This window comes from Microtus oregoni, unplaced genomic scaffold (assembly GCF_018167655.1).
Source record: "Microtus oregoni isolate MIOR12 unplaced genomic scaffold, Mior012 000012F_ref0000307, whole genome shotgun sequence".
Classification (NCBI taxonomy): Eukaryota; Metazoa; Chordata; class Mammalia; order Rodentia; family Cricetidae; genus Microtus; species Microtus oregoni.
This window is the reverse complement of record NW_024543071.1, coordinates 17,430,174-17,574,352: the sequence shown is the minus strand read 5'-3', so window position 1 is coordinate 17,574,352 and position 144,179 is coordinate 17,430,174. Positions and strand designations below refer to the sequence as shown.

General features: G+C 44.9%; 2 protein-coding genes and 1 long non-coding RNA gene across 5 annotated transcripts; 2 read left to right on the top strand and 1 right to left on the bottom strand.

Annotated features, from left to right (window-relative positions):
• Positions 1 to 23,691: 23,691 nt before the first annotated feature.
• Cnnm1 (cyclin and CBS domain divalent metal cation transport mediator 1) lies at positions 23,692 to 83,127 on the top strand. 2 transcript variants are annotated; one of them, XM_041661444.1, is made up of 12 exons: positions 23,692 to 25,280; positions 48,878 to 49,021; positions 51,741 to 51,881; positions 53,151 to 53,320; positions 55,011 to 55,110; positions 55,576 to 55,623; positions 59,613 to 59,675; positions 67,836 to 67,999; positions 77,122 to 77,305; positions 77,456 to 77,605; positions 79,673 to 79,768; positions 80,848 to 83,127. In XM_041661444.1, the coding sequence occupies exons 1-12, from the start codon at positions 23,708 to 23,710 to the stop codon at positions 80,925 to 80,927; spliced, it is 2,913 nt and encodes a 970-aa protein (XP_041517378.1). In that variant the 5' UTR covers positions 23,692 to 23,707; the 3' UTR covers positions 80,928 to 83,127. The 2 variants fall into 2 exon arrangements, with proteins under 2 accessions (XP_041517378.1, XP_041517379.1); XM_041661445.1 differs by lacking the exon at positions 59,613 to 59,675.
• A 2,625-nt stretch (positions 83,128 to 85,752) lies between these two features.
• Got1 (glutamic-oxaloacetic transaminase 1) lies at positions 85,753 to 107,808 on the bottom strand. Its single transcript, XM_041661582.1, has 9 exons — positions 107,591 to 107,808; positions 99,433 to 99,614; positions 92,990 to 93,113; positions 92,450 to 92,562; positions 92,057 to 92,161; positions 90,323 to 90,473; positions 90,069 to 90,234; positions 88,837 to 88,979; positions 85,753 to 86,557 (listed from the first exon to the last, which is right to left on the bottom strand). Exons 1-9 carry the CDS (start codon positions 107,706 to 107,708, stop codon positions 86,418 to 86,420), a joined length of 1,242 nt encoding a protein of 413 aa, XP_041517516.1. The 5' UTR covers positions 107,709 to 107,808; the 3' UTR covers positions 85,753 to 86,417.
• Positions 107,809 to 108,053: 245 nt separating this feature from the next.
• Positions 108,054 to 114,229, top strand: LOC121454545. Of its 2 annotated transcripts, none has more exons than XR_005975266.1 (3): positions 108,054 to 108,181; positions 112,334 to 112,402; positions 113,182 to 114,229. It is a non-coding gene; the product is annotated as an uncharacterized LOC121454545 (long non-coding RNA). The 2 variants fall into 2 exon arrangements; XR_005975265.1 differs by having other exon boundaries at positions 108,054 to 108,403.
• The last annotated feature ends 29,950 nt before the right edge of the window (positions 114,230 to 144,179 follow it).

Below are 144,179 nucleotides of genomic sequence, written 5' to 3'. Positions count from 1 at the left end.
GGACTCTAGACTGACAGCTGGGGAGCCTGCAAGAGACCGACCTAGGCCCTCTGCATGTGTGTAACTTGGTCTGTGGGACTCCTAGCAGGGATCAGGACCTGTCCCTGGCACTTGAACTGGCTTTTAGAAACCTATTCCCCATGACGGATTGCCTCAAACAGCCTTGATGCTTGGGAAGGAGCTTGGCCCTGCTTCAAATTGATGTGCCATGCTTTGTTGATGCTTAAGGGAGGCCTGCCCCTTTCTGAACAGAGATGGAGGAGGAGTGGATGGGAAGCAGGGTAAATGGAAGGTCAGGAATGAAATGGGAAGAGAAGAGGGAAGGGGAAACTATGGTCAATGTTTAAAATAAACAAGAAACATTAATTAATAAAAAAAAATTTAAAACTGTGAGCATGAAAAAATGAAGTTAATATGCAAAATAAAGCTCAGTAGCTCAAGTTTTCAAATATACATTAGGTCCTAAACCCAGCCCAGCACCATCAAACTTTACCTTATACCACAGATTTTTTTTCATATTTTTTTTAAAATAGTTAAAACTCATCAAAAAGTTAAGTGTAGGAGTTCATATGTTCCAGGACAGGCACCAAAAACTACAGAGAAACCCTGTCTCGAAAATCCAAAAAAAAAAAAAAAAAAAAAGTGTAGGAGTTCAAAGAAGAAACCTCTTAGAAAAAATAATGGAGAATTCTTAGAATCTTAGACTTGGCAATACTCTCTTAATTATGATCCTAAATACGCAAGCAAAAGAAAAATAAGTAAAATGCATTTATTTAAAATTAAAATATATGCATGCTATCAAGAAAGTGAAAAGACACCCTAAAGAGTGTTAGAACTTCTTTGAAAATCACATATAAGCGTTCACTCTTTGGGATAGCCAAGGAACTCTTACAACTCTACGCAATGATTAAATGGATGATAGCCTATTGGTTATTTTTATATACTTTTTACTCTTTGGCTCCTTGGGGGCCTGCCACCCAGCTCCCAAATAAATACACACTGAGACTTATTATTACTTATGAATGCCTATCCTTAGCTTGGCTTATTTCTAGCTTTTCTTAACATAAATTATCCCATCTACCTTTTGCCTTTGAGCTTTTGTCTTTATCCTATATATCTTTCCTTACTTCTTACTTTGTGGCTTGCTATATGGGAGGCTGGTCCCTGGAGCTCTCCTTTCTTCTAGATTTTCCTAGATTTTCCTCCTCCCAGATTTCTCCTATTTATTATCTCTGCCTGCCAGTCTAACTATCCTTCTTCCTGACTTACTATTGGCCATTCAGTTCTTTATTAGACCAATCATGTGTTTTAAACAGGCAAAGTAACGCAGTTCCACAGAGCTAAACAAACTCAACAGAAAGAAATGTAACACATCTTTGTATGGTAAACACATTTTCACAGCACAAATAAATGTAACACATCTTAAAATAACATTCTATGATAATAGACTGTCGAAATTTCTCCAAAATAAACATATAAAAGCCAAACAAGCATGTAAAAAGATGCTCAAACTACTAATTAGAAAATACAAAGATCAAGGCTACAGTGAGACACCACTTCACACCCATTAGTGTGTATGTAACAGCAACAATTGAACAAAAATCAAATTCTGGCAGGACTAGAGAGAAGTTATAAACTTCATACATTGTTGATGGAAATGAAAATGCTGTTATGAAAAACAGTTTGTAAGTTCCTCAAAAATTTAAACATAGAACATATGATCAACAGTTCCACTTTTTTATACTCAAAATAACTGAAAACAGAGCCTCAAACAAACAGCTCCATAAATGTTCGTAATAGCCAAAAGGTGAAAACAGTTGTGAGAAGTGGATAGATAAATACATTCAATAGAATATTCTCAGCCATAATAAACAAGTCCTGACACTAGAAAGATAGCTAGTGCTAGAGCAGGTAGTCAACATGCATAAAGCTCCAGCAAACTAGCTATGTGAAGAGAAATCATTAATTCCTCCAAGTTCTGGTGAACTTTATGGTTAATCATTATCAACTTGATGGCATTTAGAATTGCCATGTAAACATGCTTTGGAATATATAGCTGTGAAAGAATTTCTAGATTAAGTAAATTGTGGTGGGAAGACCCACTCTAAATGTGGGCAGCACCACTCCAAGGGCATGGCCCCGGATGCATGAGAAAGAGAAATTCTGCTGGGTATTCATTCACTGCTTTCTACATCCTACTGCATATGCAGTATATGAAAAGATGCAATGGAACAAACTGCCTCAAGCCCCCCACCATAATGGACCATACTCTCTATGTGCAAGCCAAAAGTAACCCTTCTTTCCTTCCTTAAACTGAATTTTTCAAGTACTTTGTCACAACAATAAGACAAATAATACATTAGTGTTAAATATTAACGAAAAAGGAGCTTATCCCAAACAATGTCAAAGGTCTCATCTAACCCAAACATTCTCTAGCCCTGGGCAATAGAGTTAAATTTGAAATATCAGACATATGACCTGATGTCCTAAAGTTTTCTTTAGCTCCTAGCTCAACAGACCTGAAGATTTCTAATGCCTAATAAGGAAAACTGAGACCTCGGGGTGCTGTACAAATGGTCCAACAGTTATGAGCACATACTGCTCTTGCAGAGGAACCAAGTTTGGTTCCCAGTGCTCACATCAGACAGCTTACAACTGCTTGTAACTCCAGATCAGGTGACATGATGCCCCTTTCTGTCTTCCAATGGCACCAGCAATCAAGTGCACATACCTCAATATAGACATAAACAAGCATAAATAATTTAAAAATAAAACAAGACTAGGTGTGTTGGTGCACTTTTAATCCCAGCAGAAGTCGATGTATCTCTCTCAATATGAGGCCAGTCTGGTCTAAATAGCAACTTCCAGGACAGCCAATACTGCCTAATAGAGAGACCCTATCCCAAAACCCAAAGTAAAATAAAATCAAACAAATCATTTTAAAAAGGAAATTGATCCTGAGAACACTTACTTTTAGCAATCATTCAAAGTGAAGTTTCGGTCTGATTTAAGTAGAAAAGGCTAAAAGTAATTATTAAAAGAGAACAAAAGTAACTAGAGCTAGGTGAACCCTGAGTAAGCCCCCTTTCTTGAGTACTCTGTTCCCAGAAAGAATACTGTGAAGGAAATAATATTAGATAGGAGTAAAGAGTAAGAAAGTTCACAAGGTCAGTGTTAGAATAGAATAATATGAATGTGGGGTCACAGAGGATGACTCAAAACCCATAAATTTCCCAACCTGATTCACAGCAACCTAATACCCATTTCTTCCTTCTCTCACTAATGGTTGGAGAAGCACTGGATGTTGTTGCCAGGAAGAGCCACAGAGATCATCTGGGGTTCTGTTCCCTTGTTTCCTTCAAGACCTCGAGATATTTTCCAAAAAAAGTCACATTCTTAAGGCTGATTTTCAAACTGTCTGTGAGTCTGTAGCCTTTACTAGCATGGCTTGCATCCTTACTCTTGTTCTCAGTATGTAATATTTAGTCATAAAAGATAATAGCCTGTAGGGGGTTCCAATCTGTCAAGTATATCATATACTATAGTAAGGCCCAATGAAAAAGACCTACACAGGTGTCTGAGCAGAGAAAGAAAACCTAGATTTTTCCACTCAGCCATTGGCAAATTCCATTCTTCTTCAGTGGATTTAGTTGAAATTATAAGGAATAACAAAAACCTAGAAGTCAAAAATGCTTTTGAAAAAGTAAAAGGTTTCCAGAGTATATATACCATTGTCGATTTGAAGAAGTCTAAGAAACAAAAGAGTTTAGCAGGAAAGGGAGTAAAAAGGAGAAAGGGAAAAGAAGAGAGAAAGAAAGGAAAGAAGCAAATAGCCAGCCATATCACATTGGAAATACCTGAAAGTCAGCCGGGAACTGGCTAAGCACAGAGGAAGTAGATAGTTTGGAAGTTGGTTGAAAATTTCCATGAGAAGGCATTTTTATTTTATTCATTCATCTAATAAATATGGTCCTTTGTTTTGTTTTTTAAATTAACTTGTTTTTTTTAAAAAAAAAAACTATCTTTTCTCATTTTACATACCAATCCTAGTTCCCACCCCCTCCCTTCCTCCCGCTCCCTCCAGCTTCCTTCCCCCTCCCCATCCACTCCTCAGAGAGGGTAAGGCTTCCCATGGGGAGTCAACAAAGTCTAGCACACTGCTTTGAGACAGGACCAAGGCCCTCCCCACTATATCTAGGCTGCGCAAGGTATAGCTCCAAAGAAAATGAGTTCCAAAAAACCAGTACAAGTAGTAGAGATAAATCCTCGTCTCACTACCAGTGGCCCCACAGTCTGCAAAGCCACACAACTGTCACCCACATTCAGAGGGCCTAGTTTGGATCTATGGTGGTTCCCTTTGGTTTGAGTTTTTGGTTTTTTGAAACAGGGTTTCTCTGTATAACAGCTCTAACTGTCCTGGAACTTGCTTTGTATACTAGTTGGTCTTGAATTCACAAAGATCTGCCTGCCTCTGTGTCCCGAGTGCTGGAACTAAAAAGACTTGCACCATGCCTGGCTGCGCAATATATATGTTTTAACTGCCTACTGTGTGTGTTTGTCACTCTACTAAACCTATAACAAAATACTCAAAACACTAAAATTCAGTCCCAAGACATTAAAAACTTATAATCTAGTTGGAGGGGTAAACACATGATTAAACAAGCATTCAGGGAATGCTTACTACATGCTTGACATGTGCATATTCAGAAACAAATGAGATAGTTCCTGCTTTCATGAAATAAAAATTTTAGACCAAAGTTAACAAAAATAAACATGAGTGCCACAAATAAAAAGTCACATAGTAATTCTAAATTCTCTACTAGCCATTCTTCGCAGCTTGTCATTCAATAGAGTTTGGTCATATTTCCTCTCCTCCAAGTACTCCCAGATCCTCCCCACATCCTAAATCTTCACGTTCTCTACCTATCTATAGAATGATAGATAGATAGATAGATAGATAGATAATGATTGATAGATAAACAGGTAGATAGATAAGACAAATAATAGATATTAAAAAGAAAGACAAAAAGACCAAAAACGTCAAACCATAACCAAAAAAAAAAGAAAGAAAGAAAGAGTTCATTTTGTGTTGATCAATTACTCCTAAGCATGAGGTCTGCCCTGGAGTTTCATTGATATACCCAGAAAACTGATTGTCCCTCTACCAGCAGATATTGATTACAAATAGCATCTTAGTTAGGGGTGAAACTTTGTTCCCATTCCCCTTCTCCATAGCAGCCATGTTAAAAATAATAATTTTAGTAATATGTTTTATTGTACATAATATGGCCAAAGTATTATTTCAACATGTAATTAATCCAAACATAAAACTAATTTATGTTTCTTTTTTTTTTCTATTTTTTAAACCTAGTAGTTACCCTGACTGCCCTGAAGCTCACTCTGTAGACCAGGCTAGACTTGAACTCATAGCAATCTGCATGCCTCTGCCTCCCAAGTGTTAGGATTAAAGGCGTGCATCACCACAGCTTGGCCCATTCTTTTTTCTTGTAAATCCGAAATCCAATGTAGTTGCACATCCCAATTCACTCAAGACACATTTTAATTGTTCAAAATTAACTATATTGTTGGAAAGAACAAATTTGAACCCATACCTTTTAAACTTCTATTTTGGGTTTGTTTGTTCTTTAGACAGGGTCTTATAGTAACACAGGCTAACCCAGAACTCACTCTGTAACCCAGGCTAGCCTCCCACTCAAGGTGATTCTCCTATATCAGTCTCCCAAATGTTTCGATTACGGGTGTGAGCCACCACACTCAGTTCAAACTTCTTTGATAAGACTAAATGTTGTTGCACATTTCTAAGGTTTCTGATGTATATTTCTTCTGCCCCTGAAAGCCTTTAAACTTTGTTCAAGAAGAAATTCCTCTCTATTGTCACTTATCCCTTCTATGACCCAACCCAAATCTGTAATTTACTGATGAGATAGTCTATGCTTTTCCAAGATGCATGTGACCTTCCTCTCCTATGATATCTGATAGGCGGCCACCTACTCTCCATCACCATTATTTACATACTCGATATGTATTTACGAATTGTCATTAAATATAAAGGTGAATCAAATAAAGAAACAAAATAGTAATATATGAAGGGAGTAGTTAAAAGAAGAGGTTACCTCTGTGGACAGTCATGATCATATACCAAATGCTCAAAGTTAGAACTTAAAAACACTGTGTAAGTCAGAACTATACAGGGAATCGGGGGAGCCTTTATCAAGACAGTGAGACTTCAACTACAGCTTGAAAGATGAGGATGAACAGTGAAATAAATTTTAAAATGTTTTGTGTTTGTCCTAAAAGATCTGGATAAACCATGGTTTAAATTACATTTTAAACAATTTTCTGAAATTGAAGCTGGGAACATGGCTCAGGGAACTTAATACCCAGTACCACCCAAAACTATTGAGGTTGTGTACCCACTCCTAAAATAAATCTCAGAGAAAGAAATTAAAGGATTTGAACTTTTTATAAAAAGTGACGACTGAGGCCAATTAAAAGTTATGTTCACATGAAAACAACTTTTTACAGCATCAATTTTAAAATAAAATATAGACAATGAAAAGTGTGACTTTTTAAATATTAAAACAACTTTTAACAGTATATAGCCACAGAAAAATTACTAAAAATCACAAAAACAGAACATTACATTTTAATCGGTAAATAATCCCATATTATAACCAACTAGGAGCAAAGAGAAGAAAATATGTACAAGGTAGGACCAACAGATGAAGGCATAAATGACATTGGGTCCACCAGCCAAAATGTTTTATAAATTTGTAGGAAAATGCTTGTACTGGTTTGACACTAATTTGTACATAAATACAAAGCAGGGTCAGGTTTGCTCCTCATCTCCACATCCTGGCAAACTACTTAGGACAAAAATATTCCTTCCTTTGGAACAGTTATCTCATGGAAATACAACAATATTATCTGAGAAGAGAACTACGTTCTAAAAATCATATTAAATACAACTTCACATTAAGCCAGGAATCAAGCTGTGTGCCTATAATACCAGCACTTGGGAAGTGTAGGCTGGAAAAATCATTCTCAGGTATATGAAGTCATTGTGAACTATATGCAGCCATCTAGAGCTACAACAGACCAGCCTAAGCTACAGGAGAACTTGTTTTAGCCTGCTCCCCCTACAAAACAAAACAAACAAGAAAACAAGACTATACATATATACATTAACTAACAATTTTCAAGACTTTCAATGGGGTAGTAATGAAGTTAGCAGATTTCAGCATTAGATTGCCCTAGCTGACTCTTAATTTGATGAAGAAAAATTATGTGTGCTATATTAAGCCAAGACCTTCAAGTATGTTAAGTACATGCTTTGTCATGATATACCCCTAATCCAAAAGTTTTTATTTTTAAATATATATATCACATATATCATCGATATTATTATACCTCACCAACAACACACACAAAAGGAGCATAACTACTCTAACACACTGTAACTAGGAAAGTAAATTGTAAATCAGCCACATTTAAAAAACAGAGAGGTGCTTTAAACTCTTGTTTAAAACAAGTAATTCTATTCCTAGAAGTCTAATTAGGTAATATGTTAGTTTATTTTCCTGTTGCTTATGATAAAATACCGCAACAAAAGAAGCTTAAGGAGGTTCATAGAACATTGGGAAACAGGAAGCCAAAAAGTTTTAAGAGCCAAAGGACCAGGAAATCTGCTGTGAGGTTATATTTCCTAGAAATGACAAGGAAGCTAACCCCACACGCAACATCACAATATGGTTGCCTAAACAAGACCAAACAGTGACAGCCCTGACAGACATGCTAAAGTGAAAGGAAGAGACACCAAGGGGCGCATACTTAGACAAAGAACAGCAACTAATGACTGCTGAGACAAGAGTTAGTATTTCCCAGGATGAGACCCCTAATTGTTTATATACTATCAGTGGCCAGTCCTGAAAACACTGACTGGAGTCAGCATGTTGTATTTATATATTTAAGTGTGTGTATGTGTGCATGCATGTATAACAATAATAAAGAAAAAGTTCCAGCTCAGGGACCTCTGAAGTACACAGTGTCTTTAGCAATAGGGATTTAGCATCCACCTCTGAAGATAAACCAAAGGCAATAGCAATACCTTGTAACAGGAGTTTTGATTGAACAACCCTGACCAACAACTCGAAAGAGGGCTTCTCAAGCTCGATGTTAGGCTTTGTTGAATGATCTTTGTCTCTTGGAAGGAGCCCAGACAGAAAATTTTCATTTAAACTATAAATTTAAACACCAACTTACATGTATTGTTGGGATGTTTAGGCAGATACTTAAGACTATGATTCCTTAGGACTTTTCCAGACATTCTTACTGCTATTCTACCCTTCCTCTTCCCTAATTAGAGCTCCCACCCCTATTTGCCCTTCTCTATCAGATTGCTTAAACACAGATGTTTCCCTTTCTATTACTCATGTATCCTCAACCCTGGCAATAGTCCCTTTTTGCTTTTCTAGTTTTTGCATTTACTCCAGGATATAAGCTCACATCTGAAGATTTGGAGCTAGGAGCCTTAGAAGAGAGAGAAGAACGTTTGTCTTTCTGAGTCTGGTTACCTCCTTCACTGTGATCTTTTCTAGTTCCATTCACTTACTGTAAATTTCATCATTTCACTTTCTTTACAGCTGAATAGTATTCCATAGTGCACATGTACCACATTTTCATTATTTAGTCATTGTTTGAAGAACATTGAGGCTACTTTGACTTTGTAGCTATTGTGAATAGTGTAGATGGTACCAGAAGGTGTCATGCAAGCTTACAACAGTCCTACCCAGTATGACATCTATGAACTACAGTGATAACCAGAATGGCACTGTAACCCTGATGGTACAGTACTGGCACACACACCTTGGTGATAATCAACAACTTTCTAATTGGACTAGCAATAAGAGTGAAGTCATTTCTGGTATTAGAAACCTAATCAGCTACCCATAACTAAAGAAACCATGAATCTTGGAGGAGAGCCTAAAACCACTACTTTACTAAACGAGCATAATCCCTAACTGCATTCTATATATTTACCCTTATACCCACAGATGAGTAAGTGTAATCCTCGCCCCCATCAAGGAAACTTTTTTTTTTGCAACAGAAAGAGACCATTAGATAAAAGCACAACCAATCAAAATGGAGAGTTGTAGAGCTCAGTCCCAACGGATACATCTACAATACAACCTCCCACACCTAAGGCTCAGGGATCATTAGTGGAAAGAGGGTTAAGATTCAGAGGATCCGGAAGTTTGCTGTGAGATTATGTCTCCTATCAATGTCAGAAACTATACCAATAAAGTCTGTCTCACCAACATGACTGCCTAAACATGAGCTGAACAAGGACAACAGACATGATAACATGGAAAGCCCAGGAGCCCTCAATCCTATACAAATAATCACAACAACTAAGGAATGCTAAGCATTGGAGCTAGAGAGATAGCTCAGTGGTTGAGAGCACTAGCTGCTCTTCCAAAGGACCCTCATGGCAGCTCACAACTGTCTGTGACTCCAGTCCCAAGGGATCTGACACTTTCACACAGACATACCTGCAGGTAAAACATCAATGCATATAACATTAAAATAATAATTAAATTATTATTTATATAAAATACATAATATAAATATAAAATAATAATTTAATTTTAACATTAAAATAACTTTTATTTAAAAAAAAAGAAATGCTAAGAGCAGAAAAAATAGTATTCCTTAGAGAAGAGCACACTATTTGGTTACCCAATGCCAAATGGTCTTCTCTGAAAACATAAATAGAAGTAAGATTATACAGACTGAACAGGTTGTATTTATGTATTTAGGAATATACATATATCTAGCTATATATGTAACAACAATTAATGAAAAAAGAGGCCACAAACAAGGAGGGGTATATGGGAAGGTTTTGACAGAGGAAAGGGACAATGATGTAATTATAATTTCAAAAAAGAAAAAAATTAAAGAACGGAAAAGAAACCAAGAATTTGAAAAGCAGTAAGGGAGAGAACATGGGAGAGGTTAGAGGGAAGAAAGAAAATGGGGAAATTAAGTAATTATATTTTAGTTAAAATTTTTAAATTATTAAGAAAAAAACAACTTAAGAAAGAAAGAGTTTATTATTTGGGCTCACAGTCCAAGGGTATCTTGGGAAATCACTACACTATAGTGGGAAATGCTTTTACTCAAATAGCAGCTATTTTCTATTAAGCAATATTCCTTTGTCAACCCTTTCAATCCTCTCATCACACAAGAACTGTCCTCTACATTTAAAAATGGAGACATTGGAGCTAAGGAGATCCCTCAATTTGCAAACTACTTGCTACTCAAGTTTCCCAGGACAAACGTAAAAAGTCCTGGCACTGCAGCATGTATCTGTAACCCATACAGGCTGAAGAGGGATTAGAGCTAGGCAGCTCCTTAGAGCTCATTGATCAGCTGTAACTCTTGTACCAGGGGATCCGACTGCCCTCTTCTGGACTTTGTGGGTGCTGCATGAACATGGAGCATTTACATACAGTCAAAACACTCACATAGATAGATGATGATGGATGATGATGATGAAGATAGATAGATAGATAGATAGATAGACAGATAGATTGATTTTAAAATATATTCCTTTTTTTAAGAAATAAGGGGATGTTAGAGGGGCTGGAGAGATGCTCAACTGGCTCAAAGTTCAGAGTTCAGTTCCCAGCAACCATGTCAGGGCACTCATAGTCACTCATAACTCCAGCTTCAGGAGATCTGGCTTCATCTTCTGGTATCAGAAGATCAGAATAATGGCACAATTTATCTATACAATAAATTATTGATATATTAAATTATGTTTATGGATACTACACTAAAACTGAAAATATGTCTTATAAAAACCTGAACAAAACTTCGTCACCTCACGGAAGATCTGTTCTCATCTATAAATGGGGTTATAGATTAATCCTATAATTAATGTGAATATAAATAAGACGGTTGAAGTAAAAAATAATTTGGAAAGCAATTTGATACAATTTCCATTGGTAAAAATAGCATTTATGTTATCATCTTAAAAAACACTGCCTCCAAAAAGAGCCCCCCAACTCTCCAAATCTAGCTTCTTTAACCTTGGCTTGGTCTTTGTAGCCCCTAAACACGACACACTCCTCCTACTGGAGTAGCCCCTAAACACGACACACTCCTCCTACTGCAGTGGTCTATTTAATTACTTTCTGTTGGAAGAAGAGCTTCAAAATTTCCCTTCAGTGTCTTCCAAAAGACTTTTTCTAAAAGCATAAACCTAAAAACACTTGCCTTCCCGTGCAGAATTAAATAATCTGAAGTAGACAAGCATCACTTCCAACTAAAGCTAGATAGATGCCTCACAATATTTAAAGCCACCAGAAAACTGCAAACACAATAAGGAATGTAAAGCAAAAAATCCAGAGAGCAGAGGTGTTTTTAAGAGCACTCGCCAGTTCTGAACACAAGCCAGTTGGTGAGACCTGTAATTGGAATTAAAGAAACAAACAGAACTTTTTAGAGTTACTTGGCAGGAATGACAGAATGGAGATATGGCAAACCTCAAATAGAAATTTTCCCCATGAAGTATTTTCTGAAATCTGAAATAAAAACTTTATTTAGAAAAAGTAGAAGTTTTTAGAACCTATTGATACTTGGTATACAAGCTCTTGGCGGGATCAAGAACCTTGAGTAAGATAAGCGAGATGACACTAACATCTACTACGTTCTACTTCATCGCATTTGCCACCACGGGCACCTGAAACTAAGAATCCAGACTTAACAGGAGGAAAATAAAGAAACCAGTAGAGTTGTGCCAGCTCAACCCACAGCCATTTCCTCTTCAAGACATCTGTGGAAAGATGAGCACAGCGCCAGGAGTTCCACACACTCTTGGGTTTTAAGCTGGAGAATCTTTTGATCTTAGAAATTCAAAGACATCCAGCACTTGGGAGGCAGAGGCAGGCGGATCTTTGTGAGTTCGAGGCCAGCCTGGTTACAAGAGCTAGTTCCAGGACAGGCTCCAAAGCTACAGAGAAACCCTGTCTCAAAAAGCAAAAAACAAAAAAAGAAATTCAAAGACACACAACAAGACTCCATCTCAATATATCCTTAATTAGCAATATAGCATTAAATATGTTATTTATGCCCAACCTAGCTCACAGACCACCGCAATTCTAATGTTAAGAATTCCTGGTTTAGGACCAGCAAGATGGTAAAGGCATCCTGCCAACAAACTCTGGTGACCCGAGTTACACACACACACACACACACAGACACACACACACACACACACACACACACGACCCACATGGTGGAAGGAAAACTGGAGCCTTCAAGCTGTTCTCTAATCTCCAGACCACAGTGAGAAACCAAGCACCCACAAGTACATAAAATAAAAAAGAAAAGGAGAATTCCCGGAGTGAGAGAGGAGAAGCAGCTGGAGGAAGGCGATTTTGAGGAGACAGAAAGGAGAAGGAACAGAATGGGGAAGGTGAGCAAACACGGAACTAACCTGTCTGGTCTCTGGCACAGGAAAAGGATAATGCTGTGGTGACTGTAGCGAACCAGGTTGTGACCAGGTTGTTGTGTGGGGTCCTGCTCCTTCATCTACCCTCAGTTCCTCAAGTCGCCTGGCTGGAGCTACTGAGGGGCGACGAGGAGGGTAGGGCTCACCTACCCGCTGGGACCTGCTGCTGTCTGTCCGTGACCCCGCGGGGGAGAACGACACCACCACACCACCGTCGGTGCCCTGTGCCCGAGGGCGCTCCTCGCTTGGAGATGCAGTTTTCTCCCTCTGGGTGCTGGGCCTGGGTGTCCTCCTCAGAGGCCCCAGCATGGCACAGACGGAGCCGGCACGTGGCAGGGCCTCTCTCCTCAGGGCCTTCGGTCAGGTGACCCCAGTCCTGCTCCAGCTTTGTCAGCTGGCAAGGCCGCCAGCTCCGGTCCTGGAAAGTCAGGGCGAAGGCCGGGACGCGTGCTGCGCAGCTGGCAGCGGACGACGACCTGTGAGGAAACTCCCGGCGTGCCTTGCGGCTCCGGAAGTCGAACGTGGGGGCGGGCGGGGGGGGCGCTGTGGGAAGATTCCCCCAAGTGCTGGTTGAGCCAGTGCTGCCTTCTCCACGATGGTGTCTCTACCCTCTGACCTCACTGTCGGCACCACAGCCAAAATACTGGCCGGCCAGCCAAAGGCCACAGAGGACAAGGCTAGGAGCCAAGCAGCCCCAGATTCGACCTGGCTCGAGTCCCTGCCTTCTTCTCATTAGGATAAAGTCTGATGGGAAACCGGGGCTTTGCATGGCCTCCACAGAGTCAAAGAGGAAGAGACAAGATTCCCCCCCCTCCCCAATTTAGTTCCTGAAGACTCCCTGGAGTAGCAGAGCCAGTCAGAAGTTTTAAGTCTCTTTGTTCATGCAACACTCATATGCTTGTTGCCTGGCTCTGCAGATATGATGGTGGGACCCCGAAGGGGCAGAATTTAAAGCCTCGTCAGGAAAGTGGAAAAATAAACTGATATTTATAATTCAGAGCTGCCCCAATGACAATGAGGTTATATCTGTGTTAACCCATGTAAATTAAAAATTCTGTACACTGACATATATGCCACAGATTATCAGTTTAGCAACATAGTCCAGCTATGGTGGAGAGTCATGCGTTCACCACTAGAAAGAAATACAACTCAGTAACCCCTGAGATCCATCTTGCCTGGTAAACCTCAGAGCCTTTGGTGGCCTCGATATCCTCCACGGAAAAGAGTTTCAGGAGGGTCAGGATGTGATTTCAATGAGACGTCCCTGACGGTCTCAGGCATTTGAATACTTGGTTCCCAGTTAGTGGCACTTTTGGGGTAGGGTTGAGAGGCGTGACCTTACTAATGAAGTGTGTCACTAGAGGAAGGCTTTGAGGTTTCAAAGCTATGCTCCATTCCTAGCGTCCTCTCTTTGATTTATGCTTGCTGTTCAAATGCAAACCTTCAGCTTCCTGGCCCTCCTCACATGCCTTTACCCCATAATTATGGACTCTAAGCCTCTGAAACCATTAAATCATTCTCTATAAGTTGCCTTGGAAATGGTGTTTTATCAAACAATAGAAAAGTAGCCAATGCACAAAGTGAGACAATGAGTTTACTGGTGAAGGAGAAATAAACGCGGCAGTTGAAAAGAGTCAAGCTGAAGTAGGCGGTGGGAGAGAAAAGCACAGAAAGGCCTCCGCTGTAGCTAGATATGTGAATCAGGGGCTTTGACGCTACCTAACCTGCCACTAATTTTAGATATTATAAAGTATGTGTTGTTAGATTCTTTTTTCATATCAACAAAATTCAGTTCTTGATGAAGAAACACTTAAGTTCATTGTGCAGGCTGACAGAGGCAGACAGGAGCGCCAGGAGAGACAAAGCTGCTCGGAGAGATGCTTACGAGCACATAGACTATGAAGAGGTTTATAACATAGTTCATATGGACTTAAGACATAGTTCGTTATCCATTTTCAGTCTTGTTTATGTTTCTCAGAAAAGGAAGTGCTGTAATTTTGCAGGTGGTCTGCTTAGTTATGTTAAAATTTCTGTGTGTCTGCCAACCAATAAATAAATAAATAAATGAGAATCAGAACCTTTCTACATCCCCTAGCCAATTGTAACCCAGAAGAACACAAATAAAATAAGCTATAAAACAACCAGAGATAAATGTGCAATCTTTTGGCATATTTTTTAAAAATTACTACATACATAAATAAGATAAACACATGTACTTGAGCTCCCTACATTTTTTATATTTTCTAGTCATTTACAAAATTCAACTCTGCTTCTGCTGCTTAACATATCAAGATCTTTTCCTCTGATGTAACAGAAAATTCTTCCAAAATTAATAATATTTCTCTTATAACCCCCTGCCCCGTTCTCAAGTACCCCACCAATGCTTCAGGCATACAATGGGTGAGTTTTCTACCCAGCCACATCTTAGCCCCTTGTAAAAGTAAGTTTATAATGAGAATAAAGGGGGGAGGGGGAGGGGATAAGAATCCTCATGTTCTCAGTTGCACCAGATCTATAAACAAGTTTAGAAAATCAATTAGTTTTCTGAGCCCAGTGCCTCATCTGTGAAATGAGTCTTCAGATTTCCATCCCTTCATGAGTCAGAGTGTGAGGGCTAATGAGCCCCAGGTGAAGATAATCTAGAGAGACTGAGTACTTTTCCTTTTGCTGAACACAAGGTCCTGGAAAAGTACTGGGTTTCCAGAGCTCTGTTGTAACTACAAGGATTCCTAGGGACAGGTTCAGCTAGTGTGATTGTCCAAAGGAAGAACTGGCAGAAATAGCTTCCAGAAACCAAACGTTCACTCTCTTCCTAGTTTAGAAGGTAACAGTCCCCCACTTCGAGAAAGGAAGGAAATCACATTAACTTCCAAAGCCATAAAAGTTCTGTTTCAGAATACTCTTACCAGAATGCTTTGTTTTATGCCTTTACTTGTTCATCTAGGCGAAAATGTGTTAATTGGCAAAGCGACAGATTCTGGGCTCGATGTTAACACATCCTTGCTACACTGGAGCTTAGATTCGACTAGGAAGATGGGCACGAATGGAAACTGATTACTCACTGAATTAAGGAGCCCTTAAAGTACATGAGGCTGTGTTATTTCCAACCCTTTTAGAGAAAAGCGACTGGAAAATGATGTCTCAAAATGAGATGCAGAGAAAATAGGAGTTTATACATTTCATTTTTTATAGCCACAAATAGCATAAAATATCTTGGGGTAACTCTGACCAAGGAAGTGAAAGATCTATTTGACAAGAACTTTAAGTCTTTGAAGAAAGAAATTGAAGAGGACACCAGAAAATGGAAGGATCTCCTTTGCTCTTGGATTGGGAGGATCAACATACTAAAAATGGCAATTCTACCAAAAGCAATCTATAGATTCAATGCAATCCCCATAAAAATCCCATCAAAATTCTTCACAGATCTGGAGAAGACAATAATCAACTTTATATGGAAAAACAAAAAACCCAGGATAGCCAAAACAATCTTATACAATAAAGGATCGTCTGGAGGCATTACCATCCCTGACTTCAAACTCTATTACAGAGCTACAGTATTGAAAACAGCTTGGTATTGGCATAAAAACAGAGAAGTCAACCAATGGAATCGAATAGAAGACCCGGACTTTAACTCACAAACCTATGAACACCTGATTTTCGATAAAGGAGCTAAAAGTATACAATGGAAAAAAGAGAGCATCTTCAACAAATTGTGCTGGCAAAACTGGATGTCAATCTGTAGAAGAATGAAAATAGATCCATATCTATCACCATGCACAAAACTCAAGTCCAAATGGACTAAAGTCCTCAATATCAGTCCGAACACACTGAACCTGACAGAAGAGAAAGTGGGAAGTACTCTACGACACATGGGCACAGGAGAACACTTCCTACGTATAACCCCAGCAGCACAGACATTAAGGGCCTCATTGAATAAATGGGACCTCCTGAGACTGAGAAGCTTCTGTAAAGCAAAGGACACTGTCACTAAGACAAAAAGGCAACCCACTGACTGGGAGCAGATCTTCACCAACCCCGCAACTGACAAAGGTCTGATCTCCAAAATATATAAAGAACTCAAGAAACTAGACCGTAAAAGGCTAGTCAACCCAATTATAAAATGGGGCACGGAGCTGAACAGAAAATTCTCAACAGAAGAAGTTCAAATAGCCAAAAGAAACTTAAGGTCATGCTCAACTTCCTTAGCGATCAGGGAAATGCAAATCAAGACAACTTTAAGATACCATCTTACACCTGTCAGAGTGGCTAAAATAAAAAACACCAATGATAGCCTTTGCTGGAGAGGTTGTGGAGGAAGGGGTACACTCATCCATTGCTGGTGGGAATGCAAACTTGTGCAACCACTTTGGAAAGTAGTGTGGAGGTTTCTCAGGAAATTCGGGATCAACCTACCCCTGGACCCAGCAATACCACTCTTGGGAATATACCCAAGAGATGCCCTATCATACAAAAAAAGTATATGCTCAACTATGTTCATAGCAGCATTGTTTGTAATAGCCAGAACCCGGAAACAACCTAGATGCCCTTTAATGGAAGAATGGATGAAGAAAGTATGGAATATATACATATTAGAGTACTACTCAGCAGTAAAAAAACAAGGACTTCTTGAATTTTGCATGCAAATGGATAGAAATAGAAAACACTATCCTGAGTGAGGTAAGCCAGACCCAAAAAGAGGAACATGGGATGTACTCACTCATATTTGGTTTCTAGCCATAAATAAAGGACATTGAGCCTATAATTCGTGATCCTAGAGAAGCTAAATAAGAAGGAGAACCCAAGGAAAAACGTATAGGCATCCTCCTGAATATTAACCTTCATCAGGCGATGAAAGGAGACAAAGACAGAGACCCACATTGGAGCACCAGACTGAAATCTCAAGGTCCAAATCAGGAGCAGAAGGAGAGAGAACACGAGCAAGGAACTCGGGACCACGAGGGGTGCACCCACACACTGAGACAATGGGGATGTTCTATCGGGAACTCACCAAGGCCAGCTGGCCTGGGTCTGAAAAAGCCTGGGATAAAACCGGACTCGCTAACATAGCGGACAATGAGGACTCCTGAGATCACAAGAACAATGGCAATGGGTTTTTGATCCTACTGCACGTACTGGCTTTGTGGGAGCCTAGGCAGTTTGGATGCTCACCTTACTAGACCTGGATGGAGGTGGGTGGTCTTTGGACTTCCCACAGGGCAGGGAACCCTGATTGCTCTTTGGGCTGACGAGGGAGGGGGACTTGACTGGGGGAGGGAAATGGGAGGCGGTGGCGGGGAAGAGACAGAAATCTTTAATAAATAAATAATAAAAAAACAAAACAAACAAAAAGAAATCAAAAGACTACGAAAAAAAAAGAAAAAGAAAATGATTCTCCAGTTGATTTATTTCAAACAGTCCCATGATTAAGGGGTAGCAGAGCCCAATTAAAAGAGGGAAGTGAGGAGCTGGAGAGGTGGCTCGGCAGTTAAGAGCACTCATTACTCTTGCAGAGGACCAGAGTGCAGCTCCCAGCACCCACAAGGAGCAGCTCACGACTGTCTGTAACACCAGCTCCAGAACATCTGACACTCTCGTCTGGCCTCCAACTACCCCACGTGCATATACACAGACAAATACACAAATAGGGTCCTACAGAATCTAAAAGCACACATGTCATCTAAAGAAAAGGTCAGTAGCTACTGAAGAGGCTGGCCTAGAAAGGAAGACACTGTTCAGTGGTTACAAAGCGACAGCTAGATGGGAGGAGCTAGCCTGGTGACCCGCTGTCCAGCTAGCTCGTTACAGTTAACATTCTGACCACCTCAAAATCACTAAGAGGAGGTTCTAAATATTTTCATTTCTACTAAGATATTGGAGGTGGCAGATGTCAGGGACCTTAATGGAATCATTCCACATCCATACCTGTGCCAAGTATACCCTCTAAATAACTATGATTTGTCAACTGGAAATAAAACCAGAGCTGTAGCAGACTGGCTGTTTGGCACTCAAGAGCCCCTGAGATTAATCCTCGGCATCAAAACAAAAAACATAAAACTGAAACCTTAAAAATGTAACTTCAGGAGGTGGAAAGATAATTCTGTTAGAAAGTTACTTGGCACACAACATGAGGGATTGAATAAAATCTCCAGAACACAGATTAAAAAAAAAAAAAAAAAAAAAACAAAGCCTGGTGATGGAGGAAGGTCATTGGCTAATAAAGGAACTGCCTTGGCCCATTTTATTGGTTGGAAGATAGGTGGGAGGAGCAGGCAGAACAGGACGCTGGGAGGAAGAGGAAGTGAGCTCAGTCTCGACATCTCTCCTTTCGGGAGCAGTCGCCTCAGAGAGAGACGCCATGCCCCACTCCTGGGATGAAGCTCCGACCCAGGATGGACTAGGCTAGAATCTCCCCGGTAAGCGCACCTTGCGGTGCTACACACAGATGATTAGAAATGGGCTAAATTAATATGTGAGAATTAGCCTAGAAGAGAATGGGCCAAGCAGTGATTAAAAGAATACAGTTTGTGTGTTGTTATTTCGGGCATAAGCTAGCCGGGCAGGCGGCCGGGGGTGCTGAGAACACAGCCCCGCCGCCCTAATTACTACATATGGCGCCCACGTGGACAACTGCTTCCACATAAAGCCTGAGACAGCTTGGGAAGTAATTCTAGAACAAAATGAAAGCATTGTGCCTGGTTTCTTGGTAGCAGCAATTTCTCGGGTCTACTCTGCTTGCTAGAGGCAAGCAAGCGCCTCATCTAAGAGAGGCTTCCTGACTCAGCTTTAGCTGCAAAACCCTGCAGCTCATTAAGAGGTCCTGCCACGAAACACTTAAATGGTGTTGACGAAAAGCTGAACGCATGCTTTTCGGTTTTCAGCCGTAGCAGGAAAAAAGCTGCGCTGTTTAAAAATGCCGGCTTTCTGGGCTGTCCTGCCAGGACAAACTCTGACTCTTTTACGCAGGCGGTTTGTGCGGTTTGCAAGCACAGGCTGCTGAAGCTCACTTGCTGGCTACAGCCAGTACCTCAGCCATGAGGCTGGAGAGCTAAGGAATGGACTGGATCTAGCTGGCAAAGCCACGCCTTTAATCCTACTGATATTGCTTGGTAAATTAAAGACTCGTGTGGTCAGAAAAAGAGAGATATACAGTAAAGAGAGATTCAAAGACAAAGAAAATTTCTAAATGGTTTGAAGTGTGTTAAAAATATATGCAGACTAAAATTTAAAGTTCTTAAAGTAACAAAAAAAAAGGAAGAGAATTGTTGTGTGTGGTAGCACATGCCTTTAATCCCAGTGCCTAGAAGGCAGAGACAAACAGATCTCTGTGAGTTCAAGGTGTAGTAGTGTACACCTTTAATCCCAATGCCTGGGAGGCAGAGACAGGCAGATCTCTGAGAGTTCAAGGACAGCCTGGTCTACAGAGTTACTTCAGGTCAAAGATACAGAGAACCTATCTCAAAAAGCAAAAAGTTAAAAGTAAAAATAAACAAAATAGAGGTTAAAATAAAACGAACAAAGATGGAAAATGCACAGAGAATCTTGATGCTGTATGCTATTATGCTCTCTTTGAATTGTTTGAATGCTGAGGAAGGAGCAACAGATGCTAAAAGATATTTATTTATAAATGCTGCTGAACTAATCCAACATAGATATTTTGAATTTGGATCTAAGGATATGATACTTTGGAAAGGAGTTTCTTATTTTGTTTTCACAGAGGATGAGACGCTGTTCATTTCTTCTATTCCGATTTGGTATGATGGACCACGCCCTCCTGAAGGGTTGGTGTGAACGCCTTCAAAAAATTGCTTCGCTCAACTGCCAACTGAGATGAAACTAGCACACAGGTTATACCATGAAAGACCTAATTAACAACGCCCCCATTCAGCAGGAAGCAGTTTGGAGAGAAATAACTGCGCCCATATTCCCAAAAAATGTTTATAAATGTTATTTTACATTTAAAGGGGGATATGATATAGATATGAATAATTTGCATTCGTATAGATTTTGCTTTATTGATAGAGATTTAAGGTCAATTTTGTTATATGTATAAGTGTTTCTGATTTTGATTAAGGTATTGTGATTGTGTAGTTCATTTAAATATGTACTGTATAATTAGGAAATATAGGTTGTTAATGGATAATCATTGATAATAGTAAAGCTTGTAGTCATGTTAATTAGATTTTCTAGATATATAGAGATATATTTTAGATAGACATTCTTCATGTCTTTCAAAGATTACAGAATAGGACATTTAATGTTTTAATAACTGAGGACTTTTCATGACAATGAGACACTCTGCTCCTGGCAGCACCAATGTACTTCAAGAGGAAGATGGGCATCAAAGAGGCTCGTTATTGAGTTTGGTAGCCATTTGGGCAAGAAACTGCTCTTGCCTGGACTATTGCATAAACTGGACACAGAGAACCCGCAGAATGAGGACTACTAAACTTGCCTAAGGTGAGATGATCTTTCGGGGTTCCTGATTCATGAAAGAGTCTGCGAGACATTCTGCAGGACACAACAGATAGTGACTGAATTGACTTTGAATTTTCCTGCTTTATGGAAATGTCTGCTGGATACCATGGGTCTGAAGGCTGAAGATGGATGCCCCAACAGTACAGAGGAACTTTGGGTGACTGTCCAGGCAGCAAGATGTCTCTGTCATTTCTAGAGTTTTAAAAGTTGCTTTTTTCTTGTTTGCTTAGGTAGTATTGTATCTTTCTGGAGTCTTTGATGGAGTTAAGAATAGTTAGTTATAGTTATAGTTTTCCTTAGTTATGATAAAGATTATTGTAACTTTTACTTGATAACTGTTTTGTTATATGTAATTTTGCTATGTTAAAGTTAAAGCCTTTTTTTTGTTTAAACAGAAAAAGGGGAAATGATGGAGGAAGGTCATTGGCTAATAAAGGAACTGCCTTGGCCCATTTTATTGGTTGGAAGATAGGTGGGAGGAGTAGGCAGAACACGACGCTGGGAGGAAGAGGAAGTGAGCTCAGTCTCGACATCTCTCCTTTCGGGAGCAGACGCCTCAGAGAGAGACGCCATGCCCCGCTCCTGGGATGAAGCTCCGACCCAGGATAGACTAGGCTAGAATCTCCCCGGTAAGCGCACCTTGCGGTGCTACACACAGATGATTAGAAATGGGCTAAATTAATATGTGAGAATTAGCCTAGAAGAGAATGGGCCAAGCAGTGATTAAATGAATACAGTTTGTGTGTTGTTATTTCGGGCATAAGCTAGCCGGGCAGGCGGCCGGGGGTGCTGAGAACGCAGCCCCGCCGCCCTAATTACTACAGCCTGGTGATATTTGCTTGGTATCCCAGTGCTGGGGAAGTGGAGACATGCTGGAACCCGGCCTCAAAAACAAACCAAAAGCCAAAACAAGATGAATAGTTTATGTAAACCCATTCATGTACATGTGTACACATAAAATGTGACTCCAGAAGACATGATTATTTGATTAAATGTTGCACAGACCTATGGTATAGTCACTTAAGGAATGAAAAATGCTAACAAATGCCTACGGCTCTTTATTGGAATTGCCAAAAAAAGATCAAGTGTTCTTTAACCAGACAGACAAACTGTGACTTACCCACATAATGGATTCTACTCATCTACAGGTGGATGGGCTATTGATACGTGAAACTTGGATGGAATTTAAGTATGCAGCATACGCAGTGGCTGCTCCCAAACAGTGCATACTTGTTATTCATATGGCATTCTGGAAAAGGAAGCTACAGAGGAAAAGTAAGACGGTGGAACCACCCACTCCCAGTGCAGGTGGAGGTGGGGCCCAGGGTCTACAACTTACTAGGCAAGCTGGCTACATCGCCAGTTCAAAGGTGGAACTAATGTTTACAGTGATTGGCACATAAATATGCATCCATCGGAGCATATATACAGCAATGCATGGTGTAGCGGTGCACATGTATAATCCTGGAATCCAGAGTTCAAGTTTATTTCGGCAGTTCAATGTGTTCGGTCTGTGCTACATGAGACCCAGTCTCAAAATGCAATGAAACTTACATAGCAATATAACAAGAAAGTGGATTTTGATGCATACATTTAAGAAGTGAGGCATAAAAATAAAGCAATACTAGCAGATGGTGGATACAAATACCATGAGTGATTCAGTGGAAAAATCTCCCAGATCTTGTTGGGGAAAGAGGAAGATGTATGTCTTTACTACGGTGGTGGTGGTGGTGGTTACATAAATTTAGATACAACAAAATGATAGGAGTTTAACACCAATGTCAGCTTCCTGCTTTTCATGTAAACAGTGGAAGGAACTGAGAGAAAAGTAGAGATACTTCTGTGTATTATTTTTTGTAACTTCTTGTTAACCTATTCATTAAGAAACTAATCCTGTTATTACATTTCTTGGGCATCATTCCCCGTTGAAACCTGATACTGGCATACACGAACATGTACATAAAATTTATTCATGAATATCTTTTTAACAAAAGACTGGTATATTACATCCTTGTTCTGAACCTTACATATACATTGGATCCTGCACAACCTTTTCCTGGATGTATAGTACTCTGTTTCATAATCATACCATAATGTTTTTCAATTCACTGATGAACATTGGTATCTTAACAAGGAGTTGAATTTAAATTTAATTTGGAAATTTTTACAATATGAAAGACCAAAATTTTTCACAGATTCAGGACCAGAATATCTTTTAATTAGAAGGAAGAAGACAAGTGGCAGAGGAGAAACTCTGGGAAATTTCCTGGGTTGAATGGACAGCAGAAGGCCTGTCGTTCAGATTTGCTGCCGGGTAGAAGTTCGCATAAGGGCAGTGAGCAGAACGCAGGGAGGTTGAAGGGGAGGAACTACTGAAATAGGAGGCCTTGCTCCAAACCAGCCTTCCCAGGGCTACAGCACAGATACACTCAAGTGTGTCCAGGCTAGGCACTGTGTCAGTGCGTGCCCATCTCCAGCCTCCCGCAGGGGACCCCTCCCAGGCGGATTCCGATCACCCCCTTCTCTCCCCCCCCCCCAAACGCACACTCCCCACCCCCGCCTCCAGCCCACGCGCTCAAGGGGAGCACACGTGGTGACCTGCCTGGGGCCGGATTCCCGGCTCCAGCTCCTCCTCCTCCCTCCAGCTCGCACTCGGCTTGCTGCAGTATCACGTGCAATCGCGCCGGGTGCAGGATGGCGGCGGCGGCCGCGGCGGCAGCAGCGCTGGGTGTCAGGCTCCGGGACTGCTGCAGCCGGGGCGCCGTACTCCTGCTCTTCTTCTCCCTGTCACCTCGGCCCCCGACCGCTGCTGCCTGGCTGCTGGGTCTGCGGCCCGAAGACACAGCTGGAGGCCGTGTATCCCTGGAGGGGGGCACCCTGCGCGCGGCCGAAGGCACCAGCTTCCTCCTGCGGGTCTACTTCCAGCCTGGGCCGGCGGTCCCCTCCGCGCCTGTGCCTGCACCCTCCCTGGCCCCGGGAGAGAACGGCACAGGCGATTGGGCCCCGCGGCTCGTGTTCATCGAGGAACCCCCCGGTGCGAGCGGCGTGGCGCCCAGCGCGGTCCCCACGCGTCCCCCGGGACCGCAGCGCTGCCGCGAGCAGAGCGACTGGGCGTCGGATGTGGAGGTCCTGGGGCCATTGCGCCCCGGGGGCGTGGCGGGCTCGGCCCTGGTCCAGGTGCGGGTGCGGGAGCTGCGTAAGGGCGAGGCGGAGCGCGGTGGCGCGGGCGGCGGCGGGAAGCTCTTTTCGCTGTGCGCCTGGGACGGGCGCTCTTGGCACCACCACGGCGCCGCCGGCGGCTTCCTGCTGCGCGTCCGCCCGCGGCTCTACGGCCCGGGTGGGGACCTGCTGCCGCCCGCGTGGCTGCGAGCGCTCGGGGCGCTCCTGCTGCTGGCCCTGTCCGCCCTGTTCAGCGGCCTGCGCCTGAGCCTGCTCTCGCTGGACCCGGTGGAGTTACGGGTGCTGCGGAACAGTGGCTCGGCCGCCGAGCAGGAGCAGGCGCGCCGCGTGCAGGCCGTGCGCGGCAGGGGGACCCATCTGCTCTGCACCCTGCTCCTGGGCCAAGCCGGTGCTAATGCCGCGCTGGCCGGTTGGCTGTATGCCTCGCTGCCGCCGGGCGTCGGGGGCACCGGGGAGGACTATGGCGAGGCGGGGGTTCACTTCCCGTGGCTGCCAGCGCTCGTGTGCACCGGCGCGGTGTTCCTGGGAGCCGAGATCTGTCCCTACTCGGTGTGTTCACGGCACGGGTTGGCCATCGCCTCGCACAGTGTGTGCCTGACCCGGCTCCTCATGGCTGCTGCCTTTCCGGTGTGCTACCCGCTGGGCCGCCTCCTGGACTGGGCGCTACGCCAGGAGATCAGCACCTTCTACACGAGGGAGAAACTGCTGGAGACTCTGCGGGCTGCGGACCCTTACAGCGACCTGGTGAAGGAAGAGCTCAACATTATCCAGGGCGCCCTGGAGCTGCGCACTAAGGTGGTAGAGGAGGTGCTGACCCCCCTTGGGGACTGCTTCATGCTGCGCTCCGACGCTGTGCTTGACTTCGCCACAGTATCCGAGATCCTCCGCAGTGGCTACACTCGCATCCCTGTGTATGAGGGCGACCAGAGGCACAATATTGTGGACATTCTGTTCGTAAAAGACTTGGCCTTTGTGGACCCGGACGACTGTACCCCGCTGCTCACAGTCACCCGTTTCTACAACCGGCCCCTGCACTGCGTCTTCAATGATACCCGGCTGGACACGGTGCTGGAGGAGTTTAAGAAGGGTGAGCAGTGGTCTTTATCCTTCCCTGGCTCCTATCCCCCTTCAAAGATACTGCCTTTCATAACCATGAGAGGCTTCAGGTACCCAAAGCAAAGCCTCTGATCTATGGAGCCAGAAACTCCAGCAAGGTCTGCTATTGGCTCCCTAGATATCACATGCTTCTCGACCTTCCTTGCAGCTGGCTGAGCCCCAGGCCTCTTCCACTCTCCTTGGCTCACCAGCTAAACCATATTCCTCATCCATTGTCTCCCAACTATAATTCTTTCTGCGGTCTGCTAAGCACCAGGTACTGTGAGGTTGAGCCCAGGTGAGCCGTGGGAGTTTATTGCAACCTCCCCACCCACTACAGGGCTCCCTCTATAGAATCCCACAGCCTTTGCCTCAGACTCCTAAAACTGAAAGTTCCCAGTTTCCAAAGAGAATGAACTCCATTGCTGGACAGCTCCAGCTCTGACAGTGTCTGCCATACCAGGAGCAGAAGAGCTGGTCTCTTTCGAGAGCCTCCCAGTTCTGCCCTTTGAGTGAAGAAGAAGAAACACCAGGCTCCTTAGACGTTCTTCTCCCTCTTTAACTCACTTGCAGCCTGACACACAGAATGACCAGGTTAGGGACTGAGAGTTAGTTGGGTCTTGGCACTTCCAGGAGCTCTACCTCTTCATAGTAGCGGGGTAGGTAGGGACTTAAGGAAGTATTTATTCGGAGGGAAGACCCGAGAAAATTTTCACCCAAATTAATGGGTTTCTTTCAACACCATCAGTATCTTCCCCATACCTCCTAACCTCAAACTGTGGTGCTATAGCAAGCTATATCCCCTTGACTGCATGTGTGGGTTTGTCTTTGGAGATTGCCTTCTGGGCCTGAGTACAAATTCACTCAAGAAAAATCAACCTGGATACTTTAGAGTTAGCTCTCTTGGCCTTGTGTTTGCCCTGCCCCTTATTTACCAGATCTGGCCCAGAGCTACCCCTAGTTTTTGTTTTTAATCAAGTCTACTTTGAGGGGTCACCATTGAAAATATTCAAAACACAGTCTCATGTTTCCCTGTCTCCCTCACCATTGGCTGAGCCCCAGGCCTCTTCCACTCCGCTCAGCTCACTGGTTGCCATATTCTGATTCATTGTCTCCCACTTGTGGTTTTTCCCTGAGGCTTACCAAGGCTTAAGTTTCTGCTGGGAGCAACTCCAGTTTGTTTGAGAAAGTGTGTCATTATCATGTAGTGCCAGAAGTATTTTTATTATTTTTTCTGATTATTTTATATAATGCATTATGATCATATTCACCATCATTCTTCCTCGTGACTCCCTCTGGATCCACCCCACCTACCCACTCTCTCAGCATCTTGTTCTCTTTTTCCCCATATCCACAAGAGTGTGGTCAACCTACCAGGGGCTACACCCTGAAAGAACACTGCTACTTCCTGCCCCCCAAGGCATCAACTGCCTATAGCTCCTCAGGTAAAGGTGGGGACTTTTATGAGCCCCTCCCCATCTAAGCTTAAGTGTTGACTGGCTTGATCTTATGCAGATCTTACGCAGGCAACCACAGCTGCTGGGAGCTCATGAGTGCAAAGGCCCTGTCATGTCCAGAAGACAGTTTTGCTCTGGTCCTCCCCAACTCCTAGGTTTTACAGTGTGTCTGTCCCCTCTTCTGTGATGGTCCTTGCACTTTAGGGCAGGTGATACAGATGTACCATTTATGACTGAGCACTCCACTAATACTTACTCTCTGTGCTTTGACCAGTTGTAAGTTTCTGTATTAACCACCATCTATAGTACAAAGAGACTTCTCTGATAAGGTCTGAGAACTACGCTAATCTATGAGTAGAGATACAAATTTAGAGGGCAGTTTGATACTAAGTCTATTTAGCAAAAGAATTGAATTCATGGTAGGTCTTCTCTCCTCCACCGGGGCCTGCAAGCTCTCCAACCATGTGTTCTTGAACAGATTTATAGTACCAGGCATGTTTCCTCCTGTGAAACAGGCCTTAAATCCAATCATAAAGCAATGTATTACCCCCATAACATCCATGCCACTATTGCATCCATGGGTCTATCTTGACACAATGAGTCATTATTTTGGTTCACGGGGCTCATAGCTGGGTAAGACTGTTGATGACTTTCCCCGCAGCGATCTGCATAGCACCTTCCAATACTCTGAAAAAAAAAACATGCAGAGAAGCCTCCTAGTCAGTACCCACTTGATTCCTCTGTAACTTGTGAGCAAAGTCTATGGTGTTTTCAACAATAGGGTCATACCATCAAATTCTAATACACTGCAATAGCCTGTAGTGTTTGGGGAGGGGGTCTCCAGGACAGCTCTAAATGAAGTTTCAAGGGGTGGTGTCCCACTGGATGTACAGAAATTTTTAGTTCAAAAAACATTTTTACTGAGACTGTGATTTCTTTCATCCACTCAGTATGTATTGATACATAGTTTTGGGTAACAGTGGAGGCAAGACTACCTTCAGGAAGCTAACAGTCAATGAAGTATCTAAGGTTAATAACAGCTGTCTTTTAGGAGCAAACTTTGTGTTCTAGGAAGAGTTGTTCAGAACAGCTGATATTGATTTAGAATGAGTCCATGTGCAGAATTTCCAAGTCCAGTCTGAAACAAGCTTGCTCATATTCTATTAAGCAGTCTATTATTAGACAGATCGTTAAAGAGAAGTAGGCCATAACAGCAAGCACTAGGCCAACAAAGGCATTTCTCTATCTTCTCAGAGCCCTGCTACTTCCGTGGAATGCCATCCTTGAACCCAAAGCATGGGGCTCACATGGGAACCTATTGGCAATGCAGAATTTCATGCCCTACTATAAATTTCCTGGATGAAAATCTGCATTTTTAATAAGTCCTTGTGTGACTTGAGTTTACATTAAAGTTGGAAAGGAATTAAACATCCTCAGAGAACCCTTAGTAACAGCTTGATAGACCTGCTTTGGGTAGGAGACGAGGAATCGTTAACAAGGAAGTTATATCAGGCTCTAAGCCACAGAACAGTGGCCAACTTATGACTTACGCTTGCACCACATGTTAGGAGAAGCAAGCCAAGTTAAACTGCTTTTCTTTAACATTTAAAAAATAACTTTTTTTAAGCTAGTCTTTAATAGCTCTTCCATTTCCCTCACTTCCTCGAATCTCAAGTAACTTAACCATCTAAACAAATCCCTTAGGAGGTGAAAGAGGAAAATGATTATATTAATAAAAGCAACAGTTGCCATTAATTGAGTGACAATTCTGCCAGGCACCACGCCAAGCCCTCTTTATATTCAGAACAGCCCTCCTGGGTGGGTCTTTAACTCCATTTTGTAGATGAAACAACTAAAGCTAAAATCGATAGCGTGACTTACTCAACTGCCCGTAGGCGATCACTGAACTGTGATTGAACTAGGGCTGTAGATGCCCAACACCTGTTTGTCTGCCACCCTGACTCTGGCTACTCTAATCCTGTCCCCGGGAAACCTGGAATTTCTGCTGTCAAGCATGGTGGTGAAACTGGCCTTTTTTCCTGACTTGCTACCCGTAGCTTTAGTCTCTTTGGGTTGAGAATGTAGCTTTAATAATTGTAATAACTACCACCATGAATATTCCACTTTAGGGTTCTGTCTACCTTATCTGATTCTACAGTTACAAAGACTGACCCTAAGACCCAGATAGTTATTCTTAGATTACCACTGAGCCTATGTAACCCAAATTCAAATACGGATCATATGACCCAAAGCTCTTGGTCTATGTAGGACGCTACCCCTGTACTTACCAGTTGTAAATCTTTAGGGGTGAAGAAAGGGAAAATGGTCTTTCCAGTGGGCATGCCTGCTTCACAAAAAGGAAATGGTATTTCTTCCCACATGACTGAGTTCCTTGATAGCAGAGAATGAATCTTATCCCTTGTCTCAGAACAAGCACAGGGACTATCGTGTAATCATAAGTAAACATTGACTGAGTAAGTAGTCATAGGCAAATTTCGTATTCCTGTGTTTGAGTGAAGGTGAATGAATACAAAATAATTGGGGCTGTCTACTGACCACTGCAAATGTCTCTTCCTTTTCCTCCAGTACAGACTGCACGGTCCCTCCAGTGTGCTAATTTAGAAATCACTCATATAACCCATCCTTGTCATATTAAACTTCATCTTGGTATGTTCCTTGGGAGCTGCCATACCCAAATACTGCAGCCTGGAGTGATCTCAGCAACAGAAATCCCTCTTCCCACTCTACTAGATGGTACAAGTCCCAGTTCAAGGTTCTGGCTAGCACAGTTCCTGACACATACTCTCTTCCTGGCTTGCATCTGTCTGCCTCTTTCTGTGTCTCCACACGGTCTGTCCTTAGTGGATTTGAAGAGAGAGCAAAAGAACTCTGGTCTCTCCTTAGGAAAACACTGATTATTAGTATTACATCCAGACTCTTGGACCTACATAATTTATCCCACTATTTCTTTGTGTAGATTAGTCATTGATTTTATTCAACAAGTAATTACTTTGTGCCGAGGGTATAGACATGGTAAAGAACACTGCCAATGTGACTGCTTGTCTGCATGAGGCTTCAACTCTACTGGAAGAAGAGATAGACATTAAATAAGTAAGGCTGAGACTCCTAGCGGAAGTGTGGTGCTGGTCCTGGCTTGGTCCTATTAAGACCATTGCATTGTGATGCTTATTCGGCATCTATCACAAATGATGTGTTAGCTGTGGTTAGCTATTACTCCGTTGTGAAAATGTCTCCTAAAAGGTTACACTTCTTCAACTCATTGTTTCCTTACAGCCTGTCCTCTCTAGTGTCACTAAAATCCTCTCTAGGTTTTCATCCTCTGTTTCAAGTCCTTCAGCAGCTTCCATCATCCAGAGGATAAAGTCTAAGCAGAGATGGAGCTGTCGGTACCCTGGTGACCTGCTGTCTGACCACCTTTACGGTCCCAGCACTCCCCCACTCTCTGCCACAGCTTTAGGTGCCCATGGCCTCGAATTCCATAACATTTGTGTCTTATCTGTTCCTTTCTCATACTGCATATGTCCTCAGGTTAGGAGCCGCCCTTTCTGGAGCATCTCTTATAAACCTCAGTTGTATCCAATTTTGTTGTTCTATATGCCTGTATAAGTGCATGGGTGTATGTTGTGTGCAAGAGAATAAATCAGGGTATCATTCCTTAAGAACACTGTCTACCTTATTTTGAGGACAGTATCTCTCATTTGCCTGGAGCTTGCCCGTTAAAGTAGGCTAGCTAACTCCTGAGCCCTGGGGATTCCTCTGCCTCTGCCTCTGCCTCTGCCTCTGCCTCTGCCTCTGCCTCTGCCTCCACTTCAGCCTCCCAGCACTGAGATTACAGTGTGGGTCACCATACCTAGTTGTCTTATATGGGTCTAGCTATTTAAGTAGGTCCTTGGGGTAACTGAGGTTATCATGTTTACAAGGCAAGCATTTTACCAATTGAGCTACCTCCCCAACTCACTCTATGTCTTGTTAAAGGAGCCATATGGATTCAGAGTCTTCCTGTGTCAGCCTTCTGCATGCTGGGATTACAAGCATTTACCACCACGTCTGGCTTAGTACATTATAAAGGATTTTTGAAAGGCCGACTAGATGACTGAGGAGCTAAGCTATAATATATAATGTAATAGATGAGTTCTGCAGAGCTCTAGTAAATGAATCTTTAATTGTCTTTAACCTAATAGCTTTGGCCTATAGAGCAGGACATATTAAACTTTAAATAGTAAAGGAAAAATACAGCCTATATTGTTTTTCTGTCTCTTTAGAAACAACTGTTACAATTCTTTTTAGTATTCAGTGTATTCTTAGACAAGACACAGTGATGTACATCTGTATTCACTCAGAAGAAGAGGCAGAAGGATCTCAAGTTCTAGGCCACTCTAGACTACATAGACCAAAATCTACAAAATCTACACCCGGAAGCCTAATGCCAAGAATAATATTCCATTCTCTTTGCAAGCTTAGCAGACTAACTCATCTTTCACCATGACTTTCCATGACATTCCAAGCCGTGAGTCATAGCTCAATATATAAATATATGTGTAAGACAAACCTATATGAAAACCATGAAGATAAAATACTATAACAGACATGTAAAGATGCAATTGGAACATGGAAGACAGAGCAATTGATTAAATAGCATATTTTGCTTTCATAAAAATTATACTGAAGTTTATAGACTTCTACACTTTATATAGGAAAAAAAATTAGACATAAAAAATAGAAGTGTTAAAACATGTAAAAATAATCCCATTATCAGGAGATAACTTTTTAAAGTTTTACTTTTATTTTCTGCATGTCTGTGTGTTTCCCTGCTTGTCTGTGTGTGCACCATGTGAGTGCACATGAGGTCAAAGGGGGCATCAGATACCCTGGAACTGGAAATACAGGCAGTTGTTAACAACCTAATATGGGTGCTGGGAGTGGAACCCAGGTCCTCCACAAGAGCACATGCCCTTAAATGCTGAACAATTTCTTTAGCTTTGCATGAAATAATTCTTACTATTATATTAAATATATACTGCACATAATCACTTCAATTTTTTTAAAAAAAATAAACAGAAAAAGCAGGAGCCTACTCTGATCTAACGTTCCAGTATAATTCCTAGAGTCATTCATTGGCTTATATATCATTTTTGCTACAGTTTTCTCAAGATTGAGGACTATAATTTGGGAAGCCTGGTTTATAATATGGACACTTTGAGGTTTATTATATTTAACATAAAGTTTACTCTATAGTAGACTAGTTTAAGTGAAAACTAACCCTGTGTAGACACAGAAAAGTAATGAAACTGAATTCTGAATTCCAAGTCCGTGGGCTTTATAGTGTTGATGGTTAACTCTGTTATATGATATATGGTCAAATAATAGCACGCTCTTTGCCACTCAACCCACCCATGCTGGTTCCTCTGCCTGAAGACTAGCATGGCTATAAAATGACCTATTGCTATCTTATGCACAGTCTTTGCTCGTCCATTGATTCATTCAAAGTTTTTCAAACTCTGAAGACAGGCACTTTATTATGTTCTGGGAATACGGTGATGACAGTCCTCGATTCCTGGCTCTTCTTTCAGAGGATCTTTCCCCAAAGTGTTTCCAACCACCAAGGAAATGTCCCTGCCCCGCTTGCAGATTCTAATTTTTTCACTGATGAATAATTGAAAAGTCAGTATTTTACCTCATACCCCAAATTCTGATGGAGTATGTCAGCAGGAAGAATTATCATTCCATTGGTTAATTCCATAGAAGTCTGTCAAAAACATTAATGCTTCAATTAGTATCATTGAGTTACAATATTGAAGTGCACTGGTAAAATTAAATGTAGGATGTTATTAAATATGTTAGCATTGCTAAATAATTAGTGGGATGTAGAATGAGCTGTGACCCACCAGAACAAACTGTAGACAAAGTAGAGTCTGTCGTGCACAGGGAGAAAGTAAAGGGAACCAAGAAAAATGAAAATAACTATGTAAGATGACAAAATTGTAGGTTTACTTTTCTATCTTAATATTTTCCAGTGTGGCAACATAACGGTTTCCTGCAATATTCTCCCTGCCCATGCCATCCCCCAAACCAGTCTGGCAAAAAAAAAAATAGATAACAACATAATCAGAGCCCAAAGAAACATTAAAGAACCTGAGTGGAATTCTAATTCCCAGTCTTTCTTTTTTTAGAGTTCGCCTTCCTTTCCCGGCCATGCCAGCTTTTGTTGTCAGGCTGCCTTTTTATCTAATCTAAATCCCACAGGCTGCAGCTAAATTCAATTTCTTCTTTTTATCATCTCTCCTGGGTTCTCTCTTATTCGAAAGATACTGTGTATTATTGTAGCTCAGCTCAGTTCCATGTTTAACCCCCCACAAGATGTATGTGGCCATGCTTCTAACTTCTTTCCAACCTCCGGGTTTCTTAGAAGAGGGTCTGCGTGTTCTCTTGGTTTCTCCCAAACTGATCTGCCTCTAGGCATCCCCTTAGACACTAGGAATCTTCAGTCCTCTCATTTTCTGCTTCAAGTTCCTTATCAGACTGAGATTCCTTCCCATTCTTTCCTGCCTACCTTCTGTGTATTGGTGGAACTTTGTTCTGTATGGGGATATAGTAACCAGGTAAGCATCATTGTGGGCTCTTGGGGCTTGCAGTTAAACAGAGAGAAGAACGCTAGCTGACAAATTATTACAAAATGGGTTGTAATTGGGACAAAAAGTATGTGGCAGGCAACCTCAGCTGGTTACTCCCCAAATATCTGACCTGAACCCTAGAGGATGGGAAGTAGTTTCTCCAAGCAAGAGGTCCCCAGAAGATGGAAGCAAATGTGCAAGGCTCTGAAGGAAGAAGGGAGTAGCAGCATCCAAGGTTCCCTCTGGGTTGTGCCCCACTTCAGGAAACCAGCCTTCCCTATGCCTGCCTGTGGCTGTCGACACCAGGCAACCCAGTTCAGTACTGTTCCCGACAGCACTGGGGCAATGGCAGACAGACGCAGATGTAAATATGGGAACACAAAGGAAGAAAGGGTCTTGGTACAAGGGGTCTTGGTTAAGAGGTAGCCTGGGGTACAGACAAGGGTATCTGAGAAGAGAAAGGAGCAATGAGTCCTTGGGTGATCTGAGAAAATTTCTCAGAAGGAAGTACAATTTTAACTTGGCCTTGAAAGAACTGTGATCAGCGATTGTGAAAGAAAAAGGCATTCCAGCTGAGGCAGGAATCTGAGCTAGGAAAAGACAGGCAGAACAGAGCCGACAATACATCTTAATGCTGCTAAAGCAATTCTCACAAGCCTGAATCTCTACCAAAATTGAAAACTAGGAAGAATGAAGCCTTTGCCACGAATAGTTTTTATTCCTCACGAATGCTAAAACAGCATGTTTCTTCCTTTCGACTGTGGTGGTTCCAAAATCACTTGTACCCATTCTTGCCTTAACTAAGGATCCTAAATATAACTCCATCTTTTTCTTGATGACGCAGGGCCATGAGAATACAGTTATTTAATGCTGCGTTATAACCAGCTCTCTGTCTACTCCTTATAGTTTTCTCTGTCCTCTGTGGTCAGCTGTTCGTTCTCCTTGAGTCCGTCTCAGGCAAATCCTGCCTCACCAAGCTCCTGCCAGGACCACTCTTGTTCTGTCCATCATCAACCCACAGTTTTCCTGTTCAGCTGAAAACCCAACTAAACATGTGGGTTATCAAACCATCTGCCTCAGATGCAAGCATTTTGATGAATGCTGGTTAAACAAGTGATATGTTAGACTTGGGCTGTGCACCTCAGATGCAGATTGATGCAGAGACCTGGGACACTTCCTTCTGGAGCCAGATTCCAAGCTGTGCAGCATCAGACCTCCGGATAATGAGCCCTTACTCTGCTATTTTTGTAGTGTTGCTTAGCAAGCCAAATTGCCAACTGGCTTTGATTCTAGTGACTAACAACTGTTTTTTCATGCCCTAGTGATGTTGGTTACCATGGTACTCTGGATGACAGAGTTGGCTTTTTCATAATTGCCTTTTAGTAGCTCAAGAGGTTTGTGTATGTGTGCGTGATAAAGGTGTTGATTATTCTTATTTCTCTAGAACAAAACGGTGACTTCAAAATGTGACTGCAATTCCTTGTTATTTTTAACCAGAAAAAAAAAAGAGTTTTATTTCTTTTATTTCTTTAAGTCAGTGTGACTGGTGTAGGATTAGTGGGGAAATTTTTTTGTCTTCTCTTTGAGATTTGTTAGAAGATGAATGACTGTATAGAAATGATAAGAACCACGGAGCCTGTGGCCTAGTAGCTCTTCCTTATCCCATTCCTGTGGGGTGCTCCAACATTAAGATAAAAACATTAGGGGTTCAGAGCTCTTAGTTAACACAGAGGCTGTAATTGTTGGCACAAATTAAATTTCTGGGGTCAGTAAGATGTCTCAGCATGTAAAAGTGCTTGTCTCCAGACCTAATGACCTGAGCTCCATCCCAAGGATCCACATGATGGAGGCTGAAGCCAACTCCTGCAAGTTGTCCTTTGACTTCTGCACCATGGTACCTGCACGTTCATGTCCCTCCCTTCCCCGGTCAATCCATAAAACATTCGTAAATATGTTCTCATCAAACAGAGGCACCCTGTAAACGTCAAACTGTTCTTGTAGCCTGAGATTATTTAGACTTAGTATAAAATTTTAGAAAAGACTTTGGTCCCAACTTTTAATTTTTACACTTTATTTATTTATTTATTTATTTATTTATTTTGAGACTGGGTTGACCTTGAATTCCAAATCTTCCTGCCTCAGCCTCCTAAGTGCTAGATTTACAGGCATTCACCACCTTGATTTTAAGAAAGCAAAAACTGAAGCCTTGAAAGAAAACTAATAAAAAGAGCAGTGATAATCCCTCATGGTTACAGAGCTTTTACATTTGTAAAAATCCTTTCAAAACAGAAACTCAGTTTTATGCACTATGACCATGATGTCAGCATTTGTTTTAAATCTCCATTGTGTGGAAAAGGCATACAGTCCGTGGCAATCTAGTGTCTAGGGTTAGGATTAGGCCTAGGTTTAGTTTGGGCCAGTTTTTCTCATACATAGTTGTGTGTAAGAACCACTTGGGATCTCAGCGAAATGCAGAGTCTACCTCTGAGGACTAGGGTGGGGCCTGAGCTTCTGGAGCTAGAAACAAGTCTCCAGGTGCTGTCGGCCTTCTGAGCCAAGGACTGCATTTTGACTAGCAAGTGTCAAGAACAGTGGTCCTCGAGGTTCCGAGTGTGTAAGAATCTTCTTCAGAGTTCGTTCTTTTAGATTGTCTGTACCCTCACCTCACCCTGCAATCCTGATCCTGAGCCTCAGAAGTGGGGGTCCTGGAACAAGTACCCGGGCAGTGGTCACGTGGTTGCTAAGGAGTCAACGAGTGCTGCCTGGCAAACGCTATGGGGATGCCATAAAGAGCTTAACGGAAGCCTCCGCGTTTTACAAGGTGAAGGCCATGAGAGCCGCAGAAACCATAAAATTACTTCTGCTTCCCTATTCATGCTCTCTGTTACCAAGCAATATGTCCTCCTCCCAGCTTCTATTTTCACCTTACCAAAGTGCTGTGGCTATTTTTGAAACAATGAGGAATCAGATCAATTATTGGCTGTTTTCTCCTGGCACAGGAAGTATGCTAACAGGGTCCAGGAAAGTTCTCTGAGGGCCAAGCCTAAAGCACCTTTAGCAGAACAGATAACCCTACCCCGCAAATCAGGGGCTCTATCTCAGAACCCGGATTAGGCATAAACCCCACCCAAACATCTGTTTTCTCTTGAGAGTTCCTTTATTAAGCAGGGAAGAAAAGTTAAAGTGGCAGCTTTCTGACTCGGGCAGCAAAACAATAGCCAATGACCTTGCAGGTGTCCTTTTGAAGAGAAAAGGGGGAGGTCTGTGTTAGAATGGGATAGGATGTGGTGCTATATTTTGATTCAAAGCATATTAATTAGGTGAACCAAAGGGGGCTTTTACCTTGATAGCAGGATCTTGGTAGTCAGCCTGGGGAGTCAGTCAGGAGGAGGAAGTGACCAAATAAGGGGAAAGACCTTGGTGGCTCACCACAGGAAGGTAGCCTAACAGTTTTTAGCAAGACCAAGGGAACTGGGAGCAGGGCAAGGCCTGCCAGAGCCACCTGCTCCAGTGGGCTAGTGTTTTTTCAGTTCAAGTCCTTGAAGACTAGGGCTCTTTGTTTGTGCTTTTTCCAGTACAAACATGTAATGTAAAATTTCTTTACCCAACAATAGGTGTCTGTAAACCAAGCCTTCCAGCCTCAGCAGTGTTGAATTCTGGGCAGGATAAGGCTTTGTTGGCCTTGAGGAAGCTATCTTGTGCATAATAGGATACTTAGCCTCTTCCTTGGTTTCTACTCACTCAATTATAACCTCAGGTTGTAACAGACAACTTGTCTCTAGGCATTGCCAAATGCTGTCTGGGGAGTAGGGTATTGGGGAGTAGGGTGTGAGCAAAATTGCCCCCAGTTGATAACCAGTCTGTAAATATACTGTCTGAATATGTAGTTGACTGTCAACGGGATCTGCCTTGTACTTTGGATGTTGATGCCAGGTGATTGTAGAAACTTATACAAAGAATTACCAATACCCAGTATTAGGAGCACAACTGGGGTTTCTGGAGGGGAAAAAAAAAAACCTAGTTGACTTATAGTAGTGGAGAATTGAATTATCTCAGACATATCAAGAGCCTAAGAGGGTGATACCTCAAGCCTGCCTCAGAAGTGACTGGTATAAAAGTCACAAAAGATGTCTTCCTATGCTCAGCATTAACATCACCAACTGCTTTCTGCTTTGTGTCAACAAAAATATTATAGCTACCCCATGTCACATGAGAGAATGCATTACATAACTTATGGCTACAACATCCTTGGTTTCAGAAAGTTCTTCTCTTTCCTGTGAAGACTCAGTATCTGAAAGCAGATGCTGAAAGGGACTAGAGTTTGGTAGACATCTCAGTAGTTCCCTCCCTGCTTCATAGGTGTCAGAGAGCTATAGTGACACAAATCTTTCCCCTAAACTGCTGTGTTAGCCTGTATTAAAATAACCTATAAAGCTGATTGAACTATAGATCACTGTAATGAACCCTGGGGATTCTGATTTAGGTAGTCTGGGGCAGTACCTGATAACTTGTGTTTCCAGCTAGTTCAGAGACACTGTTGCTGCTGGTCTAGAAATCAAACTTGGAACATGGTTTCTATAAATAAAAATAGTGGTTTTCAATTTAGGGAAAGCAGGGATTACCTGGGGATCCTTTTGAGCACTGATGTGGTGGTCTTTGCATTGAGCAGCACTGGAGCTAAGATATCTGCGTGTGGGATCTCGTGTGTAGAATATGTTCAAAGTTTGGAGTAATTTTCACGCAAAGCCAATCGTGAAAGCCTCTGAATTAGGTGAAAGGGTTCAAAGCATTGGGAGTGAAGGGATCTTACCCTTGGTACCGTTTAATAGAGAGATCACCATAAATCCCACTTAATCCTAAAGAAGTGTGGTTTAAGATCCTTTGACTTCATTAAGGTTTACCTCTCTAGCTTCAACACCACCATTCTGGTGCTGTGTTCCAAGTAAGGGTCAAGCTGTGGATGCACATTCTCTACTTTTTGTCTCATTAGGATGTCGGTAGCGTCGAATCCAGAGACTTTAAATGAGATAAAGGAAGGATAATTCACAGCAACAAACCTATAGATGGATAAAGGATCCCAGAGCTTCTAGAAGTCAAGAAAAGAGAAGTGCTGGTGAACCATGCCATCAGGGCAGGGGTAGGCTTCTGTAGTGTCCAGACGCAGGGTCAAACCTGATCCCAGAGTGTGTGCTTACCATTTTCTAAGTAGGATACTAGTGAACCCAAGGTAAAATGTAATGTTTTACAATTCAGAGACAGATATAGACTTTGTTTTAAGGAAATCCACTGGAGAAGCAGACAGATTACTGTGAGTTCAATGCCAGTCTGGTCTACAGAGTGAGTGCCAGGCCAGCCAAGACTACATGGTGAGATCCTGTCTCACAAAAATAAATAAAATAAAAAGAGGAAGAAGGAGAGAGAGAGAGAGAGAGAGAGAGAGAGAGAGAGAGAGAGAGAGATAGAAGAGAATATTGGCAGGGCTGGGAAGATGGCTCAATTGGTAAAGTTCTTGCTACTCAAGCATGAGGACCTGAATTTGAATCTCCACGACCCTTATGAAAAGCAGTGTGTAGCTGTGGCAGAGAGAAGAGGATTCCTGAGGTCGGCCAGCTAGTCTTACTAAATTGATAAATTCCAGGTTCAGTGAGAGACCTTGTCTCAGAAGAATAAAGTGGACAAGAATAGCAGAAGACACACAGTGTGACCTCTGGCCTCCATATGCATGCATTTACACATACACAGGCACGGTGCACGTGGGAGGGGGAGGGAGAACGTGGATTAAAGTAAAACCCACTTTACCTCTCAACTCAGCCTAGAGGTTTTCTATCGATGTCACAGTTGTATGTTCAAGGGACATGTAAAAAATGCCTCAAATGTAGTAACTAGCATTGGAGTTTCTGACTGAAGGATTACTCTTGCCTCTGGTGTATCATAATGAGATACAGTATGCCCATGCACTTACTGACTTAAAGATGGTTACATTGGCTATTCTTAGAAACAGAAGGGGTTGTTATGCCAGGCCCCATTGCTTTGAACATGGATGGCCAAGGATGTGCAGAGCAGATCCTTCAGCTGAGCATCCTCCTCCACAGCTGCAGCTGGGCATGGCTTTGCTTTTCTGCACATGGTGCCTTGTTAGCAGTCATGGTTCTAAAAGAACACTGCCTGCCCTAGGAATATGGCCACCACGTGAGAGGGGGACTACATAATGAAAGTTGAAAGGGGAGCTAACTTGTTAAAGATTATACATAGGATGCATGTGTCTTAGTGGGTTTGAAAGAAAACCGGGGCCTATAAAATCATTCCTCACTCACTCCTTAGGAAATTCATGAAGTTCTCAAGAATATCTCGCCCATCCCAAGGCTCTTCTGGAAAGCCTCTTGAGAAACTGGAAAGTTCTATATAATTATAATTGTCATTGACCTAAAGTGTCTGACAGATATGTGTAGAGAGAAGTTTCTGTCCTGCCCAGTCCTGCAGACATTCAATCCCAAATAAACACACAGAGGCTTATATTAAATATAAATTGTTTGACCTATTGTTCAGGCTTATTGCTAAGAAGCTCTTATGACTTAAATTTACTCATAATTCTTGTCTATGTTTAGCTCCGTGGCTTGGTACTTTTTCTCAGTAAGGCATTCTTAGATTGCTTCCTCTGCATCTAGCTGGTGAATGACACTGTGCCTTTCCTCATCCCAGAATTCTCCTGGTTCCACCTATACTTCCTGCCTAGCTACTGGCCAATCTGCATTTTATTAAATCAATACATGTTGACAGAGGTTTTCTGTCCTGTCCGGTTCCCACAATCATTAAGTCCCAAAGAAATCACACAGAGGTCTATATTAGGTTATAAACTGATTGGCCCATTAGCTCAGGCTTCTTATTAACTCTTTTTTTAAAATATTTATTTATTTATTATGTATACAATATTCTGTCTTTGTGTATGCCTGAAGGCCAGAAGAGGGCACCAGACCCCATTACAGATGGTTGTGAGCCACCATGTGGTTGCTGGGAATTGAACTCAGGACCTTTGGAAGAGCAGGCAATGCTCTTAACCTCTGAGCCATCTCTCCAGCCCCCTTCTTATTAACTCTTACAACTCATATTAGCCCATTATTCTTACCTGTGTTGGCCACATGGCCCAGTACCTTTTTCAGTGAGGCAGTCACATCTTGCTTCTCCTGTGGCTGGGGTCACACTGCCAACTAAGCTTTCTTCTTCCCAGAATTCTCTTGTTCTCATTGACCCGCCTCTACTTCCTGTCTGGTTGTCCTGCCTATACTTCCTGCCTGGCTATTGGCCAATCAGCATTTGTTTAAAATATAATTCACAGAATATAAACCATTGTCCTACACCAAATACGAGTGACAAATCTTTACAGTGTACAAGAGCATTCTCCCATTTTCCTACAAAGTTAGGGACAAGCTGAAAGTAATGGGCTTGTAGTAGTATGAAGACATTTGAGAGTTCCTGCTAGTCAGGAGAAGAGGTCATAGTCTGAGTTCATGGAATCTCATGGGGAAGAAGGCAAATGTAAGCCACTCTTCCAAACACAGCATTGAACCACTGAAGAACAAATAGCCAACATTTGCTGAGAAAAAAAAAATGGACACACTAGGCTATTAGAGCTCTGTCACTCTAAGTTCGCCATAGTCTGTGAGTTTTCGGCACTCTTTAGCCATCTCTGAGAACTGATGAGATCTCGGATAACAGAAAGGACCCTCCTAAGCCCAGCTCTTCAAATTCTCTCTGCCATCTGCGAGCAAGCCCATGTCCCTGTTCATCACTATCCCCCTCTCCAGAAGAGCATAAATGATATCTCCTCATGCCTCTAGTCTCCTATGGCCTTATTTATGTCCACTTTCGGTCACCACATCCTAGAGCACTAAATGATAAAATGCTGTCAACAACACTCCCTGGCACAATTCCCCAGTCCAAACCCCATTGCTCTTTTATTTCGATACATTCCCCTTCTGAAGCTGCTTCTGCCTCCCACCTTCATGTGATTGTGGCTTTGAGCTTTGCTAACTTCCTGTTCTTTTAACCATGACTTATTGGAGCTTTTTATTCAGCTAGCTTTTTTCAAAAGAAATTTTCATAGAGATATAATTCACATATTATAAAATTCATTCCTTTAAGCATATAATTTACATTTTCAGTATACCCACAGAATTATGCAGACATTGCTTCCATCTAACTCTAGAATTTCCTTATACCAGAAAGAAATCTTGAACTCAGAAGCAATTCCATTTTCTTCTTTCCACCATTTCTGGCTGTCACTAATCTAGTTTCTTCCTCTGTAGGTTCGCCTATTGTGGAAATTGCATGTGAATGGAGTCATATAGCAAGCAGCCATTTGTGCCTGGCTTCTCAGACTTACCATGTCTCAAGGCTCATCTGCTTTATAGCATTACTTGATTCTTTTTGTGGCCAAACAATATTCCATCATATAGATTTACCACATTTTATTTGCTTAGAAATGTGTGTTGTTGATTCTTTTGGTCCATCATTAATAATGTTGGCCATACATTTTCATTTGTGTAGGAGTGGAATTGCGGGACCCTGTGGTAATTTATGTTTAGTATTTTGAAGAACTTCCAGAGCAGTACAGCAGTGATAGAGGATCCTCTCCACCTCTTGAGGTTTGTTTTTTCTTATAGCCATCCTAGTAGGTACGTAATGATACTTCATTCCATTTGATTTGAATTTCCTTAATGATTATGATTATGTGTTCAGCATTTTTTACATGCTTATTGATCAGTTATGTATCTTCCTTGGAGAAGCACCTATTTAAACCATTTTTAATTCTTAGCTGTAATTTTTAACTGAGTTGTCTTTTCATGAGATTGAATATTTCTTAATATATTCTAGCGATAGGTCATTGAACAATTATGTATATCCAATGTTTGGCACCTGGAGTGTATATGATAAATAGTGGTTTCTGTAGTAACCTGTAACTGGAGGTTTCTCTCCTGCTTGCCAGTTCCCGAATAACCACTCTGAGGCTTAATAGTAATAACAAACTGTTTGTCCTATTAACTCAAGCTTATTATTAGCTAGCTCTTACAACTTAACCCATTTCTACTATTCTATATTTTAACCACGAGGCTTATGTCTTGTTGCCTCACATCTTGCTTCCCCATTGGCTGCTGGAGTCTCCCTGACTCTGCCTTCTTTCTCCCTGTCTCTTTGCCTGGATTTCCCACCTGGTTCTATTCTGCCTGGCTATTGGCCAAATCAGCTTCTTTATTAACCAATTGGTAATAAAACATATTCACAGCATACAGAATGACATCCTACATCAGTAATAATTATAATAATAACCATTGTCCTAGCTGTAAATAAGAACTATTTATAGGGTATCATGGCAGGAATGAGGGGGTGAGTAACTTTTCTGTGTCTACAGACTGACTTCTCATAAGACCACCTACAACACTCCTTCCTGGGCCAAGGAAAAAAGGGGGATGCAGAATAAGGCCAACTTTTGTAAGAGAAGTGTCTTTACCTTATGTGTGTTTACCATTGACACAGCTGGTTATCTCCCTATTGTATTAGTTCAAAACAGAGTTTTTATGATTATCAACCCATCTCCTACCCCAGCCTGTTCCTAAAAAAGACTGCTTCCTTCATTTGTTTGTTGATTCTATGACTGTGAGGGGAAATTTTTACCATTTTATTAGTGCGTATTAATCGTTCAAAATGATGAGCTTCATTGTAACCTTTCCTATATACACATTACATACACAATCACATCCACAACTCCAAAGGGTATCTCAGAGAATGGTTGTAAAATGTTTCTAAATAGTTCACTTAGGTGCTGTGTCTCAGTGTCTTGAAAAACTTATAAGTAAAGTTTAAAATTCTTTCATAATCCTCAGATTGACCTTATAAGATATAGGACCTTTTTTAAAAAAAAAATGTATCTCAGCCAGGCAGTGGTGGCGCACTCCTTTAATCCCAGCACTCGGGAGGCAGAGGCAGGCGGATCTCTGTGAGTTCGAGGCCAGCCTGGTCTACAAGAGCTAGTTCCAGGACAGGAACCAAAAGCTACGGAGAAACCCTGTCTCGAAAAATCAAAAAAAAAAAATGTATCTCGTTTGGGGTGGGTATGCCTGTCTTCCTGGGTATGAATACTACGGCATGCGTGCAGAGGTCAGAGCACAACTTTGGGTGTCTATAGTGTAGAAGTTATTTTTAAAACCATAAACTCTTTTCATTTATTTATTTCCAGCATATGAACCAGCCACATCAACTGTGGAAAGTGTGGCTGTATTGTTTGCATTCTGAGCTCCACGGCACAAAAGACATCCAATTAGAGAAAGCAGTTTTTGAGAAGCCGGTTTTCCCAGATTTCCCAGGATGCTGGTCATTTTGTTTAGTCATCTGCTAGCACATGTTCGTAGAAAAGTGAGAACAGGTGCCATAAGTTTAAGAAAAATGTGTTGGAAGGTTTTTTATCTTTAAGTTGCACACATTCTAACAATTAGCATAATCTAATTTAAGCTACAGAACAGTCCAGTTGGGGAGGATACAGCTGTTTCCTAGGGTAATTTTCTGGAGCACTGAGGCAGGCTTGAAATCCTAATTTAAACCTACAGCCTACTACCAGAATTAAAGGCTCTTGGCAACATATGTCGTACCAGCTTTGTGCTTTTATTTGAGCTCCAGCCTAGTTCAATTCCTCAAATATCTATTTATAGGTGAAAGACTCTGTTTAAAGATGTGACCCTTTGTCCTGAAGGAGCTCACCCTCTGAGAGAGTTACACTAATGCAGGACAACACAGCCACTAGCCACAAGGAGCAGGGAGCTGCAGTGGTGCCAACGGCTTCATCAGAGCCCAAGGCAGCAGGAGATGGGCTCTGATTCAGAATGGGGTCAGTCCGGGATGGCTTCTCCTGAAGCTGTAGCCTGAAGGGCCAACAGAGATGGGGTAGGGGAAGGCCATACCATGAGCTCTTAGGAAGGGTACAGGGCAGAAACTTAGGAAGTGGGATTTGTCTGGAATGCCCAGAGGGCAGACTGCTGCCGGTGGTGTGTAGCCTAGCAGATCAAATACTGGGAAGAGTCTCAATGTACAGGCTTAGGGAGAAGGCAGGGAAATTTTAGAGACCATTCATGGTTGGTGAAAATACTGTCTTTCAAATTTCATTTCCACTTCAAATCCCAAGGAGTGTCTGTGTCTTTAAATTGTGATCGCGGTGCTGTTAAACCCAATTGCCAATTGATGAAATCTGGAATCTCCTGGGAGATGGGCCTCTAGGGCTACCTATGAGGGTTTATCTTGATTGGGTTGGTGGGAGTGGGCAGAGTCACCTGTGGGTGGCACCATTCCCCAGGCTGGGATCCTGAACTGTGCAGAGCGGAAAGTGAGCTAAATGCAGCAGGCATCTTTCTTTGCTTCTTGACCAAGGGTGCACTGGTCCCCAAGGTCCCACTGCTGTTACTTCCCCACCTTGATGAGCTGGAACTCAAACAGTGAGGGGAAATAAACCCCTTTTCCCTTGAGTTGTTTTTGCAAGTGTTTTCTCACCGCAGTAGGAAAATTAAATAGCTAATTATACTTCTGGAGAACTGACTGCCTCATTTTATTCTTAAATAATACTTTTAGCAATAAGAAGGCGAAAGTTGTTGGGGGTCTTTTCCAAGGCCAACTCATCTGTGCCAGTCCCTCAGATTTTCTCCTTAGATATGTCTTGTAGCTAAGAAAAAGGAACCACTCGGGTCTACATTTTAGAAACAGGAATTGGGTCTGCACTATAAAAGGAGACACACTTGACATGAAGGAGAGCTGTTAGAAATACTTCAGCCAGGCCTAGCAGCAAAGGCCCATAATAATCCCAGTTTTTCAGAAGGCAGGAACATCACAAGTTCAAGACTAGCCTGCATAACTTAGTGAGACCTTGTCTCAAAATAATTTTTTTTAAATATGGAGTTTGGACCTCCAAAAGATAGCTGAGCCCCTTGTTCACTGCAGCACCATTTAAGTAACCAGGATTGGAAATTATAGAGAATAAGTCAGTAGATAAAGACTCTCTCTCTCTCTCTCTCTCTCTCTCTCACACACACACACACACACACACACACACACACACACACAAATGTTTACATTCAAAATAGGCCTCTGAATTGTCTATGAAGATGTCTAGGAAAAATATTTTGCACTGTGCTTATGTGCAGTCTTTTCAACATGAGCTAAACTTCTAAGACTAAGTCAACCCCTGCAGAACTTAGGAAGCAGTTACAACACACCCTCCGTTGTTCTCATCCCTAACAAACAAGTCAGAAAAGTTGCAAAATGATAGTCGCTGTGTTTTCAATTCATTTGAGAACTGAAGACACAGGAAAGGGAAAGAGAAATTACTGGGAGGGAGAAGGGGGGCAGAGAAAGGGGGAGTAAGGAGATTACATATGAACTGGGCGTGTATAAATCAAGTTTCCTGTCAGCATGCCCTCAGTACTCAATAACACTGTGTTTTCTTTGTATCAGGTATTATAAACAATAAAACGAAAATATATATAACCTTAAAATAATGGGGTTGGGGATATAGCTCAGCAATAGAGTGCTCACCTAGCACATGTGAACCCTAGATCCAATTCTATCAGGAGAAAAGGAGGAAAGGGACAGCCTTAGGTTAGGACTGAAGCCAGCTCCTGGGCTGCAGTCCAGCTCTGCCGCTTTTAGACTGTGCAACCCGAGGCCTATCACTAACCCGACTCGTGCCTCAGTTCTGTGCACAGTGAGTGTAACATTGCTCCTCACCTCAGGGCTCTTTTGAGGATTAAATAACTTGGCGGGTGTTGAGTGTTACAGATAATGTCTGGCATGTAGTAAGAGCTCGATAAATGTTAGCAGCTGCTAAGTCGTTAGGCAATAAAAACAAAACCCCTGCAATGTTAGAATGCTCGTCTCTGTGGCAAGTTCCTAGTATTTAACTTAAACAATGAAGGATCTGTTTGGTTCATAGTTTCGTCCTGTCCCTGTGGGGAGGCATGGTGACGGGAGAAAGAGCAGCTCCCATCATGGCGGCCAGGAAGCAGAAAGAGAATGGTTGTGGATGCAGTCTTTCTCCTTCTTCCCTGCTATCCCATCTGGGATATCTGAGACATGTGCCACAGGCATTCAGAGTGGATCTTCCTCCTTCTGTTAATCCTTCCTACAAATGCCTTCATAGATTTACCCAGAAGTGTGCTTAATAACCTCCCAGATGTTTCTCAATCCAGCCAAGTTGATAATCAAGATGACACTCTCACCTGCCTCTGCCGCTTTACAGTTTACTAAGCCTTTAGACATAGCCACCAGCTGCATGGCCACTTCGTGGGCGCTCGTTATTCTAGTTATATGATTGCTAACGAGACACCCTGTAGTAATAAGAGTGGCGGGGCTGCGTCCCCAGCACCCCAGCCACCCGCACGGCTAGCTTTACCGGAAATAACAACACACAAACTGTATTCATTTAAACACTGCTTGGCCCTTTAGCTCTAGCCCTTACAGGCAAATTCTCACATCCCGATCAACCCATCTCTAATAATCTGTGAGCACCGGTCTTACCAGGAAAAATTCAGCATGTCTAACCCGGCGGCTTGCTTCATCGCGTGCGTCTGCCTGGGAGCCTGGAGCATGGCCTCTCTCTGAGTCGTCTGCTCCCGAGAGGAGAGCTGTGGAGTCTGAGCTCACTTCCTCTTCCTCCCAGCGTTCTGTTCTGTTTACTCCACCTACCTATGTTCTAACCAATAAAATGGGCCAAGGGCAGTTCCTTTATTAGCCAGTGACCTTCCTCCATCAACACCCCCGGAAACAGGTAGAAAACAATCCCCATTTTATTATGCTAATGGCATCTATGAACCAGGCCCTAAGAAAGGTATAACAGGGATGACTTTGCTCTGCTGTGCCCAGGCCACCACTAGAGAAGACAAGAAAGGCTGAATCAACTGTGCATGTAACACCCACTTTCAAGGTGGCTTCTCACACCACGGTGGCCTCAGGGTAGTTAGCAGACTTCTCACAGGGTATCTACAGCAGAGGTTGTTGCCTTTTATCACCCAGCCTCGGGACACCTTTAAGTGTTATTGGTTCAAGTAGTCACAACCCATCCCAGGTTCAGGTCCCATGCCCTTCCATAGCGGTAATTCCAGGAATTTGGCAGCCTTGTTTTGGAATCACCACACTTTGCTAGTCCCTGGTTCCACGTGAGAGATGGCAACTCAGTGGAAGTTAAATAATTTGCCCAAAAGCAGCAACTAGTGTGACTTAAGCAGGGAAACTGACTTAAGCAGGGAATTTTTCCCCCGCGTTGGTTTTTCTTTTAGGTTATTCAGTCTCCTCCAGCTTTATGCTTATTAATGTGTGAAAGTTGAAAGAAAAATATTGTAACCAGTTGTGTATATATTTGACGGCTTTCCTAAAAAGAAACAGATATAGACAGTTTTCAGGAGAAAGGAGAGGTGGGTGGAGGAAAGATAGAGAAGGGGACTAGCCGATGCAGTGGTGAGGTACATAGAGTTGCTTCTAATGGCTCAGAATATGGTACGGTATCCATACTTGGCAACGATGAACCATGTGTTTCAAAACAGCTAGTATACATGGACCCGATGCAAAGACACAATGAGGCTCAAGGTGGTAGATACATGAATTACCTTGATCTGACCATTATACATTATGTAAATGTCCCCAAATGTCACACTGTACCATATAAGTGTGTCCAACCTATGTACCAATTAAAATTATAAAATATATTCAAGTGCCACATGGTGATGTTATGGCCAGCAATAGACTGTGTAGAATGGTCCTCTCAAAATTGTCATCTAGGGATGTCATAACCATCTTAATTTGCATAAGTACATCTTAGGATTTCTATTGCTATGATGAAACACCATGACCCAAAGCAAGTTGGGGAGGAGAGGGTTTGTTTAGCTAAAGTATCACATTCCATTGTGAGAAGGCAGGCAGGAGCTCAGGACAGGAACCTGGAATCAGGAACTGTTGCAGAGGCAATGGAGGGGTGCTGCTTGCTGGCTTGCACAACCTGCTTTGTTATAGAACCCAGGACCACCAGCCCAGAGGTGGCACCAATCACAATGGGCTGGTCCCTCCTCCATCAATTGCTAATGAAGAAAATGCCCTACAGGCTTGTCTACAGCCTAGTCTTTCAGAGGCATTTTCTCAGTTAAAGTTCCCTTTTCTCTGATGGCTCTAGTTTGTGTCAAGTTGACAGTAAACTAGCTAGCGCAAGCATACTCTGCAGTAGTCACGTGATGAAACTGACTAATAGTTCAGGTCTGAAACTCCGCCCCTATCACTGAGCAATACACAACTCTATTTCTTCTAAGTACCAGGCTTTCCTTTGTAAGAGCGTGCACACAAATTTCCTATTTTCAGGTGATTCTGGGGTAAGTTCAGTTCTGGTATTGGTCGGATAATATCTTTGCATTGTTTTTCTCACAAACAGAATTCTCTGAAAATGATCCAAATGCTTAACTATGATTTCATTGGTTCTCCAGGAAAGTCTCACCTGGCCATTGTCCAGAGAGTGAACAATGAAGGCGAAGGGGACCCTTTCTATGAGGTGATGGGCATTGTCACCCTGGAGGACATCATAGAAGAGATCATCAAGTCAGAGATCCTGGATGAAACTGACCTCTACAGTAAGTGCCATTGGGGGTCATCTAACTGCCTCTACAGTAAGTGTGTGCCCTTGGGGAATCCCCAGGAGTGCATCAGCTTGATACACGGTGTGAGAGGGTGTCAAGGCAAGTGTGTGCACCGGTGTGCATCCTCTACCTCTACCCAGTCCTAGCACGGTAAGATAGCCTGGTTCAGATCATCCTGGGTCATTGAGAACATGCTGGCACAAGGTTATCAGAAGGGAACTTTCCTGAACACAGTCAGAACTGGGAAAAGATAGCCTAGCCTTCAAGTGGGAGGGAAAAAAGACTAAGGGAAATACATTGTGCCCAAGAGGAGGCCCAGGGGTTCTCATGTTAGTTCTTTGTCTCCATAGAGCCCAGCTCCCCTTGGAATTCCACTCACACCCAACCCACCAGTGAGCAATGAACACCGTCATGGCATTGCCCTTTGCCCAAGCCAAAAACTTAAATGGTCCTTGCTGGATACTGTTCTTGTCCCTCGTGCCTTTTAGCAGCCCCATTGGGTTTCCCACTCTCCTTCCTGCCCCCTGGATTATGTCCCTGCGTGACTCCTATTCCTGTTTCTATTTCGAGATCTTCTTCTCCCTACACCCCTCAGGAACAATATGGACTACTCAGCAGTGACGGGCAGTTTAGACTCAGGAGCCTTATCAAAACTTTGCTTTCCAACAGTACAAGGCCTTGCTTTGTCTATGGAACTGGGGTGTTATCTAAACCCAGGGGAGTCTCTGGCCAGGAAATGTTTCCTCTTCAGAGTTTCGTCTCCTAAGGTAGCCATCCCCTGCCCTTCCCAGGGATAACTCATTCGAGGTCAGCAGCCTCAGTTGGCAGAGCAGTCTTCCAAAAACTGGTTCCTCACAGCGAAAAGCTTTGCTGCCGTATGGCAGTGGTACGTTTGGGCCAAGAAAAGATCAAATATAGAACATGGGCCAGCCCTTAACAAGAATGAGCTGAGTGTCACAGCCTCTCCCCTCAGGGACCTGTACTGAGCTTTTCCAAACAAGGCAGAGCTCAGAAAGGATCTCTCCCATTCCAGGCTCCCTTCTTTTTCTCTGCCCATCACTCTTGCTCTAGAATTCCCAGGGATCTCTGAATGTAAAATGATAAGGACCTTTGCACTAAAGTATTAGTAGTTGGTGGCAGGCTAAATGAGTAGTCTCTTCCTGGGGTATGGATTTAAATGACCCAAATGCTTCAAATACCCACTGTTAAAATCAAGGTAATGGAGAGATCATAGGGCTATCTCTACTAGGAAAGGTTAATGACATGCTGACAGACACATAAGCAAATGTGTCGTATCAATCAGAGGGCCGCTCGCGTGTGAGAGCACAGAAAATGGGTCCTTAATCTCTGCTTGATGCTCATTTTCTGGATGAGGCTCTTTCTAGAAGAAAGGGCCAGGGGTTCCCATTCCCTGTGAAGAAACTCATAACTTGATTCGTCAAGAGCCATGAAAAGGCAGAGGAGCCCAGAACACCGCTGTTTCTTCTAACATGACTGGGACTTCTAACCCAATCTGGACACCTGGGTTGGAATCTCCCCACCTTCTCCAAAAGAGCAAAAATAGTGTCGAGGCAGAGCCAGGTGCCTGCCAAGGCCCAGCGTCAAAGACAGACCCATGAGAGCCGTGTAGATGGGAGAAAATCCAAAGGCCCAAATGAAGCCAGCTCCAAGCAAAGAGAGCAAGAGCGGGAGACAAGGAAGCTAGATTCTGGGGTCCTGGTTTCCTGCCGTGAGGACGCAGTCTGTTGGTCCCTAGTGTATCTGGTCTACTTGCATCACAAGGCCCTGCAGCCCTGTTGTTTTCCAGGCTGAGAACAGAGACACATCGCTTTCCTCCTCCCCTCAGCACAGATTAGGTGGGTTAGCATTTTTGATTTTTTTTTTAACACTCAGGGAAAGCAAAAGAGAAGTGATCAAAGTAAACACTTCCTCCACTTATAAAAATTCAATGTATATGTGTACACATAAGCATGTGCATTTGTACATAACTGCGTGTCTCTACGTGTGTATACTACGTAGGCTTTTCCTTCTGAAAAGCAATAAACCACATTGAGGTTCCAGGCTCTGCAGAGTTCCCACCTGAATAACCGGCTTTTAGAAAGTAGATATTCATTCTTACCCCTTCCCCTTCTTGTTTCTTGTATTTTCCATGATTCTTTCTCCAGAGGAAAAGCAGAATTATGAGTGGTAACAGTGGCATTCCTTGGGAACCTCTCACAGCATGGCTTAAGCCCACAGGAGAGAGACTGTGTGAGCCCAGCTCTGAAGGATGGAAGATGACAGAGGGAGAGACCCCAAACCCCTTAATGACAAGAATACCAGCAGATCATGTTTGTATGACTTTGTATGAACGCTGCCATGTATAGTTGCCTGTCAAGGTCTTGCAATAACTACATGGGTAAAAAAGCTACTAAATACCACAGCTCTCTTGAATGGATTAAAACAATCACAAATGCTGATGTATAGAGAGTCTGCACAGCCATCAGGAAGGGAACCAGCCTAAATAGGAACCCCCAGGCAGCTCTTCCCCTGTTCATCGACCACCTAAGCACAAACAATGCCAAACCATCTGCTGCCTGCCACCTCCTCCTGGGAGAGAGTCCATTACCTCCTACAGTTGGCACTGCAGAATGTATGGGGTCCCAAAGAATCTGTGTAACCCTCCAAAGGCCAACAATGATTCTGAGTGTCATCTTTCCCCGTGTCCCTATAGCAGACAATCGGAAAAAGCAGAGGGTCCCACACCGGGAGAGGAGGCGGCATGACTTCTCTCTGTTCAAGCTCTCGGACTCAGAGATCAGAGTGAAGATCTCGCCACAGCTATTGCTCGCCACACACCGCTTCATGGCCACAGGTAGACCTGCCCCGCCCACTCCCTACCTAGCACTTCTAGTAGAACCTGGGGTAACACCACGTACCACATATTTTAATAGCCTCCACCCCCACTCCTGTGTGCCCCTGGCACTGAGAACCACAAGGCTGCCTCCTGTGGTGTGACCTGGTAAGACCCAGTCTCCCATGCTGTGTTGGTGAGAGGAAGTGAGTGTTCTTTCCACCAGAAAAGGGCTAACGAAACCATAGTACTTCTTTCCTCTGCTTACTGGAGCCTGAGGCTAACCTGCTGGGATCTGGGTGCCCCAGGGCATTTGTCCCAGAAGGAAGAGCATTATCCTAGCAAGCAACAAGCCTTTCCATCCCCTCCGGGTGTCAGATAGGCCTGTGAACTAGGAGTTCACAAACTTGAGAACTGGGATTGGAAATCCTGGTACCTTTGGAAAGAAAAGCAGGGGAAGGGTCGAACTCCTTTTTGTGAAGAGGACAGCATTTGCCTTTGAACTCTCTGATTTCATTCGGCCCTGATTAATATGCTGACTTAGAATGATCAATTCATCACTACGTCCCATTTTTAGCTAATATAATACCTATTTATTGAGGGTATAACGAGTGCTAGCTAGTTCCAGGTGCTAAGAGGTGGGCAAATATAAGGTAGAGCCTCCCTACAGTAGAGTTTTCAACATGGAATCTTGTTGTAAATATAAATTTCTTTACATCATAGACCAACTTCCCAATTCAAAGAAGCTTTGTCTGCCTAGCATTATACTGCAAGTATCAATATATCAATATATAACATCTATTAATGGTTAAGTATGATAAATGGTATTTTACATTACTGATAGCTTATTATTTAGATAATTACCTGTCTCCATTGATTTGGGATTTCATTTTATCCAGCAGGTGAATGTAAAGCAAATAAACCAGACTCAGTTCTTTGTGTGTTGTCTACTGTAAAATTAAAGACCTTGTTGTGTCCATGACTTAGCTGCCCAGCTCCAACTCTAAATAAAGACAAGGAGAAAATTCATAGCAAAACTGACATTTCCCAAATGGTGACCTATTTTTCCTGAAATGCTAGTGAGGCCGCAGTCATCCCCAGAAGGCTCCAGGGTACACACTGGGGACTGAAATTCCTCAATCCAAGGAATTTGCAGAACCCTGACCTCCTTAGGGTGCTTGTTCGAGATGAACCCCCAGGTGCTGCACTTGCCTCCTCCCAGCGTTTGCTGCTGGAATGGGGGAGGTGTAGAAGCACTGACATCTACCACCAACCCCTGCTGCCTTCTAGAAGTGGAGCCCTTTAAGTCCCTCTACCTTTCGGAGAAGATCCTGCTCCGGCTACTGAAGCATCCCAACGTGATCCAGGAGCTGAAGTTTGACGAGAGAAATAAGAAAGCCCCAGAGCATTACCTCTACCAGCGCAGCCGCCCCGTGGACTATTTTGTGTTGCTTTTACAGGTGGGTGCAAGGTCAGGGCACTTCCAAAGATCTACAGGGTAAAGGGGAGTGACCGTGGCTGTCCCCTCTCAATGCAAGCTGCCTAGGGAGTGGTACCAATGAGGTAGGTATCCTGCATTACACACAGGAAGGCCACGGGCGTGAAAGAATGGTATCTTGGGAGTCATAGTTCCTTTGGTGGTCTTTCATCTGAGCACTCAGGCATGTTTGTGAGTCAGTGAGGGGCGTGTATATTCAGTACGGCTTTCTGCTTCTGAACAGAAAGAGCCCTGTGGAATTCTGATATTTCCAGGGATCTGCTTGGGTATCAGTCGGTCTGAATCTCAGCTTCTCTGGCGTCCACGCTGGTCCTCACTCTGCCTCCTGGAGCACGTGGAGCACATTCATTCACTGTGCTTCACTCTTTGTGGTCCCCTGAAACATCTCTCTCTGAAGAGGGTCAGGAAGGGAGGCAATGACTGCGTGAAAGAAATCACACTTCCCCAGGACATTCATAAAGATACTCGCTGCCCTGGATATCTGATTAGGCCTATCTTAAGTAGGTATCAAAGCTGGGCATGGTTTCACAGGCCTGTAATTCCAGCACTCAAGAAGCAGAGGCAGGAGGATAGTTCTGGGTTTTAGGAAAGTTTGATCTACATACTGGGTTTGGGTTATGCTGAACCGCTAGGCAAGAGCACAGCTGTGCCCTGTCTTGGTCCCCACCGTAAGCCCTGTCACCGGCTCCATGTCTCTTCCCAGTAGTGATGGGTTTAAGATCTCAGTAAAGATCTCATTAAGTTAGAAATAGCCTGTTTGTTATAGTCCACTTCAGTCTGTCCTTCTAGAATCGCGGTCTGTGTTATATATATCATTCCAAATAACCTCAATAAGGTGATTGTTCTTCCCCAAAATGTGGGGCCACCTTCTTCACTGTGAGAAATGGAGATGGATCCTGTTCTAGTGTGTGTGTGTGTGTGTGTGTGTGTTGTTTATATAACAATATATCTTATTATAATGCAAGGACACATGCAAGCCTTCTTATGTTTAACAAAAAAATTTCAAATAGAACGCTGAAGGGAACAAAACGTGGAAGAAAGGTAGGCAGGCTCAGGAATTAGAAAGATTTGCCTTTAAAATGTCATCGTTTCCAATTGCTAACAAACCTTGGCCAAGCCAATTAACCTCTCTGAGCCTGAATCAATGCATCTGTCAAAGAGACATAAAAACATTACATATTCTGTGAAGCTGCGGGGCTGACAGAGAGCGTCCACACGGTGCACACAACAGTACCAAATGCGTGGATGTGGCTGTACACTTTCCTACTGATTGTCACTGTCGCCAACGATGAGTTCAACAAGATCAGATTCTGTCTCATCCAGGCTTGGAAATGGTCTCATCGGGACCAAGTCAGTGAAGCTGTTCACAGGGCTCCGGCTTAGCTGGTGCTTTAGACCTGTGTTCCGGAAAGACCGTGTGTCCGGAAAGCGTGGTTGTTAGTGCCCAGGTGCTTGCTACCCCAGGATTGACAGCAGCGAGTTCGCTGCAAAGGGCTTCTCAGGCGGGAGGTCCTGTCCTGTAAATCAAGGGGATGAATGCTGCCCTGTGAGAATGGGGGTCCTCTTGTAACACAAAGAAAAGCACATGGGGTGTGAGCGGAAACGAACCCTGGACGTGCCCCTCACAGCCTCCGCACACTTTCTTTCTCCAGGGTAAAGTGGAAGTGGAGGTTGGCAAGGAAGGCCTTCGCTTTGAGAACGGAGCCTTTACCTACTACGGCGTTCCTGCCATCATGACCTCGGCTTGCTCAGGTATTCCAGTCCCCAAGCCTGAGTTTATCAGGGTTTGTCAGAGTTTATTACTGCTTCAGTAAGGATCACCAAGAAAAATCTAGGCTCAAGCCGTTGGCTCTTCTGACTCCTGTTAAAGACCCTCCAAATAAGCTGTTTAACTTCCTTGGATCTGGTTTCCTTCATGCCAGATGAACATAAAAATAACTTTCTAGTCAGGTTTTGTTTAGTTTTTTAAATAAGAAGAAGAAAATTGAGTTGGGAGAGGAAAAAGCAATCACATAGCAAGCGTTGGGGTGGAGAATGTATTCTTCTGTATGAAAAGACAAGTGGTTTCACTTTTTACCACTCTCCCCTACCCCCCTGTTTGATTGCCTGATTTCCGCAGGGTTAATTGGTCCTGGGGTGGAGTGGAAGTGGAGATTCCCATAAGAAGTTATGTTTTCTGAATTACTTCTGAACCCCACTGCATCCTTCTGTCCTTAGATAATGACGTGCGGAAGGTTGGAAGTCTGGCCGGATCCTCTGTCTTTCGTATGTATCTCTCAAACCCCTTCCTGGTCTTCCCCATCATGGCCCTGCCTCAGCTCACTTTGGGACCCTGAGCCAAGCTATTTGAACATGGGCGGGGCTAACGCAAGTGCTGGCAGCCTCTTTGCAATACTCTGCCAGGAACAGGGCCTCCCACCAGGTACCCACAGAGCATGGAGGCTTAAGTGGTGTGTGGCTGGAATGTGAGCTGTGGCTTCTCTGTTCACACCCAAGGGATAAAAGGAAATAGAGGAGGGTAGGTAGGTGTGTGCTGTGGTTGCTGGCACCACGAGTTGCCACCTGCTAAGAAATGCAAGCAGCGGATCTGTGTGCTCTGGCAACGGCCCAGTCTTCCCTTCCCTGCAGTGATCATTCATCCCTGGCCTTTACCTGGAGTGCTGGGATTTTGTCCGTAATGTTTGTCCTCAGGGAACGTGACTGTGGCATTCCGCGTTGTAAACTAAGGCTGGTGCAATCTGCTACTTAGCTACTGCTCTTTCCTTGCTTGCAACCTCTCCTGTTGGGGAGGAGGTGGCTGCCAGCTGGCCCTGCATGGTGCCCGGGGGTGGGGGCTGGCACAGGGCTGATGGCTGGCTTGATCTGCCCTTCTGTGCTGTACCTTCTTGCAGTTTTCTGTGCAGAGTTGGTGTGTTTGTGGGTAGAAGGCATGGCTTCTATTGTGATGTAAATGTGATCCAGCAAGAATTTTCTCTAGATTTCCTTTAAATTCATTGGTTAAATTTTGCACTGTGGTGGCCACTTTAATATCAAATGGGATATTTCCTTTCATCATAAAAGAGATTTCCAATAGTGTCATATCAGAGAAATTTATCAGAGGACTTTGGAGCTTGATATCCCAAGAACAGAGCAAGGTAGATGTCACTTCAGAATGAAAAAATGGGCTAGGCATATAGAGCAGTGGTCAAGTAGTTGCCTAGCATGGGCAATGCCCTGAGTTCAGATCCCAGCACCACAAAAACAGGTAAATAAAAAAGTTTATTAATTAAGTTTTTAATAAGAAGAGGTAGAGAAGCAATTTGTTCCGTATCACCCAGCCAGCTGATGACTTACCTAGACAGGACCACTCCTGTGTCCTGACTAGTTCTCACAGCACAATGGATAGAGTTTAGATCCATGTTTCTCAATGCAATTGCTGTATGGAAATGATAGAATAGCTTACTGTGTCATTTTAATTCCTAGCCCACCAGATGGCTGAAATGAAGTCTTAAGTATTTGTTCTCCCCAGGGACGTAGAACTTGTATAAGGAGATCTGTTTAAAAAAAAAAAAAAAAAAAAAAGGAAGGAAGGAAGGAAGAAAGGAAGGAAAAACTGATGTAGTATGGTATTTATGTCAGCCAATGACTGTCAAGCACAGTTGATAATAAGAGATACCAGGGCTCAGTATAGAGAGGTGAACAGATGAGAGACAGTTCCCAGGACCAGGAAAGGAGGTGCTCATGTGACACAGTAGAGGCTGCTCTAGCACCCTAAGATGCCACCTGGAAATGCTGACTCTGTTCCAGTTCTTCAAAAAGAGCCCTGAGAAAATCAAGAGAGAGCTTCATAAGTCTTCCCGCCCCTCTCCCCTCCCCTACTTCATATGATTTTTCTTTCAAAGAGAGCCAGCAGGACAGCTCAGCCGGGAGAGACACCTGCCACTGAGTCTGGTGGCTGAGTTTGGTCCCCAGAGCCCTCATTGAAAAATCCCTGACTTTTGCCCACATGTTGTGGCACACAACCCACCCACATACACACAAATAAATGCCAATAAATGTAAAAACAGTTTTAAGTAAGAAGGTGTTATCTGGCCTCCTCTGAGTCTAGTTCTGTCAAGAATCCTTCACTTTATCAGTGAAAAAAGAGTAAGCTTGCAATAGTTGCCTTTTTATGCATATTTTATTTTATTTTTTATTCTTATTATCATTTTTGGTTTTTCAAGACAGAGTTTCTCTGTGTAACAGCCGTAGCTGTCCTGGAAGTCACTTTGTAGACCAGGCTGGCCTTGAACTCGCAGAGATCCACCTGCCTCTGCTCCTGAGTGCTGGGATTAAAGGCATGTGCCACCACTGCTCGGCTATTTTATTAATTTTTTTAAGTCAGTGCACAAAATAATGGGCTTTATCACGGCATCTTCATGTACATGAGTCATTATATTTTGTATTCAATTAACTAATTAAAGGGAAGCATTAAATTCTCTTTCCTTTCCCATGCTTCTGAGCCTTATACGTATTTATTCAAGAAAGATAAATATCATTGGCCAGTTAGGGAAAGAGCTGCTGTCCATCCCCCATCGAGTTCTTCCTCCTGAGTGAAGTACAGACTAACTGCAAAGTTCACCCAGGCCTCGTGGGTGTTCCCTAAGTTGGTGCTGAAGTCAAGGCTCAGGGGCACCCAGCTCCACTTTTTACTGACCAGGAACATCAGGGAGGAAACTCCTGCAGGGCTTTGACCCTACAAGACCCTTACTCAGCCTTACTCAGTCATTGAGGTGGAAGTGAGCTGATGCATTTGTAGGGGCACCTGTGATCTGTGCCTCAGAGTTGAACTTGAAGTTACAAAGAATTCTCCCGGGTGTTTCTGAGTGGAGCAGAGGGAGCCCAATCCACACTCTGCCCACCACCACCCCTCTTTTATGTAGCCTGACTAGCCTAGAACTTGCTATGGAGATCAAAACTCACAAAGATCTGTGTGCCTCTGTCTCCTGAATGCTGGAATTAAAGGCATGCCATCGGGCCAGGCTCACACTCGATTCCTTGCCTTGATGTTGGTTGCCAGGAACCCCAGGAACCCATGGTAAGGGAGCCCGGTTTTCTAGAGGAGCCTCACAAGAGCTCAGGTAGAACAGGAGCACACAGAGGTAGTCAGTGGGGAGAACAGGCCTGCTTAGCAGAGTGGACGTTAATTTAGAAAGAACTGGAGAATGGGACTCTCTCATTCCAGTGTGTCTCAGAACAGAGGCCTGTCCAAACACTCGTTAACATCCTGTGACGGAACTAATGGTTATCAGATAGCTTAAACAACAAGCAAACAAAAATCCCCTCCTTTTGGCCTGCATGGATAGGTAATTTCAGATCAAATCTGTGGTACAGAAGAGAAAGCTGCAGAAGCTGCCTGTTTTCAGTGTGCCTGCAGATCAGCTTCACTTGGGTCCTGGGAAGGGATTCTGAGAACGGCCAGCTAAGACAGACAGACATCCTGTGTAGAGCAGTGCATCAGGATTAATAGATGGGAAGAATTGGAGCCCTGTACAGTCTGCTCCACCGAGGCCCGAGTGATGGCTGCCACCATTTCTGCCTCTGGGGAAAGAGAGAAGGCAGGAGAAGAGAGAAGAAGAGAGAGGTGCTTCGGAATGCTTGTGATTTCTAGGAAGTAACTGTGATCTGATCCATAAAGCTGACTCACAGTTGAACTACTAGAATCCTGCTCAGCCTTTGCCCGCAGCCTCTAGCCATGCCCGGGTCCTCACCAGCACTGTGCCATATAATATAGCGTCACCCGGTAGCCCAGGCGGGATCTAACCTCCTAGCGGATGCCCTCCCAAGAGCATGCACCTGGCTTCCTGACCTCTGAATGTCTGCCCAAGGGCTCTCCTGTATGAGCAGGCTACATGAGACAACTGGGAGAGCGGAGGGCAGGGGACGGTGCTGGGCTCTGGCAGATTTGCTGGAGGTAGGCACTCAGAGAAAAAGCTGCTTACGTGTTCCCTCCAAGGGCACTGGCTGTGCCAGTCACTGGCATCTGTGAGTCCCACTGAGATTATTGCATCCTTTCAGGGGACCTTCAGTTCATTTTATTTTGTCTTTCTGGAGGGTGACTTTGTAAACACACAATTCCTGTGCTTTCTGAAGCAAGGTTTACTTTTTGCCAAGAAATGTGGTATTGTGAAGAACCAGGGACAGACTGTCTCACCCATTTTGCTCTTTGTCTCTCTGCTTTTGTGTTTATCTTCCCCTTTGCTACTCACATGTCCTTGGCCCCCCCGACTCTTTAGTGCCCGTCTCTGTGTCTCGTACCTTCGCCTTCAGCAGAGGGGACTCTCTGGCAGGCTCCCCAGGTAAACATGCATGAGTATCTCGGGTCTCTGTAGATCCAGTGGGGTTAGCAGGAGGCGTCTGATCTCCCTCCCTGTCCTACATGAGAGCTGGGCTCTGCCCACGGGCACTCCAATGACTAAGGCATAGCACATCGCACAGATAACACTCATTTGCATAGCAGGCTGGTCCAGCAGTATCAGTTAGGAATTTTCCTGCCAGGATATATTTGTGTATGTGCATGGAATAATGGTTGCGGTGTGGACTAGTGTGAGTTCTTCCACATAATTTGACTCTGCAGAATGGAGGGATAAAAAGTACAGAAGGAGAAACGTAGGAGGAAATGATGGAACGCTGTCCTACATCCCTACCACCTCTTTCTCTACCATGTAGTTAGCTAAGATGCTAGCCCATCCCCCTCTTCCTAGCAATCTACTGAGGGATAGCTGCATTTCCTGTGGTTCTGCTCATGCTAAGGTGTTGTGAGTGGAGGGGGGCTTCCCCTACACAAAGGCTACTGTATGTAAAAATGCCTGTGTAGCTTTTGTTACATTTAACTCCTCGTGTTAATGAAATACAGTTTGATGACTTTCTTTTTAATCAAGTGAAGCCTAATAGAGTGCTCAGTAACCCAGTGACTGAGTTGGGTACAGTAAACCTGAATGATTAAATAGCTGTGTTTCTATCCTTTGTATCTCTAGAGTTGGTCTCTTAATACCATGGAGTAAGAACCAGAGCGGGAATGTATTAGCTACAATTTCCTGCGGCTAAAAAGTCCAGTTTCCTGTGGTTTCTTCTTCTGTGGCTCCCTATCCACACCCACCATATCCTCCATGATCCAAAACCCAGTTATGTCTGGTCAGTTGACCTTCTGCATTGGAAAGACCATACCCTGAAACCTCAGACTCCATATTTACAACTTCAAACATAGTTATTTTAACTTCTCTCCCAAATCGCATTTTCCCATCCGAAACCATCTGGTTTCCATGTTTATCTGTTCAAGACAAGTTAACCACCTTCTCAAATTTCACCCAAGTTTTCCCTCTCTGTGGATGGTAATTTTCCACTAAGAAATGAAGTTCTTCTTTTGTGAGAGTTCATGCCTTCCCAACAGTTACAGGCTAGAACAGTTGATAGGAGACGCCAATCTGGTATCCACACCAGCTACGTGGTCTAACCCCACATGCCAGCAAAATTAGAAATGACCACATCATGGACCTTCAAATCTTGGAGAATGCCAAGAGTGCATTGTGACTGTGCTACAGAAACGGTGGGGGGGTGGTGCATATTTTTACAAGATTTTTAAATCAGAAGAATCAAAGCAGGCATATATTTTTCTTTTTAATTAAGCCTCAACTAGACAGACAACCCAGTAAGTTGTAATTTCCCAGCGTAAAGGATAGTGGGTAGTTCACCAATATTTATTATGAGAAACTTCGTGTAACCCAAAGTCAGAGAATAAATAGTCTTGATCTCTGTGTAGCCCTTCTCCCACCAGAGGCAGAACTTCTCCTGCACATCTGGCTGATGTGTGCCCCAGAGAGCTCTTTCAACCTTCTCCCCATTCTCCATGACTATGGATGCTCAGTCCAACAGGAAACCACCAGTAAATGAGTTGAGAACGAGGCTGTCCTTTTCCCAGTCTTGGTTCAGCTCTGCAGGGAGGACCAGTCATAGATGCAGCACGAGAAAGCAAGTAGCCAACATCTTCGCCTTTTGCGCTTTCCTCCACTCTTGCTGCTGGTCTCTGTCCTTAGACAACCATTAGCCTCCACAATAACTGGGTGACATTCTCAGTACCCTACACAACAACATGACCTCTGTCACTCTTATTTCTGACCCATTTTAGCAAAGAAGTCTGGGAGTTTTGTGGCAAGCCTAGGACTTTTCTCTCAAGAAGTCTTGAGTTCCTTCTGGTCCCAGTCTTGATTTCCGCTCAAGAAATAGAAACTTGTATACTTATTAAGTAAGCCTTAACCTGTCTTTCATAGGGAAAAAGATCAGCCCTAAAAATTAACAAGTTTAAAAAGAAATCAGAGCACTGGAAAGGGAGGTCAAAGGTTAAGAACACTTGCTGCTCTTGCAGAGGACCTAGATTGAATTTCCAGTACCCATATGGCAGTTCACAACCCTCTGTAACTCCAGGTACTGGGGATCCAGTGCCCTCTTCTGGTCTCCATTGGTACCAGACATTCTTTGTGGTGCACATATATACGTGCGAGCAAAACACTTGTACACATAAAGGAAATTTTAAAAGTTAGGAGATTTCTAAAAAGAAATCATTTTATTTTACTCCCCACAGCCACTTTGGGAGGTGGGTAGAAATTATTATAGGGAAACAGAGACACACAAATTAAGCCATTTGGTCAGTCTTGTATGTGTAGTAAGTAGGTAGAGGGACAAGGCATCCAGGTCCCTGGATCCTGCTTTCTCTTGCCTGGGACAGATACTGAATCTCCACATGTGGGCATTTTGTGCCCCCTAGAGGACTTCAGTGTGTTTGCATTAGCCATGTTAATGAATATGGTGCTCGCACTGGACTGAGTCCAAGAGTCCTTGTACCAAATATTTCAAAAATATTGAGCATGTGATTGCAGATCATTCTCCATAGGGCATTTCTTTGAGTCTGGAGTAAGGAGGGCTTAGTGGTCCATGGATCACCTCCAGAATACACTGCAATTAGCTAACTTTGCAGGTGCTTTTGTTTAAAAATGGAGCTTCTCATTGGCCCCACTGCAGTTATCACTCCCTCCCACCAAATTCATTCCTTCATCCTTCTCCTGGTGGAGATAATATTGGCTTTCCCGTGGCAATCCTCCCAAGTCCACAAGAACACGGAGAAAGGGGAGAAGTCAGAGCTGAGGCTTCAATGGTCTGTCCGTAATGTTCTTTGAGATCAAAGATGATGGCGTCTTCTCCCAGAATATACAAGGAGTCCCTAAAAATAATCTTTTGGCTTTGTACAATGTGGCAAGTGGAACTATTCCTTGGGGTTGGCGCTGGTGTAGTGAACATTTGGGAACCATTAAAGCTCCTTGAAACGTGAGCAAGTTCATCTGGGATCGTAACTGGGGCTGACTTGCAGAGTTCGCATGGGGCTTGACTGAGGGCTGGCTCTTGGCATTTGGTTGTCTGATGTTAGAAAACTACCAAAGGATGATGAATTTTAATAATCTTAGTTTGTGCTCTTATAAGCCTATGTAATTAAACCCCAGCCCACCCCCCATCCAATTTGGGAAACACAGATGGCCTGTGGTAGTAACCGTGACCAAAGGAAGCTGTTCCCCCTCAACCTTCTAGGATGATCCAAAAGATGTCGACAGGGAGGCCCAGAGCCCGTCTACTCTCCAAATCTTCATGCTCCCAAGGGGAGTCAAGCATCATACTTGTGAATTTTGAGTTTTGCTCCCTGAATAGGATTGTGAAGGCTCCCTAAGTAAAAGTAGGTACGCATGAAGCACCAGTCCCAGAACCGGGTGGCAGTCTTCAAGCCCAAATATTAGTGCAGAGTGAAGGGGTTCTGTCCAGCAGCAGCAGTTACTCTGGAAAACCTTCTTCTCCACCTCCCATCCTCCCCCAGTTTTATAGCAATATCTTCTCCACCCAGCCTTGGGCACTCTAAACCGCTAGCTAGGACAGACGGCTCTTGCAGGATGGCCACACACTGGCTGCAGGACGGAGGTCTGCCACAATCTTCCAGAGCAGTTAGTGGTGTGGAGTAGAAAACGGTGCCCCTTCCACCCAGTCGCCCCGGAGCCAGCTGTGGTATAATACCACAAGCCGGCCAAAGGCGTGCTGGCCGCTTGGCCGCCTCCTGGTGGTGCCCTGTGCTCGGCAGTATTCTGTGCTGCTGTTTGATCTGCCGCTTTCCGACCCCCTCACACTGCACTCGGGATTTCCCGCATTGTTTCGTCCCCCAAGCTGTGCCTCTGTGCTCTTAGGAAATGCCACGGGGAATTAGACAACTTGAACTAGTTTGCCATGCTGCTGGGACACTCGTCTGTTACTGATTTCTTCTCTTTCTTTATTAAAAGCATTTCCATTTCCATTCCCCTGGCTCTGAAGCCTCAGAATTGTGTGTGTGCACAATTACCAAAATGTTGAGTCATCAGCATCCTACCTATTGAGGAATGTCAGGCTCGGGGACACTGGAGCATCCATCTTACACAACGTTCAGATGAACTGGGACTTTCTTTGTCACAAAATGAGAGTTCTTTTTTTCCCTTAAAAATTCCTTTTATGAGACAATTGTATCTGTTGGTGTTTGAAAATCTTTGGGATTTTATAAAGAAACATCCAATGTTGCATTTACTTTTAAAAAATTAAAAATATGTTCCTTCTTCAACACAACAACAAAGTGAAGTAATAAGGGCGGCGGGGCTGCGTCCCCAGCACCTTGGCCGCCTGCTCGGCTAGCTTATGCCCCGAAATAATTACACGGGCACTGTATTCTTTTAAACACTGCTTGGCCCTTTAGCCCTAGCCCTTACTGGCTAATTCTGTTATCCCGAACAACCCATCTCTAATAATCGGTGAGCACCGGTCTTACCGGGAAAGGTTCAGCATGTCTAACCTGGCGGCTTGCTTCATGGCGTGTGTCTGCCCAGGAGCCGGGAGCATGGCCTCTCTCTCAGGCATCTGCTCCCAGGAGGAGAGCAGAGCTGTGGAGTCTCTGAGCTCACTTCCTCTTCCTCCCAGCATTTTGTTCTGTTTACTCCTCCCACCTATCCTCTAACCAATAAAATGGGCCAGGGCAGTGCCTTTATTAGCCAATGACCTTCCTCCATCAACAAAGTATGTAACTGTGCTTGACCTGTAAGTCCCTGAGAGAAAGTAGGGTGACTCCTGATCCTAGATGCTCAGGTATGGTGAGAGCCTTCTGGGGAACCAGGATGTGGTGGTTGCCTCTATTGCCAACAAGGCACGGAGGTGATTCAGGCAGATGCTTCTGCAGATGGGAAAAGTTCAATAGATAAGATAAGTTCTGTTTCCCTGTCATTCTTTTCAAATATATATAGAAACATGGCCTGAGATAAGGATTCGGGGCAGAAACTTTGGGCTGTGAGACCCCTGTCTGGCCAGGAAAAACAGAAAATGCCGCAATACTGCCTCAGGGTAGCTGAAGCCACAGGTAGGATTCACATCTTCTCCCCCGACTTGTGCCTAAGCTGAGTAAAAGCCAAGACCCACTGAGTCAGGGTTCAACTTTCCAGACCCTGATCGTATGCCAAAGAAGCTACCCTCCTGCAAAACTACCTGTTACCCCCACAACTGTCCCAGAGGGCAGGGCTCTGGCTGTCAGCTGCCGCACTGAATAACTACGGATAGACTTAGCCCAGCCAGAACTCATCACTTTGTTTTTAAGGGACCAAGACCACAGTCTTATAATCCACAGTCACTGGAGTGGTCACTGTATCCTCTGTCACTGTCTTGTTGGCCCTAGTGGCTCTGGAGAGTCTGGCCCACCCACACCCGTGAATAGGCAACTTCCAGGGGACTGACTCCAAGTCCGCCTGTAAACAGACAGGTAGAGTCCTGGTGTCCTTGGCCTCTCCCCTAAGCTGCTGGCCAAGGCCTGAGGCTTCTTGGATTTAACTCCATCTGGGTGTGTTTCTGGTACCCTACTACCAACCGTAGCTTCTTAGAGGAGTTTTCTAGATGACTATAATTTACAGAGAAAAGGCTTGGGGACTCCAAGACCATTTGGGAGCTCTAAAATCTCTTTTTATACAGAATTTAGATTCTAAATTAAAACCGTTTCGAGGACTGCGAGGTCATATTTCTCCACTCTGCATTTATATTGAGTGCCTGTCCTGGTCAGGCTCTGTTGGGTATATATTGATGACCAGGAAAGGCCAGGTCTCTACTCTCGCTAAATGTTGAGTTAGGCAGATCTAAAGAATGTGTAATTTTTGTGAAAGTGCTTTTTGAAGGACAGGAGAGGGACAGCCACAGTGAACATGGAGGAGCTCTCAGGGTGCCCAGATGAGGTCTTCAGAGAAGTAAGCCTCTTCAGTGACAGCTAGGGATTGAGAAGGAAGCAACCTCGGGAGGCAGGGCTATGAACCAAGGGATTGGTGTCTTCTCAGTGAGAGACACCTATGTGGTTGAGGACACCAAGGAGGCCAGAGGCCAAGAGAGGAAAAGGTGGCCCAAGAGGAAATGAGTCAGGAAAGTGGGGATCAGCAAGCAGTCTGAGTTTATTCAGATAGAATCAGAAATGGATTATGGAAATGGATCTCAGTGGTCTCCTTTTATCCAGACTTCCTTTTTTATGATTTCAGTCGCTGATGATAATCAAGATCCATAAATTATTAAATTGAAATATTTAGGAAATAGGGAATTCATAGTGTATAAACAACTTTTATTTTTGTGTGTATTAGTATTTTGTTTTATTAGCTAATGCATAGTGGCAGATGATCTCTTATTTATAATTTAAAGTTTATCATATGTATGTAGGGAAACACAGCATATAAATTGGGTTTGTACAACTAGAGTTTTAAATACCTATAGGAGTCTTGGAATGCACCCCATAGATGGAAACCTGCTGTCTGAGGTTAGAAGTGAGGAGACCAGATTGTGATCCAAGCAATGGTGCTGGCAACTGTCCCTGACTAGAGAGAGAGAGAAGAGGATTGTTTGGGTTAGAGGCCAATGGCAGGTCTCAGTGTGGTCCTTAGTGAGCAGGGGAGTCAAGGCTGATTCCCAAGTTTCTTGGGGGGATCAAATGGCAAATCACAAGTAAATGGCATTTGCAGAGATAACTGAGATAAAAGTGAGATCCTCAGTTCTATAGTCATACAAAAGCAGGGATTATTGTGGTTCTAGAGAGAAAGTGTCCGATCTATGTTTATTTAAATAGGTTCGCTATGTGGTTTGCCAAGCTGCGATGACTTGGCAAATAGACTAATGGCCCAGCTCTGTGACTCATTCCAGTAGGTGCTGATCAGACATCCTGACGGACACAAGCATCATCTCAGGGGGCAGAATTAAATCACTAAGTTTCGCTCTGAGAAAAAAAAAATCTTTGAAAATTTTGAGTCTTCACTTGAGCTCTCTGAAGTACATCTGAGTTCTGAGAAGCCTACAGCCTCTTTGGGCTCTGGGGAAGGTGTGCAGAGTGGCATCACTAGGGAAACAGAGGGATGAGAAGGGCTTTGTGTTCTCTCAGTAGGGTTGTCCCATGGCTGAGACAATGCTTATGGTCACATTCATCTTCCTCATCCCTATTGGTCCTAAGAGAGATAGCTCACTGTCCAAATGGCATAGTCAAAGAAGCTATGGAGACATTTGTGCCTTTGGCAGAAAGTCTGTGGATTATTCCAGGCTCCATTTATGCCAGAATGAGCCTTTACATAACCCACATTTTCAAGGACCACTGTGGCTCTCCTCAGTGCTGCGTCTCTGTATGAGGCAAGACCTTCATAGAGTCGAAGGGAGTTAGGTCCTGCTACACATTTCAAACATGCAGAGTCCTAGAGCTGCACAACTAACCATCCCTGAAAGATACTGAATCCAGAAGTCCTAAGACCAGAGCCTGGCTCACCCCACACAAGGAGTTGAGCCTTGCCTTGCAGGTTGTTATAAACAGCTGTGAGAGGCAAGGACAAAACAATGTAACTGCGTGTTAACATGCTATACAACTTTTAAGCATTTACCCTTATGGCTTGTGGACCTCTCTTTACACTCTTGGTCCAGGACCTGCCACTGTTGAGGCAGACCCAAGTTAGCGCCACTAAAATATGGCCACGGTGGTGACAGGTGATTCTGACGACAAACAGAAGACCCTGGTCTTTCTAAAAGGGTTTGTTATTACACTGTGTGCAGTGCCTAGCCCCAATAGAGGGGTCTCTATTGTGCACCACTATCCTTGTGTATTTGGGGGTTGTCCTGCACCTAACTTGAAGTTGAGCCAAGACAGCATCCCACCTCTGCCCACCATCTAGGGAAAGCAAGCACTTTGGCTTCCTCCCTGGGTCAGGTTGTGCCTCTCAGGAGGCGATACCAACAAGCCACTCCTTCCCTGGGCTCTAGTGGGGTGTGGGTCCCTGTCCTCGCAATGCCACCACTGCCTGGTAGTGCCGTGGGACCTCTGTAAACAGCACCTCTTTCTCTCTTCCTCCTTCCTCTCATCCTTCCTCTTCTCTTCTCTCGCCCGCCCCCCTCTTCCTCACCATCTGCAGTAAACCGGTCCCCTTCTCGCTGCAGCGGCTTGAATCGCTCCGAGTCTCCGAACCGAGAGCGCAGTGACTTTGGCGGGAGCAACACACAGCTGTACAGCAGCAGCAACAACCTCTACACACCTGACTACTCGGTGCACATCATCAGCGATGTGCAGTTTGTGAAGGTAACTCCTCCAGGAGGGCAGCTGGCTGGGGGAGTGGGACAGACCTTTAGACACATCCCATTCTCCAGTCCCAGTGTCACGGTGCGTGGCACTTCCTCCCTGGCTGTACCTGGTTTTAGTAAGCGTGATCGTTACTGTTCGTTGTTGTTGTTGATCCTTTGACACAGTTAAGACTCCTGACCCTTTATTTCATGTGGAGACACTAAGGCACAAACTAAAGGGAGATGAGCTTGCCTGAGATCCATTTCTAGGCAGAACTGTCTCGATTGGACCCCTGCCATTAGCACCAGAGAGATTCTATTCCTTTCTTTCAAGGTCAGTCGGCAAGGGATAAATAAATCAAGAGTACAGAAAAACCGTGATAATCTTCTACGACAGTATATTGACTTATATGATAATATTTCTAAGCCATAATATGAAAATGGGTCACTGAAGAACCAGGCACTTAAGGAAAAAGCCTGGTGTCTCTTCAGATCTATCCTTAGGGTTGCAGTACCCAGGAGTCATTCAAATTTCCTCCCTTTCTCTTACTCTACTGAGTTTTTCTTTTCTTTTTCTTTCCTTTATTTTCTTCTCTCTTCTCTTCTAACATCCAGCAAACCATTATCAACATGGTGCTGACACCTTAGCTGGAGCCCCACTTACCCCAGTCCAATGAAACACCCAGCGAGTACACTTGGTAACTGCCAGGCACTGAAACCCCACAGTGGGAGAAGGTCATGTCCTCCTGCCCAAAGCACGGATTACTTCTGGGGTGTGCTGGCTGGTGTTATGTGCCAGGACTCCGCAGATACCTTAGTGATAGCCAGTAGAAGTAACTGTGAAAAGAAGAAACCACTAGACATTACCAGCAGAGGGGCAGAGCTTGCCTGGTGGGCATGTGGTGGTTGGAATAGGAAGGGCCCCATAGACTTATGTGTTTGAATGCTTGGCACATAGGGAGTGGCTCTATTAAGAGGTGTGGCCTTGTTGGAGGAAGTGTGTCGCTGTGGGGATGGCTTTAAAGTCTCAGATGCTCAAGCTAGGCCTGTGTGGCATTCACTTCTGCTGCCTGTGGATCAAGTGTAGACCTCGCAGCTCCTTCTCCAGCAGCCTGTCTGACCGCATGCCGCCATGCTTCTTCCCTCCATGGTGATAATGGACTAAACCCCGGAAACTGTAGCAGCCCCAATTAAAACCTTTCCTTTATAAAAGTTGCTACGCCCGGCCATAGAGTCTCTTCACAGCCACAGAAACCCTAGCTAAGACAGGGCAGGGTAAGGACGGCTGGATGCAAAGCGCTCTGCGGGGGTCTTCACTGACTCCTTTGCCTGACTCACCCATTCAGCCTCACCACCATCCCCTCAGGTAGGTTCTACTGCCATTCCCATTGTACACATGACTTTGAGGCTTGAAGGCAAGACCATCTGGCTAAAAACCAATAGAGTCACACTTCAGAGCTGACGCTTCTGTCTGCTCCTGGAGTCCACGCCCTGGAGTCACTGGGCTTCAGGGAGAACTGTGAAAAGTTCACCCAGGCAGAAGCAATCACGGCCCAGCTGAGCACCACCGGCTGATGAGACTGGACCGCTGCCAGGCCTGAGAGCAGAGAGGCTCACCTCACTTCCTGTGGCGTCCATCCTGAGAGACCTCTCAGTGCTAATACAGACCTTCCTCAGAGGTGGAGGAGGGTAGCAAGGGGGGCTGATGTGCTAGCTCCGCTCTTGGAGTATCGCCTCAGAATTTCAGGATGAGCTACTGCGACAGCTGTCTTTCTAGAGTTTATGTGTCCAAAGCAGGGGTGAAGGAGACAGGTTAGTGTGTCATAAACCAGATAAGCTCAAGTAGTGATGGCAGAGCCATGGCATAAAGAGAGACAGGGAGGGACAAGTCGGCTGCTTCTGAAGTGGCCCTCAGAGTGGGCTGAGGGAAGGACGCTTGCTGAGGGCTGACGAAGGAAGGAGAGTGAATGCTCAGAATAGAAACCACAGTGCTGGGGGGTGGGGTGGGGGGTCAGGGATCTGGGCACTGGCCTGTGAAGAACAGAGGCAGACGCAGGTGTGAGATGGGAATGGAGCATCAAAAGCAGAACCCCTGGGCCCTCTGGGGCAGTATAAGGAATTTGGATTCTATTTTTAGCGCATTGCCCCGGCAATTGTATAAAAAAAAATTATTAAGTAGGATTAATAGTTTTCTAAAGCCACGGGTTTAAAGAGCGTTTAATTGGCCGCCCTTCTCAATTTTAAAATGTTTGGATGGGGAAAAGGAAAGGAGAGTCCTTCTCTCCACCCCACCCCCCAACTTGGGTTTTCCTGTTCAACTCAGGAAGTCAATTCAGGCCGCCGTCACAAATCACCATAGTATGTACAGCTTACATACTTTAGGCTAGCAAGTCCAAGGTCTGGGCCCTGTAGAGCCAGTATGTGTGGAGGGCCCACTTCCTCACAGCCTTTGTGTCCTCGGGTGTTAGAGACCAGAGAAAGGAGGCAAGCCCTTTAGAAGAGAAGTCACAGCGCCCACCACCCTTAAGACCCAAAGCCCTTCCGAAGCCCTCCCGCTGAATGCCTTCTCCTAGGGGATTAGGTTTTAGCGTAGAGCTTTTGGGCATTATACAGCACCATTTATGGCCGAAGTTCAAAAAGTCAGTGTACAGTTTGGTTTGCTGCTTTGGAGTGAAAAGTGAGTAAGATTATTTATCCATCGGGTTTAAATAAGGAGCTATGGGGAGCCGAGGGTCTTCGTCCTGACGAGATCACTTAGAGCAATCAGACAGACATGGATGCGGCAGCTCCTCAGAGGAACGTACTGAGAAGAGGCCCTCAGACGGAGGAAATCTGTGAAGGTTTCCATAAAACTCGTTCCCATTCCTAGACCTAAGAAAACGGGACTTTCCACAAATAACAGGGAAAGCTTTTCCAACCTGAGAAGAGGGAGTGGAACCCCAAAGCCAAGGCCAATTCTCAGGAGAACTGAGAATTATATGTTCTTTTTGTTACATCAGAGGATTGTGTTTGGGTTCAAGCTGCCAGGAAATACCAAACAAAGTTCTTTTTTGTTGTTGTTGTTGTTGTTGTTTTTGCACCTAAACATTTTAAAATTGAGGATGTCTAATTGAAGCATTAGTCAAACTCTTCCCAAACCCGTGGCTTCAGGAAACATTTAGCTCTACCGAGGGGCACTTTTCAAATTCAAGACAATTGTGTTACGGTTTAGTTTTCTCATTTGCTGTGTGGTGTAAGATTGTTCCTAAAATGTTGCTGAGGCAACTTTCCCCACCTTCCTCTCCCAGCTCCCACCTCTTTAACCAGGAGAGTCTCTGTGCTTTCTTACTTTATTTTGTAGTACTAAAGATTGAACATGGGCCTCAGACATCCCAGGGAAGTGCTCTGAGCCATATCGTCCCTGTGGAACGAAAGGGAACACCATACGGGGAAGGGCTTTCATGGGGCCCAAACCCCAGATGTTCCTCAGTCTTTGTCCAATAAACTCAAAGTTCAAGAAAAATATGATTTCAAGACAAGTTTAAAATGAGATAGAAAGGCACATCTTACGTTTTTTTTTTTTTTTGGAAAGATTTTTAAACAAAGCCATGACTCGTAGAAATTAATACATTATGAAGCCACCAATCCTTGTGAATTTTGTCTTGTTTTTTGGTTGGTGGCTTTGTTTTGTCTTGGGTTTTTATGTTTTGTTTATTGTGTCTGTCTGTCTGTCATCTGTCTGTCTGTATTTCTGCCTGTCTGTCCTGTAGGCATCATTGTTAAGCTTATGTTTGACAGGTCCCTTACAGTGTGGGTTGTATGACTTTGATCACCATTACCATCTAGTGGTAAGATCACTAAATTGCAGGATCGTGTTTTGAAGGCTAATAAATCACAGGTTCAAAAAATGACGAGACATCCAAAGCCTAAAGGTTCTCTTCCGGGTGCCTTGGCTGCCAAGTCAAGATTCCCAAAAGGGGAACCTTACCTTTGTTAGTTTCAAGATAATGATTTAGGAGCTTCTTAAATTATTGACTGGCCAAAGTATGAAAGGACAATCTAAACTCAAGTTACTGCTAAGATTACATGGCTACATTGCAGCAGGGAATGAGAGACAAGAAGAAAACATTGTCTTTTGAAAATTAGCTTGCTTAACTTCATCAGCCAATTATTGTGAATTTCTTGAGTATTAACAATGTTCTTTGGCTACTGTGCAGTGTGCTAAATATATTTGAATATAAGATACAAATATGGGGGCTGAAGAGATGGCACAGTGGTTAAGAGCACTGACTGCGCTCCCAGAGGACCTGGGTTCAATTCCCAGCACCCACACGACAGCTCACAACCACCTGTAACTCCAGTTCCAGGGGATCTGACACCCTGTTCTGGCCTCCATGGACCCCAAACATATACATGCTGCACAAACATACACACAGGCAAAATACCCGGACACAAAAAAAATTTTAAACAAAAAAAAAATTCAAAATGTAAGTATGTAAATTGTTTTATATAAAACAACCTTGCAAATAGATAAGAGGAGAAAAATAAGTTACATAGCAATGATCAGTGCAGGCACTAAACTATGTGGCAATAACAATGACCTGTGCAGGTACTAAACTACGTGACTTTTTTAAAGCACTATATTATCTGGACAGTGTCTGGACCTTTAAAAACTGGGACGGAACCAGAGCCGGCTTAAGGCAGTGTCATGTGGGGCACGCCTACAAAGGCTATGGGAGGCTGCAGTGAAGCACGCTGGGAAAGGATCTGGCTGTCCCAGTTCTGGGCTGGTAGCAATGAGAACTGTTGACCCTCAAGGCCACATTGATAGAATTAGTTCACCTGTTTCTCTCTTGTTTGTTTTTCGGAGACAGGGTGTCGCATGTAGCTCTGGTTGGCCTGTTTCTCATTTAACTCCTAAACAATATTTCTATTTAACAATAACATGCTAAATTGAAAAGTTGTCAGGGCCAGGAGTGTAACTCAGCTGTGCCCTGTTTGCCTGGCATGTCCCAGGCCCTGGATCCACCCCCTAGCACTAATAACAAAACTTGCCCAAAGGGAAAGAAAGGACGAAAAGAGATATTTGAACCTGAGTCCATTCTTCAGAACAGAGTTTATGTCGACAGTTTCTCTTTTCTAATTTATTTAGATTTATTCATTTTATTCTATGTGTCTGAGTATTTTGTTCACATGTAGGTCTGTGTATGCCTGAGACTCGAACCCAGGTCCTCTGCAAGAACAATTGCTCCTAACTGCTAAGCCTTCTCTATAGTCCCTATGGAGACAGGTTTTTGTTTTGTTTTTTAAGTGATGCGTTAGCACAGGGGTAGTTTAAAGTTTAATTCTTTTCTTAAAACAGTGTGAAAGCAAGAGGTAACCAGTCAATGGCACCGTCCCTTTTAACAGCCACCCACTGGCAGACCCTCCCCCAAACTCTACCCTTTACCCAGCACCTAGGGCCAAGCACTCCCTCCAACACACACACCACCGTGCTTCTCCTAATGTCCAGTCCTGGCTGCAGCTGTCTGAATCTTCTTTACAGCAGGCTTCTTAGTTAGGGTTCTATTGCTGTGATAAAACACCATGACCAAAGCTACTTAGGGAGCAAAAAGGTTCATTTAGCTCACACTTCCACATCACTGTTCATCATCAAAGGAAGTCGTCAGGACAGGACCTCAAACAGGGCAGGGACCTGGAGGCAGGAGCTGACACAGAGGCCCTGGAGGGGTGCAGCTTACTGCCTTGCTTCCCATGGCTTGGTCAACCTGCTTTCTTATAGAACCCTGAACCGCCACCAGCCCAGAGGTGGCCCTGGCCTGCAATTGGCCGGGCCCTCCCCCATCAATCACTAATTAATAAAATGCCCTACAGGCTTGCCTACAGCACAACCCTAGGGAGGCATTTTCTCGACGGAGGCTCCCTCCTCTGCAATGACTCTAGCCTGTGTTAAGTTGACAAACACAGCCAGGACAACAGGACCAACAAATGGGGGTTTAACATGGTGACTGCTTCCAATGACAGGGAACTCGGTTTCTCACAGGAGGGCTCCCTCCCTTAGAGTTGTTATCAAGCGGTCATTAATTCCTATATTGTTCTTTCCTCCACAGTGGTGTCTGAAGCGTAGCTCAGCGCAGGGGCAACAGGGCAGAAGCCTCCCACGTATAAAAAAGTGTTAAAGGAAAATGGAGCATTTTACAACAGTTTCACTCCCAAAAGGCATCTAGCTTGGGGGACACAACCATCCACCTGGCAGATGGAAGTCCTGAGCCAGCAGATCCAGTCCAAAGTCAAACCCAACATTATCTCCTTTCTCCTGCTTTTCCGCCATCACTGTAGCTTTTCCTGTCCATTTTCCTGATCCTTCCACGGCCTCTCCCTGGCATCTGCCTCCGGCTGTTGTCCTCTCTGGCTGTGTCTTCTTACTGAAGGCTTTACCAAGCTTCTAGACTTGTCTCTCTAACACCACCGGTCACACAGACTCTGGGGACAGAGGGCCACTGCCCCTCCTCCTCCCCCACACCATGGCATGCTGTGGAGAGTTTAGAAGGAGAGAGCTGGTGAATATGACACCTGTCTTTGAAATGTATGCCTCATACAAAGTCAGACTGAGAGATGTATGTGGGCGTGTGATAACGAGTCATATGGAATGGTTGCATAATGCATGAGCTCATATTATCTCTGTTCTCCAGGCATGTTCTACAAACTCAGAGGGGCTAGTGATCTGGCTAGTGTTACCCAGCTCAAAAGTGACAAAACCAAGGCTTAAGTCATGGGTGCTGAGCAGCAGGCCCTGAGTTTCCTGTTGTACTTTCTGGGTAAAGGATGACTTTGCCTTATTTGATTAAACTAGAAGACAAGTCTAAATTAATATTTTGAGGAACACAGCGGAGGGCTGGAACGATGGCTCAACAGTTGAGAGTGCTTGCTGCTTTTCAGTGAACCTGGTTTCCGGCACCTTTGTGTAGCAGCTCACAACAGCCTGTAAGTGCAGCTCCAGCAGATTTGTACCCTCGTCAGACCTCTGAAGGTGTGCACGCGCGCGCGCACACACACACACACACACACACACACACACACACGCCCCACATAAACTAAAATTTAATTAAGAATAAATAAGATAAAAGTAATTCTTTAAAGAACAATATAGTGATATTTCATTTGTATTTTGATAAATAAAGTTCAACCTGAAGGTCAGAAAAGCGAATCAGTCAGCCACTGGCCCTTACCTCTACCTCAGTCCAAAATGGTGATCCTGTCTCTAGGAATCTCAGGATGAGACTGTGTCTGACAGTTGTCTCCTCCCATCTTATCTTCCTCTCTAGGGCTGGGATTAAAGGTGTGCACCACTACTGCGCAGTTTTTATGGCGAGCTAGTGTGACTACTGGGATTAAAGGTGTGTGCCCACTGCCTGGTCTGTAAGGCTGATCAGTGCGACTGTTTTATTCTCTGATCTTCAGGCAAGCTTTATTTATTAAAGTACAAATGAAATATCACTACAGAACACAGCTACTGGAGGGTCAACTGCTCTCTTTATCAAGTGTCCTGTAGGAAATTTTCTACATGTAACATTGTAGTTAGTTTTTTGTTTTGTTTTTTCCACTCTTTGGGAGCCCACCACCCAGCTCCCAAATAAATACATGGAGACTTACTCTTACTTATAAATGCCGGGCCTAACTTGGCTTGTTTCTTGCCAGTTTTTCTATCTTAAATTATTCCATTTCTCTTTAACTACATTTTGCCTCTGGGCTTTTTAACCCTTCTTTATTCTATTATATCTTCCCATCCTTCTTACTCTGTGACTTGCTGTGTGGCTGAGTGGCTGGCCCCTGGCATCCTCCTCTCCTCCTTTTTTGTTCCTCCTCCTTTCCCTAGATTTCTCTTCCCATTTATTCTCTCTGCCCACCAACCCCACCACTTTCTCCCCCTTGCCTAGTTCAGCTCTTTATTAGACCAATCAGGTGTTTTAGGCAGGCAAATTAACACAGCTTTACAGAGTTAAATAAATGCAGCATAAAAGAATGCAACACATCTTTGCATCATTAAACAAATATTCCGCAGTATAAACAAATGTAACGCATCTTAAACAAATATTCCACAACAGAACATAACGTCAGATAGCCGAGTGAGGGACAGCAGAGGCTGGGCCATGAGGTGTTCTCAGCAAGAGCATTGACTCTGTTGAAGCTTTGGGCAGACAGTGAGTGGACAGACACACACATTTCCACGTTATAAAGCACAAGGCTTAGTTTTCGCCTGCAAACTACCAAAGCCAGCTGCGAGCACAATGCCGCTGTGTCCTTTAAACCGCTTTGACAAGACCTAGTTAGTGTGAGGCACAGGTCAGTTAGTTCCCTGCAAAGCACAGTATCACTAGCCTTACGTGGAACTTGCTAGAAATGGAAATGTTTTGGATGCTGAGCTAGTAAATTAGAAACATTCTGAATTGGGCCCAGAAACCTGGATGTAACAAACCCTGTGGGTCTGATACTGAAGTGTGAGAGTCACAGTTGTCTGGCCCACATCCCCTGGTTTGGGTATGGTTTGAGTCTGTCCCCAAAGGTTAGCAAAGTCCCCAGTGTAACAGAGTTATGAGGTGGATCTTCCAGAGGTTGAACCTAGAGAAATGTGAGAGTTACGGGGTCCACCTCCTCGAAGGGGATTAATATCATTCTCCTGGGACTGTATTGGCTTTTGTGAAACTGGGTTGTTGTCAAACAAGGTTGGCCTATGTGTTTAGCCCCCTGCTACAGTCAACCGTTTCCCTTTCTGCTTCTTAGCGTGTGATACAGCCAGGGAGGCTCTCACCAAACGTCAGCTCCATGCTGGTTGTACTTTCCAACCACCGAGATCTTGAGCTAAACAAACCTCTTTTCTATATAAAGTACAAGGCTCGGATACTTTGCTGCAGCAACACAGAAGCGGTCCGGGCAGGTTCTTCCCAGTACACTGCAAAGTCTAGAGCCAGAACAATGTATAATGGGTGTTTGTGGTCAGCAAGTAAGAACCCTTCTTTGTCCTTCTGCGGGGCTAATGCGCTTGGGTGGAACTCCACTTCATGGCCTCAGGCCTCAGGCCAGGCCTTCCAAAGCATCCCAGAGGAGCTGTTTGTGATGCAGTGTCTACACCGCTCTCCTGAGCCTCTGTCCACTTCCTTCCAGATCACACGACAGCAGTACCAGAATGCACTCACGGCCTGCCACATGGACAGCTCGCCCCAGTCCCCAGACATGGAGGCTTTCACTGATGGGGACTCCACCAAGGCCCCTACGACCCGGGGCACACCCCAGACTCCAAAGGATGACCCAGTCCTCACACTCCTGAGCAACAGGACCAGCTTGCCGTGTGAGTCAGTCTGGCAGACGGGCTGGGCTGCTGTGCGGTATGAGCAACCCTCCCTACTGCCTCCATTTCTGCTCCGCAGCCATCTTGTGCCTGGCAGAGCCCTAGGTCTCCTCCAAGGCACAGTGGTGACATACTCACTGTCCTCCCTAGGCAGCCGCTCAGATGGTCTGAGAAGCCCCGGGGAGGTCGTGTACCTGAGGATGGAGGAGATGGCCTTCCCCCAGGAAGAAATGGCCAACTTTGAGGAGAACAAGACACACCAGCTCTCGCTGTCCCCTGCGGCTGTTCCCACAACAGCAGGTCAGAGCTGGGTCCAGAGGAGCAAGGGAGATCACCGCTCTGGGATACAAGTGTGGTTCAGAACCAGCTGGCTTGGGGGGCCCTGGGCTCCTAGCTCCTGTATCAGAGAGGAGGGGCACAGGAGTGAGGTGCCTACCATGTATCAGGCCTATCTAATTCACCTTTCCAGGAAAACTTGAGCATTGGTAGGAGCTGTTTTCTACTTGGATTTATACCCTAGCCTCTCAATTCACATTTTTGGGTTTGTCTGTTTGTTTTTTGTTTTTTAAACACAAGGTCTCATGTAACCCTAGCTGACTTCGAACCTATTTTGTAGCAGAACCTTGAGCTTCTGAACCACCACCACCCCCCCGCCTCCACCTCCCAAGTGTTGAGATTACAAGCATGCACCACCCACACCAGGTTTTTAGGGACTGTGCAATTGTAAGCAAATTACTCAACCTAAGGTTCAGTTTCCTTATCTTAATAGGTAAGCTGGGTTAATAAATAATAGGTCGGGCAGTGGTGGCACACGCCTTTAGCCCAGCACTCAGGAGGCAGAGTGAGTTCAAGGCCAGCCTGGTCTACAAGAGCTAGTTCCAGGACAGGCTTCATAGCTACAGAGAAACCCTGTCTAGAAAAACCAAAACTAAATAAATAAATAAATATAACCATAGTTTTATTTGTCATAAGGCAGTTTCAAGTGTAAGTGAGATGATGTATAGATAGGGCACCCCAGTGCCTGGTATCACACTCTATAAATATTAGAACTACTCTATAGATAAGTACAGTGTGCTGTACTCTCTGGCATCAAAATGCAGCTTTGAGCCAAGCGGTGGTGGTACACGCCTTTAATCCCAGCACTCAGGAGGCAGAGGCAGGCGGATCTCTGAGTTCGAGGCCAGCCTGGGCTCAAACTACAACACATGTTCCAGGACAGCCAGGGTTACACAGAAACCCTGTCAAAAAGATGGAAGGAAGGAAGGAAGGAAGGAAGGAGAGAGAAAGAAAGAAAGAAAGAAAGAAAAAAGAAAACTCTGACATCATCAGCCTTCACCCTCATTGGTAGGGCTCTTCCCTTTCCCTGGGCTACAGAGCAGGCCAAAGTCTCTGGAACTTTCCCTGCGTTCTCAGGTCCCTTCATCTGAGACACAGCACACTTCTGCCTTGATAGTGGAGCAGCTCAAAGCTCCCTGTGTCCCAGCAGCAAAGGTGAACAGCCCCCAGTGCTGCCTGCACCATTTACCCACCCACCAGCTGCTGCTTCAGACCTGCCCCATTCCACATCAAAGCGAAGGTCTGGAAAGGCTCCTGAGCCTGTAAGATCAGTGAGACAACCTGTGACAAACCCAGAAAGAGGGCACATACAGTCACCAGTCCAGGGTTTGGACTGAAAAACGTGAGACCTTTTCCTCCCCTGCACACCAAATTTAGTAGTTCCACTAAAGCATGTAGCAAAGAGAGGGAGCGAAGAAGTAGGAATGGAGATGGGTGGACTTTGGAGACCGTCTAGCCCACCTCTTAGTGGGACACGTGAGGACCCATGAGGTTGACAGGGGGAAAACAGCTCGATCCTGCCTGGTGACAATGTTGGAAGTGGACTCCACGTCAGGAGTACAGGCGCAGGTTAGCTTCCCGCACACCGCCCTGCCTCCCAGCTTGGACTCTTCCTGTGCACTGAGCCCTTGGTGTTACAGGTAAAAGAAAGTGACATCGGTGGCCCCAAGTGTCCTTTTCGTCTGGTACAGAGCATAGTCTGTTCTCCCACTCTCTCGCCAGATGGCATTTGAGGAGAGAACCATTTCTGACTCTGAGTAGACTGGTGGATAACAGCTCCTGTTGTCTCGCTGTCCCTTTTGCTAACTAATAGACAGCACCCGTCAGGGCAGGTGCGCATGCACGCACGCACACACGCAGCACGCGCGCACACACACACGCAGTACGCTCGCACTGTTTGGCGCTGTCACTTCCTGAGAGGAGGTCCTATCCTTCCATCCCATCACTCACAAACAGGCATCACTCCGAATCTCCCTGCCTGCTCCTGCCATTCAGGTTGGAGACCCGAGTTTGCTCTCCTTTCTACTACAGAGACCGAATGCTGTAACATCCACCTGGAGCCAGAGGCCAGCCCCAGCAGCAGCGACTGTGAGGAAACCATGGGCAAGAAGCTGCTAAGAACCTTGAGTGAGTACCTCTCTCCCCACTGAAACTCCTTGCTGGGCAGTGGGAATGTATGCTAGGGTCTTTTTCCCAGGGGGAGGCTTGCAAACCTTAGTGACACACGACTAGAAAACTGCAACAGGGCCTGAGCCAGTGCCACACCTGTGATACTGTTCGACTCTGTCCCTTTCCATTGGTGATCTGGAGACAGGAGTCCACAGACATGCCCTGAGGTCAAAATATGACCCCCCCCCCTTCCTTCTCCTGTTTTTTATAGGTAGAGACCTTTAGATCATCAGGTCAATTTATCATGATTAAACAATCATGACAGAGACCTTAGAACCTGCTAAACCCATAATATTCACTATATAGTCCTTTGGCCAGGAGACTCCATAGAAAGGAAAGCGAGGGAGATGCCAAGGCTGAGGACCTGGGTGTGATTCCCAGGACCCACATGGGAAGTGGGGAAAACTGACTCACAAGTAGTGACCTGAGCTCTACATGCACACCATGGCACCTGCACAACCACACACATACACGTGTGCAAATGTCCCTGCACACAGTAAATGTTCCTTAAAAGAGAGAAAAGACGGGCCAGTGGCGGAGAGAACAAGATGAAAATGTTCCATCCTGGAGACTGCAGAGCTGCAAACAGGGGTCTCTTCCATCTTCGAGGACATTTATACAGCCACCATCACCTGGCTGAGAGCGGGCAGGAGACGTTCTGAACCAGACCCCTCGGGAATGGCTCCCAGCTCTACCCACCAACTCCAGCCCAAGGGACGTCAGAGACTGGGAGACTAGCACTCTTTGGGGGTTTCGGGCAGTCACTTGAGCTGGATGGAGCCTTCCAGAAAAGGGAGAGAAGGCATTTCAGCGCCTTACCTAGTCCCTTGCATGAACTCTGCCATAGGCTACTGCCTGGGACCGTGGTTTTTCAGGAGGCTCCTCTGATGGGAAAGTGCTTCAGATGCTAATGTCAGCACCACGCTGTAATGCAGGTTCCATGGCAGGAGTTCCAAAGCAGGGCTTTGTCCCCAAGGCCTCAGCCTGCTGAGACTGTCCTCCCTAGCTGCAGATTGAGCTGACAACCCGTTTTTCAGGTGGACGGAAAAGGAAGAGGTCAGCAGATGGAGAGAAAGCCTCTGAGGAAAACTCCAATTTAACACCTCTGATCACCTGACGAGGGGAAGACCTCACTGGCCGCGTGTGAAATTCCAAGGCTTTGGGGAAGACCCACCCTCCCATCACCTGCTTCCCCCAAGGCCTCCCACGGTGACAGAACATCCTGCCCTCCACCTCACACCCCTCTCGGTCAGTCTGACAAGTTTTCCCAGTTGTCTCCAATTTGACACAGAAGGAGATGCCTGTGACGGAAGAGGCTAGAAGTGGTCTTGTCCATAGCATAGTCCAGGACCGGCAGGGAGATGACCCCAAGCTAGCAATGCCTCTCTGAGGCTCCCAGGGATATTCTTTGTTCTTTGGTGTCCCTGGACCACAGGAGACCCATGTCCTGGAATTGACCATTCTTCCTTCCAGAACAAAATAGCCCTTTCTGCCATAGTTCATGCTTAGGATTAACTCTGGAGGTGATGCGGGGAGAGAGGTGTATTTGAGTCTAGAGGAGCGGGTGTGAAGGTCAGCTCCAGGGATGGACAGGGATTCTTCTACCAGAACTTCAGAGTTTTGGGGACTCACTGTCAGTGACTGGATTCTCTCTGAAGCCTGGAAAGGGCAAGCGACAAAGGCTTGAGCCACCATATCTCCCCAGGACGTGTCAGCTTGGGCTTCCAGTAACTAATCTCTCAATAAGCCAGCTTCAGAAAAGGAGAATCAGGGAGCACAGAGACCAAGTTGTGAGCCAGACATGGAACTTCAGGTTTTAAGTGAAAATCAAAGCAGGGAAAAAAAAACCTTACATGGAAAAAAACAAAAACAAAAACAAAACTTGTAAGTTGTTGTTACGGTGACTTTAGCCATGATAAACCAAAGAGTGCCCAGGTCAGCCAGGAAGGATGCCCCGTGCTGTCACGGGACTTCAATGTGCTTGACACAGGAATGTTGAACGCTCACTTTTCTTTTTCACATACTTCCCACTTACTATATCCCTTGCTGGTCAGCTAAGTATCCCGAAAACCTACCTGATCCCAGGGTTTTAGTCCTGGGTTTTGAGGCAGATGCAATTCCAGTCATAACCACAAGATGGCAGAATGACAAAGCGTATCTACTGAGACTGTAGGTACTGGGAAACAGCCAGTCTGAGGGAAAATGTAAGTCGAGTTTGAATTTGAATTTGAGTTTCTGATTTATTTCTCACCCTTTGCACACCTCCAGTCAGTACCCAGAGATGCAGGTCTGCCTGCTGCGTCTCCACACCTTTCCCACGTCACCTTTTCCTCTCCTCCATTTGGTCACAGGCAGATGGACAGCTGATAATTCCTCTATGTTATTTGTGTCTCAAAGGAAAATGCTCACCCACAGGAACTTTAACTCAGGGGTTGTTAACCTGGGGCCACTACCCCAGGGGAGTCCGTAGTTTGACTTTAGAGGGCCTATGACGCCCTTGGAACCGTCAGAACTTAGTGTGTTTGTGTTCCAGAGACTTGAAGCTTTCCTACCAGCCTCAAAGTTCCCAGACCCACAAAGGCTTTTAGTGGTTTTAAATAGGGGAACTTTCAGCCCAGTGTTTCTGCAATGCAGAGTGAATATTGGACACTTTGAGAACGGTGTTTAATTATAAGTGGTCAGGCATTCTTGTCAATGGGGGAAGGTTGGTACTCACCAAGACAGGGTCCTCAGAAATCCTTGGCACACCACACAGTATGGTGCAGCCTACATCCCAAATAAAACACTTGCCCACTGTCTACCGAACCACAGCTGATATTGCCAAGAGGGCCACAGCCCCTGGGAGGGAAGATTGGAGCCAGCGACGTCTCTTCTGTGTGTGTCACTGACTTCACACGCCACTCGCTTAGCCTGGCTGGCCTGAAGCTCAGCCATGCATGTTCTAGCTAATTCCACAGCCACCACCCCTGCCTGCTCCTCCGTGGTCAGAACAGATCGTGCTCGCACCAAGTGCTGGGGGTCTTGGACCTAGGCCAATAAGTGAAGAGTTCTGAACAAGAATTTGCAAGGGAGCCTGCTGGACAAAAGCCGCTCCCTCTCAGTATCCATTAAACCCCGACGCCTGGCCACTGCTATTGCAATCTCCCCTCCCCCCACTGCAGAACCTCTAAGGAGCTGTCACCACCCCCTTCCCTATCTCCCACACCCCCAGGTTTTCTTCAGGTTAAGATAAATTAAAAAAAAAAAGATTTTAAAATAAAGCATTTATGAAGGCTCAATAAATTGTAAATAATTTTTAAATAAAATGAAAATGTATTTCCTGGACTATGGCCGCTTTAATTGCACACGGAATTTCCGAGTTCTGCCGTGGTTTCCACATCTCACCTGTGGCCCCGATGCCTGGACAAGCACTCCTCTCGAGACAGGTGTGGGACTGGGGTCAGGTTACAGGAACTCCCAGGTCCTTGGCTTTGGGACACCAGAAGGGGCGGATTCTACAGGAATTGAATGGCAGAAGTGGGAAGTTAAACATGAGCCTGGCTGCAAATGGAGACGAAGGGGTATTAAGAGGATAATGAGAAGGGCCACCGTCTGCTGAACCTGTGTGACATGAGAAAAGCTCAGGATCTTGGGGGCCAGACCCAGACATGCCCCTGAGACTCAGCTGCTCACACTAGCAGGCTTCTGCAAACCCTCTGGAAAGAAGTCGAGATGGCATGCTTCCAGCGCTTCCGAAACAAAGGTAAGAGCAGGGCCAGAGGATATGGGTAAGCTGTAAGCCAGCTCTGTGGAACAGCCAGGCAAGGGGGAGTGGCTGGCAAGGTGTGTAACAGCACGGCTACTGGGTTATGCCAGAACAATTTAAGATTCTTCTCGGAGACTCGGTAGAGGCGATTCATTCCCTAATACAGTAACAATTGTTTTGCTCTGGGCTATACTACCAAATGTTATAATAAGGATGTGTTCGCCCATTTCCCAAAACTGCCCCGCAAAGGTGCTGATGCGGCCTGAGAAGTCGGATGACTTGCCTAAGGTTGCCGGGCCAGGAACTGGCAAGTCTGAGTGTCCTGTCTGTGAATACAGAATCCTTGACGCCAATCCCACCTCTGAAGTAAGTCTACCACGCACCCATGTCTGAGGTCCTACAGCTTTTCCCAAACATCCACAGAGCCCCAACACAGTACAGGACACACGAACCAAAAGACAGACAGACACACAATTAAGGCCAAACCCTCACCTGACGTTTTTTTCGTTTTAATTCTAAAGGCATCTTTAACACATTGGCACAGGCACTGAAGCTGTTCCCTTACATTTAGAACTTCCCCGAGAGAAGAATTATAACACAAATTCTAATTGTTCTTAATAATAAAAACTCGGAGTCAGCTATCAGGGGTGAAAGTGGATGGATCAGAGAATTAGAACAGCCAGTCACTATAATTCTTACTTCTACCACTGCTCAGACCAAAGGGGCAGTCCTGTTCCTGTGAATCCTCAGACTGCATCTGAGCTCCTGTCTCCTCCCACCTCTCCTCTCTCCACCCAACCATATCACTCCTGTCTCCACCTCCCAAGTGCTGGGATTAAAGGCATGTACCACCACTGCCTGCCATCTATGGCTAACTAGTGGTTTAGCTTTGCACTCTTCCGGCAAGCTTTGTTAGATTACAAAATATCACTACAAAAAAAAAAAATACCTTTCCCTTTAAAAACAATTAAATGCATCCTAGTAAAAGTTAACTGAGTAGAACTACATTTTGGATCAAGTGATTAAGGTTATATATTTAAAGATTTATTGGTGTATATGCCAGTACCACTGGAAGCCAGAAGACTGTGTGAGATGCCCTTGAACTTGATTCGCAAGCGGCCGTGAGACACCACGTGAGTGCTAGGAACTAAACCCTGGTCCTCTGTGAGAGCCACAAGCAATCTTAACCGGCTGATGAAAACACTTTTGCTCTCAACAACCATTGACAATGAAGGTGCTGTCATCTGATGGCTTAAGCCACACCTAGGGAGAACGACAGGAAACTCTTTCTGGGGTGGCAACATTTTGAAGCTGGAAGAGCAAGCATTAATAAGAGGTGCAGATGGAAACAAAGAAACGGCAAGCTAACATCTAGCCTGTACTTCATCCACACACCCCAGCCAGGCACAGGTATCTGGGGAGTGCAACCAGAGGCAACTGTGAGTGATGCTGAAGGAGGCGGACCGGCTGCACAGGAAAGCCAGACCAGAAATAACCGCTGTCGCTTTCAAGAGCTGGGAGGCCATCCGTACCAGTACCAACAGAACTGCCTGAAAGGAATGGGGAAACAAAGGGAGACCAAATTCTGGCTCAAGGTAAAAGATCTTTTTTAACTCAAAGCCCTACCTGTTGGGCCTACCGAGTGCCTGGCTAAGCTGGGAAGGAATTCTTGACCACACCCAGCTGAAAGGGGTGAGTCAGGACAACAGGAAACAGACCAGTTCCCTGGGGGAGCCGGGCTGGACCTGGTGACTTCTGGGAGGCAATCACCTTCAAAACTATAGGATTTTATACCTCCCGGGAGCCCCAGGAAATACTGAAAAGCTACTTTGAAATATTTTAAAACTCCCAACTGGTAACTCTGTTGCTTAAAGTAAGACACAATTTTCCACACCCACCATTTGCAGAGCTTCTGAGCTCTCTGGAAACTGTGGCGTGGTCACGCAGCTGTAATTTTTCCAATATGCCAGTAGGCGCTCCAGCTGTGATGGGAAGGCCTGGTATTCTAGGATTACTCTAAATGACATCATCCTCATTGCTTAAGAAAATGGCTGGCCTCTGGATGATAAACCCATAAAAGCAACACGGACTCACAGCCATGATCCCACTAGAACTTTCTGTTTCAGGAATACATTCTGTTTTGTTCATTCTAAATTACAGGCCACAACTCATTAACGGGACAAAACTCCATTCCATGTGTCTTGACAAGTGTTTTTATTTTTTTAAATGAAACAGACCACAACAGAATAGACTAAGAAAATATCACAAGGTGCTACATATCACAAGAGCAATACCATTTAGTGGGACTTTTATTTCAATTAAATATGTATATCCATCTGTGTGTCATTATGTAAATATTTGCCATAATTGCCCAAAAACAAAAGACAAAAACAAAAAAACTAATGTCTCAGACTAGGGACACAATCATGCAGAAAGATCAGGGAGACAAGAGACTCTGGGTGAAGATGACAGGTTTTAATGCCCCAGCCGACACCCACAGTCACACCCGGCTCCTCAGACAGCGTGATCTTTGGGACTGGACTTTGTACAGAGTCAAGCAACACGCAGAAGCCCACGGCTCCATGCGCAGCACTTCTGCAGAATGCTAGAGGAAGGCAAGGGAACTACATCTCATAGCAAAGTACTTTTTATTCTTAAATAACTTTGATTTGCTCTGGTTTCTAAAAGGCTCTAATCCCCTGGGCCTCCAGTTCATTTCAAGAAATGTCTTCTTCACGTGGGGCCAGCAGCGGCTGCCTCACCACGGCCATCTCTAATCCAGGATATGGACAACTAGGTTTGCGCAGGCAGGGAAGACATGACACTGAACCGCTTTGGTGGTGTGGACTACGTGGGGTTTCTTCACTGGATTTTGGTAACGGCTTCATGGATGGAGGTAGCGACATAATCTAGGTTTTTGGTGGTTAAACCGCACATGTTGATTCGACCGCTCGGCAGCAGATAGATGTGCTTCTCGTTGACCAGATATTCAACCTGCTTGGCTGTAAAGCAGACAGGAGAGCAGAGTGGTGAGTTAAGTTGTGGATATCCAGAGACCACAGCACAGTGGCACTCTACCCCCTTTAACATAGACAAGCTAAACAAAAGGAGCTACTTTGTCCTTTGTCCAATCAGCAAATAGAAAACTACTTATTAGATCCTGAAAGACTTGTCTGTACTTAATGTCCAGTTTTCAGGGTGTTCACAATATGACTATAACAGAAGGGTAGCTGTGAACCTGGGACTACCCCCCACCAGACCCTGCACATTAAACAGCCTTCCCATTGAGAATAACCACCAGACATAAGTCCACACATTGAGAATAACCACCAGACATAAGTCTGCCCATTGAGAATAACCATCAGACATAAGTCCGCCCATTGAGAATAACCATCAGACATAAGTCCACACATTGAGAATAACCATCAGACATAAGTCCACACATTGAGAATAACCACCAGACATAAGTCTGCCCATTGAAAATAACCACCAGACATAAGTCCACACATTGAGAATAACCATCAGACATAACCCATTGAGAATAATCATCAGACATAAGTCTGCCCATTGAGAATAACCACCAGACATAAGTCCACCCATTGAGAATAACCATCAGACATAAGTCCACACATTGAGACCATCAGACATAAGTCCACACATTGAGAATAACCATCAGACATAAGTCCATACATTGAGAATAACCATCAGACATAAGTCTGCCCATTGAGAATAACCATCAGACGTAAGACAGTATATTGATAGGAACTGGTTACACGACCAGCTTTGTGTCTTCCCCAGGCTGGCTGCTTAGACCATTAACAACCTCCATTCAGCATTTCATGTCACAATACATGTGACAGGAGCCCACCAGGACATATTGACAAATGACATGTGACTGAACGAAGAGGCTGAGAAACTACCCAGACCCCATGACCAAGGACCACCAGATCCCCATTCAAACCTCAGCCTCCCTGGATGCAATAATCTTTTTTGTACACTGAAGATATGCCTTTGCCATGGTACCTTCTGATTGGTTTAAAATAAGGGGAAGAAAAATCTAGAACTGTTGCTCAAAATATGGCAAGTGGTGTCAAATGCTAAGAATAGCCAGGTTCAGTCTTTTCCTACCACTTTGCCTACTCTGATTAGCAGTAGCCTAAAGCTTTTAGATGGCACCCAATGCTCATTTGCATATCACTATTTTTACGTGTGCACACAATAACTTCTCAACCAACGAATTCTCTACCCCACACAAGGACACCTACACCTAAGTGAGCCATCCGCTACTTTCTGGGGCAGCCTCATTTCGACACAACGTCGTTCAAGAGGGTCTATAATACCCTCTTGATCACGTCTTTCCCTTTATCTCCTTTGGGTTTTTTTCTTCTCGGCCCATTTCAAACTAGCATTCCGACAGCCCGACATTACACTTGGCTGAAGCTTCTAGTTTCCCACCTACAATGGAACCCAACATATCCACTCCTCACTAGAGTTACCAAGAGGACAGGTCAGCAGCCACTCTGCACCAGGCTAACAGCAGGTACCAGCAGGTGCTCAGAAAGTAATGACTTATTAAATACATGGTTCCTCTATCATAAGGGACCGATACCGACAGCTGACCAAAGTCATGCCCACTAAATTTCCTATCAGCTTTTAATCCCAACTACCTCTCCAATTTTTAAATTTATGACAAGGAGAGATAACTTTCCAGCATCTCTTTGAGAGTACTACCTGAAGACTGCCAAAGACCTGTTAAGAAATTGGTCCCAAGCCAGACAGTGGTGGCACACACCTTTAACCCCAGCACTCAGGAAGCAGAGGCAGGTGGATCTCTGTGAGTTTAAGGCCGGTCTAGACTACAGAACTAGTTCCAGGACAGTCAAGGCTGTAACACAGAGAAACCCTGTCTCGAAAAAGCAAAAACAAACAAAAGGAAGAATTTTGGTATCTAAGAACTCAAATGTAGTATTTATGATTAAGGTAAATGATTAAAGTAAAGCCAAAGGCACCTGGCAATTTATGAGAAACTGAACATAGATTAAAGATCCAAGTTACAAATCCTGTTATTTCCCAGCTAGCTCTAAGCCACTTTCTAACCCATAAAAATGAAAATACCAAACCATGGGTCAGGAGGGCAGACCACAACAATAGCTCAGGAGGTACGACTAAGAAAACCTAACTTGTTCTGATCCAAAATAACATCTGACCCAGTGACAACAGTTGGCCAAGAACTACTGCATCCACACACATACGTGTGCTCAAAAGGCTGGGGGCCACTTACGGTTCAATCCGGTAAAGCTGAACATTCCAATCTGCTCAGTGATGTGAGACCAGGTCCCGGGAGTCTTGAGGGCCTCTAATCGTGCCCTGAGCTCGGATCTCATGGTCAGAATGCGGTCAGCCATTGTCTTCACATTACTTGTCCTGAGACATGGACACTGGTATCAACACCCGTTCACATAGATAAAGACGGTTCACAGAAGTATATAAGTTTAAAAACTGTAATTTAGTTGGGCGGTGGTAGTGCATGCCTTTAATCCCAGCACTCAGGAGGCAGAGGCAGGTGGATCTCTGTGAGTTCGAACCTGGTCTGGTCTACTGTTCCAGGTCAGCTTAAGCCATACAGCAAGACCCTGAACCCAAAACAAATAAACAGAAAGCAAAACATTTTGCAATTTAAATTGAACACTTAACATGAGATCATGACCTACTATGGTACCTGTGTTCCTAGACAGATGGACTAACAGCCAGAGACACAGACACAAGGAAGGGTCAGAAAGAACTGCACTTTCTGATAGAGTCCAGTGCTGCTCTGTGGTACTACGGCTGGAATGCATTAAAATCCCAGTCACGCTTCACCGGGGTGCTGATACCAATAGGACCATGTACTCCGTTAGGCCTAATGGATCTCCCAGACATTACATGAAAGCCACGGTCTTCTCAGATAAGATAAAATACAGGTCTTCACCCTTCTCTACAGTTTCACTTCCTGTGGTCTCAGCTATCTTTGGTTAACCACAGTCAGAAAACACTAAGTGGAAAATTCTAGAAGATTTCATAAGATTGAAGTAGCAATTGTTAAAGTGTAATGTTACAATGACACCACTCCTTTATTAGTTATTATTACTAGCCTCTTTTACCATGTCTAGTCTAGGAGCTAAACTTCATCATCCTGTAAATTCACGGCAAAAAGACGGAGAGCCCCAGAATGGTCACACTGCCTTGAAGTCAGACAATCTATTCTTGCAGGAACTCCTGTGTTTCAGCTTTACAGAGGGGACTGGACAGCGAAGGAACGAGGAACCGACATCCATCGCGGGGCTACCGCACATCTCAGGCGCTGTGCTACCACACACAACATGGGTACCAGTCCCACTTTATGGAAATACCTGAATTTCAGAGAGGTTAAGAGTGTTCTGCCTCTCCCACGATAAAAGGATAAAACCTAGGCAAGTGCAGCTCACAATGCAGCTCTGCACCCCACCCTCACATGTCAGGGTCCAAGCCCCTTACCACTCCTTAAAGAGCTCAGGGTCAGAGAGGGTGAAGGCCACGATCCGTGCTCCCTGCGCAGGGGGATTGGACCAAGTGATTCGCACAATCTTCTCCATCTGGGAAAGGACCCGCTGGATGCCGTCGGATTCTTTTCCAACCACGGTCAGATTCCCCACTCTCTCATCTAAGGAGAAGATAAAGGCCCAGGCTTAGCTGCTGACGCAGTATTGAGGGGGCAGGGAGGCAGGACAGTGACTTTGGAAGGCACTCACTGTAGAGCCCGAAGTTCTTGGAGAAGGACTGGGCACAGAAGAGCTCGAAGCCTTCAGACACAAAATAGCGGACAGCCCAGGCATCTTTCTCTAGGTCTCCAGATGCAAAGCCCTGATAGGCTGAGTCAAAGAAGGGGAACAGAAAACGGCGCTGCGAGGAAGAAGAGCAAGTCAGAGCAGGACGTCCTCCATCAGCAGCCTCAGACGCGGGCCCTTCCGTCCCGCTCTGCCCTCAACTGTCCTGTGTGCGCTCACTGCCACTCTGCATCTGTTTCACTGCACAGCAAGCAGCAAACGACCACTTGTCAACCTCCCTTCTTCACAGCGTGCTGCGTGAAGCGCGGGGGTACTGTCCTGTGGCAGTGGATCCTTCTGCAGGAATTCTGGCAGGATAACTGAGGTACCAGCTGCCCAAGACGAAGCAGGCCATCTATTCTAATTGCTCTCGCCTCTTCAGAGTCCCCCATGCTGAACCTGCAGCTTTGGCACTGACTGGACAAACCGCTCCCCTCCCCCGAACTGTCCAAACCAGAAGCCTGAGTGGACCTTTACTCAAATCCTGCAGCTCATCCCGCACATCTTAGCCCCTGATCCCTGCCAGCCTAGTCTCCTGAGGAGCTGCTTGCACCTCCCTTTCCCCACCGCTTCCCACTTCATCTGGTTGCTAGGAAACGCCCTCTCGGGCACTGGCAGCATCAACTTCTCTCCCAGCTGTCTTGCAGAGAGCCTCGCTCCACACATGTCCGATGTCACATGGCTCCCGACACTGTCTCAGCTAACTTCCCTCTAACCTATTCCACACCGTATCATCAGGGTGAACTTAAGGCTCAGCCCTATTTACTCTCTAGACATATCGCCTACCCTCCCTTGATCTCCCAGAACTCCAGGCAGTAATGCAAATGTCCTTCACTTCTTACATAGAAACACTGTCTGCCGGGGTGGGGCTGTGGCCATGTTCCCCCTCTGCCCTTGCCAGCTTTCCTTCAGTCTCCTCCAGACAATGTCCTCTCATCTCTTCCCTTCCAGGACTCAGTGTGGAGACCGCTTCTTCCAGGAAGACTAGCCTATCACCAGCCGTAAAATCCGAGCTGTGCACCCCGCAGAACTCAGCCACACAGCGTCTCACGGTATCAGAACTGCTTTAATATTAAACTGGTCTTCCCAATCTGGCTATGCGCTCTTCAGGGTAGGGGCTGTGCCTGCTCTGTTCTCTACCAGACCCCAGGGTTGCCTTGTAAGCATCCCATAAACACGCTGATGAAGAATATACACTTTGAGCTACAAATTCTCATCTAGAAAGCATCCTAAAGAGATCAAGTTTCACTCTGTGAAGAAATCAGTTCAAGAAATATGAAATAAACCTGAACATTCCTCAACTGATTTGCTCAATCCCCAAGATGTTATATTCATGAAAGGATCATATGGCCATGAGAACTGATGCTGTCAAACATTCAATGGTGTCATATGAAGAGACAGAAGGGGGAAATGCTGCAAAAATCTTTACAAAATGATTCCACCTTTATAAAACATATATATTCCATTATTCCCCCCACCAACACACTACTAGTGTCTGGTGGGGTAAGAGGATTTACAGTTAATATCTATTTTCTTCTTTGGACTTCTCTCCACTTTCCAGATCCTCCAATAAGCAGGCTGTGTTTTAAATAATTATCAACAACTAGCTAAAATTAAGCCGTACGCCCTGTGTTTCAGATGCTCTGGAAGAGCAAGTACCTTCATGACGTCAGCAATCTGCTTCCACTGCTCTGGAGTCGGGTCGGTCCCGGTTGGGTTGTGTGCACAGGCATGGAGGACGAAGACGGAGAACTCGGGAGCATTCTGAGGAGAAGAAAGGTCCATCAGCTCTGACACAGCAGGCAGTTCAGGAGATGGTCAGCAGTACACGGGACCCAATAAAAGGGCAAAGGGCAACCACAGTCTGAGCTTTTCACATCTCGCTCTTACGTAAGCGAGCGCTCTCTTACATGCTACTTCAAATGCACTATCTGATTTAGCACTATCTGATTTGGAGAAAAAGTCTCAGACTCTCACTTATCAACTGATCCAAAAGTTTTCCAGCTGCTCCTGACCCCGCAGAAGTCTCCACTGCTCTTCTGTACCACCCACCTCCAGATCACTCAGGAAGCCCTGGAGGTCGAGGCCTCTCTTCTCCGCATCCCAGTAGCGATAGGAGCGGATATCCTTAAAACCGGCAGCAGAAAACACGGCATTATGGTTCTCTGAAAAGTAAAGGGACAAACATTAGGAGCTTTTACGAACAGGGGGTGATGGTGTAATCAGAAGGAACACAGGCAAGCCTCAGGCTCTCAGGCCTGGCGAGCACTGGGCGTTGTGAGTTAAGAGTACCTACTTAGCCTAGCTACTGAGCTAGAGTACCAGGAACAAGTCAAACCAGTTACAAGAACTCCAGACTTGCAGCCTACAGTGCCGCCTCCTGCATTCACCTTTATACTGGAAGCCCTCAGCATGGGCTAAAATGCAAGACTGGAGAATCTGGGAAAAGGTGTCCCTGGCTGAAATATGAGCAGCAGCTGTCTCGGGATGCTGCCTTCCAGATACAGATTACCCCTTCCAGGCCATCACTGAGTGTCCTCAGGTCAGCCCTCCCAGCTACTCTGCTCTCTCTCCCAAGGCTAACAGGCTCACCCCAGGTTGGCGACGATACATAGATGGGCGTGTCCTTGTTGTCAATGCCGTTGTACCATCGCCCTAAGAAATCAGCTCCGATTCGAAGTGCACCCGTTCCTCCTAAAGACTGCACACCTCCGACCTAAGAGAGAAGATTGGGGGGTCACAGAGTGACGATGGTGACATCACTTAATACTCACAAGAGTAAGACAATAATGATGACCTACTTTGTGCCCGTTCTTTACAAATCCCCTAATGTAGGAGTTCATCAAAGCTTCCAACAATTAACTAAGATCCTTTGAACTGCTCATATTCACCAATGGGGAAACAGAGATGGGAAGGTTAGCGATAAAGTCCCTCCTCTGTCACCAGCCAGAGAGCAGGGTGGCCAGGTTCAAGTTCACAGTTCCAAGAGGAACTTCCATTCTGAGGACAGGTAGAAGGACCTAGGCCATGCCAGCGTGTGCCTTGGAAGGGAACCCTTCTGTTCATGGTACCCATCCAAAGAGCACTCCTTTCAGGAGAAGTCCTGGAAATACACTTGAGCTGGCCCTTGACGCTATCCAGAACAGTTTAACCCTGGAAATGTGTTCTCCCTAACAAAGATAAGAGGCAGATTCTTTCCTCCTTCTTCAGCTTCCTCTCAGCTCTGAGTCCTAATACGGGCAATACTAGAAACCCCGTTTTTACCATTAACAAAAGTATTTCCACACAGGGTCTTATTTGGTCCTCACATAACCCTCAAAGTAAATTCTATGTCCCCAGTTGACAAACGAGGAAACAGATTGAGAGAAATAGATGGTTTGCAAAAGGACAGAGAGCAGGTTAGAGTCATGGGTGGGCACAAAATGAGGCCTTCCCGCCCTGGGTCTGGTCACTCTGTCTTCTGTATGTCACTCCATCTACCTCTTTGATTTGACCTTCAAATTCTAGTGAGGCTTCAGCATAACTCCTTCAGTAGAGAAATGACATAAATTAGAAGCCACCTAATATGTCTACAAGAGTAAGGAGAACAAAAGGAGCACGTGGGAAACATCTAGAGAGAAAAGGATGTGGCTGGGGATGTAGTTTAGTGGTAAGGCATTTGCCTAGCATGTGGACGGCTCCAGGTTCAATCCCCAGCAACACGTAACTTAAAAAGAGAGCGAGCCGGCAGTGGTGGCATATAATCCCAATATCTGGGAGGCAGAGGCAGGCAGATCTCTGAGTTCGAGCCAGCCTGGTCCACAGAGCAAGTTCCAGGATAGTCAGGGCTACACAGAGAAACCTTATCTCGGGGGCGGGGGTGGGGGGAGCACAGAGCTGGGCACTAAGCTAACACTAATACTAAAAGATAGCAAAGGAAAACAGTGGGGGCAGGGGATCCTGACACTAGCTCAGCCCTCCCTCCTGTTCCGGAAGCAAACACAGAACTGAAAATGCTCCTTAAAAACATGAGCCCACTTCACTAGCACGAGCTACCTGGCACTCCTAACATATATGACACATGAAATATCAAACATTCAAATCATCATGTCCTGAAGATTTAAAGACTAGACGGCTTCAGTGCAACGTAAGTTACTCTAAACACCAGTAATCAACAGAAACCGCTTTTTATGAATAAATAAAGTAGCAATTTGGTCTTTGTGGAAACTAAATTTTAACTGAGAAAGTCCTATATATTTGGTAAGAAGGAAACTAGATAATATCTAAGGAAGTAAGTTCAGACAGTTCTTGGAGTCAGTCACCTTGGTTCAAGTTGCTAAGCAGAGAGCAGAGGTAGCCAGAACAAAGGAGCTGAAAGGTTAAAGCCGGACAAGACAGGCTCCACGTCTCCTGGCTATGTGGACACTGCTCTCCAGGAGACGAAAGGGACATTTTGTTGGAGTCCTAAAGTCTGAAAATGAAAAAGTGGTAAGGAACAGTGAAAGTCCCAGACCTTGGGCTAATGTTCAACCTTGAATGGGGGCTGTATGTATAAGGAGAACAACATTACTGCTCAACTCTGTTCGCTCTTCATGGCTTGTCTCCACTACGCCTCTTCCTATCCTGTCCACTCCAGTTAAAACTGAATCTAGCCTCCCTCCCTCTCTCCGCCATAGCTAGCATACCTCCCTCTCCTCTCTCTCTACGGCTTCTGTCAACTTTAACACAGTAAGCTGAAGCAAAGGTTGTCTGTATGGTCACCTGGATGCTAGTACCATCTAGCCAAGTGTCCAGCCCTTCTGACAAGCAAGTGCATGACGAACTCGAACAGCCAAGACTCTCAGAAGTCCCACGAGCTAATGTGGAATGTGTGCAGAGTAAATGAGCCACGGTCCCTGCCAGGATCACACGCTGTTAGAGAAAAGGCTTATAAAATTAGACATCGCAGGGCGCTGGAGACACCGCGCAGCAGTCGCTGCTCTTTGCAAGAGGACCCGGTTTCAGTTTCCTGAACCCACAAAGTGACTCACGGCCATCTGAAACTTCAGTTCCAGAGGAACTGAAACACTCCTCCGACCTCCATGGGCACCAGGCACACGCGTGGCTCACATATTCATGAAGGCAGAACACTCACACACACAAAATAAAATAAGGACATTTTCTAATTAGACATCATAGTTAAAACACAGTGAGTTCTGCTATTCCCACAGACAACAGTCACACCATAATTCAAGAGAACCTAAAGAACTGGCCACACCTAAGAAAGTGGATGATTCAACACAGAGCTGACCCTTGGTCAGGTCTTGAGGGTCTTAGAGGCAGGGACGAGGGAGCTGGGGAGGCAAAGGAAGGGCGTTCCACACAGTGGGAAAGGCCAGGCAAGGGTTCTGAGTGCTGAAGGCCTGTGGGGCTGAGGAACAGCAATGCTCTCAGGATGGCAGGATCCGGCTGGAGCAAATTCTCAGGGCAGCAGTGGAGGCGGAAGCAGGTGGCACAATCAGCTCTTTTGATAGGGAAGCTCTCCGGCTGTGTGTGGAAATCGTACTGGGAGGAAAAGGAGACCAGAAAGTCAATGAGGCTGCCGTAAGACCACGTGAGCTGATGGCGGGCTGAACTAAGTCATGGAGAGAACTTCCAGGAGAGAGAGAGGCTCAGTGCTAAGGAGCAACTGGTACCTAGGGCAAGGCAGCTGCTGGGAAGTATCCATAAAGACTGATGATTAGGTTCTGAAATCAAAAGACAATGTAGATGAACTAGACCAAGGCTCTGTTCCCAGGTCAAGGCCATGAGATTGGAGTCTTAAGAGCTCAAAACCCAGATCCATGAACAAAGTAACCACGTGAGAATGCAGTCTTCTTAGAGGAAGCAGCTCCCCAGCATGGCCTCTCATCTGCCAACAACTGCAGAGCCAGACCCCCACCCCAGCTGCTCACTTTCAAACTACATCAAGATCGTCTACAACTGGTCAAACTGCAGAGAGTAATTGTCAGTGGAGTGTACAGCCACAAATAGGACTTCTGTAACACACCACACACACACACACACACACACACACACACCAGGCTCGGGGACTGCTGAAGTGTACAGCCACAAATAGGACTTCTGTAACACACCACACACACACACACACACACACACACACACACACCAGGCTCGGGGACTGCTGAAGTGTACAGCCACAAATAGGACTTCTGTAACACACCACACACACACACACACACACACACACACCAGGCTCGGGGACTGCTGAAGTGTACAGCCACAAATAGGACTTCTGTAACACACCACACACACACACACACACACACACCAGGCTCGGGGACTGCTGAAGTGTACAGCCACAAACAGGACTTCTGTAACACACCACACACACACACACACACACACACACGCCAGGCTCGGGGACTGTTGAAGAAGGGGTGAGAAAAGAGTCAGAGGCTGGGGAGGACTGGAGCAACACAGTACGTTCTGGACCCCTGCCTCGTGGGCCCACAGCGGCTGTGGCTGCCTGTATAAGAAGACCACGCCAGTCAACACTCTAGCACAGGATGTGGAATCTACGAGCCCCCACCCCAATTGGGGAGCTGTTGAGAGCTGATGGCTTCTGGAGAAGAAAAGGTCAGTTTTTCTTCAGGCTGTGGCCACTGGTAGGCAGCCTGGTTGGCCCCATGCAGCAATGGATGGATGGCCTTATATCCATGAGTACACCAGCAGTACAAACTGGACTCGGGGTATTATTTTTTTAAAAAGCAAAAAGCACAAAGTCAGAATCGGGGAGGGGTGGATCTCAAAGAAGTGGAGCTGAGTACACTCAAAATACAATGCATGACATTCTTAGATGATTAATACAACTATTATATGTTCTAAAAGACTGTTCACTTTCTGGGGAAACACTGGATTTTCAGGGCAGCTTTTAAAGCCACCCCTCCCCACGAACACCTTCAGTTCCCTGAGGCAGGTCAAAGACTTCCACAGAAACCTAGTCCAAACTTCGATTACTTGTCTAATCAGTGCCCTGGGTTCCAAGGCCTTCGCCAGAGCCTGCCTCCTGCAAGATCGAGCAGGACGGTGCCTGTGCAGTGTGTGCAACCTTAACTTCACCTTGACACTTGGCTTATCAGGGCACCTGGAGAGGAATGTGCCTCTATAAACAACAGGTGGGGAACACCTCCTGCGACTCCACAAAGGTGGCCTTTTCAAGGTGTGACCCGTGGCCTGCATTACTACGTGGCCTGGAAGGTATCAAGGGCAGCTGGTTCCAATTGCACAACACCTGACCTGACTATAGCTCTTCCCTTTCCACCACCCAGCCGGGTTTACACCTTCAAACAACACTTTCGTTAGGTAAGTCCTGCACAAACTCGGGTCTTTAGGCAAGTTGTAGTGAGCCGGACAGGATCGCCATTACAAGATGGCGCCGACATCCTGTCTTGTTGGAAATAAACAACTCCATATTTGGCTAAGCCTTTGAGAGCTGCGTGTCCCCCGCTTCCCGCATGCACGGTGGATAAGGGTCCCTGGGCCTATCCCGATGCAGTCTAGTGTCAGCTGTTGGTGGCAGCCAATCACAGGGCGACCCGTGTGCCATTTCCATTTATAAGCAGCTGCCTTAGTGCTCTCGGGCCCCCTTCGCTTCATGCTCTCTCTCAACCAAGGGCACTCCAGTAAAGCGTGATCTGAGAAGAATCCTCGTGTGGTGGTTGTTCTTTCTCGCTGGTCGAGAAGTCCGCCGCAGCAAGTGTCTTTACAACCTAGACTGGCTTCTGACTACCTCTGTCCCTGGGCCACTCCCCACACGCCTGTCCCAAGAGCAGCACTGCTGATTGCTTTTATCTTCTCTACTTCGCTGTTTTCAAACCTGCAGGTACTTTGGAGTCGATGCTGGCACGTTTTAAAAATAATCCCGTTGCGGGTTGTGGGGAGAAAAGAGGGCCGTGCCCCTCCAGGATTCTGATCAAAATGGCTTGGCATGGGGTTCACAGGGTACAGTGTACAAACTCACAGGTAATACTACGATATGGCAACAGCTGAGTCGGAGCCCTGGCTGGGTACACACATCCTTCAAACACAGCTCATGTCCCACCTGCGGCCTCAAGGGTCTCTCTCTCCCTCAAATCTCTCCATCACCACTTCTTACCACACACTCCCTATCGCACAGGGTCCACTCCCAACACACACTATCCGTCCACATGTTCCCACATGTCTGTAGTTGTAACACAGGCAGTGAAAGGAGAGCCACTAAGGGAAAGGCTACAAGAATCAGCAAACATACGGCAGGGCAGGAATTCTGGGTCTTGAATGCTGAGGGACCACAGACACCTTCTGAGATTCTGGTTAAAATCAAGGCAACTTTTCCCCCAGAAATAAACAAAATTCTGCATATACTTTCAGAAAGCCCCTATGCAAGAATTCCTAGTGGGATTATGAGCTACAGATTATCTTCGCTCTAGACTGAAGATACAGAAACCAAGTAGGTAAATGACTTGCCTATGGCCAAAAGCAGTGGCAGAGACGTGTCTATACGCCCCCAGACTCTTGGGATTCCATCAGTAACTACTGCCTGATGATGTACTGGGCAAAACTCATCAAGTGAAGCTGAGCTCTGGACGTGGCCACACTGCCTGCTCACAGCCATTAAAAATGCATTTGCTGGGCTCAGTCCTGAAGAACACTGGATACTCTTACAGGGGACCTGGATTCGATTCCCAGCACCCACATGGCAGCTCACAACCATCTGCAACTCCAGTCCCACATGGCAGCTCACAACCATCTGCAACTCCAGTCCCAACGCCCTCTTCTAGCCTCCTTGGGCATCAGGCACTCACAGGAAGCACAGACGTGCATGCAAGCAAAATACCACCCCCCCCCACACACACACACAAAATCAGTGAATAAATAAAACTTAAAAGAGGTCAGCTTGCCTTCAAAGAATAAATAACAAAAATTTATTTTCTGACAATTCTCAAGACATAAATTTCAATACTTCAAACAAATTGACTTTTCTATTTTTTTTATTTTTTAAACATTCACAGAAACTATTCATACCCCAAACTCACCCGATTCTCCTTGAGAGCGGGGCTGTTGTCCCCAAGTACGAGGCGAGAAGCACAGGTTCGGAACTCTGCCAGGCCCAGGATGGGCAGGTACTCGTGGTTGAGGCTACTGTCATTAGCAATCTTCTGTTCCACCTTCCTCACTACTGGCAAAACCCAGGGCTGAGAATCATCTGTGCGGTATGCTGCGTGCAGAAAGAGAGATATACATGAATCTCAGGTATCGTCGAAGCCAGAGTATAGAACTGCGAACAGAGAAAATTCTACTGCTTTCTGCAAACAGAGAAAATTCCACCAGCTTCTAGTCAAAGCAAAGCAGAATAGAGACAGAAATACAAAGTGCATTCACATGCTGGGCCAATTACTGGGTTAGTGGTGGGCACACGGGACAGCCCTGCTTTTACCCCGGGCAGATCACGCAGTTTTTAATGTGATCTCCAGAATTAGGATGCTGAGATAAAAACTGGAACATCACAGATACAGGTCAAGAGAGAGGGAGATGTCTACAAACCGCAGCCGTCTCTGAATGCTGCAGATACCAAGAGTGCAATCAGTCTCTATAACCATGCCTCCAAGTGAGTTCCACAAAAGCCAAGGTCAGGCCCAAACTGCAGCCCACAGCCTCCTGTGTCCCAGCATAGCTATGAACGTGACCAAACAGGTCTGGAGACAATGACAATGTCATACTTCAACATCAGAAGGTTGGACACATCTGGCTTGGAACTACTTCACAAAATCTCTGCACCTCCAAACACAAACATGGAGAAAGGAGAAGATCGAAGGACGCCTCCTCCAGTTGTCCCAAAGATGCAGAAAGAAGCATGTCACACAGGAAGCCAATGTCCTGTGCCTGGTGTCCAGCAGCAGTTACGCAATGACCAAGGACCCACTAAAGCACATCTTTGTCCTCTCTGTGTATTTTGAAATCCGCCAGAGTTTACTTTACCATTGTCACTGTTCATACACACCAGCTACCTCATGTCGCTTGTACTGATCTAACTTTCTCTATTTCACAGCATTTAATGAGCCTACATTGTAAACCTCTAAGCATCTCTTCAACATTTCAGAGTGCTTAGCCTGTCCTTAGGCCACTTTGACCTTTCCTACTCCGATTCCTCACACATACCACTCTAAAGTTCTGCTGGGCTGCAGCTTCAGCGGGCAGCTGCGTTGGCCTTGACCCTCACACCGAGACACACACCACACACACATACCACTCTATCCTCCTCCCCTACCCCCCCCCACACACCACTCTATCCTCCTCCCCTACCCCCCCCCCCCACATACCACTCTAAAGTTCTGCTGGGCTGCAACTTCAGCGGGCAGCTGTGTTGGCCTTGACCCTCACACCGAGAGACACACACACACACACCACTCTATCCTCCTCCCCTACCACCCCCCCACACACACCACTCTGAAGTTCTGCTGGGCTGCAGCTTCAGCAGGCGGCTGCTTTGGCCTTGACCCTCGCGACAGTCTCTCTGACCTGACTGCCAACAGGGGTCACTTCCCTCTGTACTCCACTGTGTAAGCCAGTCAACAACCCCACGCCTGCACTGAAATCAGATTCTAACAGTGAGTCGGACTACATTTTATCTTGTTAATTTCTGTCCAATTGGCAGTCCCTGTCTTTGAGGAAACTCATATTTTAGAGTGTCTTAACTTACTGAACAACATACATTAACTGTAAGAAGTTCAGGTAAGCCAAGGGTAAATGCACGCCACAATCCCAGCATTCCGGTACAGGAGCAGGAGGGCACAACCTTCTCATCTTCACTGCCAGTATGCATACTCTTTCATAAAATATGGATCTTACCGTCACAGGGTTTTTCAACACGCGCTTTTTTTCCTCTTGAACCTATTTTATGAGTATCTCTTCTCATCAGTAGGTATTCTGATAGGTAAAAATCAGGTTCTTCCTGATTAGGTAAAAACTTCTTATATTTGTTGAAGGGAGTTAGTTTGATTAGCTGAATGCTATCAGTCATACTCTTGAGACTGACTGGCCAACCCAGAGGCTGTAGGCGGGGGCGGGGCTATCGCAGCTTGACTGCCACATTTTTATGATGCACTGATACACTTCTCAGATTTACAGATGTCACATATTTGGAAAATACAGTTAGCCGACCAAATAGAAAATAGACATACAGCTTAGAATGGAATTATAGCTTATAAAGTATTTTGTTTGCTGAACACATTTTGGCTTAGTAGTTTTACATTTAGAAGTATTTTCTATAAATATGTTCATGCTAGTGATATCAAAATATTCAACACAATGTTTCTAATAGCAGATAATTAAAATCATGGTTAATAATTAATAACTCGTACACAGAAAAGAGTATTTCCTCACCTCATAATAATGTTGTAAATAGCTCACACACAAGAAAAATTTCCAGTTACATTTATGGTAAAAGAGACGCAAATAAAAACCACCTTGAGACACAAAGTGCACATTCATACTGGGAATTTCCTGGGGAGGCCGTGGGGAAGCGGACGCTCTGCACACGGCTGGTTCAAATGTACACTGGTGATCTTCGTGAAGAGCTGTGGAGAACAGCCTGGAAGCATCTGTCCAGACACACACATATCAGCACCTTCCATTCCAGCCTGCATCTTACAGATGTGCTGTCAGCACGTGAGACGACCTACCGCTGAAGCATTGCTTTAATATCCTACGATCGTAAACAACTTGGGTGTCCAACATGAGACTGGCAAAATAAAATCTGGTTTATTCATCAGTTAGGCAGCTGTGGAAAAGAACAAAGCTGCCTTCTGTGTACAAATACGAAGGGGAGATCAGCAGGAAAAGCAAGGGACAGACCAGTATACAGCGTGCTGTATATTACCAAATACAAGAAGTTATATTTGCTGTACATCATGGGAAACTTCTGGAGCTGTATGGAGAGGGGGGGATTTGGGAACTAGGCAGATGAAAAGGGTGGAATGGAGACATAAAGATACATCACCTGCCAGAATAGTTACGGATGACAACAGTTGCTCACTGTTGGCTTGTTGGCTAAAGGAAAACGAAAGACCAAAATACCTACTTCTGAGAAAGAGCTATTCTTGGCCCAGAGCACCAAGTCAGGCGCCAAGGCTACACTGCTGAGTACTCCTGGAAGTCTCTGGGGAATGGATTTTAGAGGGGATGCCGTTACTGTAAATGTCAATACTACAGAACCTTCATCCTTTGAAAAGGAATTCAATGTTGGGAAAGGAGGAGCTTACATCAGTCCTGGTAAGAAGAGTTGAACAAACTGGATGGCATGTATGGAGACAATTGTAAAGAGGTGGTCTCTTGGGGGAGCCCTACAGCTCAAGACCACTTCAAGGGTCACAGAATGGATGCATGTCTGGACCACACAGAAAGGATAATCTAGACTCACCAAATGTGAGCCTTTTTAGAAAAGCCAGGGCCATTAACTTCAGATCTATGACTGGGTATTACATACAAGATAACACAGGTATATGTTATAACATACGCTATATGTTAATATTTATAATGTCATTCCTAAATTATTGTAAAGTAAGTAGAAAAAAGCCATTGTACTGCTGTTCTTACCATTGCTATATACACTAAAAAAACAAAACAAAACAAAAAACACCTGCAATGCTGGAGAAGGGGGTTGGGAAGAGGCACTGTTAGCTGTACTGAGAGAAAAGGCCAATTGCCTAATTCAGCAGCTTCCTTCTCGTTGCCCAATTTCTCCCAGGTTCAGTCCTAGACATACCCTAGCGTGTTGTGTATCTTAGTGAAGCAGGATTGTAAACTACTCCTGAATGGCTGAAGCAAGGAAGGCCAGCGCTGTGGATAGCCACCATGCATCTCTCCTGGGGAGTTCTTATTGCCGTCCTGTTTCGTTCCTGCTGCTCATCCTCCCATCCCTCATCTCATCTTTCCACGGGCGCTCACTGCCTTGACCAGGCACCGGCTAGAAAAAGCTACAGCGAGATATCCTTTCTCCTAGGAAAAGCAGCACTTTGGGCTTGAATTCTCCATGCTGAGTCAGGGAAGACCTTACAGAGGATGAAGTGTGAAAGGTAAATAAAGAAGGGTTTAAAAGGCAGATGAGGGAAGAGGTTACATCCTAGTCAGACAGACAACTGTGCCAGGTCCTCAGGAACGGGACGGCATGAGACATTTGAGGCTCTATAATTTCCTGCATCGGGAGCAGGCTCTGTGAGGGACCAGCAGGGAAGGAGGAACCGCAGGGAGCTCACGGTCTGGGGACTTTCTGTCAAGGATCTTCTGGGACATCCAAAAGCAGTCACATCAGGAGCTGTACACTTGAACAGAATCGTCTGTAGGAGACAACGGAAAACAGACTCCAGAGGACCAAGAGGCACGGCTAAATCGGAAGGCTCCAGAAATGACCCAGAAGAGAGATAATGAAGATGTGAAATAAGACAGTGACGATGGGGGAATAAAGACAAAGGGTGATACACAGATGGACTTGTGAGGACATAAAACTGGAACCCAGAGAACAAACATATACAGGTGGGTCCGGGAAAGTGTTGTTGGTGATCCCAATACCCATCTAGTCTGGATTATAAGTGGGTGGTGGGGAGGGAAGGGGCTGATGAAGATACAGAACTTAGGGTGAAGAAGAGGAAGGGTACTAGGTGAGAAGACACACCGTGGAAAGATCTCATAATTATAGACACTAGTGGGAACTGAAGCCATGGTAATAGCAAGGATTTACTAAGTACTCTGCACATTTCTTGACTCTCATTTAATTATTTTAACAAACCACAAAATAGATGGGTATTAGGAATCAGGAAACTGAGGCCAGAAATTATTTGCCAAAGATAAGAAGAGTTAGCCTGGAACTTCTGAGTTCTCGCTTCCTTTCTTTACGATCTTAACAGGTGATGCCTAAGGAAATCACAAAGTGCTCGGCCCAGAGCCTCTATCAGGAGCCTCCTAATCAGCCTGCTGCTGAGATCTACCCTGTGAGCCTGGCCTTTCTTCCTGAGCGAGCTTCCGAGGCAGTCTCACAGGTGAAGAGCAGGCCCAGCAGTCTTGCTTTGCAGGAAGAACAGGGTTAAATAGTCCAACTATCACCCGCATCACCTCCTCCTACTGGCGCCACCTCCCTCACCCAGGCACACCCAAGAGCCCCTGCACCTATGCTTCTGAGACCCTTCTCCACCTGTGCTCTGAGAAATACCTGACACAGCCATCTAGCCAACAACTGATATCTGAAGAGGGGAGGAGCCCCACTGAAAACAACTACTAAAGTAACTAAACCAAAAGAAGGGTACATTCACATTTAAAAAAAAAAAAGAAACTGGAGGCTGGAGAGATGGCTCAGTCTTCTCTGTGCCTACCACGCATGCATGAGACAGGACCTCAGATCCCAGGCATCCACATAAAGAACTGGGCATCATGGTGTGTAACCTAAAGCTTGGGACAGAGGAGACAAGCAGATCCCTGAGCTCACTGACCTGCTAGCCATGCCGTCAGTGAGTGAGCTTCGGGTTCAGGAAGAAACACTGTCCCAAAAGAGACAATTGTGCAAGACAGTGTCAAGAGCTGGCCTTCACATGAATATATACACTCACAGTACTGGGGGCGGGGGAGGATTTTGCATCAGGATGGACTTGTGACTGTCTATCCTTAAAGGCACTGTAGTCAGAGGCTTTGAGAAACACTAAGCCCAAAACTCCATCAGCATTGTGCTTAACAGCGAAAAAAGACCTGCTCTGTTTAATGACAAGAAAACTATTGAAATTAGCTCGGCATGCAGAAAAATCTCTGGGGCAACTGTCTGTGGGTGGGAACCAGCTTAACGAGATTAGAGTAGCAGCTTATTCTAAAACTGTCCAGCATCGCTAGAATGGGAGAGGAGGAGCTCCCATTACCTTTGACCTTGGGAGGAAGCATCATCTCACAGTCAGCAATTAATTAATCTCCTTGACCAAGAGTGTGCTGGTGTGTGTGCATGTGTGTGTGTGTGTGCGTGCGTGTGTGTAAAACAGGACGTGCACATGCAGAAGGAGACCGTTTATTCTACTCTGCTCAGAGTAGACGCTGATCTGCCACCTATCACCCACACAGAACAGGTCACAATAATGACCAAATACGCAAATACGCAACGCCTTTCACCTACATGTCACACGTAATTGTTCTTTTAGTCCATGGTTAATTGATAGGGTCAATACAATTACCCCACACCGCAGATTTACCCTCTTAATAGAGCGTGTGGGCAATCTTGGAGTAGACTTTTGATAGATTCTAATTGTCATTCATTCCTAATACCCCATTCTACCTCGGCTTCAAAGGCATTAAATAAACCTCATTAGACCACAGTTGGCACCGGGCACCCAGGGCTCCTGCAGGTTACTGGCTACCCCCAGGCCAGCTGAAAGTATGCAACCGATAAAAGGCCAGAGACCCTGGGACCTAGGACATGGCTAGAATCCCAGCTCTTCCACCTAGGGGTCAAACTATACTTTCCCCTGGGCTTCAGCCTCCTTCCTTGCAAACAGGAGAGTCACAAAACAGCTCCCAGAAGTGCTGTGGACAGAAAGCACACAGACATGAACAACTCATTCACTCCTGTTCTTAGGTTCCTGGAAAAAGTGGCAAAAGGCATATCACTGCTGAGATGGGAATCTTGCTGAAGGCTGATCTGGGTTGTCTGGCCTGGATGGGAATCTTGCTGAAGGCTGATCCGGGTTGTCCGGCCTGGATGCTATCGCAGCGAGGTTTTTGTGTGCATGTGTATTTTATTCCTGAACCAACGTCATAAATCATTTTGTTTTTCAGTTCTTAGGCTGATAACTTTCATTCAACGTTTTTTAAAGAGACCCACTCAAAGAAACGCCGCAACAGCAACAGAAATAGCTGGTTATATAACTCCTGCTTATACGCTGGTTATTTCTCCTGCTTATAGCTGGTTATAACTCCTGCTTACACGCCAGCCCTCATTCAAAGCCTGCGATTGTGTTTAGTCGCCACAAAAACCCTGTAAGATGGGCCAAGGCCCTCGACCTCATCAGTTCTTCTATATAAATCAGGCTGTAAATAAACACTTGGAGGTTCTGCACTGGGTTTAAATAAAGAGCTTATACAGTGAGCATTCTGATTTCTATTCAAGACCATCAGCATTTCTCCTGTTCTGCTGGCTGCTAAAAACATCATATTTCCCTCCACTGGAGGAACAACTAACACTGACTTTTTAATGCTTTATTTTGAGAAGTTTCAAACATACATAAAAGATGAGAAAACGATATATGTCATTTATGTCCATGTGCCATCGCCCACCGTCAATACAACAGCACTGAGGATTTTCTCTCATCCCTCTCCTGTTCCTTGATGGTGTGTGTGTGTGTGTGTGTGTGTGTGTGAAGGGTTATGCACACACTTCTATAAGAATCTTAATTCCGAATCCCCTTCACATCACCCTCGGCTACAAAACAATTGTTTCTTCTTCCAAACTTTCTAGCATCTTCAGGCTGTCACCCACCACCCTGTTCACTTTTCTGCCGTTGGTTGGCTGGCCTCTATATATGGACCAACGCAAACCAGGCTCCGTAGAGCCTCCCGCATCAAAAGGACGGTTACAACAAAGTCGCTGGAGGCTCCAGTTAAAAGGAGTTTCAGGCACTCTCCAACACAAACGTCCTTAGCAGAAGGCTAAACTGGTTCAAGGAAATGAAGCCCCAGGTGTGTGAGCCCTGAGCTGGACTGCACCTCATCTGAGAATAAACCAAACCGAGATCTTTCCTCACGTGGTGTGACAGGCTTCCTAACTGGTACCTGCTGCTCACCTAGCCCAGACCACAGTTCCACTAGGCTAACAACTCTTTCATTCCCACTTCCCGGCTGACCATGACCCCAAAGCTACCAGACTTCTCCTTCCGTACAATCCCTGGCCGTCTCATTGCTTTGAAACATGTACTATAAAGAACACAGGATGGAGAAACAGAAAACCACGTTTGTGTTCCAGATGCTACACCTGTTCTGCGTGACCTTGAACACGCTGCCTTTTTCCGAGGACTCCGTGTCACGATCTGCAAAATGGGTAGGTTGGTGGACGGCCTCGTGGCCCCAGCCTTCTCACCCGGGTCCCCTCTCAGGGAACACCAAACTAAGCCTCGGCTCCTCCCACGGTGCCCCCCAAGCTGCTCGCATTCCAGGGCACTGCATCCTTACCTCCCACGCCGAGGTTAACCTTGCGGGGATCTGGATCCTCCCGGAAGTCCGCAGTGAGCTTAAAGACCAGAACTGGAGGGGCCTGTGGAACCTGGGCAAAGACTGATGGAGGCGCCATCCTGAAGGAATTTGCCGAGACCTCGAGCGCGAGCCCAAAGCTGCTCCGTACGCTGCGCGGCGCGGTGACCGGAGGAGACTCTCACCTTCACCGGCGGGCGGGGACAGCCCACGGCTTCCAATAGCCGAGTCGCGTCCGGAACGTGGCAACGCGGTCAGCCAATCACAACCTCCCGACAAAGATGGGTTAGGCGGGACAAGTCTCTATTACCCAATTCAAGAAGAGAATCTTATCGGAGGCTCGTGTGATGCAACCAGTGCGATTTACACCGGTGGAGGTGTGGGCGGGAACAAGGATGATTGGCATAGCCTGCTCCAATCGCTGAGGCTTTTATTCCTTAGGGTGATGAGGATGTTGCGGATGGCTGGTGTCCCCAGAGGACGTACTCCTTGACCTTTTGGGGCCTGGAGACCTGGGGCGGTGGCCGCCCGTGGGAATTGCAGAGGACAGTTGTTCCTGTACCCGCTGAGCAGGTGGTTGTCCCCGCCAGGCCCTGGCAGTGCGCACGTTCCCGAGCTGTCCAGGCCGGACTGACAGCCAAGTCCCCGGCATTTGTGCGCAGAACTCAAGTGGTCCACCTGGACACGCTGTACCCGCGCGCGGGTGACCTTGACCATCTCCACACAGTGTTTTCCCGGAAAGAACCCTGGGAGCGCGGTCTGCCCTGATCGCTGGCAGGGGAGACCCTGCAGAGAGTAAGGGATGAGCGCTTTCTAGTTTGAGCAATTTTACTCGCCGGTAACTGGGGGGGGGGGGGGGGGGGGGGGGGGGGGGGGGCTAGTCCTCAAGGACTGTCAGGCAGCTGACGAGGCCTCCTTTGTAGCGTTCCTCCCACGTGTGCTGTCATCGACTGGCTGATACCCAAACTGCTGCTTCTTTTTGTCAGGCCGCTCCTTCCCCTGAGACTATTTCTGTCCAGATTCTTTCTCCACCTGTTGACCTTGAAGATTCACATCTGTAAGCCCTCCGTAAAACCTCTTCTTAACCCTCCGTCTGGTTAGAAATCTCTTTCGTATGCGTCGGGGGTTTGGTGGTCGACATTACAATTTTAGAAAATGTCCTGTTGAGTAGAACCTCGCTCTGGAGCCAGGGAAGTTAGGTTCGGAGCTGGCTGCCACTTACTAACTTGGGCAGGCCTGTTCCTGCTCTGTAGAGTGGAGATAATAGTGTTTTCCTCGGGGTTGTCGTGGGGATTATGTGTTAATACATATAAAGCGTTTAGTTGCATACAGTAAGTGCTCTCTAAATACTAGCTCTCTAAATACACCTCATCCGCACCCCCCTGGCAATGATACGCCGCTTTGCCTGGGACCTGGCAAACCTCCCTCCGTTTCTCATACTAAATATCCAACAAATGCTGGAAGGAGCCAGTTCCTTGTTATTTCGTGAGAAAACAGTATCGTGGCTTCCTTAGGAGTACATGTTGAATCTTCACACGAGTCTTCCAGTCAGGATGAACATAAGCCTCGGAACTCAGCAGCACCTGCTACCTTTATTTTGTCTTTTGCTTTTTAAAAACATCGCCCCCCCCCTTTTTTTTTTTGTTTTTGTTTTTGTTTTTGTTTTTCGAGGCAGGGTTTCTCTGTGGCTTTGGAGCCTGTCCTGGAACTAGCTCTATAGACCAGGCTGGTCTCGAACTCACAGAGATCCACCTGCCTCTGCCTCCCGAGTGCTGGGATTAAAGGCGTGCGCCACCATCGCCCGGCTTCCCCCCCCCCTTTTTTTAAGGTGACTTCCCACAGCGTTTCCCTGTTTCCCTCTGACCGTCACAAGCTAACACCAAAGGTCCAACAGCCTTCTGGTGCTTTTAGGGCTTCCAAAGATCAGTCTGAGTGCAGCCGTGGAAAGGGGTGTTTCTGCAACCTGGCCGAACTAGTGTGATCTCCACAGCAGTAGCCAACGATGTCACGGTCACTCTCTGCGTCATTCCCGGGGAGAAAAGCAGCCTTAGGTTACCCAAACACTGTCAGTGTGGCTAAGATCAAGTAAATACGTGTGTGTGTGTGTGTGTGTGTGTGTGTGTGTTCTGTTAGGCACAAAGCACAGGTGTGCACAGGTGTGGGGGCCAGAGGTGAATGTCTGCTGTCTTCCTCCGTTGCTCTCCATCCTGTTATCTGAGACAGGGTCTCTCACTGAACTCAGAACTCAGAAATTCTGCTAGATTGTATGGGCAATGAGCTCAGAGACTTGCCTGTCTCCACTCCCCAGCATGGGAGTTATAAGCATGGCATCACACTTGGCTTGTTCATGGGGGCTGGGGATCCAAACTCAGGTCCTCCTTACACAGCAAGCACGTTTACCAACAGAGTCATCTCCCCAGAGATGATGGCCCAAAGGACTCCACAGTCAAACCTGTGATAGTGAACTGGATAGTTTTATGTCAGCTTAATACAAGCTAAAGTCATCTGAGAGGAGAGAACCTCAGTTAAGAAAAAGCCTCCTTAAGAGCAGGCTGTAGGCAAGCCTGAAGGGTATTTTCTTAATCAGAGATTGATGAGGGAGGGCCTAGCCCATGTGGGTGGGGCCACCCCTGGGCTGGTGGTCCTGGGTACTGGGTAAGTGAGCAAGCCAGTAAGCAACTTCCTTCCATGGCCTCTGCATCAACTCCTGCCTCCAGGTTCCTCCCTGCCTGAGTTCCTGTCGTGATTTACTTCAGTGATGGACGATATAGACGTATAAGCCAAGGAAACCCTCTCCTTCCCTATTTGATTTTGGTAATGGTGTTTCATCATAGCAATAGTAGCCCTAACTAAGACAGATAGTGTTTTTATTTCCTGTCCCATTACACCTGAACCAGGGGGTTGGGAAGATGAGGAAGCCTGTGCTCCGTAGGATTCAAATGTTCTTTTTTTTTTTTAATCCCTCAGTCATGTGAGCCTTAGAGATTGTGTTCAGTCTTCTCTTCTGTCTTGAGTCTTGTAAGCAACCCCCTAAATAAAATACCAAACTTGAAATAAACAAAATGCCTTCCCGGTCATTGCTAATTTTAACACTTTGACTTAGAATTGACTCAACACTGCCTCCTTGCTGAAGAAATAATTCAAGCAAAAGGCTTATGAAGAGAAGAGCCAGGCATTCAAGTAAGACAGCCAGCAGAGTGGCAGGGAGAGGGGAGCTGAGGTCAGAAGAGAGAGGCTGGGAGTTCCAGTGCCTCCTGGCCAAGTTTCTAAAACTGTTCAAGGGAGTCCTTCTGGCTCCCACCCCGACCCCAATCTCTTTTCTTAAAGGAAAAAAAAAACTGTAAAAGAGGAAATGGGAAGCCACACAGCAACAGCTATATCGAGAATGAATTCCTTTAGAATATATTCTTCTGGAAATCTGAAGCCTCTAGGACCAACAATACTGTCCCAGAACACAAGCGGCAGAACATCAGCGGCAACTGCCCGGACCTTTAAACTAATCCACCCCTGCTCGTTTTCCTCAGTCTTCACCCGGAGCACCCAGGGTGTCTAAACTTAGGAACATGCCGGGGGAGAGAGGTTTAGCGCCCTTTGCACTGGAGCACAAAAGGCTTTGGGGTGGTTATATTTGGGTGTATGTACGCTGTCGCGAGGGACAGGATATCATTTACATGTTGAGTTTGTGCTGAACACATTTTCTTTCAAAACCAAAGATGTTAGAGAAGACACCTTCAAGAGTCCCTGTGTGGCCAAATGGTGGGTTCAATAAACACCAAGCCTGCTAAGGGGTTGTGTCCTGGGATAGCAACTCTCTTGCTAAAGAGAGCAGCCAGTTTTTAGCTTCTCCCAGACTAACTAGGTCATGTGCCTGGGAAATCCTTGGGAAAGCTTAACTCTGTGCTTATCCCCAGAGTCTCTTCCTTCTTCCAGCATAACCCCACCCCATCCCCAGCCACCTCAGGGTTTGTACCAAGCCAGGATACGCCTTACTGTGTCTTATCCCCCAGAAGGACATGTCCAGTGAGGCCTGGAACAGACGGGATCTATACTTAGTTCCTGAACTGGATACTCACGTGCACCGGTTTTATTTAAGGCTGCAAAGACCTTTGTGTTCTGAAGACACCAACAGGCCTGAGTGCCGGGAGTGCTATCATCACTGCCGGCTGTAATTACTCCCACGGAGCCATTTAGAAATTGTTGCACTGTATAATTTTTTGTACTTAAGTATCATAGTACAATGGTTAAAAGCCTGACCTCTAGAAGTGGATTTCCTCTGAGTGGCTCATGTTCCTCACCTGCAATATGAAGATAATAATAGTTCTACCACAGAGTGAAGGTGGGGGTGCTGGGAAAATTAACTTATTTAATGCAACTGAAAAGTTTGGCATGAAAACTCTTTGAACTGTATTTCCCAGGAACTCAGCAGATGTTAGCAGGGCTTGCCTAGGGTTAAAAGATTCGTTGTCATCACTAATATCACAGACTCGTTGCTTTGAGAGTTATTTAGGCTTTTTATTGAATGATGAGCAGCTCAGGTGAAAATTATAGCTAAGCTTGGACTCAGAATGAGATCCCAGCTTTGCCTCTTACTAGTTGAGACAGTGAGTGACTTAATATTGTCTGAGTGTTACTATTCTTGTCTGTTACATTGTAGCAGATAGAAATGCGCGCGGCATAGTGGTAGAGTTATTATTATTGTCATAGAGATTGCACTTTCATCCCTAGGCGGCTGGAAGGTACTGGTTGAGCTCTCTTTGAAGTCTGCCTGATCTGGCTTGATCTGGCTTCTTGCAGGTATGTACTCTGAGGTATTTTTTTAAATGGAAAAGAGGCCATGGGTGGTGATTCGCACCTATTAACCCAGCACTTACAAGGCTGAAGGAGAGTTTGAGGTGAGCCTTAGCTACTGAGTCTAAGAAGTTTTCGTAAAGATCAGTGATTGCTAACAAAATTAAAAAGAAACGAGATAATATATTCAAAATGAATTAAAACATAAGTATATTAATAATAGTCTTTTATATCTTTCTCTTCAAGAGAAAAAATTTTTTAGAAACTATCCCATAATTCTCTCAACATCTGGGGAAACCTTCATTTCCACTTAAGACAGAGGTTCTCAACTTTCTTAATACTACAACCTTTTAATACCTTTTAATACTTTTAATGTTGTTGGAGGTTACCTCATGTTGTGGTGACCCTCAACCATAAAATTATTTTCGTTGCTACTTCATAACTGTAATTTTGCTACTGTTATGGATTGTAATATAAACACCTGATGTGCAGCTTCAAAGGGGTCTTGCCCCACATGTTGAGAACCACTGACTTAAAACAACAACAAAAGTCACAAAGTATATTGCCTTAGCAAAAAAAAAAAAAAAAAAAAAAAAAAGGAAAGGAAAGAAAGAAAAGAAAAAAAGAAAATCACTTCAAACTGAGAGAAGAATGGGGAAGCCATAGGCCTTAAAATCAGAATACTCGCCTCACAGTATCCTGTTTCTACCTAGATGTGTCTGTAGACACAGTGACGTATGGCTAATGTAATGCCTGCTCTTTTGAAGATTTCTTTTTATTTACAGTGTTTTCGTGAATGTATGCTGTGCGCGTGCATATGCTCAAAGAGGCCAGAAGAGGGCATCAGACACCTTGGAGCTGGAGTTCCAGGCAGCCTGGTTGGAGTCTTTGGAGCGGGTTATAGGCCAGGCTGGAAAAGAGTTCTCCTGAAGATCAGGAAAGGGCCTGACAGCCGAGCGCTCTCCAGCTCCAGTCCCTTACATTTTGTCTCTGAATTGTGGCGTCCTTTCCTCCTCCATTTCTTTGGTCATGACCTCAAATTCTGTGTTTTGGTGCAAGGTGTATGTGAATGAAAAGATAAACAAAGAGCACATTCAATGTCTTTGCGAGGAACACGGTGTCTGTTAACTCCTAAAGCAGTGTTTTAAGACAGGGCTTGCTCAAAGCCTGCAGAGACGTATTTCTAACATTTCAACAGTAGAGGGCAGCACTGCCCTTTTTTGGAAAATATTGAGGGGGCAACCACCAATTGCGATTTTTGTTTTTAGTTTTACTTTATCCGTACATGTTCTTTTAAATTTTTATTTTCCTTATTGAGTATGTGATTTTATAGAAATAATTTAGTATTTTCTGTTGCTTAGTACGGGAAGACCGAGTGATTGGTGAAAAACAGGTTTCAGGTGTCTTGCCCAGGTTCTGTCTGACAAAGGTAAACAATGGCTTGACCTTAGGTAACCAGATAGCGGTATGTATGAACAAAGTAAATGCTTCTGAACTTTCTAGCTAGAAGTCCTTCTGAAGCAGGATGGGGTTTTGTTTTTAAGTGGTGTAAATCATATGGTCATAATCCTGATGATGGCTTCTACGTTCTTCCTCACTGATTTCATTCTGCTGTGGCAATGCCCATTTCTGGCACATGTCGGACAGATCAGGGCAATCACTGGCGGAACACAGGTATTGTGACTTTAAGGAAAGATGCTCCTCAGGTGGGGGAGGAACTTTGCTGAAGCTGGAGTTGACTGAAAGTGTGCAGAAACAGCCCCTGAGATAGTCTTGTATGCTAGCCCCATCCTATTACTATGACTTGAATTTCTCTCACCAATAAAAGCGAAAAAAAACATCTGTGACTTTTGTACTAAATGTAAGTCTCAATCTTGTTGTCTAGAACGCATAGGGAGGGAATAATCCTAATTTTAGCAAATACATAACCAAAGTATTCTTAGCATATTTGGGTTCTGCCCTGACCCTGAAAAGATTTTTGGCAGCAAGTCTTCAATTCCAACTTAAACAAACCTTCCGAGGAGTTAGTGGCAGCAGACACTAAGTCTGGGCCAGACTCTGCCTGGTGAACTGAGTGAATTACAATCTCCGAGCCTCTGTTTCCTCCGCTCTCAAGTAGAGATGCCTCTAGATTTATTAGGAGGGCCAACTTAGAAAATGCACACGAAGCCAGGCGATGGTGGCGCACGCCTTTAATATCAGCACTTGAGAGGAAGAGGCAGGAGCATTTCTGTGAGTTTGAGGCCAGCCTGGTCTACAAAGTGACTTCCACAACAGCCAGGGTTACACAACACAGTGAAACCCTGTCTCAAAAAAAAAAAAAAATTTTTTAAAGAAAGAAAGAAAGAAAGAAAGAAAGAGGGAGGGAGGGAGGAAGGGAGGAATGGAGGAAGGGGGAGGGAGAGAGAGAGAATATGAAAATGCTTTCAAAGATTGGAGAGAAGTCTCAGTGGTTATGCACTGACTATTCTTCCTGACAACCCTGGTTCCCAGCACCATGTGGCAGGGAACAACCGTCTGTAATCCAGTCCCAGGGGATCCAATGCTTTCTTCTGGACTCTGTGGGCACTGGGCACACAGAAATGCATTCAGACAAAACACATAAAAAGAAATTAATGAATAATTTTTAATTTGATTTAAAAGCCATTTAGGATATCTAACAAGCATTTCTATCATTGTAGCACAAATAACTGCTCTGAAGGCAGGAGACTCTGTCTTTTCTCATCTGGTGTCTTTGCATTGCCTGGGGTTGTTAGCTAATTGTCATGCGTCCTTAACTACCTCCCTTATGCAATTGCTAGTTTCTTGAGACTCAAAGCCATCAGACCTAACTCTTTGCACTTTCCATGACAGAAAAGTATTTGGTCCATAATTAGAGCATAAATGTTTGTTGATTGATTAAAGACAAGCTGCAATAGAAAATTAAAATTAGCTCGTTTACTGTGGTTAAAAAAAAGCATGTAGCGTACTATTTACGATCTTGACCATTTTAAGACACTAGGCAGTATATTAGTCTTGTTCATATCGCTGTGTGCCCGATCCCTAGACCGTCTCTTACAGAAAGAGCTCTTCATAACCCTCCCACATTCCTTGTTCCTAGTCCCAAGAACCTTCTTCATTGATCAAGCACAACATGAAAAGAATATAGGAGTTTCGCGGGGAGGTGGGGGAGGTGTGGATGTGATCACCCAAAGACTTCCATCCTGCTTCTTGTCCTTTTGGTTCTCCTTCCCTCATGGAAAGGCTGTGCTAGTCTCTCAGAGCTGTGGATTAACCACAGGCCTGGGTAGAGGAGCCAAAGAAGGTGCCGCGAAAAAGCACTTTCAAGAACTGTTTCTGTTTAGTGCATAACTGAACACTTAGGAAAACGAGCAGGGTTTCACTCTCATCATTATTTGATTTTCAGGATAACTGAATACTGTTCCTTACTGAAAACAATATTTTTTCCCTTTTTTCACGTGCATGAGTGTTTTGCCTGTATGTAAGTGTGCATACCATCTGTGTGCAGTGCCCTTGAAAACAAGGACAGGGTGTTGGATCCCCTGGAGTTACAGACAGTTGTAAATCATGATGTGGGTGCTGAGAACCAAGCCTAGGTCCTCTGCAAGAGGAGTAAGTACTCCTAACTACTGAGCAATCTCTCCAGATCCCCCCACTCCAAAACAGACAATTGATCACAAATAAAAACAGCCAACAAACATCCCCAAATCATCCTCATTGTTAAATTGGAGTCATATCAATTTATCAGTGTTTACCCACCAGGCTGCTAAAATTAAATTATTGATTAGCACTGGGGAGAAACAGCATTGCCATTGCAGTTGGAGTCAGTGCTATTTCATAGACTCTAAGAAAGCATCTCTCAGCAAATCAGTCAGGTTAAAGTGTGCGTGCCATTTCTCCTCTAAGAGTCGACCCCAGGGAAATGTAACAAGTCTGCAAAGACAGGTGGGCAGCCAGACATTGTGCAGTGCAAAGCTACTTTAACAGACAACATAATAAATAATGGCATCGTTTTTATAAACTCTCAAATCATACGTTTGTTGAAAACTAACAGATTTGAAAAGGATTTTAAAAGGATACAAATCAATAAAGAGCCTAGCAATGAAAATTGGGTAGAAAAGAGGAAAAAGTGGAGTGGTCCTGTCAAACATATAATACTTTCGAACCCAGAAGGTATCTCTCAGTAAAGTGAACAGCTGTGCTGTGGTTTGAGGCTGGTTTGGAAATATTAAAAGCCCTTGCTGGCTGGTCCTGATGGCGCACGCCTTTAATCCCAGCACTCTCGGGAGGCAGAGCAGCGGATCTCTGTGAGTTCAAGGCCAGCCTGGTCTACATAGTGAGACCCTGTTCAAAACCAAACAGCAAAGCCCTTGATAACAAAGTGATGATTTTTAAAAATATGAATCCTAGGAAAGAAAATGGCTCAGCAAGTAAAGACCTCACCAAGCCTGACCACCTAAGGCCAAGCCCCAAGATCCACATGGGTGGAAGGAGAACGCGGATTCCCATAAGCTGTCCTCTTTCTCCACATCCATGCTGTGGCATGGGGATGCATGAGTGTGTGTGCACGTACACACACAAATCAATAAAGAAAAATAAATATATCCCAAGATACTTCATCCTACCATTTAGATGACTTCTGATATATAGTAGCTAGTCAAGAAACTATAAAAATAAATGAGTATTGTTGTACTCTCAGAGTTTTTACAAGAGTTGGTGCCGATTCTCCAGTTGACTAGTGGCTACCAAACACAAGTAAGCGTTCAGCAGATAGCAGCAGTTCAGTATTTTCCTGGATCTATTGGTACTTCTAAATGCCTCACCCATTGTAGGGCTTTATTTATTTAACAACAGTTATACAGTGCTTACTGTCTTCCAGGTACTGGCTAAGTGCTTTACAAACACTAACTCATTCTAACTGTATAACAACTGAAGTAGGTGGTCTTATCCCATCTAACAGATGAGGTAATTAGGGCAAAAAGCAGTCAAGCGATTCATCCAAGTTGGCACAGCTAGCCAAAATACTAAGGATAAGAACACAGGCTGTCTGGTTCCAGAGTCCCCATTCCACTTTGCCAGGCTGCTTCCCACATGAGAGAATTTATGGAAGGTATGCATTACGGGATTCTAAAACCATACTGTGCTTTTGTCAGAGGATCGTGAAATATTTTATGTTGTCATACCTGGAAATCATTCCCATAACCTCCCTTTGAGAGAGAGAATTTTAAACCTGTGTTGTAGTGGATGATGGACCCCCACTTGTGGGTTTGAGCAAGGATGGCTACTGCTGCTTTGTTGCTCTCTTGAAACAGGCTCTCACTGTGGAGCCCAGGCTGACCTCCAGCTCAGGTTCCTCCTGCCTCAGTCTCTCAAATGCTAAGATTACAAGCAAACACTACCACACCCGGATATTGTATTTACAAAGAAAGAAGAAGGTCCTGTTCCCATACAAGACCACTGTGTTTGCTTTCTGATGTTACATTAATTTCAGTGACAACAGTTTCAGTTTCTGTACAGAAAAAAAAAACCTGCTCTAAAAATGGAAGAAGCATGAGAATTATGTGAGTGTCCAAACTATGCAGAAGTAAGGGGTCGGGGGGGTACTCTGTGTGCTGTATGTCTGTGTACTGTATGTGTGTGTATTGTTTGCATTGTATATGTGTGTACTGTATGTATGTGTATTGTGTTGTTGTATATGTGTGTACTGTATATGTGTGTTGCATATGTGTATACCATATGTGTGTGGTGTGTGTGTGCTGTATATGTATGTACTGTATGTGTGTGTAGTGTGTGTGTGTTTGTGTGTGAGTAAATTTCCATGTAACTAAAACACAGCGGATAGCACTTCATATATTATAATTTGTATTAGCAAAATGCAAATGTAACATGAGGGCCTGCTTGTCAGGGTTTCTGTCCTCCCACCAGGTCCCACAGCCGGCAGGCCCCAAAGAAAATCACACAGAGACCTCCATACATGAGTGTGCCCTCATAAACACACAAAAGGAAAAGAGGAGGGAAAATATTTGTGTTGGTTACTTAAATTCTCCATAGGATCCTAAAGGTAGTTCAAAGGAGAATTCATGACTGGCACTGCCCAGAGAGGTGAGATGGGAAAGAGAGCCAAGTGGGGCTGCAGAATCTTCTCTGGAAGATCATTGCAACCCAAAGAGTAGATGATGGCAGGGACAAGTCAAGGTCACAGCTGGGATCTCTGATTTCCCCGGCGAGGGTCTGGCTGTGACTGGGCCAAGGAAGACTGGGGATGGGTGCCAAAGTGTCCATAGGCTTCTAGCGGGACCCCAGAAAAGAAGGCTATAATCAGAGTCAGAATAGTCAAGAAAGCCCCAGCATCAGAGATGGGTGGTATACGCATGGTATATGACAGTCATAGTTTGGAATGTTCTAGATGGTCTCCCGGGATATGCCTTTGTTTGGAGCATGGAATGTTGTGAATTAGCTCGATATGGGAAATAACCAGGCCAGCTTAAGGATAACAATTATATTTTTAATTGTTATAATGGGAAAACTCACGCGACAAAAATGGGAAGCCCAACTTCCTCTGTCGGGCGGGGATCGTCCAGCGAGCGCGCACACCTTGTTCGTTTTTCTTTCTGGGCTCCAGGTAGCCACGCCTTAACTGGGTGCACAGAAGGCTGCCCCTTAGAAAGCCATGCTGCACTGATGTTAAATGAGACAGAATGAGGTGAACCCCAGGAAATATCCCCCCAGATATATAATATTCAAGCAGAACAAACCACAGTCATATAGAAATATGTTGAACATAATCTCCTTTCTAGAAAAAAAAAGTGTGTATGTACACGAGTAAGTGAAGGTTTAAACAGAACACTGAGGATGCTCAGTGAGTCGTCGACAGCGGTTGCTGCTGGGAATATGGGGGGTGGGGGTAAGGGACATTTTGCTGTGTAAACTTCTAAATATTTTACAAGAACATTTTCACAAACTACTAGTGTACACCCATCCCAGAGCTGTTGGATCTCATACCATCCGTAGTCCTGGATAAAATATATATATATATATATATATATATATATATATATATATATTTAAAGTAATTACTATTTTAGTGCTATAATATTAAATGCAGAAATGTATAGTGACTGGTATAGCGGGCTGGTAAAAATAAAACAAATCTATGTTATCATTTCAAAGTAGACCTGCCAGGGTGTCTCCAACTTGCATCATCTGCTGCTGGCATCTTGACCAGGGGACAGCTGGAAGTGACTCACTCTCTGGCTCCTCGGCTCTCCTCCCACACAAGGCTTGCATAGAGTCTGACCCTCTGCTTCTTTAGAGAACTCACCTGTTCAAGCAGCTCAACTCTAAGATATATCTATATCACACCTGGTAAATTCTCAGGGGACAGAAGGCCAGCTGCCTGCCTGAGTAGGTCTCCCCCATTGGGTAGGTGGGGATAGTGGATGGGTTTAGCTGAGCTGCAGTGGGAGAACCTTAGTAAAACAGCAAACCCTGGAAGTGCACAATGGGGGACTACTTAGGAGTCAGCACCTCTCCGCCCCAGGCCACCTCCTCAGCTCTGAGAGAAGTCACTCCAACAGCAGTGAATCAAGTTAGAGCTGAGACAGGACAACAGAGAGAGGGGTTTCCAGCCCCTAGAGGGGCCCAGCGGACCCCTCATTAGAACCTGTCCTTCACCCTCGCCAGCTCCCCCTTTGTTTCAGGTTACAGAGCCTGACAGAGTTTGACAGGAAAACTGAGGTAGTGACATCCCCTGAGGGAGGAGAGTCCTGCTCATCTACCTTTGACAGCTAAGAGTAGATGTCACCTATAAAACACTTCTTTCACCTGAAACAAGCACCCCAGGATATCCCTGTTACCTTCAAAGGACCCATTAGGAAGGTACCAGACCAAGACACATCTACCACAATTCAGATTTCTTAAGGAATACATTCATTTTTAAGCAGACAGTTCCTGGAAATAGAGCACTCGTTTTTGTTTTCCTCAGAACGGTGCTGATGCTGGCAGTGTCAAAGAACACAATGAAGCAAGGCTTAGATTCCATAACTCTTTTCTCCATCAGCCCCTCTAGCTGGCCTTTGATGGTTGCCGGTCATTTAAGTGCTAAGAAATCAGGCCAAAGTTTCATGATGGGGAATCTGGGCCTTCACTTTTCTCACAATACACAGGAGCATAAAGAAACAAAAACACCCTGCACACTGTCACAGAAGCAGAACTAGCCAGCATCATTGCCAAGTCTTCCTAGCTGTCCCTTCTTCTGATTCTAACATGCCTCAGAAATAATTTAAAATGCAGAACCTGGTTTAGAAGGCAAGGGTGTAGGGCCCAGGAAATTGCATTGCAACATTAGCTAATTCTGTTTATTTGTTTTTGTTTTTAAAACAGGGTCTTATTGTAGCCCAGGCTGGCCTCAAACTCCCTGAACAAGTTTTTGAATCTTGATTCTCCTGCCTCCACCTTCTGAGTGCTGATATTATCAACTGCAAATATCACCACATCTGGTTTATGTAGTACTGAGGATCAAACACAGGGCTTTGTGTAGGCTGGGCAAGCATGCCACCAACTGATATATATATATATATATATATATATATTGATATATATATATTGATATATATATATATATATCCCTAACTGGTTCTGGAAACAGGTGATCCTAGGCCCTTCCAGGAACACTTTTAACACCTTCTGGTGTAGTAGGAGGCTGCTTGTTCATTTCCCAGCTGCCCAGATTCCTGAAACAACCACATAGAAACTGTATTAATTAAATCATTATTTGGCCTATTAGCTCACTTCTTATTGGCTAGCATTTACATCTTAATTTAATCATTTCCATTATTTTATATTTTACCATGAGGCTCATGGCCTACCCAGCAAGGTTCTTCCATGTCTGTCTCCGGTGGCAGCTCCATGGCTTCTCTCTGACTCCACCTCCTTTTTCCCAGCATTCAGTTTAGTTTTTCCGACTATTCTGCTCTGCATAGGCCCAAGACAGTTTCTTTATTAACCAATGGTATTCATAGCATACAGAGGGGAATCCCGCATCACTCTGGGACCTGAGTGGTACCTTTGGCAAGGCTCTTAACAGCATTTGCAGCCACAATTGGTGAAAGTCCCTCTTCCTCTTGCCTGCTAAGCCTGGGAGTTGTCCTCATTTAAGAAGAGGCCAGTTAATCACTGGAAGGCAATCATGCTGAAGATGACAACAGTCCTGGAGATGGTAGCAGCAGCAGACTTGTCTCCCAGAAACTGCTGAGCCACCTCTGAGCATTCCCTCTGGGGGGCAACTTCCATAACTCCCTGCTGAGTCCAGTACAGCTGTGTGGTTTTATCATGGTGGCTGCTGATTTTAACCAATTTTTTAAAGTAGCTCCCAGATTGTCAAACCTTGGTATGCATCAAAATTATGGAAGTGTGGTTAAATGGCACAGAGCCAGGCCCCAGCCCAGTGCCGCCTTGGGACAGGGGCTGCTTAATAGGTAGTTTACCAAGCGAAGGAATATTTCCTTGCACTGTGTGAATATGTGTCACTGTGAACAGGTCAATAAAGAAACTGACTGGTCAGTAGCTGGACAGGTAGAGGTTAGGTGGGTCTTGCAGAAAAAGAGAGCGAGAAAGAAGAGGAGGAGTCTTGCAGAATTGGGGGACAGGTTGCAGAGAGAAGCAATATGACCTGCCATGGTGAAAGAAGGTACAGCCATGTGGCAGAGGGTAGATAAGAAATGTGGCTTAATTTAACATGTAAGAGTTAGCTAGTAACCAACCTGAGCTATCAGTCGGACATTTATAATTAATAGTAAGTCTCTAAATGGTTATTTAGGAGTGGCTGCTGAGACACAGAAACTCCACCTACACTAAGCCAGCAGGGAGGAAGAACTGCCACCTAAAACAAAAGCAAAAGACAGTACTGTCTTAACTAAGTATTTCACATACGCAGAAAACCAGTCTCCATTCTCTCCCCTCCACTTCATAGGCTCCTGCCACAACTGTCTTCTGTGTGTGCATGGGTGAAGACCATGGACTGGAGCATGGCTGACCTTTCGGGAGGCCACACCCCTGAAGAAAACTTAATGCCTTTTTTTTTTCTTTTTTAGATAGGATGTCTTAGTTAGGGTTTTTATTGCTGTGAAGAGACACCATGGCCACAGCAACTCTGATCAAAGAAAACATTTAATGGAATGGCTTATAGTCCAGAGGTTCCGTCCATTATCATGCTGGCACACGGTGGTGTGCAGGCAGACATGGTGCTGGAGAGGTGGCTAAGAGTGCAGGCCACAGGAAGTGGTATGTCTCATTGGGCGTGGCTTGAGCACATGTGAGACCTCAAAGCCCACATCCACAGTAACAGACTTCCTTCAGCAAGACCACATCTACTCCAAGAAGGCCACACCTCTTAATAGTGCCACTCCCTTTGAAGGCCATTCTTTCAAACCATCACATAAGGTCTTACCCATGTAGCCCTGACTAACCTTGGTGGAACTTGGTGTGTAGACCAGCCTGCCCTCAAACTCGTGAAGACCTCCTTCCCAAGTGCTGGGATTAAAGGCGTATGCCACTACACCCAGCTTAACAATACTATTTTCAAAGTCTGCCCACTGCATTGCAAATACAGAACATTATTAACACATCCAGTATCTGTTCTGAGACACTGGGCCTGCATTAGAGATTGTGTTCTAAATATACATGGCAAACAGTAGCATTGCCTCTACCTTGGGGCCCCATAGTGCAGTGAGCACTCCTCCTAAATTATAAGCATATTGTTAGCTACAGAGGACACAGCCTAGACAAGAAGAACCAAGGGAGGCATCTCAGAGAAACTGAGGTCTAATCTGAGAGCTGGAGGTAGGTGTGGGTTAGCTAAGAGAACTAGTTAAAAAGAGTGGCGTTTACAAGGCATGAATTAAGAGAAGAGAGGAGAGAGAGAGAGAGAACATAAAACAAGTGAGAAAAAGCGAACAGAAAACCCTCACAATTTTACGGTATGACTAAAGCAGAAAGGGAAAGGGATGAATGATGGACTTGGAATGACACCGAGTTCCGATTTTGAAAGACCCTATAAAGTATAAACATTGCACAGGCAATCGATTTACTAAAATAGTGGGCAGAGCATGTGTCGGCCTGATCTGAAGACAAGATGCATGTGTCATGGGAAGGAATGATGCATGTGTCATGGGAAGAAATGGTGTCTGACCCTGGGGAGATCACAAATCCAGAGAGAAGAGATGGGAGCCAGAGACAGCGGCCAAGAGAGATGGAAAGAGAAAGAGAAGCCCTCAAAGGAAAACCAGACAAGACCATAGGAAACAAGGCAGGTGACATAAAGTTCCCTAAGATCACGCAGGTAGTAAGTGAAAAACACAGAGTTTAGAATTCAAACTGTCTCTAATCTTGAACTCAGCATCTCAAATATAACTTTCCTTAGTATCTAAAATTATAGAAGATATAAAATATCTGTATTATTTCAGGAGTTCATTTACACAACAAAATATCTGTTGTGTAATTCTCAAGAGCATCCCTGAGTTCTGCTGAAGGAGCAAACACCTGTCTTCTGGCCGCCTGGCCTCATCCTGGGAGGCAGCCATGGCTTCTGCGGAGCTGGACTTCATGCTTTTTCCCTGAGCGTGTCCCCTAGGGGATACAACCCGTGAACAGACACCTAGGATGTTCCCTCAGAAGTCCTCCATATGGCACCCAAGCATCTACACACATCCAGGAGTCACTCTGGATAGCCACAGTTCTCCAAGGAGCAACTAAATGTTAGTGGTCATCTTGTTTCCTATGCCAACACATATGTCTCCTTCAAAAGGCAGATTAATGAGTGCTTCTGTTGCTTATTGTTTAATTAAAATGAACTATTCCTATTCTTAAATATGTAAGTATATGTGGCTAGACAGATGAGATAGATGATAGATAGATAGATAGATAGATAGATGTGAGATACAGAACATTCCAGAAGTGTATACAATTTTTAAAAGTGTTTAACTTCTCATTCTACCTGCCTTCCCACCCCACCCATTACTATGCCTTCACTCATTTCATTAGCCCTTCATCTTTAACTCTCTTGGGAGTGGGGTGCTGGAGTTTGAACCCAAGGCTTTGCACATCCCATGAAGCACTGACCACTGGATTACACTGAAGCCTGGAACTTGCTCCTTGAGCTGTGTGATGGCTCATCTTCTCATGCCAAGGGGGACAGCTTCCTCAGCTTTCCCCTTCCTGCCAACCAGTCTGTTTTAACGATCTTGTTGAGTCTGGGTGAGTTGTTCCTGGGAGTCTTTGAACTCCTTTTGTTCTACAGAGAGTGAGGAGCCCAGAGGAATGTTGTTTAGCTAAACTTTAGACTTCAAATTTGCCAGGTTTGTCCTTCCCTTTCTATCCTTCCTCTTTGAGCTCGTTGGGTGTTTCCCTCCCTGACTCTCCTTCTAATCTTGCTGCTACTCAGAGTAAGGGATGTTTGTTGTTTTAATGGACTCCTTACAGAGTCTAGGACTCTGGAGGATGTAGGTTCAACAAACAAACTATTGTCCTAATGTTACATTCTTACTCTAGAGGATTTAGGCGGCGCTGGAGAAGGTCTCCTGTTGTCTAGGAATCAGCTTAAAAACTTTAAGTCGTGTTTGAGATATGCTTTTCCATCCCTCTAAAGAGCATTCTGCCTAGAGATTGGCTGACCATATTCAAACTGAAGCGATATCCTGTAGCCTCAAAGGGCTGCTGCTCTACACAAATCTATTAAGGAGGCAAGAGTAGCATTAGGGAAGCAATTAGAGAATGCTTGGTTGGCTGCCCTGCTAGGAGCTACAAGCCCCTGGGAAATAGAGAGGGAAGCCCAGACTCACAGTAGCTTGGCCTCCAGCTCAGAAGTGGAGCCCAAGCTAGGGTTGATCATGATCTGAAAAGCTTAGGCGGAAGGTAGGAGGCTCTTCAGGTCCCTGGCAACCAGGAGAGGATCCATATCTTATTATCTGGCATTTTAAGTTTCTGTTTAGAGCCTGCCTAATGTAAATTTGATGAGTGCAGAGACCCTGTTGCATTTGTTCACTAATGAATGTCCAGGTCCTGGAGTAATGCCTCATTAATAGTTGATACCCAATGGATGGATGATGGGTGTGTGGGTAGGCAGGTAGTTGGGTGGATGGATGGATGGATGGATGGTAGATAAATGAATAAACAAATAGCCATGTTAAAGTGCGTAGCAGTGGATCGGCTTGTGTCCCTCCTGTTGGTGAGATACCTCCGAAAGACCACTTGAGGCACAGCCAAGTGAACAAAGAAGATTAAAAACTTAAAAGAAGTAGAAAGAAACAGGTAAATGGGATAAGAGAGCTGCCCGTTGCAAAGCTGATCTGTATAAATTGCACCAGGGAATTAGTCTGAAATCAGCCAAAACACAAATAAGACAAAATTATTCTGCAAAGCCTTCAGAACTACATGCGTAGTCATCAGGCAATGGTGACAGAGGGAGGAATGAGAAAAGAAAGAAGGAAGGAAAGGAAGGAAGGAAAAAAGGAAGGAAGGAAGTCTGAAGGGAAGGAGGAAGGAAGGGGGAAGGAAGGAAGGAAGTCTGAAGGGAAGGAGGAAGGAAGGGGGAAGGAAGGAAGGAGACATAATTAATTTGTTCTGTCCCACTCTAATTTCCCTTATTGACAGTACTACCATGGCAGCGTCTCTTTTATTGATAGCTACTATAACTGTATTCACTATTTAAGCTCATAGAGCCATTGCTATGTCATTAACGGCCAGTCCTAACTTTTCTCTTTTCCATAAACTCATAGGGTTTCCATTCTATACATGTGTAATTGATTATTGAGGCAAACCGCAGTGTTTCCGTTCATTCCCAGTGTGTCCCTGATTGATTTGAGAGCATCTTTTGGTTTACACAGTCACTTTAAGCCTTGACCCTATCATCAGTCACAGTAATGATCCTTTTCTATTGGTGTTGTCCACACGAACAATCTGCAAATGCCCCAAGGGTTTGAATGCTAAAGAAAACCAGCAAGTTCCAGAAGAGGAGTGTTCGCCAAGTGACACAGCATCACTTGTGAAAAAGAGAATGTTTGGAATGAGGCTTGGATACATGGGGCAAAAATCTGAAGGTCTAGTTGGGAATGGAAGAAAATTCTAGGTTGAAGGAAGCCAAAGTTGGAACTTTCTGTATAAGTAACCTGTAAAATTTTATCAAGGAAGCCATATTTCAGAAGTAAAAAAGTAGGGGGGTAGGAGATTGTGTGGCCAAATTTGAAGCAAGTAAGGAGGGGGAAAGGCATATTGTTCTGTTTCGTAGCAAAAATGAGGTCAGAAAAGATGGCCTGGAAACTTCGATTAGAACATAGGGTTTTCCTGAGAGCATATATTATGTTCTCTAGTTAGAATTCCGAATAGGCTTCCCCCTTCCCCGAACACTCCGTTGAGGCTCCTCCATCAGGTACCCCTAGCTCCTTCCTTCCTTTGGATCCTGCCTGCTTTCTGCCTTTCCTTCTGCTCTGTCTGCTGAAAAAAAAAAATCAGTTACAACGTGCTTACATCTCCAATGATTGATACATTTTCCATCTGCTCCAAATGTGCGCAGGCTTGGACCAGACCGCACAGTACCGGCCCCTCCCGCCTCTCCCCTCTCCTGTGAACCGTCTTTCTACAGAGCACAGGCACACAGATGTTTTCGCCCCTCTGCTCCAGTGCAAGGGTGATCTCCCCAGTGCCTCTGTGTGTGTGAGCTCCAGGCACTGTCTCTCTGGGGAGACAGAGAAGTAAATGTTTTCATTCCAAGCCCTCAGGGTCAGGTCTTGTTTGTCTAAACTGTGTTTGTTGTCGTAATTATCAGATTAGCTGATCTCTGGCAGCAAGTTGGGGGGCAGAGGAGGGAGGATATTAACCCCCGAGTAGGATGGCGGCTCTGCTTTGTCTTAGCAATACCTCTGAGAGGAGCTGTCGTCTCCTCCGACCTGAAAAATTTGCCTGGAATTCGTTCTGCCAACTGGGCCGGCACTTCTCATAGGCTGTTGTTCTGAGTAAATTCATGCTTCTGCTGGGATCCAGCAGGCATTCAGCCTGAGATGGGGGGTGAAAGGTCATCTCTCTGAGATCTGCCGAGGGAGGTAAGAAGGAGACTCCAAGGAAGATATGGCTAAGTGATTTCGCGAAGGTGTGGGTGTCTCTCAGACCCAATGAGGAACCCGGAAGTTGAGTGGGAGGGCTTGAGTTTGTTCACCCGCCCTGTGGACCACTCCTCCCGCTGACACACACGGAGTACACAAGACTGACTACTGGTCCCAGTTAGTGGCTGGGCATTTTCTGTTGTTTCTGAGAATGTTAAAGTACATTTTCACTACTATCATTTTAGCAAAGCTAAGAGTCACTCCTTGTATAGGAAGACATTCATGAATCTTGTTCTTCAAGCCCAGAAGGCTGCTTGTCTCAGTTTCAAAGTATTTCCACTCTCTATCCTCCTACCTACCACACCTCTGAATGTCTGTCTAGTCTCCAAAGGTAAAAATAGATAGCTTCTATCCCTCATTCCCGATCACAAAAGTACCAGTGTCTTTGCATCCTAACGGCCCGATGTACAAGTGAGTAAATCTTGTCTCCCCAGGTGTATTAGGAAATCCAAAAGGGTGAGCTCCACATGTTGGTACTTGGCAGGGGACCCCAAATGAGCAAGTAGGTTTGCATCGTGAGTACTTCTTGGTGATGGCGCCTTCTCACTTCTGTTCCTTTCTGATTCTGTTGTTATTATTAGCGGTGGTTGTAGTGCTGATGGCGGTAGCAGTGTTTTATTGGGGAAGGGCATGCTTGGACGGTGTCTTACTGTGTAGCCCAGGCTAGCCTCCTCCAACTCCCAATATTCCTGCCTCATCCTCCCGATTGCTGGTATCACAAGTATGCATTGCCACACCAATTTCTTTCTGGTATTGTGCTTGGTTCTTTTTTGTTGTTAAGATTTATTTACCTATTTTATATGCATTGGTAACTACTGCATGTAGTTCTATGTGAGGCTGTCAGGGCCCCTGGAACTTGGAGCTGCAGACAGTTGTGAGCTGCCCTGTGGGTGCTGGGAATTGAACCCTGGTCATCTGAAAGAGCAGTCATAGCTTTTAACCATTGAGCCATCTCTCCAGCCCCTTGTGTTTGGTTTTTACTATGTACACACACACACACACACACACACACACGCACGCACGCACACACACACACACACACGGAAACTACTATTTACTAATTTACTGACTATCTACAGCATTATGAAAACTGTCCACATGTAATATCTTGCTAGAAGCCCACCATGGTTTGCGAGGTAACTGCTGTCCCACGTATGGAAGCAGAGACTCAGAAAGAAGTGCCGTAAACAAGTTCCCACAACTGTTCGTGGTAGAATGAAGACTGAGCCCTGCTGTGTCTGTATATGATTTTAGAACCCACACAGTCCTAGCTTTCTAGTTACTAACATGAAGAAACATCTGGACAGCTAGAGAAAATGTGCTTTTGCCCAAAGCTAAATTCAATCAATCTCTGTGTATTTTCCCCTAACAAATGCAGCTATAATAATTTCTTCATAAAATGTAAAAGTGCTCAAACGCAATAAACAAATTCCAAATAATATTTTATACAACAAAATAGTTTTTGCTATGTTGTTAGTGTTAGTTTTAAATAAATGTGACTCATTTGTCCATGTCCATACTGTTTAGAAACCTGTCTCCACTGGAAGCAAATATGATTTTTCAAATGTTCTATGTAGTTCCCACTGATTCCCAAAAGCCCTGTTGAGACGCTACCACGACTTAGACTAACCATCCATTCTGAGATCTCATTCTCCATTCGTGCTGCCAGAATAGAGGTTCTCTCAAAAAGAAATGTTCAGAACCAGAGCTGGGCAGGGAGTTTCCGTATGGCGCTCCTGAACTGTCTAGGGAGCAGAATTCAAGAGGGCGGGTGTCCGTCATGGGGCTGGTCTGCTGTATCCTGGGAAATGTCCCTTCATCCTCCGGGCAGCCAAAGAGCCATCTACAGCTCCGGCCTTCCCTGGGTCTCCTGTCCCTGGGACTTATCCCCTACTGTTTCTCACAAGCCACAGCGGAGCAAACCCAGCAGTTCTCAAATACGTCTTCCGTCAGTTATTCTGACAAGAGTGTCCATGGCAGGGAAGTCTAAATACCCATCTTACTAACAACCCAGAACTCTGTCTTCCTTCAAAGAACACTCATTTGGGAAGACTTTTTTTTTTTTTAAAGCATGAGAGTTTATAGGGCACATGTTTGTGGTCTTCACTCCAGCAAAAAAGAATTCCAGGTTTGCTAAAATACTTTAGTTGACACTGGCCATGAGTAGCTTGCTCCTGCTGTGATGTCTGAGGTGCCCAGATGTTTTCTGGAGCAAAGGCCTGGAGGCCTGACTAACAGCTGTGAGCCCCTCCTTTTGACTTACCAGGAAAGTTAGGGATTTAATTTGGTGAGGCAAGAGTCCTTCTTTTCTGATGACCATTTTATTCCATTTATTATATCCCATTTATGCCCTTGGGACATGCACATCGGACTTGTTTAGAAATATGACATTTGTCTTGGTTTAATATGCACGAAGTACTCAGAATAATGCCTGGCAAGCAGAGGGATAAGCTGCTACTGTTCTCAAGATATTCATATACTACAAACATTTTTACACACAGCCCTCTGGAAATTTTATAAAGAAACAATCCAGGACTGCAGAGATGGCTCAGTGGGTAAGAGAGCTTACTACATAAGAATGAGAACCTGAGTTTGAAGCCCCAGCGCTCACATAAAAAGCAGGCATGACCCCAGCTCTGGGGAGGAGGTGGAGACAGGTGGAGTTCTGGGACTTACTGGTTATCCTACCCCCAAAATAGGGGAAAAAAGGAAAAACAAAAACTGGCAAGTTACAGGTTCAGAGCCTGTCCCAAGGAAATAAGAGCGACAGAAAAGGACTTCCAGCATCTTTCTCCAATCTCTGTTCTTGTGCATGGGCACACACACATGCTCAGATACACACACACGCTTACACCCCCACACACACATGCTCAGATACACACACACGCTTACACCCCCACACACACACATGCTCAGATACGCACACACGCTTACACCCCCACACACACACAAATGCACACACATGCACACACATATGCTCAGATACACACACCAGTACACACGCTTACACCACACACACACGCACATGTGCACGTGCACGTACATGCACACACACGCACACACACACACACACACACGGATGTGCACACGTGCACACACACTTTAAAAAGAAAAGAATCTAGCACTTGGATAGCTTAAGACCCGGAAAGAACGGAGATAAGCTGTGACTCCTGCAGCTCAGAATAACTGCTATCCAGTGAAGGAGAGTTTCCTAAAAAAGTCACTGCCATGACCAAACGCAGGAACGCTTCATTTGAAAACTGAGTTTGCTATTTGGTCATGGAATGGACTTGACTGTCTTTCCAAGCAGCTAGTTTCCCCTCCCTGGATTTTGGGATTCAGGCATCAGATGGCTAGGTGAGCTATGTGACATGAAAGAATTTTGCTCCACAAGTCTCTGATGACAAAGGAAATAGTACTACCACGATGACCAAGTGTCCCCAGTGCCTGTGAGCCGTAGAGTAGCTAGAGTGGGCTGTGGCCAGAGCGTGCAGGCCTGTAAGAACACCATATCTACCTGCCATGCCAGTGGGGGCGTTTCAACCCGGACTTTGCTATGCGAAACTGTGTTTTCTAAGCCTCCAGTGGGAAGGTGATTCACAGAGTATATTACCAGGCAAATGTCTTGGTCTCTTCTCTTCGACTCTGAGGCTCAGAACTGGAAATATGAAGGGAATTGCAGAGCCACACAAATAAGGGAAAGACCAAACTACAAAAGAATCTTGGCTTTCTACCTTTGAACAGAAAAGCAAAATGCAAAAAATAAAGAAACAATGAAACTAAGGAAACAAGGGGGATTTTTTAAGAAGAAAAATATAGGGCTAGAGAAATGGTTCTGTGGCTAAGAGCACTGACTGCTCTTCCAGAGGACACAGGTTCAATTCCCAGCACCTACATGGTATCTCACAATTGTCTGTAATTCCAGTTCCAAGGGACCCGACACTTATGGCAAAACACCAACACATGTAAAATAAAAGTAAATTTTTAAAATGTAGGAAATTTTACTTAAAGGTTATACTGTACAAAAAAGAACACAAACAAAAAAAGGAGAAAATTTATGTTCTCTGAGTACAAGAAAGATGTAGAGAGAGACAACACTCACTAGAGCGATGGGTTACAAAGAAAGACGGTAATAAGCATCAAGCCAAGACTAATCTGGGAGGAAATGGTTGTTTTAATTAAGTAGTCATGAGATGAAAAGATCCACAAGAGGTGACAGCTGCCTCTTTGTGGCGGGGCGGCGGGGGGGGGGGGTGCTGTTTCAGCTATAGACACCAGTTTCCGGGGAAGAGATTCTCATCTCTTCACTAGGAACCTTGACCATCCAGATTAAAGAACAACTTTAAAGATGTGGTGGCCGTGCCTAGAATCCCAGCATTTGGGTGGTGAGAGGCAGGGAGGACACACGGGCATCGAGGTCATCCTCGGCTGCATGGATGTGAGGGCTAGCCTGGAGAACACAACACTAACTGACCAGAAGCAAAGCCGCTATTGAGCTACAGTGGAGTTTTTTACCCCTGCCCCTTGCCACACTGACTCCCTCCTTCCCGCCCTCATTTCCCTCCACGCCCTGCTGACATTACTGTTCTTGCTCTTACTGTCTGTGTGGTGTGGGTGGTGAACCTTTAAGGCCCTCCTGAGTCTACAGTTCTTCGCTTATTTAATTCTCTTCCTTGCTTCCTCTGCTGTCTTCCTTACTGACTGAGATCTGGAATTCAGGCCACAGTGACATACAGACAGCTCGTGTGACAGGTTGTCTCTTTGCTGGTGTAAAAGTTAGTTCCAGGTCCACAAAGAGGTTTCTCGACCTCAGGTACCAGTCACCACTACAGGCAGAGGTTCTCTTTCCAAATTGCTGAGCTATTTGGAAAAATCTTTAACAACAAGGAATGATGAGCTATTTGGAAAAAAATCTTTAACAACAAGGAATGGTGACAGATTGAGTAATTTAATGAGTCCTTAAAGTTAAAGCAGCAGAAGCTGGCCTTGAACTCACAAAGCAAGCGGGGCAGCTCTAAATCCACTTCACCTGGGCTCAGCACTGCCTAGGTGGTGTTTACCATGAAACATTTGAAGTTATCCTCAGAACATCCCAATGAGATGGGTGCTGTCCCCGTCATCCTTGTTTACTGATAAGGCACTGAAAGTCACCTCGCCAAAATCGCTCATCTTGGGACAGCCTGGGATCCAAAGATCTAGAAAGAACCTTCCTGACTGCTTTCACGGGAAAAGCGTGTTTCCCTGTAACAACCGGAACCCATTCAACGACTTGAGGTTGACTTGAAGGGGTATGAGGTCCCCAGATCCATCTTGTCCCTACTCTAATTTTGAGGCTCCGTTGCGGGAGCTGCTCCTCTGTGCCCTTTCTCACCACGTCATCTGAGCCAACCTGCTTTAACCTGTCTTGACCTGCAGATGCCCACAGCCAGGGATTGTCCCGGAATCCTCCCTTTTCTCCCCCATCTCCCACTCACGTGTGTACAGCCCTGACTGCTTCAGGCCTTCCCAGCAATGGCGGTGTCAACCCCCTGCAACTAACAGCGCATGCTCCTGATCCTGTCATTTCTACCTGTGTTTCTTGTCCCCTCTTAATCCAAGGGAATGGCCCAGGCGAGGCGCATAAACCTCCCAGATAACAATCTCTGGAATCTCTCCCAACAACCATAGGCAGGGCATCTTCTGAACGCCTTTCTGCCTTTCTGCCAACAGCAACAATCCAATGTGAACCTTCCCTTGGTCTCTCTACCAGGACTTTAGAAGTTCTTAGCTTTGAGAGATTGTGAAGGATTTCTGGGTAACAAAGATTTGAAGATAAAAGTGGATTTTAAAATGTTTTAACATACTATTATAATTATTAAAAAATATTACATCATCATTTTTACTTTAACAATACTTTTTACTCCAGTTTGAGGACTAAAATTGCCTGAAAAGAATGAACTAATATCAAAAATTATGACTTTTTAAAGAACAATTTTTCCATTATTTTGGGAAGACCCTCCCTGCCTTCCCCTCTTCCCCTTGGTGTACAAAGGGGTAGGATCTGCATTAACTGGAGCAGATACCCTATGAATACTCAGTAAATATTAGCCAAATGGCTAAATGAATTAATCTAATAGCCTCTGGTATTGTTCTTCTGCTGTCTTCCAGCGCAAATCACTTCCTTTCCTCTTACATTGGCATTCATGCATTCAACTCAAAGAATTGTTTGCTTATGGCTATAAGGGCTTCATAAATGCACAGTCTGCTAAGTGCAAGACGACAGGAAAACACTTGCTCTGGTAAGTGCTGCAGCAATACAGAGGACCTTGACAGACACAGGTTCAAAGCCCTCCTTGGGGGTAAAATGGAGGCACTGCCACAATGCTCTGAGCACTTCAATGACAATGACCACCACAAGGCAGTTGTTCTCAACCTTAGCAATGCTGTGACCCTTTAAGACAACTCCCAGTGTTATGGTGCCCCCACCATAAAATTATCTCATTGCTACTTTACAACTATAATTTTTCTACTGTTATGAATTATGATGTAAATATATGAAGTACAACCCCAAACGGGTTTCAACCCACAGGTTGAGAACCACTGCCTTAGGGCCTAGTGGGCCACTGTGTCCTCTGACCCCAGTCTCTTCTGCCCACCCTGAGATCTCACAGCCAGCCGTGGGCAATTCTGGAATTTGAACACATTCTCAAGTCTAAGGGATGCTTTGTTTGTAGGGCAACTGTGAGGGTTAAACTCCAGTCAAGCTCCTCCCTCAGATCAACACGTTTCCCTCTGCATCTCCAGAAGGGACACTAGGCTCCAGGTGTGGAAACTGACTGTTGCTTCCTTACTCCTGGAGAAATTGCAAAAGTTACCCCCCCCACCCCAGGTCAGTGATGTGCCCAGCCCCTCAGACCTGCTAGGAGCCACGGAAGGATGACAGGGTAAGAATTGTGTACCCTTCTGCTCAAGCACGGATTCGAGGGCACAGGGAGGACTATATCAGCAATAATAAAGAGAGCCCTACCTCTGCAGGGCATCTTCTCAGGGGCTTCGCTTTGTTTTGTTTTCTGGTAGAAGTTTAGTTTGACTCTATCTTGCTTTTGCAGTAAACATTTATTTTTGGAAAACACATCCTTATTTCTGCTGAACAAAGGAAAGGGATTGGGCCTAAGAGGAGGACCGATGTGTCCTCAGGGTTAGGCGTGGTGATGTCAGCTGGAGAACAGGAGGGTGATGCAGAGGAGCTAGCTTGGTGCAGAGAGGGGAAGAGAAGACAAGGATGAAGCAGGACACTGGTGACTCATCCCTTACCACCCAAGTCCTCCACCCACCACAGCTCTTCCCAGGAGGCCTTGCTTGGCTCCCACCAAAAGTAGTTCAGCCCCCAAGAAGTCAGAGATGAAGTCATCCTATGTCTTGGAACAGCCTGGGTGCAGGCAGGGCCTTGTTGGGAGTGATTTGAGCCTAGGGTACCAGCTCCTCCTAGATCAGAAACATCTGCTTAACTTCTCTGAGTACCCATGTGTGATGGTGAAGCTATGCAGTTCTCAAGGGAAACCGTGGCCACGAATGAGGTTCTGTTCATAAAGGGATTGGACACCTGGGGAAGGATCTGACACTCAGATTGCAATCCCAACTAAGTGTTAGAATTTGAATAGTTGAATCCTACCCAAAGCTGGCTGGACTGCTCTGATCTCCCACGGAAAATATTCCAATGTTGAGAAAAAAACAAAACACTAAAATTAGTCTGTTTGGGAGAGCAAATAGAGTTGCAAAAAGAATTTCCCTCAGCTGAGCAGGTACAAATGGAAAGGAGGGTTTTAGAATAATAGTACACAGTAAATTGAGAATAGAACATAGAAAGTCTACATATGATGTCTAAACTTAATCTTTAAAAAAAAATAGACTTGGTGCCTGGGGTGGAAAAAGCCATCTTGTTTGCTGACTGAGAAAAGGAACAGGAAGCCAGACGTAGTGGCTTTGATCCCAGCACTCTGGAGGCAGAAGCAGACTCTGTGAGTCTGAGCCCAGCCTGGTCTATAGAGTGAGTTCCAGGACAGCCAGAGCTGTCACACAGAGAAACCCTGTCTCAAAAATACGAAATAAAAAGAAAGAAAGAAAGAAAGAAAGAAAGAAGAAAGAAAGAAAGAAAGAAGGAAGGAAAAAAGAAAGAAAGAAAGAAAGAAAGAAAGAAAAGGAACAGGAAAGCGCTTCTAAGAATACGATGGCAGAAGAAGGGCTAAAAAGGAACCACATACATTTTGGTGGTGTGCAGCAGTGCAGCCAAAGAACCATGGAAACGAGATGACTGACAGCTCTCACAGGCTGGGAAGGCCCGTCTCTGCTTCTCCGGCATTTCTGCTGAGTTGCAATGTGAGGGGCAGAGTCAGGGGACAGAGATGTGTCACAGGTGCACAGCTGCCTCGCAGAGCTCGCTCCGAAGCCCCAGCCATTGACTGCAATCTACTGCTAGCTACCTCTGGGACAGGTGGCCCTCAGAGCTTCAGAATCGGGGTGGTTTATCGGAAAACCCGGTGGTCAGCTCTCACGGTGGAAGTGGGACTGTGCTTCTCAGGGTTGCCGGTTTGTATGGCTTTAAGCTACCACTGAAGTTACCAACTTGGAAGATGCAGCTGGGAGGCCTCCAGTGGCTCCTGTCCGTCACTCCTCAAGTAAAGGGCTTGGCTATGTATTGTAGGCCTAAGGCGGGAGCAGCACAACTCACCAACCTGTCCTGACAGGCTTGCTCGGTCATGTTGTGACCTTTCTGGAAAGTACAGGTATGTGGAGTCCAGGGTGCTGAGGACCTTGAGCCCTGTGGCCCAGGCCTTATCCAGCCTACCCTTGGGAGATGCAGCCACTAGGCCGAGAAAGGAGCCAGGGGTAGCCTCCTCTTCTGTGTCCTCAGCCCAGGAGAAGTCACTTGCTTGGTTTTGCAGAAAAGAGAAGTAAAAAGTCCCAAAAGAAAACAGCTAGAGGGCTTCAGGGACCACTAGACACCCTTTCTGGCCTCATATAAGTAAAATTCCATCAAGCTTGATTTTACATACTTGGGTTAGGTTCTAAGAGGTGCTGTGTTACACGGCTGGGTCACATGGGCACCGCTGATGCCTGCTCCCCCCCGCCCCCAACCCAATCAGTCCTAAGGCCTTGGAAGCGCCTCCAGGAACAGAACAAATGGCTATGAGAAGCGGAGACTCTATGAGGCAGTCCAGGAAGGCCTCTTCCAGGATGGCCTCTGTGATGCTGAGCTGAGCCCACAGTAATTGCCCCAGAGCCCAGTGAACAGCTCCATTCACTTCTTCCCCCTCTAAGGGAGCTGTGTCCCCGCCACAGGCCTCCACTCCAATTCCCGGAATGCCAGCCAACACTTACTAAATGCCTATTTGTGTCTTTACCTCAAGTTTTAAAAAAAGAAAGCAAGAAACCACACATGACTCCTAGCTCTTGTGTGGTCAAATACACATAACATCAAAATGACCATATTGCCCACTTTTGGGTACACAACGCAACAGCATTAAACCCACTCATATTGTTATGCAACTCTTGCCATTACTCAGCTGCAAGACTCTTCTCTTGTGAAACTGAAACTGGATCTATTAAAGCTCGCTCCCCGTTCTCTTGGCCCTCCAGCCCTCCCAACCTCCAGGCTGCTTTCTCCTCTGTGAACCTAACAAATGAATCGCCCAGAACGTCACCTAAGTGGAACCACACAGTATTCGCCTTTTGGTAATGACATTTCTCTCAGAATAAGAACTCCCAACTTTAAAATTAGATCTATTCCAAAGTCATTTGCATATGCCCCAGTGAATGTCTAAAGTATCCAGTTTAACTACAGAAGACAAAAGCGGTGAGTTTTCCCAGATCTGAGAGGGGGCGTCAGTGCACAGGAGATGTGGTTCCAAGAGCCACAGATGCAGCTGTATCGGAACTGGGCACTTCTGCCCTGTCTTCAGTTCCTCTGTGTTGCCACAACGTGAGCCCAGAGAGCGGCTGACCTTCAGATTGACAGCATTTCCATTTATGCCCTCTCTGGCGCCTGCCCCATCATTACCCCTTCCCAGAAAGCTCACGGTAGCTTTCATACATGGGCAGACATGCAGTTAGCCAACTCATATTTACTGTGAACTTGCTGTATTCCAGACATAGCCAACAGTTAGAGCGAACAGTTTTAAGGAGAAAATTGTAGTGAACAGCAAAGTTGCCTCCCGTAACCTCTATTCTTTCCTTTCCCGGATTATTAAGCGCTTACATAATTGGGATGGTTGGTCCTTGAGCTCTCGAGATTTAAGTTAAATTGGTGCAGCCCGTCATCCTAACCTCTGTGGCTGGTTTGGTAATGAATTCATGACATAATGCCAACAAGTGAGGTGGGTGCATTTGTTGAACCAGGAGGCAAGACATCTGGAACATCCTAAATGTTAAGCACTCTTATTGATGTTTTCCTGAACCAGTGTAATTTCTAGCTGATATCTAAATACCTGTCCTTCTTCCCACAGATAAATGTAGTGGCCACCCCTCACAAAACAGCTTCTCTTTACAGCAGAAAGAGGCTACCACAGCAATCCACAGCAGTCAAAACACAGAGAGCAAGTGACTTTGGGTAACTGGACCCAACTGGTACAGCTACAACACAATCCAGATGGCTGAATCTCTGCAAACATTGAGGAATAGGAGGTGGAGAGGTGATGTGGTATGTCCTTCTGAATATGTGTTTCTCTTATTGATTAATGAATAAGGCTGCTTTGGCCGATGACTCAAGCATACTTCTAGTTAGCTCTTACATCTTAAATTAACCCATTTTTATAGATCTGTGTATTGCCATGAGACTGTGGCCTACTGGTAAGGTTCCAGCGTGTCCTCCTTTGGCAGCTACATGGCATCTCGTTGATTCTGCCTACTCTGTCTCTCTCTCTCTCTCTCTCTCTCTCTCTCTCTATATATATATATATATATATATATATATATATATATATATCTGTTCAGGTTTCCTGCCTGACTTTACTCTGCTAAGCCATTGGTCAAAACAACTTTATTCATTAACCTATAAAAGCAGCACATATACAGAAGGGCATCCCACATCATCTCCCCTTTTCTGTCTAATTAAAAAGGAAAGTTTTAACTTTAACATAGTAAAATTACATATAACAAAACAGTTATCAAGCAAGAATTACAGTTACAATATATAGCCTATTTGTAGCTGGAAAGTTTCATATCTAATTTATCTTTTATCATAACTAAGAAAAACTATAATTATATGTCTTCAAATCCATCAAAGATCCTAGAAGGATATAATGTTGCCCAAGTAAACAGGAAGTGCATTGTAAGCAACTTCCAAAACTCTAGAATTGACAGAGACATCTCACTTCCTGGACAGTCACCCAAAGTTCTTTTGTATTGTTGGGGCATCCATTTTCAGCCTACAGGACCATAATATCTGGCAGACTTTTCAGGGAAGCAGGAAATGTGAAGATCTGCTCTGCCTTGCACTGACAAAGTTCATCAGTTTCTTCTGTGTCCTGCAGAATGTCTGGCAGTACTTTCATGAAGCAGGAACCCCGAAAGACCATCTCACCTTCTTTTGGCAAGTTCAGCAGTCATTTTTCCTATGGGTCCTGCATGCCCAGTTTACACCGCATGCCATCAAGCAGTCCAGGCAAGAGTAGTTTCTTGCCCAAATGGCCAGCCTTGTCACTCTGAAGGCAATTTTTATTTTTTCTTCAGTGCCCCTTAACCTCTCCGAAGTAATTGGTGCTGCCAGAAGCAGACTTGTCTCACTGTTGAGAAAAGTCTACGCTCTTAAAACATTTTAAATGCCATATTCTGTATGTCTTTGAAAAGTTTGAAGGATATCTAACTGAATTCTGTATATTTAAAAACCTAAGTAACATGACTACAAGCTTGACTATTATAGATGATTATCTATTAATGAGTAATTTTTAATTATACATTACAGTTTAGATGAGCTGTATAAACATAATACCTTAAACAGGAGTAGAAATAAGCATGTAACAAAATTAACCTTAAACTTGTATTAATAAACCAAAGTCCATACCAATGTAAAGTATTCATTTCTATATCATAGATGATGTGGGATGTCCTTCTATATATATGTTGCTTTTATTCACTAATGAATAAAGCTCTTTTGACCAATGGTTTAGCAGAGTAAAGTCAGGTAGGAAATTTGGCAGAGACATATAGAGAGAGTAGGCGGAGTCTAGGAGACACCATGTAGCTGCTGAAGGAGAAGGACATGCTGGAAACTTACTGGTAGGCCACAATCTCATGGTGATACACAGATTAATAGAAATGGATTAATTTAAGATGTAAGAATTAGTTAATAAGAAGCCTGAGCTAATAGGTCAAACAGTGTTGTAATTAATACAGTTTCTGTGTTTTTATTCAGGTCCGAGCAGCCAGGAAATGACTTTAAAACACAGAAAATCTGAGAGCCTGCTGTGAGCTACCACCTTCTAGACATGACAGCCATACTGTACCCATGACATCACAGCAATGCCATTGCCTAAGCAAGACCTACATAGTGACCACACCAGTCAGTACGCCAAAGTGAATAGGGAAATTTCACAAGGCCCAAACCCTAGATGAAGAACCACAGGCAGCTGAGGGGAGGGGAGGATTGATTCTCCCCAAGGATGAGCCCCCTGATGGGTTATCCAATCCACAGTGGTCAGTCCTAAACACTTGTACACATGAGCAACACTAACTGAATACAATAGTGTGTGTGTGTGTGTAACAATAATAATATTAAAAAGATCACTAATTCCCGAGAGTTGTGGGGGATGTGTGAGGGGTTGGAGATGAAAGGAGGGGGCAGAAAGAATATAAATACAGTGTACTCATGTATGAAACTTTCAAAAAGTCAAAACAAATTAATTAAAAAAATAACAGAAAGGTCAGTCCTCAATTGAAACCCATGCTAGGAAATCTGAGTCTTTGATGACCTGTCACAGGCTGTTCTTGATGCTGTTCCAGAGCAGCTATTCCTGAGGCCCACCCTCTTTTGCCGACAGCTATCTGTGTCAACAGAATCCCTTTGTTGCCTAAGCCCCATTGAACGAGTTCTTCTGCTACTCTTGAATTTTCCTGACTGTCTGCTATGCATTAGATTGTATCTCCCCACCCCATGTGCAAAGTTTAACACTGAAACCCTACTGTCTGGTGTAATGGTAGCTGGAGGCTGGGCCTTTGGGAAATGCTTAGGTTTGGGTGAGGTCATGAGGGTGGGACTCTCACAAAAGGATTGATATCTGTAAAGGAAGATATAGTAGAAACCCTGTCTTTCTTACATGGACAGAGCAAGAAGGTAGCAGCCTGTACTCCAGGAGGAGAACTCTCACCACAGCCTGACCGTGCTGACCCCTTGAGTGATCACAGCTTCTATCCTCTGAAACTAAAAAAAATTAAACCATTTTCATTGTATAAGTCTATGTCATTTTGTTACAGCAGCCTGAGCTAACCAATACACCTAATACACCTACATGGGTATCTTGGGACACGTTTGAGCAGAGAAGTTCAAATCCAGGTTCATCCTTACCCAACGAGAGTGAGTAAGCCCAGGGTGTGACTCCCTCTCTCCCTGTCGCTCTCTACATCACCCTGGGAGTGCTGACTCCTCCCATTGCTGCAGGCCTGACTATAGCCTCATGCTTCTGAAATTATCTCCCAAGCAAACCGCCTTTGGGTGCTGGGACACTTGTGGCACCGCCACCTAAATAAAGATCAAAAATGAAAGAACAAGGAGGAAGAAGAGGGGAAGGAAAAAAGAAACGGGGGAACCTGGTGAAGAAATGGCACCCCCTTCCCACATGTGCAGAAACAGCACAACAACAAAGCACAAGCCCAGAGTGTGACCAGAAGGCCAACGCCACTGCTACCCGTGCCTTTGAAGTCTTACAAGGTCTTGTAAAAAGTCATGAAAATTATGCCTTCTGCTTCTTAATGTATCATTGTTTTTGTAAATTAAAAAAAGGCTTCTTTAAAATCTCAAGTAGGGCCATTTTATCCTAAATATCTGAAATAATTCCCTGGCCTCGCATGTCTGACTGATGATGCTTACATCCGAACACAAGAAGCACACATAGATCAGAAAGAGCCCTGGGCTGGGAGTTTTCAACCTAGTCTCATCTTCATATTCTATTGCTTCCTAGACACACAACCTTCTGGTTCTTTCTTTTCTGGGACAGATCTCACGATGTAACACAGACTGGCCTTGATCTCCGATCCTCTTGCCTCGGTACCCTGAGTGACAGGATGACAGATTCACGCCCCCTCCTGCTCACTTGCCTTCTTTCTTTAACTTATCATTGGTCTTGGGTACAAAATAATGTCTCTACTGCCTTTTTCACTGAGCCGTTAAGCTCCGAGGAACTTATCTGAGACCAAGACCCCCTCCCCCGACCCCGTGGCCATGTAGGGGTGACATCCATATTATCCCAAGGTAACTTTGGATATGTCCCCAGCCCAGACTTATTCTTGCTCTGTACTTTGTAACCACTCTGATCCCTTCTGTCTGATCCTGGTACCTTTGCTTAAAGAAGGGTCACAGAAGGCAAAAATAAATATAAATAAATAATCAAGATTTGTATTGACTATTAACTGTCATGTCATTGAGGATGGGAGAGAAATCATATTTTTAAAGACTTACTTTTCTTGTCTTTAAAAATTGCATGTATGCGCATGTGTCTGTGTATGTGCATGTATGTACAAGTGCTTGTGAGGGCCAGAAGTGTCAGAGTCCCTTGAAGCTGGAGTTACAGGTGGTTGTGAGCCACTAACATGGGTTCTGGGTTCTGGGTTCTGGAGATCCAATTCAGATCTGTGCCCTTAACCACTGAGCCATCTCTCCAGCCTCGAGAGGTTAGACTTTTATTCCCACATATTTCTACATCTTAGTTCCCTGAATGTCTACATCTGTCGTCTTCATTAATGGACTTTAAGTTTCTCTGCTCAGGGGACTCTGAGTCTGTCCCTCACGCTTGACTAATGAACACATCACCTACAAAACAGGGCCAAGCAGGAAAGGGAAGTTGATTTTGTTTTTAGCAGCTAGTTCATTGGTTGCTTGGAATGCCGGATTAAGAGGTAAACACTGCTCAATGGGAAAGAATACAATGATGGATTGGAGATGTCTGCCACAGGCACATGAACGAGAACAGAAGCTGGTGTGCTGCCGCTGGCTGTGCGGCTTAGACACTCAAGTCGATTCTGAAAGTTCCACTGGTTATCAGACGCTGGAAGGCTTTCAGAAAAATTTCTTTTTTTTTTTTTTTTTTGTTTTTCGAGACAGGGTTACTCTGTGGCTTTGGAGCCTGTCCTGGAACTAGCTCTGTAGACCAGGCTGGTCTCGAACTCACAGAGATCCGCCTGCCTCTGCCTCCCGAGTGCTGGGATTAAAGGCGTGCGCCACCATCGCCTGGCTCAGAAAAATTTCTAACATTGAAGTTCTTTTCCTCAGACTCGGATCCCTGAGGCAATTGCAAAGTCAGTTAGTTAATAATGGTTTGTGTCTTATTTTTGATAGCACAAAGGCCCAATTCCCAATCTGTGGTTGCGCTGATGGGGTTAACTGAATGTCAAGTCCTTTTCCTTTGGAATAGAATAGAATCAGCTCCATTCACTGACCCTGGTGTATCAGACCAGATGCTAGGATTTACATTTGCTGACATCACAGAAATTTCTGGAATGTTATTGGTCAGCCTGACAGTCCAGCATGAGTCCCATTGAATTGAGAACTATAAGTAGGAACAGAGAGTAATAAGAGACTGACTGCAGAAACACACCCAAAAAAGACCCCAGTTAGAGGTGGCCGGCAAACACTGGTCCAGCAAAATGCGGAGTCAATCCTAACAAAACTACTTGAATCCTACCCAATTTTAAAAAATTCTAGAGGTGTTTAAATCTGGGTGTTATGTACCCTGTTTAACTTCAAAATGTCTCTTTCAGTTTAGTGTGAGCTACTTTGCAAGTTTTTAAAAACAACAGAAAGCTTTATTAAATAATTATCTCTTTGTTGTGGAATTCTAAAGGCTTCCTGAAGCATTGCAGTATGCAGTGTATTTAGGCTTTTAGGGATTGATTCTGCCGTTTTGGAGACCCCGTGTGCTAAAAAGCAGGCCCTTGGGTGGATTGCCGTGCCTGCTCTTAGGCAAGAGACTTCCTGGCTGAGGAGAGGATCTATTTCAGTCTGACCATGTCCTATTGTGTCCCCACAAGAAGCTTCACACAACAATAAAAGACCTAGTGATTAAATACTTTTAGAATTTCTCACTTGAATGTCTGGCTTCCCTGGAGTTTTTTCAGGCCTATTGTCTATTTCTCTGTTTTGGGCCTCCCTTGTAATTAAATATTACACGTCAAATGGTAGTTATTGAAGAATTCTGTTCTACCTTCCATTCTCACTCGTTCTGTGAGAGATTCTTCCCTACCCCTTAAGATATCAGAAGGGTTCTTTAAGTGTGTCCCTCTAAGTGCTACACCTGTGAGATGCTCAAAAGAAAGTAAAGTAGATGGGGGAATATTTTCTTAACAAGTTTAGGAAACATTGCAGATGCTGTCTGTCCCTCTTGGAACTCCAGCATGCAAGTTAGCCTGCCACAGGTAGAGAGAACTTCCGCTACCAAGAAACCATT

What these genes read in the sequence shown, in the direction of transcription:
- Cnnm1 (XM_041661444.1), top strand. Translation starts at nt 23,708, where the DNA reads ATGGCGGCGGCGGCCGCGGCGGCAGCAGCGCTGGGTGTCAGGCTCCGG. An exon ending in GCTGGAGGAGTTTAAGAAGG is followed by an intron (nt 25,281 to 48,877) that starts GTGAGCAGTGGT and finishes TTGGTTCTCCAG; the next exon opens with GAAAGTCTCACCTGGCCATT. An exon ending in ATTTTGTGTTGCTTTTACAG is followed by an intron (nt 53,321 to 55,010) that starts GTGGGTGCAAGG and finishes TTCTTTCTCCAG; the next exon opens with GGTAAAGTGGAAGTGGAGGT.
- Got1 (XM_041661582.1), bottom strand. Translation starts at nt 107,708, where the DNA reads ATGGCGCCTCCATCAGTCTTTGCCCAGGTTCCACAGGCCCCTCCAGTT. An exon ending in CCGCTCTCAAGGAGAATCGG is followed by an intron (nt 93,114 to 99,432) that starts GTGAGTTTGGGG and finishes CTTCTCTCTTAG; the next exon opens with GTCGGAGGTGTGCAGTCTTT. An exon ending in GCTTCCTGAGTGATCTGGAG is followed by an intron (nt 92,162 to 92,449) that starts GTGGGTGGTACA and finishes TCTTCTCCTCAG; the next exon opens with AATGCTCCCGAGTTCTCCGT.